The 116609-nt window shown below is 43.1% G+C and overlaps 5 protein-coding genes and 1 non-coding gene across 8 annotated transcripts; 4 read left to right on the top strand and 2 right to left on the bottom strand.

Annotated features, from left to right (window-relative positions):
* Nucleotides 1-4047: 4047 nt before the first annotated feature.
* On the bottom strand, nt 4048-59800 carry LOC139652528 (nuclear factor 1 B-type-like; the record flags this gene model as incomplete). Its single annotated transcript, XM_071529631.1, has 10 exons — nt 59500-59800; nt 54256-54787; nt 18231-18287; nt 16286-16354; nt 12710-12830; nt 11785-11906; nt 7928-8059; nt 7581-7765; nt 4695-4833; nt 4048-4130 (listed from the first exon to the last, which is right to left on the bottom strand). Coding segments are annotated over exons 1-10 (1458 nt in total), but the record flags the coding sequence as incomplete, so codon positions are not given.
* An 11318-nt stretch (nt 59801-71118) lies between these two features.
* zdhhc21 (zinc finger DHHC-type palmitoyltransferase 21) lies at nt 71119-79040 on the bottom strand. 2 transcript variants are annotated; one of them, XM_071529632.1, is made up of 8 exons: nt 78983-79040; nt 78058-78216; nt 77596-77694; nt 77035-77146; nt 75682-75820; nt 75108-75224; nt 74185-74228; nt 71119-74073 (listed from the first exon to the last, which is right to left on the bottom strand). In XM_071529632.1, exons 2-8 carry the CDS (start codon nt 78209-78211, stop codon nt 73941-73943), a joined length of 798 nt encoding a protein of 265 aa, XP_071385733.1. In that variant the 5' UTR covers nt 78212-78216; nt 78983-79040; the 3' UTR covers nt 71119-73940. The 2 variants fall into 2 exon arrangements, with proteins under 2 accessions (XP_071385733.1, XP_071385734.1); XM_071529633.1 differs by lacking the exon at nt 78983-79040 and having other exon boundaries at nt 75108-75218; nt 78058-78091; nt 78179-78211.
* Nucleotides 79041-80161: 1121 nt separating this feature from the next.
* Nucleotides 80162-87341, top strand: plaa (phospholipase A2-activating protein). 2 transcript variants are annotated; one of them, XM_071529634.1, is made up of 14 exons: nt 80162-80392; nt 80871-81064; nt 81248-81348; nt 81750-81870; nt 82284-82451; nt 82946-83081; nt 83318-83487; nt 83699-83850; nt 83986-84205; nt 84846-84911; nt 85023-85094; nt 85406-85513; nt 86149-86319; nt 86634-87341. In XM_071529634.1, the coding sequence occupies exons 1-14, from the start codon at nt 80244-80246 to the stop codon at nt 87200-87202; spliced, it is 2397 nt and encodes a 798-aa protein (XP_071385735.1). In that variant the 5' UTR covers nt 80162-80243; the 3' UTR covers nt 87203-87341. The 2 variants fall into 2 exon arrangements, with proteins under 2 accessions (XP_071385735.1, XP_071385736.1); XM_071529635.1 differs by lacking the exon at nt 85023-85094.
* Nucleotides 87342-87964: 623 nt separating this feature from the next.
* On the top strand, nt 87965-96305 carry haus6 (HAUS augmin-like complex, subunit 6). Its single transcript, XM_071529637.1, has 16 exons — nt 87965-88404; nt 88778-88873; nt 88960-89038; nt 89786-89918; nt 90353-90497; nt 91861-91923; nt 92010-92067; nt 92353-92526; nt 92740-92936; nt 93389-93518; nt 93772-93874; nt 93973-94036; nt 94351-94513; nt 94670-94768; nt 94903-95038; nt 95378-96305. The coding sequence occupies exons 1-16, from the start codon at nt 88268-88270 to the stop codon at nt 96133-96135; spliced, it is 2535 nt and encodes an 844-aa protein (XP_071385738.1). The 5' UTR covers nt 87965-88267; the 3' UTR covers nt 96136-96305.
* Nucleotides 94138-94268, top strand: LOC139652533 (small Cajal body-specific RNA 8). The gene has a single exon (XR_011695748.1). It is a non-coding gene; the product is annotated as a small Cajal body-specific RNA 8 (non-coding RNA).
* A 13376-nt stretch (nt 96306-109681) lies between the features above and the next one.
* LOC139652527 (DENN domain-containing protein 4C-like) lies at nt 109682-112729 on the top strand. The gene is made up of 3 exons (XM_071529630.1): nt 109682-109737; nt 111603-111913; nt 112720-112729. Exons 2-3 carry the CDS (start codon nt 111615-111617, stop codon nt 112727-112729), a joined length of 309 nt encoding a protein of 102 aa, XP_071385731.1. The 5' UTR covers nt 109682-109737; nt 111603-111614.
* Nucleotides 112730-116609: the final 3880 nt, after the last annotated feature.

The following is a 116609-nucleotide window of genomic DNA, read 5'->3' on the forward strand; positions in this document are numbered from 1 at the left end:
CCAACCCTACATACAGATTACAAATTACTGCAACAAAAAGCCACACACAAACTGTGTCTCCTTTGCATGCATTATGCGAGCGCACGTGTCGGCAATCCAGCTGAGAGCTATCTCTGCCAATACCAACCTAACCTTGCCCTGTGGTCAACACATTCATTTAGTAATGCATCAGGATAAAACTGCACTGTTAGCACTCTGCGTGCAGTGGCAGACGTTTTGCAGAGGCTCTTAAGAGGGATTTAATCAGACAGACGCATACACTGAATATTCAAAGCCATTTACAGCGGTCAAGAAACATGTTCCTTTCCTATGAGCACCTGGATGAACACATCAGCAACCGGTGATGATTTCTTACTCACTCCATACTTAAATTCAATGATGGATTTTTGTTCAGTTCCTTGATTTTTTTCCAGGATAAATGTAAGGTTGTGGCAAGAAACAGTAGTAACAGAGTAAATCAGGAGTGGGGAGGCTTTAACTGGTGCCTAGAAAATGAGAGTTCATCTAAAAAGCTTTTCAATTCAACGGATAATATCCCTCCATTACATTACATGTTCAATACATTGGTTTTGGTTGGTAGCGGGTAAATAAATCGGAATGAACAATCTGAATAATATTGCACAGCAACACTCGAGCCTGATTACAAACAGCGTATCTTGTTCCAGCGTGTTGTTTTCTCTCTGTATTTATCTCAGGTTGGGAGACTCAAACCCCCATGCTGCTCCCGCGCTCTCCAGCATGCTCCTTTTGACAAAAGCTTGGAGGGAATGTGCCGGCTGGGCCAGACGCTCGGTGCCACCGCTCCTCGAGGGGCTCGCCATCTGTCCGCTGGCACCGGCAGATCAGAGTGGCGTGGGCAGAGGGAAGGGGGACGGAGCCGGGGAACGTTAGCAAACAGATGCGGGCAGATTGTGGATTAGGATCCTTCCTTAGATAATACCAAATGACATCTGATCACGGATCTTTCCCTGCGGAATGGTAGATGGTGGCATTCCCTCGAGGGGTTAACCAAGGCAAGAGATGAATGGAGGGTTTTCACACATTCGCTGCCTGAGAATCGCAGAGCAGGTGTGGGAGCGTGTGGTGTTGTTGTTTTTTTTTTTTTTTCATTTTCAAAGCCTACTTATGTGTCTGCGTGTGTGTGTGTGTGTGAATTTATGCAGGGAGTTCCAATTCAATGCCGCAGCATTTTAGAATAAGCAAATTTGACCATTGCTCAGAAAGGTATGTTGTTTATAGCCTTACTATCAGCTTACAAGATGGCTATAAAGTTACTTTGAAGTTATGAAATTAAGTAATTGTCAGTCAGTTTGAAATGACAAAGTAGTAGTTTGAACATTATTAATAAGGGCTCAGGAGATCAGGAGATCTATATGGTATATTATTAAGACAATGATTATTCCAAAAATGTAATTCCCTTTTGGCTATTCCCTCTGCTTACATTTCCCTTAATAAAAAAAATCAATTGTAGCTGTAACAACAGCAAAGAGAAGTAGCTGCAGTGCAAGGCAAGCCGCCTATCCATCATACAGACAGATAGACAAAGAACGGAGCACCTCTCGCCTGATGCATTCTGGGCCAGCCACAGTGCTGACCACGCTTGAAAAATGCGACACCTCGGCATCAATGAATCTCACACACTTCGTGTATGCGTGTGTGTGTGCGCCGTGCTTCCCCTCCTTGCCCAGCCTAGCAACAAAAATGTCCCGAGAACGAGTGGAAGTGTCAATAAGTCTCATGGATCCCACACAATAAACATCCCGTCGCCGGACGATGACAATGACAGAGTATTCAGTGACAGCGTTTAGTCCTGAGGGACTTGGCTCAGTGTCGGCCTGCTCCACAAGGCCACGTCCCCGGGCTTTAAATCATACCCAGAAAACAAAAACACTGTGACAAGTCAAAGCACGATGAAGAAATGTGAATACCGTATACTGATCCCTAAGCCAACAAGTCTATTTATTCACCCTTAATAATAACTTTTCAGAAAGGTGCCATTGTGCTTTTATTTCTTGCATTCTTCTGTCACATCTAAAGCCACTGTGCCTGGGATACGACTGCTCTCTCCAAATGGGATATCTAATCTAATGTGTCGGTTATAGTTAGGTTTAAATAATTTAGTTTTTTTCTTGTCAGTGCAACGGGATCACAAAGAGATGTTTTGTTGTAATGAAAAGTAACTACAGTTTCCACAAATAATTATCAAATTAAAAAATAATGTAAAAATTTGAAAATAAAATAATTTATATATTGCTTTGTAGAATAATTGAAATTATAGGGTGAAGACAATAATATATATATAAATATAAGAATAACTGTGCTTAACATTTGGCTGATTTGCACTTCAGAATCTGGAACAAAAAGGCCTTATAGCCTCTCGGGGCAAGGCTTTGGACAAAATTCAGCGAGTCATGCAATTCCGCTCAGATCGCTGCCGTCTTGTGTAGTCACTTTGTGCTCCACTGACAGAAGTAGCAGGGCTACTAGAAAATGTGGAAGACAAACTGCGCGACATCGGCCAAGTGAATCCTCCTCCTTCTCCCTCTCCTCCCAAGTGGAATAAAAGCATCCCACCGCTGCTGACAAACTCCACATTTTTTGCCTACCCCACCTTTAGCCAAACTGGAAAGAGAGAGAGATAGAGAGAGCGCGAGAGAAGGAGAGAGCGAGAGGGGCGAGGCAACAGAGGCCGGCTTTGTCATTTTTACTCGACATAAAAAAAAAGGAGGAAAAAAAAAAAGCGAGCTGAGGAGAAACCCAGCGATCATTATGTAGCCGCGTGCAGATGCATTCAATTAGTTGTGGTTGGAAAAGCCTTGGCCTCAGACCAGCACTTTCAATAAGAAGGGGTGGGGGAGAGCACCCTTTCCCATCCGACACCACCGCAACACTCCTAACCTCACAGACACACACACTCACACACACACACACGCACGCACACAGACGTACACGGGGTCACCACATCTGTCCTGGGATCACTGCTGGGACAACCGCGTGACGCCAACACTAAACATTCGGCTTATGTACTGTAAATGAGGGAGTGTACTGACGGTATGTTGTGTGTGTGTGTGTGTGAGAGAGAGAGAGAGAGAGTGTGTGTGTTGGCCTCCCAAAGTAATGTCTGCAGGAAATAGAGTTGAGCACATTACACTCTCAAAGACACCCACATGACCCATCCATCTTCTATGCAGTGGCCACGCAATGACAGTAAATTTCCTAACACCTTCTTTTCTCTCTTTAAATTGACCTGAGCAACTGGATGCCATTTTGTTACTGAATACTGTGGGATTAAAATGACTGAAAATGATTTCTTGAATTATTTATCAACATAACAAATTCAAGATAAAATGTAGTAGGCATGCAAAAAATATAAATGGAGTTTTGTTGGATGATACGATATTCACCATTTTTGACAACTACTTTTAGCAGTGATTGCTGACATAAAGGTAAAACTATGACACTTCCTTACAAAATAACATTATAGAGAATATATTTTTGAAGCACTGAGCTATGAACATTTTTGGGATATAAAATTGATAAACTCTACTCTCAAATTCAGCTTGCTACACATTGAAGATAGTACATTAGTATATAGTAAATATATATTTGTATATTTGATATCTTTGTATCAAATGTAGCTCTGACCCACGGTCTTTGAGAATACTGTCATGGCTTCTCTCTCCCTCTCTCTCCTTTCTGTTGTTAGAGCTGAATCAGAAATGCCAATAACTCTGAGACCTAAGACTAAGACTGCAGTATAAGAAGCTCAGTGCAGCATGTTAGAATTGCAAACAAATGCAAAGAGATTCGCTAAATTTTTATGCAAACAGTGACAGGGAATCCTATGATTTATTTCAAGAGTCACTGCTAGAAGTGCTCTGATCTGGGAAGACAGTTTAATGCTTCCTATGAACCAGACTCCAAATATAGAGTGCTTTTGCAGAAGGTAGGATTTGTCAAGGATGTCACATTTTATGTACAAGGAAGGGACAGAGGATAAAGGAGAAGAGGAGCAGGTAAGATGAGTGTTGGAGGGGGAGATCTCACCTGTTGCTGGTGGAGGAAGGCGGGATCTCTAGGGCTCAGGCCCACAAAACGATTAGCCGTCGGGGTGCCAGGGGCTGAGTAGCCTGGATAACACACCGCAACACAAACATAAATACATGTTTACATTACATTTAACTGACACTATTATCCAGAGCAACTTACAGTGAGTGCAATAGTGGAATAAGTTTAAAGTCCGCCATCATCAACAATACAAGCAACCAACACAAACATTACACGTGGGGTCCCGCAGGGTTCAATTTTGGGCCCCATCTTATTCTCCATTTACATGCTTCCACTTGGCCATATTATCTGCAAGCCTGCCATAAATTTTCACTGTTATTATTTCACTGTTGATTTAATGTTTTTTTATCCTTTGTAAAGCACTTTGTAACTGTGTTTTTAAAAGTGCTATATCAATAAAGATTTTTATCATTATTAGAAAGGTCAGGGCCTTACAATATTCTTAAGTACTGGGTAGACACGTATACACACTAAGGCTGATGCACCTAGAAACACATAAAGCAAACTGTGTGTCTCTAGCAGCCATTGTTGTACAAATGTGGAACTGCAGGGTGCTTTGGCAGGTGATGAGTGCTGGGTGGTAGGTGGTGAGTGCTGGGTGCTGAGTGGTAGGTACTGGGACTCACCTTCTGTGGAGGTGGTGATGGGCTTGGTGTCGGGCATAGAGAGTGAGACGGGCCGCACAGCACCGTGGTGCGGGGAGGGTGCCAGGACTGGGGTGAAGTGGCCCGGGACCTTTCCTACCACCTGACCACTGCTGTTGGGCTGGAGGTGGGGCACAGACATCCATTCAACATAGTCAGCACAAATACTTCACTCAAAGAATAATTTCTGGTGTCCAGAGTTAGGGCATGTTCACACACACGTTTGGAGCAGTTTATTTGACCTCTGGAGTGTTTACTCTTTTAGTTCAGTTTGTTTGGCCACCCTCAAATACAGTTGGCACCAAATAACCACACCTAGACACCTGAAAAGTCTTGGTCCTCTTCCAGATGAACTGTGGTGCGGTTTGTTAGGAATTAGAACATAATCTGAACCAACTACAGGAAATGACCTCAAAACGTGCAGTTTTATGGTTATAAAGAGACGGATGTTGACATCTGATAGCCAGCAGTCTGATACTCATGCTTGGAAAGCTTAGCATAACTAAATGAACCAAGGGCAAAACACAGTCTGGGCTCATGCTCATATTCAGCTATTTCTCATATGTTTTCAACTGGTGTGAACACCAGAAAATTTAAAATCATGGCAACAGTAAATTACGACAAAGACCACAGACAAGTCCAGGGGAGTGGAATCCGAATTGTTTTGATTCTCCCTGCTGCCAGAACCTCTAACCTCATGGGATGACACGTGACTTGTGAGTTCATGTGACTTTTGTTTACAAGCCCTGGTTGGCTTGTAATTGGACAGTGTGAACCTAAACAAACCAAATACAAAAATGCAACAAAGTACACTTTTCCACTATGGCCGGACCAAAGAAAATGAACTCTAGGTGTGATCGCACCCTCAGCACTTAAGTTCCCCGTCTCTGGAACCTTGTTTGCCCCCGCAGACCTACAATCAACTCCTTTCAGAGCTGTGGCTCCTCTATTCTGTTTCTTTCTCTAAAATAAAGAATAAAACTACCAAAGGTGACTGGCCTACCCACTCTCCCCTCCAAAAAAAAAAGGCATTTCTTATACTTAATGTTCTGCCTGAATAAAAGATTTTAGTAAAATCAGTCATTGTATGGTCACAGTTATTACTAAAACTACGGGGGGTCCGAGCAACAATAGATTCTCAGTCACTGACGATGGATTTCCTACATGATTTTAAACAATGATTTTAATGGTGCTCATAAATGGAATTTAGGAGGAGCGAGGCGTGAAAGAGAGAGCTGTGGAGTGACCTCTTACAATGGTGTGAATGTGCGTGTCAGAAGAGAGAGGGAGCGAGTATAGAGAGCGAGGGAGAGAGAGTATATATAGAGAGAGAAATAAAGGAAAGCTAGTGGGAGCTACTCTTTCAGACGGCTGGAGACTGTCTGGGGCGTTCATTTCAGGGCCGCCCTAAGTTCAAAACTCAAACAGGCCTTTATGGAAAAGAATTGTGTCCACAGGGTTCCCTCCGATGTGAATAGAATGTTTAATTAGAGTGTAATATAATCTGCGTTAAAGCAAGCATAAAAACATTCTGGCGCTCGTCCATGGGATTATAAGCGCTGTGTTATTTGCCGAGCCCCCCCCCCCCCATCCCCACCCCACCCGCCCGACTGGCCTTCTAGCGCTCTCTCTTCCCTCCCAAACCCCAGCTCAGCTCACCCCCCCACCCCCTTTCTCCGGCACCCCAGCAGAGGGCCAGTTAATTCTGCACAAGAGCTGGGCCCCGGCAACGGCAAATATTTACAACCTTTATCATTCCCTGCGGTTTTTCTCTAGAGTAACAGTCTCCCCCCCCCACCTCCTCCCCCTGTTCTGGAGATGGAGCCGTCTATGAGGCCTTTGTTTACAGTGAGAACAGCGGGGATATAAAACTCACATAAATATCACACAGCTCTCTCATCTCATAGAGACGCCTGCTCTCTCTCTCTCTCTGTTTCTCTCTCTCCTAGTCACACTCACACACAGGCCGCAGTGTGTACCCCGAATGTATAAAAGTCCTACGCTATTTGATTTACTGTAACTTCTTGATAACATACTATTGTACGTTACGTGAGACTGTAATTGCAATAGTTCAGTTGACTTTTTTTATTGAGTTGCTGAGTTATTTTTTTTTAGCACGGCTATAAATTTGAGGCTGGGGGATGTACCATAACTTTTGGCATGACCACTATTTCAAACATATAAAATATTTGCCTCTTTGTCGCAGGAAGTGGTTCTCCAAGTGGAGCCGGGGGACCCCCGGGGGTCCTTGGGGGTCCCCGGCAAAATGAGGAGTAGTTTAATTTCACAATAATTTATTTCACTAAAAATTAGTGAATGTATGTAGGATGATTATTTCAATCATCACCACTATTATCTCCCCACATACAGTGTACGCAGTTATACAATTCGACACTAAATCAACAACAAATATCCCACATGAGGACAAAATCTTATCAAATGGGGTCCTGCTTAATATGTGTCTATCTAGGGATTTGTGACATGAAAACATCTGATAATTTCTGGTCTAGGGAATATCATGGGGAAAATATCCCTTATATTAATGAATATACTATTGAAAAAAGCACACATAATATCCTTCTAAGCCTCCATACATAAAGATAGTAATATATGAAAGACTATATTCTCCCCCCCTGCGTTTCTCTACTCACAAGTGCACCCATGAGACAGCAATGAAATAAATAAAAATGAGTGCCTAATGGTTTATCTTATCTCTATCTCTTGAGGTCAGACGGGAGTAGAGGCGAACAAGAAAACAAAGAACTACTTAAGCACATGAAAGTTTTGGCGAACGGGCCTCTAATCTGCGGCGCACTGCCCCGGCTGATTGGTCAAATATTGATTTCCTCGATCCGCCGAACTACTGACCTGGCTGCTCTGCGGGCTGGACGGGTCGTATGACGGCACGTAGCTCTTGAGGGGATCAGCAGGGTTGAGGTGGGGCGGGTAGCGGATGGTGGTGTGCGAGAAGTAGGGTGACGGGGCCGGGGGCAAGATGGCCGAGGCTGAGAACTGCAGGGGCGAGTGGGGAGGTGGGCTCCTCGTCGATATAACTGCAAGAAAATGGAGAAGAGTCCAGAGAGAGATATGGGTCTATTGTGTGTGAGAGAAAGACAAGATAAAATGATCATTGATCCCCCCCTGAGGTTTAACTGGGTATTAAAATAGATTCTCAACTGTGTTTACGAAGAAAATGACCTGGACCAGTAACTCACCACTGTGTCCTACACCTGTTAGGCCTGGGTGGTGGTGCTGGGGGAAAGTGCTGAGTCGTGGTGAGGAGTCTTGTGGGGAGGTGGGGCTGAACAGCGGCTTCTCCGGCTTCTTCATGGTGGGAGATGACATGTCTGCTGGAGGCACACACACACACACACACGCACACACACATATACACGCACACACAGTCAGAAAGTTCATCAGTCTCTTGTTGAGTATTCAACCCTCTAAAAACAAATTACTGCTGAAATTACCCAGTTTAATTCGTATGGGTTTGGTATTATCAGGGGAACTCATCACAATACAGTAGATAGTTTGCACTGGAAATTTGACTTTATAAATTACAGACATGGCCGATTTGCATGGGATTAAATCACTGACGATCTCCGCACTCATTACAAATCACTGGACATTAGTTCTGTGCAAAAAGGGCTTCTGGCACATTTGAGCAGACAGTTAAATCCACTGAATTGATGCACATTTGTAAAGCAGCCTGTCTCTCAAATAGGAGTTTCAAAATGTCACGTAATGTTAAATCAAATATTACTGTGTAAAATCTGCCTTACAAAGTTTCTGACAAGCTATTTCCCAATGGATAATTCTTTAAGGCTCAGTACGAGACATGAAATTTGCTTACAAAATTTGTTTAGTTCTGTAAACTAAAGTATGTGCAGAAACTCTTACAAGTTGCTTATTACTGTTGCTCTAGACTTTGTGAGCAATGTTCAACTGTCACAGCTGTGTGGTTTTCAATTTTCCATGGTAAGACACAGTGTCTGAAGAGAACGTGATAACAAATAGATGCGAGAGGCAATGGTCCGTGTCTAGTGGCGGTTCTTCTATGAACATTCATCAAGTACTTTTGCGGCCTGTCACAGAGTCTTTATGTGTATAACTTTCAAATCATCCATCTCTTTCCCCAAAATTAGGTATACACGCCGTGTTGCTCGGGCATTTCCATATCATTAGCTGCCCTTCTCTTTTCCCACAATAGGGAAGGATCCACCTGAGTGGCGGGAAAAATGACTCATCTCCAGAGAAGAGGGGGACAAAGGCAACTGGAATCCGGGGGATTTCCCACTCTGAGATTGCAAGAGGATGCAGGCTTAAGCGCTTACATTTTTTTTGTCAGAGGAAGAAATACCTCTGAGGAGAATGATATCACTGCATCGTTAAAGAGTTATTATATATCAAAAATAGTGGAGGCGTTCAGCTTTGACTCTCTTTTGCTTTTTTAATAGAATTGACTGGACTGCCCCAGGAAATGACACTTAAAGATTGACAGAAATAAAAAAAAAATCATAGTATTGTTAAAAAAGTCCAAATTGTCAAATTATCAGTTAGTTTGCCAATACATCAGATTTGTTATTATTGGCAAGATAAAACAAGTAAATCTCTTGATATGCATTTCAGTGCCTCATATCTTCCTTATTAAATGGGTATATATGTGTGTGTGTGTAGGCAAAAAATTGTGTTAACTGTGTGCTACATACAAGTCCATCATATATGGAAAAAAAAACAGTTCATAAAGTGTACAGTACGTTCCCAGGGCAAAATACAAGACTGAAACGATTCCTTCCACTACATGGTGAGGTTTTGTCGAACGACAACCATGTGCAAGAAATGACCGCTTGGCACTTGGGCGGCCTCATATGGGTTTAATATCACCCCACTTCTCTTTTATTCTCTCCTAACAGAATAATGGCTCTCTTTGGAGAGTTTCCTACCCACTGCTTTCCCTTTCTCCTCACCCGGAGTGTCTTAGTACAGCAATACTCCCAGGCCTTGTGCACAGGGACAGTGTGGTGGTTGGGGGCCCCCTGCCTCTGAAATCATCATGTACCCGCATTGGCCTGGGGTTGAATCCCACCAGCGCTCTCTCAGCCTTCCTACTATTACAATACAGCAAAAATACTGAGCGGAGAGGACTGCTTACGCTCAGAAAAGACACCAGGAGAGGCACAAGAGTTCACACAAAAGCTAAAACCATAGTAGGGCTTGTTGAGGAAAGGAGGAACATTTTTATCTCTGATCATTTTGTGTGTTATAGTCAGACAAAACGCTTCAAGCCGCCTCTGCTGGTTAAATCCAGGGGCTTGGAGGAGTGGGTGTGCGGGCGGCAGAGTGTGGAAAGAAGTCAGCAGAGAGGGAGAATGATCCGGAAACACGGGACAGCGAGGCTTTAATTAAAAGGGCGACGGGCTCTGCTCTGCACCAGGAGACAAGGTAATGAGACATGCAAGCTGTCCCGTGAGGATCTCTCTTTCTCTCGCACTTACAGACAGACACACACGCACGCAAACGCACACACACACTTTCCCGTCTCTCTCGCTGTCAGTGGCAGGGTTTTTACGGGGCGCGAGGCTGGCCCGCCAACCGGGCCGGCCACCTGTTGAGGCCAACAGCTCCAGCAAGACCTGCGGCACTCATCTAAGTCAAGTTCAAACAGAAGCCGTTACACCTGCCCTCGCTGCTACTGACACGCCTACACACACACACACACACACACACACAAGCACGCAACAGAACACGCTTGTTTCTTTCAGACACACACATTTCTTATTCAAACACACACATCTCTACCTCTCACCCTTCATATTCAAATACGCCTTTGTATGAGCTTATACGTTATTTTATAATTACCGTCTATCCAGTTTCTGTGCTAAAAAGCTGATGCGTGAGCAGGATGTGGTGGCAAACGATCAAAAAATAAAAGCGTTACTGATGGAGAGATTCTCTGAAGTTCAGGCAAGATATATAGCCTGATATCCTGATATGAGATAATGTGACACGACTGCCCTGCAGGTCTGACCCCCCCGCTTCATAGAAATTTAAAAACAAGAATTTACTATACCAACAGCTCATGAGGGCTTGTGGCTGTATGTAAAGGAGATTCGTGCCAAAATGAGATATCCATCATTTGAAAACCTCAAACGTACACTTGCAAAATGACTTAAGGTATGGAATATAATTAAAGTTATCACCTATGTTAAAACCAAATATTTAACTTTCAGGAACCACAGCATTTGTACTTTTGATATTTCAGCTTGAACAGTTTGTTCTCAAAGTGCATACATGGCATTTGGGAATCTAATTCTTCATTTGCGTAGGGAACAGGTGTGAGGCAATACAGATTTTCATTCAGACAGTAGTTTGAATGGGTTTAAAATATTTATATGACTGGGGATGCCGAGGGCCATCTATGTCATGGTATGTATTTAAAGAGGGTTGACTGAGTTCATGTTCAGAGAACACATGACGAGAAACCAGATGCAGTTTGAGTTCATCTGCAATGCAGCGGGTGGTGGCAGACAGAAGCAGTTTATTACAGAGCAGAGAGTTCAGGAGCGTTCCACTGCCGTTAAAACAATGCTAGGTGTTCATTTTGAACGGGGCAATTCACATCCGGTGAAACTCTTGTGCATAACAAAAATGTGTGGCTACGATCCTTCAGGCTGCTATTTGGAGTGTGAGCACCCTTGGTCGTAATAGGTACTTGTGAATTCCCACACACAAGCACACACACACACACACACACATTAAATTCGAGCCCATAGGCTATAGAGGCAGGATTGTGACAGAAAGGTCACCAGTTTAAACCTCTAAACCAAAATTCAAGGCTTTAAATGAGCAACGCTCTACTATCCCTCACTAAATCCTGTTAAAATGCCCTTAAAGCAGTTGAGCTGCACAGTAGCCAACAGCAGAAGACTGTGGTTATACTGTACTGGTCTGTTCCCAGCTGTGAATGTTTGTGTAACTGTATGGATATGAAGCAGGGCGTTGGTGAGGAAGATCATCAGCAAACCTTCCTTGGGTAAATAAAGGCGGTAAAACAAACAAAAGAAAAAATCACCTCCGTCTCTGTCGTGCCAGTTTGCACGACTGCTGGCTGGTGAGCTGGGTGAGGAGTAGAAGTCGGGTCCAGTGGGGCTGGTCTCCATGTTCTCCTCCATGTTGACGGTCTTGGGCCTTTTGCTGTGGAGAAGGAGAAGTTTATCATCACAATTTTTAACATCATTAAGATTTTTAAGTCTTTAAGTTTAAGTTTTTGCGCTAGTTTAGGTTTTAGTTTTAGTTTAGTTTTATGTACATTATTTTGCATCTAATAAACTATCTAGTAAAGGCAAAAATGGCAAAAAAAATAATTGTTCAAAATTAAAAATCTGAACAGTGGCTGGCAATAGCTAATCAGAGTGAAAGAAAAAAAAAAATACTGGAATATGGAGTTAGTCGTTCCACCTCCATGTTTCTTTTGGTTGTGTGTTATAGTAGTGTGAGAGCTTGTGTTTTCATGACATTGGCAGGTTGCTTGACATCATTGTCAAGTGTGTGCACCTCTTTGATGGTAAGATGAAAAGAAATTTGTCGTTAAATGTGATATAAAATATTTTCAAAGTTAAGTTAAATATGGTGGTGTGTCCCCAGTATTACACCGGAAAAGGCAGCATCATATAGACGAGTTAACAATAAAGTATCCACAGTGTAATATCTGTGTTTGATGCTATATGTTCTATCTATTAAAAGTAAGAAGCATGAAATTTAAGGTAAAATCCCATCCAGTCTTGTATTTAAACTACTGTACAATATTAAAAAGATACTAAACATCACTCTATGTTAATCATGTCAGAAAAAGAAAAGAATATGGACACACGATGCTATAATGTTAGAATAGAAGACTTTGACCAAAAGCCTGTTCTGCAGTATGTTTTCACTTTGACGTCAGAAAGAGTCAGAAAGTCTGATCCTGGTTCTAATACAGAGATGTAGCTTCCACTGACCTGCCGGGAGGAGAGGAGAGGGAGCGATGCAGCCCCACGCTGGAGTTCAGGTCGTGATAGTAAGGTTGGCTGGGCATGTCGGCCATGGAGAAGTTTACCCCGGCGCCCTGGGTGATGGGCACTGTGGAGGAGAGACAGGAGAGGGGAACAAACACAGACAGTTACTGGATGTTGTCACCACAGAAAGTGTTATCAGTTTGGATACTGTATCTTAAGTCACAATGAAATGAAGAATCACTTTTTCCTCTTAATTCTCCATATTGTAACGTACATCTACTTAACAAAAAATGCCGAAAAAATTACAAATGTTTTATTTTGTCGTATTTTTTGGATCAAAATTATTTATTTGTTTTGAAATGGCATATTTTTTGTTGTTTACCTCATGGTGTACATAAAAACATAAACAATTATACCATCACATTTTTGAACAATCCTCACCTGTAATTTATTAATTGTGAAGAATGCAAATTTTGTGACAGCTCAAAATTATGTGCACAGCATTTTTGAACTTTTGAACACTTTTGTGTGCATATTTACACAACTGTAAATACGCTGAATTACAGAATCAAGACACCACTGAAGCAGCTTCCTTTTGACTTTATATAAATCTACACTATACTCTGAAAAGAAAAACAATTGTTTTATGCAGCACCAAAAGAAGGCCTTTGGCTGTAATTACAGGGGAGTATTACTTGTCTCTTTTAATGGTTTTAATTTGGTGCCTTTTGGTGTGAGATGGAATATTTTTTATGCATCAAAATATGTACCAAAAAGATTCTATGCAGGAGAAATAGGAGATGGGAGAAATAGAAGTACAAATAATTTGTTCTGCCTTTTTCACTTTAGGTTTGTGCGGATTAAGAATCACACTCCACTTTATGCCCTCTGCCATGGAAAAATATCCACTTGGCAACATTTTACGCATGATCTCTGCACCTTGAGTAAATCTCAGTGAACATTATACTGAATCCACAACATTTTCTTGGCTGCTCCTCGGTTCTATAAAGCACTGCGCCGTTTCCCTACATAGTGATTTACGGTGGAAAAGGTGTTCTTTTTCTCACTGCGGTCAAGGTGAGGGATATTGTTTCAAGGGAGGATGGGCCAATGTTTACAGAACAAAAGCAATCCACCACCCATCTTCCTCCCTCTCACTCTCTCCCCTTTGTCTCTCTCTCTCTCTTGCTGTCTCTCTCTCTCTCCAATGTGTGGCCTGTGAAGACAGCCTGCAGCCTGGGCGGTTGGTTGGTTTGGAGTCGATGAGAGGCTGGAGTGTGTGGCGCCGTCTGTTGTGGTCTGAGGTTCACCACTGGCACGATCCCTCCGCCAGCCTCCGCCCTGGCAGCCCACTGCAGCGCTGGCAAGGCCCCTACCCATACCACGCCGTCTGTGGAGGAATGCATCCGGCCCGCGGACGCTCAATACGCCACCATTGTTGTTGGTTTTTTTCATTCATGGCCGAGGATACCCCCAACCATCTCTCTCTGTTGGTTTCTCTCTTTCTGTTTCTCTCTCTCTCTCGCTCTCTCTCTTGTTGGCAAGGCACGTTATTTCTGATGCCACTTGGTTGCCCTGCCAATCATCTCATTTAATAGTCTGGGCTTTGACTTCTAAGCTGAAAAAAAAAAAAACAATGAGGGGAAACAATGATGCTGCAAAAAATACAGTCGTTTGCCTCGCAGTGCTTTTCCCAGCAGTTTGTGCTATTCGCTGTGCAATTCACAACGGAGCAACTATTATCTTATCTTATGAGGGGATTACAAAGTATGTACTGTATCTTCACAAATTTAGCTCAACGGTTTAATTTGCCTCGGCATACTAAAAAAATATTTTTACAAGTCCAGTCTAGACTCCTGTGTTCCATTAATGAGTGTCCTCGTCGACAGGCTGGATCGCAAGTCAGCCTTGAACTCCGGAGCTCCCTTTGATGGACTTCAAAGAATGTCTCAACAGCCCGGAGAGCAGAGAGAGAAATGCGTTGACGGACAAGCGGCTGCTCAGAAATCTACCCGGGGAGTGACCGGCTGAGTGAGTGACAATTCCTGTGCGTCCGTCGACCTTTTTAAAATTCCAATTTGACTTCAGTCGGCCTTGCTGAAACCGGGCTCGGCCGCATGAGAGCAAGCACGCCGTCGCGGCGACCATCTGGTCAGGGGGCAAATTAAAAACGAAACAAAAACAAAATCTTTCAAAGGATATTTAACAGGAGTCTCGGAGCAAGGCGCTGAATGGGTTCTACCTTTCAGAGCATGATGTATGAGACGGTCAAGGCAACCTGGTCCATCGTCCTACATCAGAATCCCTTTGAAACAGGTCAGGTCAGCATTCAATACCAGCTGTAGCTACATTCAGGTCTTACAGCTGTGTATTAGGATTCATGTACGACTAATGCCAAATGAATTCTAGTGTTTGACAATCTGATGAGTTTTTTTTTTTTACTTTTTTAACTTATACTTCTTTGATGTCTTAGACTTGTACTGGTCTTGCCCATTACTGGATGCTGACTTGATTTTTGTTCTGAGTATATCTAAAAATAATAAAAATAGGTAATTTTATCGATGTTTGGTATATTTTCTCCCCAGTAATACAAACAATTTAAGGGATTTCACCCGTAGAAACCTGTGTGCATGACGGGCCTCCAACTTCTATGCATTGATTAGTTAGAAGTTGAAGTGCCGGACAGAGTGAAATCTACATCTCTGTTAAATCTTAAGAAACTCCTTAATCATTACTACATTTTGGAGAGACAAGCACACTGTTTATTGCCTGTTGGTGGAGTGTTTTTGCCTATTTCTTGGACTTGAATTAGACTTAATCTGCTCTGGTCTCGGACGACTGGATCTGGACTTGGGATTAACTTGGACTCGACTAAGGTGGTCTTCACCACAGCTGAGGTCAACACTGGATAGGAATTACAGACCACCCAGTCTTACCATAGGACCAGGACTGACTGGTCGACAACAGACTGAAAATACATGTTGAATTCTAAAGGAAGGGCAGGTATGAGTGTTTTGCATTAGAAAGAGTGCTGGTATTTTTCCTGAGAAGCAGAGGTGTAGGTGACTGGTTTCTTTGTCCCAGGCTATAGCAGAGGCTCAGAGGCAGTACAGGTAAGTAACGCCTCGGGGCGTCGCTGTCCTCAGCTAGCAGAGACCAGTTTCCTGAAAAAAACGGCTTTGCAGAGGGCATGCATGTCTATACAAACACACACGCTCATACACACCGGTGTACAGTCAAGTGTTCTGTTCTTGCAAAGCAGACTGGCCAAACAGGATTTACCACACTGCAACTATACAGAGGATTTGAGTGAATCTACCAAGGCTGGGATTCAGTAGAAGCTGCAATAATTGTTTTTTTTTTTTAGTGCAGGCATTGTTTTTGTGATAGTTGTGTAAATGCACACACAAACACAATGCACACTTACAAGTTGCTGTTTGCAGAATTAGATGTTTCTGTGTACATGTCCATGGATATGAACAAACCTGCTGTGTGACACCTAAATGCATTCGCCTGCCTTTGAACAAATATGAGGCCCGGTAAGTGCAAAACGTAAGAAGACATCAATGATGTACTCACTTCTGGACACTCGCACCAGCTCTGCAACACTGAAGACTCCTGATTTGATGAAGCTGTCTTCCAAGTAACCTGCAGACACATGGACAATCATGAGAAGAAATTATGCAATCATATTTTGAGCTATTTTGGATGAACACTGAAAGAATTACAGCCCTGTTTTCCTCCTATTACCAGTTACCACAAGTATGTGTAAGATTGTATTCAGTAAAGTACTCATTTTTGGTTTGTAGTGAAACATTGAAATGGACAATAACTATGTCTTCAACCTATAGCCAGAATCCTGAAATCTTGTTTTTAACTTTTTTACGAGCACCTGAATTCATGTGTGGCCTAGAATTCATGTGTGGCCTAGACTTGACTCTAAATGAACTTGAATCACAATGAAAGGAGGGGACGATGTATAAAAAAGGCCGCATTTATTATAGTGTTCATCTGATGGGGCTGAAAATACCCTCAAATTTGCACTTAAAGCTCGGAGCATAGGACCATTCTGTACAGTACGACAGGTGGATGACAAGGAGGGAATGACATGCAGCAAAGACTGTAAGCCTCAAACTCCCAATGTTGAGTACAAGGAATGAGCCTTAGCTTGCTAAGCCACAGGCACTGGCTATTTGATCAAATACATAAGTAAAACATAATTACTGCCAATATTGACATTGTTCTGCTGTGCTTAGCCTTCACTGCAAGAAATATCCATCTCAGTCGTTTAGTCTAGTATTGAGTCTTAAAATCTTATTCTTCTGAAACTGATGAAACTGCATTGTCAACTGCTGAGATTTTCTCACCCTATCGCCATATTTCTTTCACTAGTTTTCAGAAAAATAAAATTTTAAAACTCAACACCAGACTAAATAACCTGTTAAGATGGATATTTTTTGCAGTGCTGAAGCCTTCGGAGCATACTGTATACATTACAAAATGACCAGCCCAGGATTCAACAACCCTAATCAGAGGCCGTCAGTCAAGTAAAACAGCCAGACAAGTTATTGACACCCAAGTGACTCTGGCTCGGCTTTGATGCCATGCCAAGGGCACTCGGGCTGTGCCAGAAAGATAGGCGGGCGGAGGGAGGCTCGATTGGCACCTACAAAGCGTAATGCCTCCAGTGAGCCAACGGCTTTCACGGGGAACTGTGCCACTGCTGAGGGCCTCCCAGGCCTGAGTCATTGGCTCACTAGCATGTTTTCCTTGGCACCCATATCAGCAGAACCTGCTCTTGAGGTAGAAAACTAATTATGCTTCTCAACTATTTTAATTCCTGGATCGTGACGACACAGCGCAGGTCAGTCCAGGGGAACAACGGGCCTGTCAAAGGATATTCTCAGACAGCCGCTTTGCTGGCTCGCCTAGACAAACTGAGTACATCAGCCAACGGTGCAATCTGCTGTAAAAAATCTGCTTCTTTCACTCCAGATCTTCAATGTCTTTGCAAATCAGGCAGTTTTTTATTCACAACAAAATGTCTTTGATGTTGCCGCTGGGATAATGACAATGCAACTTTTATCATCTGATAAAATTTTATTCCTCTACAGGCCTATGCAAAACTAAAGTACTACGGCCTCAGCCAGTGGATGTCATACAGAAGAGTGCAGCTCATCCAATAATGAGACCTGGTCTTTATTATCTTTTACAGCAAGTGTCTCAATTTGGTTTAACTACAATGTTTATTGAACCCCCATTCCTTTTTTTGAACGATATAGTTATTGGGATTCTTGACTTAAAATATCAACTGCAGCTGGACGCCTTATGATTTTAATTTGACCAAATGTTTTTTTTTTCAGCGAAGGCATTGCCCCATCGCTCGCAAGTCACAGAGTTCATGGCAGATCAACACTATCTGGAGTAGGGAGGATATGGTGTACATAGGCCGCTGTACCGTGGGGAGTTGTAGAGGAACAATAGGGCGATGACAGGAGGGGAGGATGACTGGTACTGTACATACCTGGAGGAGGGTTCTTGCCTGGCTCATTGTTACTGGGACTTCCTGACTGCTGCGAGTCTGAAAACACAGAAACACAGAGAGAGGGCGGGGGGGTTAGAGAGAAACAAGCAGGGTAAGGATAGCATGAAGACTTTGACAGACATAACATCTTACTGAAACACTGTATTCTTGTCAACATCGATTATTTTCAGCAAGCATGTCGTCATGGTCGGGTATAAACCTTAAAAAACTCCAATTGTGGTGATTTTCATGTTTTTACTTAAATTGAAATTACATGTTCCTCTACGGGATGAGAATGTTCTACAATCCTTGGGCTTATGAAAACATTTCAAAGACCATTTGATATGAACAAAGCTGTTTTCTTGGTTCCTGACAAGTTGACATTTTGGAGATATGAGTGTTTTACCCAACAACAGCAATATGTTATTTTCAGCAGTTTATTTCAGTAAATCAGATATTAAAGTGTGTGTACTGAATGACAACTGTGTGATGTTCATAGTTTACTTTATTTACAAGCATTTATTTGCTATCTGTGCAGCAGTTTCTACTATTAACCAACCTAGTCAGTGTTAAAGTTGAAGTCAGGTTGTGATGCCTGGGGCCATACGGTGTTTGTCTCACGCCTTTGGCATAATGCAAATTCCTTTAAGTCACTGCTGACTTCAAATAAAGTAATAACTTCTGGCTAGCCTCTTATCCCCAGGAACACACGAAGAAAATCCATTCCAGGACCCACAAATTTCATTCTTGAGTGCCAAATGTTTTTCCTCATCTAGCAGCAAAGGAGAGCATACCTACATTAACCAAGACAGATCTGTGTTTGAACTGCATTATCCTTAATGGGAGGGCTAACCTAAGAAAAAGCTCTGTGTCGGACACAAGATAGCCTAAAAGTTTTTACCGATGGACCTCTGGGTAATTTTTCAAAGGGGCTGGGGGAGTCGGTGGTGGTGGGGGGGGGGGGGGTTACAGAATGTGTTCGGTCCTGCTGTGCAAGGTACGAGCATGTAACAAAACGTGGAGGGAGGACAGGAGGGGTGGGGAACTGCGAGGAAACACGAGTGGAATTCTTTCCACCGGCTACGGTGCGCAGGCTTTGGTATGAGTCGGCCCGGATTGACGTCTTTTACCTCAGAGCCTGTCTGGGAGGGGAATCTGTCATTCCTCAGCAGTTCCTGCCCTGCTTGATCACTGACAGACACAGGAGCCTTTCTCCCTTAACATCATCCAACACCAAAAGTTGTGAATAGTCCACATTAAAGGTATAAATCATTCTCTGATTTCAATCCGTGCACACACACGCTCCTCGAAGTCTAGCAACGGCCCCCCTATGAGTGAGTTTTTGTGTGCGAGTGTGTGAGAGAGAACAAGAGAGGAAAACCGAGCGTATGTGCGTGTACACACAAGCGAGTGACTCAACTCGACCCGCAACCATACATGGAGCAGACGAGGGGAGCGGCGCTGCACTGGCGTATCACCTAACAGTGAACGGCTGTGTTTGAGCGGACCCCCGTAATGATTTACGCTGGCCCGAGCCCCCACGTGCCCCGAGAGAGCCCGACGAGGAACACCAGGGAGATATCATCTACGCCTTTAACGCGGAGAGCCGAGACGAGGAGCGAGAGACAGTGAACTCAGATACCCTCGCCTTGCAACAACACCCCTTTTCCTGCCGCAGCTCTCATGAGCTGTGTTTCAGAGGCACCGGAGAGAGAGAGAGCGAGAGAGAGAGAGAGAGAGAGGGAAAGAGGGGGTGGGGGAAGAGAAAAGAAGAAAAAAGTTGAAAGATTTATCCTCTCTCGTTCTCTCTCTCTGTCTCTCTCCCTCGCTTTCTCTCTCTCTCTCTTGCTCCCCCTCTCCTAAATTTGACTATTAAACAGCACTGCAAAAACGGAATGTTCTTGGCCGAAGCTCAACAATGACAAAGTAGGGAGGGAACAACACCATACGTTAAGCAGAAAAAAATCCCCTTTTTCAGTATGCTTAGCCCTGAAAACTCAAAACTTGTGGTCTCTCACAATGTAGGTCTACCTTCTGCTTTCTAAAAACATCGTCTTGACTTGTGCTTTCTCACAATATAGGCCTACAGCTTTCGGGGGGATCTCCGCTATTACGTCTCAAAATAATCTTTCAACTCTTATATTTCCTCATATACTTGTATACTGTTTCTAAAAAGGTCTACCTTCATGGGCAAGCTTGTCTAGCACGTGCATATAGAGCTGTTTGAAGTTATTAATATTTAAATCAGTATTACATTGCAAGTTGTACACTCTCTTGAACAACACACGTACGTCATTGTCTGGCCTCAGCAAAACAGAACCGTTCCCATTGCCTTCCGCCAATGAGGAGTGAGTCCCTTTAACTGCCCTGCACACACACACACACACACACACATACACACATACGCGCACTCTGTTAAGCAGCTTTTGTGGGTGAACGGAGGTTTGTGTGGATCTGGCACAGCACATGTCCATAAAGTGATTGCGGGGAGCTCAGCGGCCTTGCCTCTCTGTCTTCTCCCACCCCCATGCCACTTTCAGAGTCATCCATCAGTCTAGTTACAACTGCCAACTCTATGCTCTCTCCCCGGAGAACTGCTGAGAGAGAGAATGGGCGAGGGGTGGGGTGGGGCGGGGTTTGTGGGGGGGGCAGAGAAAGGGAGAGGCATGGAGCGAGAGAAAGAGAGAGGGGGGGGGGGGCACAGAGAAAGGTGGCGAAGGGAGAAAAGAAGGAAGCTTCGGCTTGGAGACGGAGCAAGGAGGTGGAGGTGGGAGAGGTGCGCCGATACGTTTAGATCAGATCAGATCAGATCAGGGAGGGTTTTTTTTTTTTTTTTGTTTCTTTTTTTGGGGGGGGAGATCTGAACAGGCAACCGTGACAAAAGAGCAGATGGTCGCGGCAATTAGAGATCCCAGGCAGCATCTTCCAGCACGAGGCCCCGCCGTAGCACCAGGAGCGACCACCTGGATGAGTCGAGGTGGGATGCAGGCATATGGCGCATCTGCCGAGCCCTTCTCCTCAGCCGAGAGCGAGCGAGCGAGCGAGTCGGGCTCTGGAGCTGGCGAACACCTTGCCTCTTGCACTACATTCGACCTTTGACCCTGGAATAGGAGCCTCTCGCTTCTTCCTCTTCCAGGGTGATTATTTTTGTTTCGAATGGTGCTTTGGAAGTTTGTCAAGTCGTGAGTGTAGTGATTATTCAACGTATCGTGTTTGTCGCACAACCGGTGTCTAAATAAACCCTCGATTTTAATTTCTGGACTGGTCAAAGGAGATTATTGTGGATTAAAACAGGTTGGGCACGACTGCAGATAAATACACAGTGAATTCAATAAAAAAAAGTCAAAAGGCAGTTCGGAAAATAGTTGAGAAAACTAAAGAAGCGGGGTATTAAGAGCATGGTGCTCCATATCTGTATCCAAGAGGTGTCCCGTGCAGAAGCCTGGCCAATCCGATAGTCTTCAAATAAACAGCAGTGTAACCTGTAAATAAACAGTTGCGGTTGAGGAGGCTGGGCTCTGCCCTGGGAGCTTGGCAGGGCTCGATCACAGGGCCAGACACCACACACACACCCCCACACACACACACACATAAACACACACGGACACACACACGGCCCTTTTCCAAAAACAACATTTCTTGGCACCCTCCGTCCCTGCCACTTGTTTAAACAAACAAACTGGTCTATGAAGGAAGTGAAAAAAAGTACCACGTATGAATCAGATTATCTGCTGTTACTCAGCAAAGAAAGCAGGGAAAAAAGGGGGATTGTGGGTATTTTGGATGTGTCCTCCAGTTCCTACACCTTCTCGTCCGGTGGGATACTTATCATACCATTCTAACGATTAGGGCAATTAGGTGTAATGGCAACAGAAATCTGGCTCGGCAAGGAACTTTCTCAGCGCTATTGTGAGGTTTCTCCACGCCCTGGTGTGTTACTCGCCTGGATTTTATAATCGCTAAAACACTCACACACACTCTCTCCGTCTAACCCACCCTCTCATTTTTTGGCATGATACCCCTTCCATTCCCACTAAATTGCCGAACACACATGCACAGACACACACACACACACAAACACACGGTGTGGATTAAATTAGCCACATAGTTTGGGGAAACTTTCTTTTTTACAGTGGCGGCGCACGGCCCCAGCCCGCAAACACTCGCAGACACGTACAGATATCCTCCACAAAAAACACGCTGCGCACGCGCAACACGCGCACTCTGCAGATGCATACCGCTGTCGACATTTCAGGAGGAGAAGCCTGTCTGGCAGCCATTTTATGCCGAGCGGGGTTCTGTGCACATGTATAGCACTCTGGCTGCCAGAGGCATGGGTCCCGAGCCAAGACGCATTTCAGCAGCCCGGGGAGGCGAGGAGGGGAAGGGAGGGGAGCGGAGGGGAGGGGAGGGGAGGGTGGAGGAGAGGTGCAGAGGGGTGGACTCCCAGAGAAGTAGGGAAAGAGAGAGTGAGAGAGAGAGAGAGAGAGAGAGAGAGAGGGGGAGCAGAAAATATCGACCTAATTACGGAGCAGCTCTGATGCGTAATGTTTCGACAATACAGCTGCTCCTGAGTAAATATTTGATGTGGCCGAGCACACTTTCAGTTCGGTGTCCTCCTCCTTTTCTTTCCCGCTGCGCTGTTTGGCTGTGGTGCTGGAAAGACTCGAGTTTGCCCTTCCTTGGAAATGCAGAGCCGGCGTGCGTCTCTGTGTGTGTGTGTGTGTGTGTGTGTGTGTGTTTTGTGTGCGTAGTACTGGGTCATGCAAGTCTTCACAGTATGCATAAGTGACTGTATGTGTGCCGGCATGTAATGTGTGTGTGTGTATGTGTGTGTGTGTGTGTCCCGTGTCCTCCTCTGCTCCTGGTTTCTATCATTCACGGCTTCGGCGATGACCTCACACTACATGGGCTGGCTTCCAGCAAGCCGGCAGAACCTGCTCTCTTCTCCTCCAAATCTCTCTCTTTCTTCTCCTCGCTATCTGTCTATCGCTGTCTCTGTGTCTGCAACAGTATCCGTCCTCTATTGTATCTTTTCATACCCGCCTATGTGCATTATCTACTACTCACTGTATCCGTGACAATATCATCTTATCTGGTGAAAAGTGCATGCTACATCTTTTCGAACTTACTGAACCTTTTTTTTTAATCCCCTTTCTTGCGCTGTTCTCTCGCTTTTCTTTTTTCTTAATGTTTCCATCTGTGTTAGCGCTCCCCCCTTCGCCTTTTTACTGCCCCGTCTCTCTCTCCCTCACTCTCTCTCTTCTCTCACTCTTTTTCTCTCCCTCTCGCTTTGTTGTCTAAACAAAGTGGCCTTTATCAGGATGAGCCGCAACCCAAACAAGCTAAACAAAAGATATGGGCGAGGAAATCTGCCCGGAGAAGAGGGAGGATCTTATCGTGCCAGCCATTGTGTGCCAGCCTGCCAACTGGCAATGCCACCCCCCCCTTCCCCCAAATCCTGGCATCTCAGCCCCCTGGACTCGTGCATGGCATTCTGCGAAGGGCTGGCACCTGACCTGGCCGAAAGGAGAGCGATATCGACGCCGAGGGTGAGAGAAAGACAAACGCTGTATGCAAACGGGACGCCATCTTAGGGTGTCGTTGTTTTGCAGGGGAGATGAGTTGTGACAGAGCAGCGCAGCAAAGATCGATATGCAAAAAAAACCTTCCTGGTCTACCTCTTCTCCAGAATTTGGTTACGCTCTAACCCGACCATAACTGTGACCCAACTGTCACAGTCGATATTTCAACCACGGCCTCTCCACCGGGGCTAGAAAGCAAATTCCTCTCATCCAGGTTTTATTTTGCCTACTGTAACCAACCTATTAAACAAAACATTAAACATACTTAAAAAAACATTACAGCTTCTTTTGGTTGATTGTTGGATTTATTATCAGTAATAACCCTGCACAGACAGGTATAGTATAGTATTCCCTTTGACAAATGCTATTGCTATGTTCCTTCAACGGTCCCTATACACTGTGTGACACTGTAATGATTATCTCATAATTGGAACAAGGCAAGTATTTCTTATTGGCTTAAAGGAGCTCCTGGTAATCCGGATAGTTACCCTATCAAATGTCTGCCTCTGACTGGGAATGCAGGTACAGTAAGATGAGTTACTGCGACACACACACACACACACACACACACACACACACACATACACGCACACAGACGAAAGAGAGAAAGGCAGAGAGAGAAAGTGAGAGGGGCAAAGTTGAAACGTCTGCGAGAACAATGACATTTTGCCTTCTTTTCTCCAAGACAGACACCACAGACTTGTTCAATAGAGCGGGAGGGGAGAGAACACACACACACACACACACAGTAGGACTGTCAGGGTTTTGAGACTTATGGAATCAAGTGGGATCGCAGCCCAGACAAGAACAATGAGAAGCCACACACTGTGTGTGTATCTGTATTTTGTGTGTGTACATGGTACGTGTGTGTGAATGTGTGTGCGTGGGTTTGAGCGTGCGCGACCCAGCTCACTTGTATCTCTCTGTACGTGTGTGCATCTCCGTACGTGAGCATGCATACGACTGTTGCCATTTCGGTGTGTATGTGCGCGCGTGCACGTATCAGTGTGTGTTTGTCTCTAAGTGGTGCATACTAATGCCGGTGAAGAGCGGGCCCTCTTTCTCTCTGCCGAGTCTCTGTGCCTTCTCCTCCGTAAACTCTCACGGCGGTGAAAAGAGGAGAGCTTTTTAGCGCAGCCGAGAGGACAACGGGCTCCTCATTGAGGTCACCAAACAGTGTGGACGGGGAGGGAGCGCATTCAGTGGCGAGTGGGCCTTGAACAAGGGACTGAATGGCCTGACGGATCATTAGCCACACCGGCCCGGGAGAGGAGAAGGAAGAACCTGGCAAGCACAAAGGGACGCATAGCCACACAACCAGGGATGTGGAGGAGGGTTAACCCACCTAAACTCAGTTTACCCACCTTTTTATTTGCAGAATAAAGTTTACCCAGCTTTTAAACCTGACATAAATCTTTGAGGTAAATTCAGAGTATACATCTGTGTGCGTATTATCAAACGGATGTAAGTTATATGAGCATTGGGCATCTTTTAAGGTAAAAAAAGACCAAGATTAATGCTGAAAATATAATTGGGTTTGTGTTTATATTTGTGGTTGTTTGCCTTATGGTGATGGTTAGGGTTTTCCCATCTTTTTAATTTACCTCTATATCACTGTCCACGACACACACACACACACACCTGGGCATGCGCACAAGCTCACACACAGCCTTCACACATGCACATAAACACGTTGTATGCACATGTACACACATAAGCACGTACACACAAAAGCACTTAACCCCAAACGCTTGCATGCAAATACACGCTGGCCCGATCTCGACTTTGACAAAATGTATACATGTAGTCGTACTTCACGTTCACACACACACACGCATTTAATCCACACACAATGACATGCGTGCACGCACATACAGGGGCACACACACACCCAGCGTCCTGCGGAGAGCTGATCTGTGCTGTACATGTGCTGTGCGGTCAGCGGCTGGGCTGCAGACAACAACACAACACAACGCGACACAGTGGCTCATCTGTCCCATGAAAAATGAGCAGGCTGGCCTCCAGTCGGCACACTGCGCCCCACTTAATGTTTCCACCTCCTCCCTCTCTCTCTCTCTCTCTGTTTGTCCTTTTCTCACAATGTAGCCTTTCCTCTCCTTTTTTTTTCTTCTTTTTCCCTTTTTTTCTCCTCTCTATACCTCTTTCTTTTTCTCTCTATTCCTGTCTCTCCTCTCTTAATAGCTTTACTATGCCAAACTCCTCATCTCTTACATGACATCGGGCGATGTCCATTGCCTCTAATGTTGTACCGAGATCTATCCATGTATGATCATCTTTATTATTTACACTTGCAACAAAAAAAAAAAGTTTAACTGGCTTTCTGAAAGTGCGCTCTCATCATTCACATGCGTAAACAGCGTCAGGTCTGGCCTGTGAGAAAAAAGAACTTGGCATCTGCGTTGAAACAATGGGCCCATCAACGGCGAGCCGCGGTATCTTTTTGGTATGCACCAAACAAACAATTAGCTTTGTTGCGGCGTAATTGACTGGCAGGACCGGGTGGCATTTACATTCGCCCGCTGTTGCCACCCTGCCATTCGGCGGGCCGAGGTAAAAAAGAATAGGTCCCTGCGTGGGTGGAAGGTTGGCCACATCTCTCCGGTTCGAAGACACCGCTTTTTTTTTTCCACGGTGGCAAACTTCCAAGCGGGGACGTTTTTTTTTTTTTTTTTAAATGCATGGCCATGGAGGAAGGAGGGAAGGGAGGGTGGGGAGAGGACGAGACTATAGATTTAATTATGCATGCGTGTTTTCTCATTCATTGTAGTGGTGGGAAGGGGAGAGGGAGGGGGGGGTAGGGGGTGGAGTGGAGTGGGGGGGGCGGACAGACCAATGACATTCCGTCGTTGTAGTCCTCCTCCTACACACACACACACACACACACACACACACACACACACACACACACACACACACACAAGGAGCAGTCTGGGAGCTAGCCGCTATAGGCTAATGAGGTGACACTCACCGTCTGGAGACTAGCCAAAACAGTCCATTAACTCCTAGCCAGTAGTTAAGAGGAGAAGAAGGAGAAAGGTGGGGGGCGGGGGGGAGGAGGAGGAGAGGAGAAAAGAGGGGAGGAGGGGGGGGCAAGGAGGTGAGGTGGGCGGCCAGCCGATGGGTTGGTGGGCGGAGCATGAGAGGGGATGAAAAAAAAAAAAGGGAGAAAGTCTGAAGTCTTTCAGGATGTGAGGGTGGGGGGTATTTTTGCAGTTTTGTAGTTGTGAATGAATCAGCGGGGTGGCTGGTCGGGGGGGGGGGGAGGGGGGGCTGTGCACGAGCGTTCACTGTCGGCGATTATGCTCTGTGGAGGCGGCAGCTCTTGAGGAAAACTAAGTCTGTGTGTGTGTGTGTGTGTGTTGGGGTAGTGGTGGAGGGGGGTGTGGATGCAGTGAGAGGGAGCGAGAGAGCGGGCGAGGGAGATAGATCCAAACCCCCCCAGTCAGGCAGACAGACCTTTGACAGAGGAGCTCTGTGATTCGCCTCTTTCATCTTCAGAACCCCCCCATCCAGTCGGATAATTATGAGACAAATGCACCGGACCCCTGCTGCTTGAGTGGCAATGGGCATGGGAGGCCAGAAACACAGAGAGAGAGGGTTCAAACCTGCACGTCTCGACTGGTCCAGAGGGAGGGGGGACAGAGGGGATGAGGGATAGGGGGTGGGGGGCTGGTGGGGTGGGGGTCTGGGAAATTCCCCGCTCTCCCAGGAGAGGCAAGTTGGCCCACAGATCATAGTTTAAGGGACAGCCTGGTTGTGATACCACCGAGGCTAACTGATTTTAGTTGCCCAAATGTTACACAGCCAACCTCCTTTCAACTTTCACACGCACACCCCGTTATGAAAGTCCGTATTGTTCGGTTTTCAAATGTACCTTTCCGAAAAGCCGTCTGAAGTGCGCTCCTTGAATTCTGAATCACAGCTGGTGGACTTTGCGTCTGAGCGAGTTCACAGCTTTTTTTGTTCCATTAATGTACTTGACGGTGCTCTGGTTTGCCCTGATAAGCAAGCCCAGTTAGGACTTGCAATGGTACCTACATCTTTATCTCATACCAACCACGCTTACACCCTGATAGCGTTACCCAAAAGCAAACATTCAAATAAAGCACCGTCATTTGCATGCAAATTCCAGACGTATTAGAAAATTACAACTTCCAATGAAAATCAATTTGAAAATATGTAAAACTTACTTTGAAATTAAAAGTCATTTATGTGAAAATAATTGCAAACTCCTGCGGAAATATGAAAATAAGAACAAAGAACGAGCAGAAAAACAAGCTCTTGTTTTATGATGTAGGAGTATTGATGGTTTCCAGTTTTGATATTTACATGGAAAACAAATGAAAGCAACTGTTTGATCCCTTTGGTCCTTTGCACTAATACAGTGTACAATTTCAGTAGCAGAGACACAAAATTTTGACTCCAGCCTGTGTTATGCTGTGTGTCTGTGAAGCCCGTGCCAGTGATGTGTCAGTGATTGTCAGTGCTTACGACGGCGTCAGGGTTCAACTTGGATGCAGGCTCAGCCAAGAGGAGTTCCCACTGGCGAGAGCAGCAGGCCGCGCCAGGGCAACTGGGTGCTCCCTCGCAGGGCAAAATGGCTCACCTCCAGCTGGGCGAGAGGCCACCGAGGATCCCTGCCACCCATTGCCACTGTTTGCACTCCCTGGGCCGTGCCAAGCGAGTAGCGGTAAATGCACACAAACACACACACACACACACACACACCTTAATTGGGACGTGGAAGGAATTATCCGATCATAGAATGCCACCACATCTAAGACCAGATCTTGGCCCAAAACAGACAAAGAAAACAAAGCGCGCACTCATTCAAACGATTTTGCTGGCACTGCTCCCTTGGAACGGGACATAGGGTGGAGAAGGAGGGGAATCAACCACAGAGTTTAATGTGTCATTACAAGCATAAAAACAGACTACTGACATTGCCAACAGATGTCGAGCCAGTTTATTTCTGCCATTACAACTCCAGTAGGGAATGGAGCGGCAGGTGCAAAAGAACACAGTCCTATAGCTTTCTTCCTCACTATCCAGGCCACCGTGCTGCTGCATCATCATTTCTCCTGATCAGTTAATCCGACATCAAGTGGACTACATATTACGTGTATAACACAAGTGCAAGGACAGTATCTTTTTAGCAAGGTGTAGCCCAAGGTTTACCTTGAAAAGCTTGACAGCACAATGCAGCTCTGAGTCAGGACAATTTCCAGGCCGTGGGTTTCAATTCAGAGAGAGTACATCATAAATACCAACCTGTCTAGTGCCATCAATCTCTGGAAGCCAAAACAGTCTGATAATACCCACACCTTTCTACACTCCCAGCTCCCAACCCAAGGTGTCCTCAGGTAAGACATTTAAACTCTTTAAGGTGGTGGCTTGTTCAGCAGCAGTAGGCCAATGGAGCGGCATGTTGGCGGTTTAAAAGCCGGCTGCCTGCCGCATGGCCAGTAAAACCCCTCCTTTCCTGTTAATGAGCCTGGAGACGGGGCTTTTGGAGGCCCCCAGTCAGAGCCGGCCTGAATCAAAGCAGCCGTGGGGATAGAGGCTGGGGGCAAGGGGGTGTGTTGGGGGAGTGGGGTTTGGGTGTCTCCACTGGCACAAGACCAGGGAGCGAAGCTTCAGCTTTTAGGGCAACAAGGGAAATTATGAAAAAAAAAAAAAAAATTAATCTGAGGTGTTGCCAAATCGTGAGTTCTTTCTTTGTTACTACAGCATGCGGCTGTAGTAACAAATACAGGCTGACGCATGGTTGGACATGAAAAAATCTTGTTCGATTTAGGAGCAATTTCACAAAGCCTAGCTAGTCTACTAGTGTGGGTGCGAGCGATGCTTCTTACAGATGCACTGCGTCAGGTAAGAGCTCATTTGGTGACCTGTAGTCAGATGCAGAGCAATGGTAAAAAAAACAGCATCATAAAACAGGTTCTCACATAACTCAAGGGGGAGTGACAGCAGCTTTGCCCGCCACAAGGTCAGAGTGTTGGCAGTCATCCAGAGACAGTGGAGCTCCTCCACTCCTCATGGACCCACCAACTGTCTGGAGATATCTAGCTAGCAGCAGTAAACCGCAGTAGAGGTGCAAAGCATATTTGCTCTTTGTGGTTGTGGGTCCCAGATGCACAATTCAAACACACACGTACACAGACACAAAATTCCATTTAAGTCAATGGCCTGTCACTTAACACAACAAATCGCCATATAATCATGCCAAATCAAAACATCTTGGCTTTAGTAAAGATCAAAACGCAAATATAATCTCTCACGTTTGACAAAGTATTCCCTTTCCCATACCACAAGCATACGATGGATAAATCATATTTAAATGCATAGTAAGCGAGATATTTGGAGCGAGAGAGAGAGAGAGAGAGAGAGAGAGAGAGAGAGTGAGAGAGAGAGAGAGAGAGAGAGAGAGAGAGAGAGAGCTGTGTTCCACATTCCTGGCAAAAAACAGAGAGCAAATCCGCCCTGTGCTCCTAAGGCCTGCTGGGGCAGCCCCCTCTGCCACTGCAGCAATAACAACATGTGGTTTGGCTGCACAGCGCCAGTTTACAGTGGGGAGAGAGGAGCCGCTAAATTAATTTCAGATTCTGTTGTTTGAAAGTCATAAACAATGTTACACAAAGCCTGGCATTCAGAGTCGAGGCCACGCTGTGCTGTCACATGGACAGAACTACAACACATTACATCAACAGATTCTCACGTTTTGGAGATATATCGGTATGCAGTAGATACTGGAATTTAGATTCTGATATGTTAGCTCTCAAATGCCCTGTGTTGAATGCTGTGATATTACAGATCATATCTACATCGAAAACTGTAGTCACATTGTATGCGCTGAGTAAAACAAAGGTGTACAGCAGGCATGCAAGCAGGCAGTATCCTCAGGCATGGCAAGCCTGGTCCTCCCTCGCTATTTAGGACGAGAATGTGAAGGGCCTTTGTTTGTAGATGATTTCTGGGTTGTTGCCAAAATGCTAGGATGATATGAAAGAACAAAGGCATCTGTCATCAGGTCTAACCCGGCAGCTTTTTGTTTGTTTGCAGGTACCTTGAATATTGTGGTTTTATGATCACATTCTTTCTCTGATACAGTTAAGAAAGTAAGGCTTTCTGTTAAAGCGAGTTTAAGTCATGCTGTCCTCACAACGCCGCTTCAGCCTTTCCCACGCAGCTCCCCAATGATAATCTCTTGAAATATTCGCATGGATGACGGCAGCGTTTGGCTGTTTTGACATGGAACGGCATGAGCGGGATCTTGCAGTCACTTTTTCCATCACTTTCCCGTTCAGGAACAGGAATTCCCCTTTTGCCGCTATTCCATGTGCCCGCCCGCCCACCCGCCCCCCAGCAACTCATCTACCCCTCCCAGCACTCTTTCCTCCACTTCCTCAACTCGCTAGGATTTGTCCACTCGGGTCCACACCACAGGGGCCTTTACACCCGCCTCACAGCCAGCTCCCAGAGCCTTGCTTTCCACTCATCCAAGCATGTCGTTTTCACTTTATCTGGGATGCCAAAAGTTCACTCACTGACTGAGATCGGGGGTGTGTGTGTGTGTGTGTGGGTGTGTGTGTGGGGGGGGGGGGGTGGACAGGGTTGGGGTAAATGCTGGAATGGGCGAATGGGCGGAGGGGGAAGAGGAGGAGGAGAGAGGTAGTTGGTTGGGGGCACGCCAGAGACAGTTCTCCCCCGGGTTCGGCTCAGGAAGGTAAACACTGCAGGGCAAGCGGGGCCGTTCTGTTTATGTTTCATGGGGGCATGTTTCTGGCAGGGTCGGGCGCTGAGAGCGGAGCAGCGAACTAGCGCCGCTTAGAAAAAGTGGCCCCTGTTTGCATTCTGAGCTTTGAGTGTGACTTGATTCCCTCGTTCATCACAACTGCCCCCCCGCACACTGATATTAGGACAAGCTGCACGCAGCACAAAAATACACTGTACACGTGCGCTCACTCACACACTCACAGACACACACAGATTTTCCATTTTATCTCTCTTATGCTCTTAGGTAGAGCGCACCATGCCTCCCAGGCAATCAAATGTTAAAAGTCATATTATGCTGCCATCAAATGCATTGATTATTTCTGCCTCCAGGGTTTTTCCATCGTCTGGGGACCTCCAAACTCCCCAACTCCCCTGCCCTAAAAAATTATATTTGACACTGTTCTCTCACCCTCACAGCCCTCCCTAAGCGTTTCATGTTGGTGACATTTTTTAAAAACCAACCAACATAAAAATAGAATATTGGAATTGTTACAAAGATTTTCTATCATCAGGTTATCCATCAAAGTAAGCACATTTATTTGGTCTGTATTAGTTTCTGCAAAAGTAAGAACCAAGAAAAACACAAATATGCCTATCAAAATAATACATTTGCCCAATCATACACTGTTAAACCTGAAAACGTTTAAGGATCTTGGTCATAGTATATTATACTTGCCTTGCGTTTTGTGTGGCTTCTTTCCAGAAGCCATAAAAACGTAATCTAGACTGGAACTAGCCACAGTGTTGCATCATGGGAACTGGGAGGAATATCAAAGGGCCACCACTGGAGCAGACACTATAATCCCCCTCCTGGCAAGCATCCACATATACATCTCCTTGCCCCAACCCTCAGCCTAACTTTTTTTTTCCTGAGGGCCTGCTTGAATCTGCGCAGAAAAAACACTATCTCTTTGCTGACACTGATGGCAGGCTTGTTGCAGTCACAACCCTTGCTGGTTGGCAGCCCTGCAGAAACACTTCCCATTTGCGGTGCGGGGTTTGGTCCAAGCCACTTGAACTTGGCAGGGTTTACCTGGAACAGCCTACCCGTAGGACTGCCACGCAGCCAAGGCAGGAGGCCTCACTGTAAGCTACAGTAGCTGATGTCAGCCACAGCTCCGCATAACTAAACATCTACAACTGTCTTCCAGATATCTATCAGGAAAGAAGAAAGTAATGAGTATTATCAACTTAAAAGGTCTATCCTGTTGGGCTGAATCTATTTCTTATTCTCAGTCATTTTTTGAATTAATAAAAGCATTAACATCAAGTGTAAGATCAGTTGTGCCATTAGGAGAAACCCAAAATCATTTACAGAATGATTCATCATATCTGTAACAAACATCTGGAAAAAACTGTTTGTAACTGGTTGGAAAAAAACAATAGCCTACAATGTTACAGGGAAACACTTACAAGAAAGGAGTACCTTTCACAAAGAACAGAACTGTGCATGGAAGGTGACTTTTTTTTTTATCAATTGAGAGAGAATTACACAGATCGTATGACACCATATGGAATTCTTTTTACACATAATGTATTTCCTTTGCAGGCGCTGTGAAAGGCAAGGCCTACAGGGAGTCCTCTTTAGGAGGAGGGAAAAAAAGCTGTATGTATGGTGTGGAGGGGAGGGGAGGGGGGGTGAGGGGGGGTCGGGGGGTTTAGTGGGGCGGTCCAAGCACGCTCAGCGAAAATATGCCTCATGCACTCGTTGAACTTGGGGCCTGCGCGGGCTTCTCTCAAGGTTACAGGAGAGGCCTGTGCAGAGAGGAGTAGGAGAAAGAAACCATGCAGCACCAATCCACACGCAACACGGTTTCCACTGGACGCCATTTTTCACTGCTTCCACTTTGGGAAACGCTGTAGTTTCAGTTTTGTGTAAATGCTTATGCATAAAACCAACTGAAATAATTACAAAAAATAATTGTGATAACATTTTAAACTGTTATTCTTGTCGTCAACCACACACGTAGTATGGAAAATCTGTGAGTGTCACTGAGTCTTACTGTGAGTGTCTCTTGCTCAGATAACAGGAGCAGCAAGCGATCGCCTTTGACACCAGGTTTCCTTCCCTCCTTGGAGCCCGCCGGGACCCGGGCCATGTATCCGCTGCCGCACCCCTGAGCCCTCGAGCACACAAAGGTAGGAAGCGGCCGCCAGAGCCGGGCGCATTGTGACGAGGCCACTAAATCACCTCTCGTTTTATCCGCCGCTATTTACGCACGTTTTGCCAGAGGAAACCATAAAGACAACAGGGTCTAGTAAATACATCTGCAGGGGCTTGCTGGAAACAAGGGTGGACAGGCTATTAGCTAATTGAATGATATGGTTAGTTGGGACACACAAGCTTTTGTTGTGATACATCAACACAGAACTGTTAGTGTCATGACAAAGCTTAAGAAAATCATGTGAACCAATCTGGACAGATAAGATGTTAAAGATAAGAGTTTTACCAACATAAATCACTACAATGCACAATAACTGTATATGTGACAGTATATGGTATTCGAGATTGTAAAAGCAACAAAAAAGTGCAGTAATGTAAACAAAGTGCTCATGCTGGAATAACCACTTGCATGTGAGTTCACCCTGACAGACAGGGGTCAAAGGGCAATAGGTAGTAAACACTCAGCTGAATGAATTGGTCACTCTGCCTTTCCCCAAGAATTAGCAGTCCATTAGCACCTCGTAAAAGGACCACTTCTCTGCTTTACAACAGATTAGGCCTGCTTTCTTAAAAACAGCCAAGCAAAGTAATCCAATGCCATCACATACTGTATGGAAAATAGGGTTCTGCAGTATGTAACAAAAAAAAGCCACAGTGGAATTATGTCTACATACTTCAATGCACATATATTACTTTGATATAAGCTTATTAAAAGGGACCAAAAACATTTCTTCACAGTCAATCCCAGCTAAATTTCCAAAAACAAATTAGCATAAGATGAAGTGGGTCATTCTAATGTCTTGATTAAAGTAGGCCTCAGCTTTGCCCAAGTGGCCAAGCACCAGACTGCAAGTTCAGCTCGCTCGCTGAAGGCCTTATCGGGCCTCTTTGGTAAACAAGATGAGGAAAAAAAAATAGCCCATCAAACATAATAAAGGGAGCATCAAAGGAGCTATAGAAGAGAATCAGTCGGAGTATTAGAAGCCACTTGGGGTTGTCAACGTGATGGCTTAGATGTCACTGGAGAACATCTTCATGGACGTAAAGCGCGCAAACAAATTAAGAGGGATGAGCTCGCACTTGGTGGATTAGTTTTAGATTTATTGGGCCAACTTGAATCCTATACAGCATAGAGAGAAAACAAGTTTCTTCTGTCTGGCTCTCTCTGCTCTATGAGCAAGGTGAAACGTCCATACACTTACTGTGGCTAATGCACACCCACCCATGTATTGTTACATTAACGAAGTTAAGGCATGTGACGCTATGTCAGACTGATTGTAGAGTACGCACAGTATGGAGCTGTTCCAGCAAAGGGGATCTGAGGTACATTACAAACCGGCTTGACTTGACGGAACACTTTTAGCTAATGAAGATTACAACCTCATTTCCCTTAGTTAACCTTGGCAGCTGCAGTACAGTCTGTCCTGCAAGCTTAACTGTATAGAGCATTGGATGTCTGTGTGTGTGTGTGTGTGTGTCCTGATAGCAGGTTATGTTCACTGAACAGTAGCCCTGTGGCGAGCATTCATTCTCATCAGCACTTCATAAAACTTGGGTGTGGTGCAGGTGCTACGCGACTGGAGGAGCCTATGGAACATAAGTCTCCAGAGTGCTTGAATGTTAGTGGAATACGTTAAACTCAATGAGGAACTATTTACAAATGTTTAAACTGAATGACAGAAGGTGCAGGTTCTCGAATTCATCTTCTCATCGAGAGGAACGGGACGCAGTGGTGCTGCTGGGGAACATTCCTCAAAACAGTTCAGTGCCTTGATGATTTCAGCAGTTGAATTTCATTCCCAGCTGCGGGGGCTGCGTCGCGGAGTCTCGAACGACCCGAGACACTCAGCGATCCAAATGTAAGGCGATGGGAAATACACATGCAAGGGTATTTTTAGGCCAGTGCTATTTCCCCATGACACATTTACTGCGAAGGACCTCAAGAGTGACAACATGCACAAACCACAGTGTGCTGAGGAGAGTGACAGCATGCACGGAGCCACAGGAGAGACAGGCCAATTAATGCCAAGAAGCCCTCCGAGTGCAGCCCTCTGTATAATCCCACAACCTACTTTATGGGGAACACTCCCCTCATTCGCTGATGTGTGTGGATCATTAATCACATTTCATATCAAATGCCTATCCCTTGCTGCAAATGTTCATTCCCAAAACTCCAAGCTATGTATGTCAAGCACTCTTCTTCAGCAAAGCAAACTACTCAAAGTTTCCACAATCAATTAAAATTGTCAAGAGAGAGGAGCTGGGATGTGCAGACTAGCTGGTTGAAAGATATAAAATGCACACTGCAATGTTTTCTTTCAGCAAACATCCAAATCCAGAGTGTACTTTTGAACTGATGCTCCCTCCACATTAGTATTTCTACATAATGAAAATACACTTCTGAAAGGAACTTCACAAATGTCATTAAAAGAAGAAAAAGTATGACAGTTTAAACTTCAATTTAAATTTAACCGATGCCACCTAAAGCCAAGCTCTCAAAATTCTAGCTGAGCGCACAGAACTGGCACTTGAGACATGAAAGGGCAGCTGCGACGTTTGGTTTACATTATATCTTAGTGGTTTCCACATTGTGGCCAGAGGATAAGCATCAGGAGAGGTTTATCTCTGTCATAGTGCTCTATGGAATATGTAAACACTATGTGTAATCAGTGCTGCAGTGAAATGGAGTGCAGGGGGGGCGGGGGTGTGGGAAAGTGAAGTGCTTTAGGGATAAGCCGCCATCTTACCCCTTTAGCTCAAGGAAAGATAAGACACTGGAGGCAAAGCTGCAGAACCTCTAAGCCTATATGCTGTGTTTTTCCAGTATACGGTGTGTTTTTTCAGCCAGGGGAAGAAAAAAAAACACTTGACTGTTTGAATGATGTATGGATCCCATTGAGGCAGTTTTTATTAAAAATAAACAAAATCATCAAGTCCCATGCAAGTAGTACTCTTTGAAACTTGTGTAAGCTACCACTCTGCTGTGGACCCTAATCTTTCCCTACATAAAACATAAAACATTTAAATATTTTCAGTTGGAATAAGTTTGTCAGTGTGTCTTTTCCCTCCACATCATCCACCCAGTGAGGCAACACCGCCCCTTCTTGTGGGGGACGGTACTCCTTTCAGTCGCAGAGCCTCTCTCCCGTCCAGAGCCCAAGTTTTAATATGGTGCCCAATCAAAAGTGATTAAGCATCGCAGAGCACAAACAATGCTGGCCCTTAAATCTCTGTGAACCCTCTTTCAGGGGAGCGAATGAAAGAGCACTCTGTCTGCAGCAGCAGATGACAGACGCGCGCTTGGAGATAAGTCTGCGCCATGCCCCCTTATCCTATGAACACCCGCCCTCCAACATAAGTAAGTAAATATATAAATAAATAGATTACAAAAGACCAAATGCTACAGAATGGGATCCCATGCTTTTTGGGGTTATGATTTAAAAAGGTGTCAACGAGGAAGTGAAGGGAATATGTTGCCAATAAATGTTCCCTTTTACAGGAAAGTGCCTTGAGATGATACCTAAAACCAGCAGCACCAGATAGACCTAGTTGAGTAAGAAAGCCACAACTCAACTGAAAGGAATCAAGTAGAGAATAGAAAAAAAAACCACATACTCATAGATACATGCAGATTCACACAGCACAGACAAACACACATAACAAAAACCTGTTTGCGTTCAAGCATGCACACACACACACCCTGTAACTATGATGTTTCAAACCGTCCTTTTGTGCAATACAATAACAACGGTAAAATCAAGTTGCCTAGAGTAACTCCCGTTTACCTGTAAACAATTAACATGATAAAAAAGTTGTTCCACAAAAACAAAACTTGGAGAAATTTTCTTTTGTTGGACAAAATCAAATCATGGTAGACTCTCACAAAAATGGGCAACAATCACAATGCATGAAGTATGCCGTATGTAACACAATACCCTGAACTAATGCATTAGATGCATGCGGTTCCTGCAAGACATACTGCAGTAGGAAGATTTGAGGAAAGCTGAATTCTGGGGCAGTTAACTAACGCTAAAAGGATACTGTTTGTATTGTGCCTTTTCAAACGCCAAGAGCAAGAGTACCACTGCAGCTTACGATGACATGGTGGTTGACCGAATGCTTCATCGTGAATATAATATGAACATGAGAAATGTATCAACAGTGTTGCCTAAATGCATGTTTTCAGCACATGAAATGCAATCTCACATGTGGTAAGCCTCCATTTGTAGTTGGATTTACTGGGAAGAAATACACTCATACGGGCTTGGTACAGTTCAGGCTTCAGCGCAGTACTAGTACACAAAATTATCCAATCCTAAGAATCCTAAGAAAATACTTTGAATGACATGTGCATTCTTCATAAAAGAAGATATAAATAAATTACTTTTGCTCCCCAATTGAAATCAATACCACATCCAAAAAGACAGTATTGGTGGGGATCTGTAGTCTGAGGCATTCAATAATTACACTTTAGGAACACGCACACAAACGCACACACTCGCACACACACGCTCCCAAACTCAAAACAAAGAGCGAGAGACAAGTGTCACCACCAAGAGGTCGTGAGGGGGAGGAGCTGGCCCTATGACAACAAGACATCACCCGTCTGCTGCTTGCTGCCGTCAACAAGTCAGCTTGAGCACTACCATCTGACTGGGCTTTCCTAACACTGCCCCCAAACTCAGCCAAAACTAGCTATTGCTGCTGCTGCTGCTGCTGCTGCTGTTGGCTCCTGCTTTCAATTTCAGTAGAGTGGGCCAAGTAATGGCTTCAGCATTTTGTGGTCTGCCGACACATATGGTCCGTGTAGTCATCTCGTCCTGTCCCCGCATCGAGCGTTTAGGGAGGTGCAGGGAGACGTGGGCCGGGGGAGACAGACACACAGCCCCTGGGCCGGCCACAGTTATGAGGGGGGGCGGGGGGGGGGTGTATGGTTCTTGTTATGACTGCCATGAGAATTGGGCTCCTTTGGGCCACCGCTGCAATCAGTGCCTGGCCGCAGAGCGTGGAATCAACTAAGCGGCGCTCGTTCATTCGTGTCAGGAAGGGCCAGGCCTTCGACAGATAAATTGTGGAGTAGGTGTTATATTTTGTTCCTAAAAAGACCCTCAGTTACAGAAGCACTTCATTTGAATTCGAACTTCAGCAGGTATAACCCAGACCCCCCCAAAAATAATGCTGGAAGTAAAAACAAAAGATGGCTTTTTTGCTATGGCTAATCATTGATACATTGAGAGTGACCACATTAACCTTCTCTTTATCTCTGTCACTCACGTCACTAACAGTGCCATTACTGGTAGTTAGGCTACTGCCGCTGCCCCTATCTGGCTTCGTGACCTAGATTAAAGGTTATTTGCTCAAGTCGCAGAGGCAGTTCCTTCGGCTCGCCCTTGTTGGGTTTCCTTATCTGGGTTTGTCTGGACAAATCTCGGACACAAAGCGCCCATTTTGTGCTCCTCTCTGGAGATCCTGTTACAGTGTTCCAGACACGACGCGGTCCGCCAGCGGTGCCTCTGGGAGCATGGCGTTTGGCGGGGCAGCGCGATTAGCTGCTTCCTCAACTTCAAGCATATGATACATGTGCGCTCCTCTTACTTCTCTGAGCACGCTTTTGTGCCGCGATGGGGTAAAACGATCGGCAAGGGGGTCAGATGATGTCATGCTGGGAGAATTCAGATATACCCACCCTCCCACCACCAACCAAAGACAATATAAAAGGGGACACACACACACACACACACACACGCACACACACACACTGAGACTGTACATGGAGCACCTGATCCAACAGTGCTTCAGGATTCCCCATTCTCCATGTTTTGATTGCCTCAGTAATTGCATTATTGCTCAGCGACCTTTGCCTGTTACTACAAATGAGATATACCTAATAATTTTCACGTCAATTTCCTGAGCAGTTCAGGATGGAATTCAAAACCGTGGATGTTTAAGAAAAGTACATTATAATGGGCCAAAACTAAAAAAAAAGTTGTACTGTATAGTACAACACTTTTCAATACTGTGAAAAGTATTTCACGCATTCTTGTCTGTGAGAGGCACTGAAGGAAATAACGGAATAACGCACACACTGATAAGAGTGTGGATACAGGGGCCTTTAGGTTCATATAGTGGCCTTATTGCTCTAGTGCTGTGGAAGGAGAGAGAGAGAGAGAGAGAGAGAGAGAGAGAGAGCAGTGTTCGCTGACCTCATTCCGACAACAAGCCCGGGAAGAGCCTTTCCCTGGAACCGTTTCGCAATACCACCGCTGTTTATACAGGTGGTGGGTGAGTCGAGCAAGATATGTAGAGAGAGCCCGCATTTTGCAACACCTCATTATGAATACTAAACACATGCAGCATGTCAAATCACAAAATCACACAGACACACACAAGCACTTTATCCCTGGTCCAAAGTGTGGCTTAAGTTTCATTTTAGTTGTGACATTTTCAGGGAATGCGTCATTTTGTAAGCTGCAGCCAACTCATCCCTCTCTGTTTGAATTTCAAACTCAAGTTCCTTTACACGATCCAAGAGCTGTCAAACGCTACTATCATCGGGTATTGTCCAATGAGTGCTCGCCTCCTGGAACGGAGGCCTCTGGTTGGCTCGTGTGTTTGGCTGCGGGGCCGTCTCCAGCAACAACATCAACTTGGCCAGAGTTCAGCCCCGTGGAAGGCTACAATAGCCCAAAGGTGGCTGCCCAGACCATTGTTTATGCAATAGCACACCAGTGCCAGGTGAAAGGGGAAAGAGCAAGACATGGTGGAGAAATATGGTAGACTACTGCTTGCAATAGAGTGGCGCTTTATGCTAATCTTCCCTGTAAGTACAGCTTAGTAAGGGATTTTATCATTGTGCTGTAGATTTTTTTTTTTTTTGACGTTTGCGTAACAGCAACAACACTAACTAGGAATTGTTGACTAAGAAGGGCAAAGTGCAACAAGTGATTGTTTTTACAGTCACCAACTAAAAAAAAACAAAAAAAAAAACAGGGGATTAGGCTCATAACACGTTCAGAGTATTGTCATTTGTTAATCTAATGCTGTTGAGTTCAGTTTAATTTAACATGTTACTAAACGACAACAATGCAATTACTACAGTCCAAAATATTTTACCAACAGGTAATCGACTAGAATTGCTGATTTATTATGTACTTGTTTTATAGAAAAGAAGTGGCACAATGTTGCAATGATACAAAGTGGAAATCTGGCACATTAACCCAAGCCATGTAACAACCTTACCCAAAATAAATAGATTTTACACTGTCATTTCTTCAACAGTTGAAGCCTGAATACAAACCCATGCATAAGTTAATGTAGCGCCTAGCTTATTTCCCCCACTAACCAACGAGGTGAACCAAATCCATTACATTTCGGAGAGTTGTGAAAAAAGCATCCACAAAACAGCTGTTTGGTAAACATACCAAAGTAATTGTTCCAAATGCCTTATTTTAACACAGATTAAATGCAATTAGAGGCTGTTTATCTAACCACAGCAAGTCTCTCTGCCAAAAGAAAAACCTCTGTCATTGTTTCGAGCAGCTCTGCTCAGAGGGAATACAGCCGGGGGGTAGGATGACTTTTTTTTATAAACATGGCTTCCTTATGTACAGGAAGGGACTTTCATACACAAACAAACCATATGTTCATTTCTAGCCGGGCCTTGCATAGGAAGAGTACAAGGGGTGGAAAAACGGTTGGTTGGCTAAGGCAAGGGTCTTCTGAGGTGAATATGAGGAATTTAGGTCAGTGCAGCCGAGACGTTTAACCAGCTCAAGCCGCTGCAGCCTGGGTGGAAATAGCATGGGAGGCCAGGGAGAGGGAAACCAGTGCGTCACGGCTCCCGGCCCGAGTCCAGGCCCCCCCGACGCAAACAAGAGCCATAACTTCCCTAATGATCCCAGATCATGTACGCCTCACACACGTTCCACCAATAGGGAGTGCCTCCTCTTTACCTCTGACCTCCAAGTGGGTGTGTCCACCTTTCACTGTGCATTAAGTTCATAACACGAAAGTTAAGGCCCAGTGGTGGTGCGGTGGGATGAATAGTTGACAAAAATTTAAATCTATGGGGTTGAATGCCCCGTGTTGAAAAAATGTCTTAAATCCACTTATGTACAAATAGTAAATCTTATTGCAACACTTCTACAATCTGCAGAAATTTTCAATCTAAGACCTAACAAATCTTTTAATATCTTTAATATCTGCCAAATCCTGATACTCAGACACTCTCCTGCTTTCCGTTTTCAGTCTCCCTGTCACACACACTTGCTCCCTGATTCAGACGGCCACGCACACACACACACACACACACACACACACACATTGTAAACAGTCTTTATTGAGACGTGAGTGCTTGTATAAACATAGACAAGCCCTATTGAGGGTCCGGGGCCGGGTTGAACAATAAGAGGGGGAAAGTTGCTGGACGTTCCTCACAGACGGTGTGTACAAAATCCAATTATCAGAGCCATGGCATTAACATTCCAGCAGTCTGGCAGGTGACGGCTCCGTCTTTTCAGCCCCCCCGCGCCGCCAGCATGGGACAGAGTCGCCCGGCAGCACCTCGACAATACGCACACACACAGCCCTCTCCGGCTCCCCCTTCTAAGATCCCCCAAGTATAGAGACATATAGAGGGAAGAAGGGCAAAGGGTGGGGAGGCAGGATGAGGAGAGGGGGGGGGGTTCGGTCTACCAGCGACACTAGTCTTTTCTTCAGGAGATCAGCGCGACCGGCCTAGCAGGCAGTATCAGTCAATGGGGCATTCTTCTCCTCTCTGTCTCGGGGTGAGAATATGTTGATCGCTGATAACGTTGCTTTGATTGCCATAATAGGGAAACCACTTTTTGTTTTGAGCATTTGCCTCCAAACAGTGGGCGCTTTGTCAGTCCTGGGTGACGTTCGTGGCATACAAGATGTTGATTAAAAAAAGGTTGTAACGGTAAAACAAAAACAATGTTGTCATTCTTGGCTACAGGGTGAGTTCTATAGATAAGGGATTTAAATAAAGTCTGTGCCCACGGGTCCCTCAATGACAAAAAGCAATGCAAGTCTGGCACAGACATCAGTACATTGTGTATATCTACAAATAGTTCAACCAAGCATCTAAAAAAAAAGTAAAAACCATATTAGGAAATTTTACTAATTTTATGTAATGTCAACTTATCTCCTTTAACTGTGCTCTAACTTCTGGAACTAACCTTTTTTTTTTATTTCTTATACTGATGGTTGTTCTTTTCTTTGCTTTAGATACACATAGTCCTTCTCACTATGGGATGTGGTGTACGTGATAGGGTGCATGTGATACGCAGTGCCTCTGCCTGGTGTCCTGCCCTGAACCCTTGTCAGGTCCTATATATAAACGTACATCTGGCCTCCATTCTGCTCTTTCCATCATGTCACCCTGCCTACATAGGAGAAGGCCGTATGTGATACATACAGTTCAGTACAGTACAGTACATGATCCCCACAGATTTATGACGCCCCATCACCAAGCACCCCGAGCCAGGCTAACTTTAAGAGGTGAAAGTGTGTTGCTTGTGTGTGTATGTGCAATCTGAGTGTGTGTGTGTGATCTGTAATCTATGAATATGAGGTACCTTGGAGTATTTTTGTGTGGTTTGTGTTACCTTCCTAGAGGCACCTTTTTCAAAAAACATTCGTTCTTAAACACAATGAACATGTTTAACAGACACTTCTGTGAGCTCTTGACATTGTTTTCCGTTTCCATTCCGCTTTTGGTTTCAACTGGCCTCTTTCATAGCTAGCTGTAACTCAGAACTGTACCCCCCCCCCCCACCTCTCTCCCTCTCTGTCTTTCACTATCCGTCTCTACAGTGGGATGTTACTGCAGTGTCTTGTGGCTTTCTCCACGGGCTACACACTGACCAGAAGGCCTGCGTGCAGTTAATTATTCTTGGATGGCGGATGAAAAAGTGAGTTCATTTTTTTTATGTGCTCAGCAGCGGTTTCCCATTCATAATAGTTGGCACTGGCCTTGCACCGCCTGCCAGACATCACACCCCAACCATTTTCATTTTCCTTCATCCATTTGTTTCATTCATGTCATAGATTTGGCAGAGGCCCGCATCGTTTTCCTGATGGTCGTCCACCCTTCAACACCCTCCTTTGAGTCTCAAACTCCCGTTTGTGGCCTTGTTTTGCGTCAGAGGAGAAAAAGTGGAAACAAACAAGCATACCGGTTTGTATCCAAGTGAAGCTGTCCTGTATATTATTACATTATTTTTTAGGAATGTTGTTTGTAATTTAAAACTGAACCAAAGATGCTTCAGCAAGGCCGTGTAAAACACTGCTGACATGCTCTTGGATAGAAAGAAGGACTTCACACATTGAAATTGTATTCTTGGGAAAGCGGATTGATATTGTTTGTGTGTGTGTGTGTGTGTGTGTGTGCATGGGTTTGCATGTGTGGTGGTGGTGCTGTGTGAAAATAATGTCTACCTCCACAGAACAGTGTCTAGGGACGGGGCAAAGAGTGAGATGGTGTAATATTGTACTTACAGTGGGGAGGGGGAGTGTTTTACACAAAGCATTCAGCTGTCTGAGGCCCCGAGATACAGCAGTTTATCATCATACAACTACTGGAAATATGCCCGCTGACAGGAAACCTATATCACACAGACACACACACACACACACACACACACACAAGCACACACACTGCTCCCACCCATCCCACCCACCCCGTCAACAACCACTTTGCTAAATCTATCAACTGCAGCTGTGTGCATGCGTTTTTTATGCATGCACACGGACAGAATACACGTGAGTCTATGTGTGCATGTCTGTAGGTTATATGTACACCGCAGATGCACTGCGTTCTCCTGGGGCTGAAACCCAATCCTGGAGAACTCAAAAACGACAACAAAACCCAGAGCTCTCGGGAACCGGGATTCCCAACGTGGAAACAAACAAGATGGCTACCGTGTCTCCAAACCCCAGCAGACGTTGCTGTGTTCACCAGCTCCCACCAGACTGCAGTTACAGGCCGGCTAGCAAGAGCAAGAGGAGGAGAGGAGGCTCCCGGGGCGGTTGGCTCGGCAAGCGGGACCAGAGGATGGCTGCGCCGTGGATTAGGGCCCCACAGTGGTCCATTGTTAATTGGGCGCCATGTGTGAAAGCTACAGAGAGATTAGTTTGTACAGCTGCTGCCATTTGTCATAACTGCCCTTAACAAGACACACATGGCAACCCAAGTTACAGCCAGAGGTTTTACAGAAAAAGGGGAGAAAAAAAATGTCTGGTGGGAGAATGTCTAATAGTTTGAGAAACAGACCTGGTCATAAGCAGATGAAGATGTTCCTGGGAAACAACAAGCAGACTCTGCCGAGATCCCACAACAGATCATGAGTGTGTGGGTATTAGCAGTTTCGCCATCTGTAGGTCAACTAGGGTGATTATCATAACTAATCAGAACAGCTATTTTAAACCAGTATAAATAAAGGGCTATAGGTTGCAAACACTTTTGTCAAAGCCATGAGGCAAGATCAGATATTATATCATGGCTCTGTTGGCCAAAACCCCAAATTAAACAGGGTCTGCATTTTATTGGAAAGGCTAGAGTAGACGAGAATAGAGATAACAAGTAAGCTGGTGACTGCTACGGCCTGATGACCAGTCGTTACCCAAATTGACTTGGTAATGTAGGCTACATCATGAGAGGTTCAAGAGAGGGGTGGTGAAGTGGAGTTATTTTTTGGTAAGGATCCGCAGCGTAATTGCGGGTTGTAGGCCTGTGCACATGTTGCAGGCCTAATTACAATCTTGACTTGGTAAATCCGGAACAGGCTTTTAAAGCGGTCTGACTTTCAATTTTTGCCCGACAGACGCTGCAGCACTGTGTTTATTGAGGAGGTGCGGTTGATTGAATCTAAATGCAGGCTTTTGGGCTGGAGTGCAGGTGAGCAATAATCTGATGTGTGTGTGCAGTAAGTGGTTTCATGGCTTTCTGTGCGTATGTGTGTGTGTGTGTGTATCTGTACGTGTGCATCTTTGTGTGTGTTTGTGTATACACGGTTGGTGGAAGGGTTTTCTCAAAGTCTGCACAGCCCAAATACCAGCTGGAGTCTTATGCCAGTGGAGAAAGCGGGCCAATTTGAGAAGAATTCAAGTTATCTGGAGCCAGATCATATAGGCTTTCAGAAGGCACCATGGTAACAAGCTCCATTCCTTCCCAGTAAAAATAACGGGCTTCATTAACTGTCCTGTTAGTGCTGCGGCGGGCTTTAATCACGGGGTCCAGACCGCATTGGACCTGCTTATTCCTGACACAAGTAGTCGCACAGTGGTGAAACCATTTCATCATCACTAATCCCATGGGCACAGCTATTCCAACTGGCTGTCTTTGTTAAGACATTATTTAAATATCTACCACAGAAATTCATATCACGTCAAAATTTTGCAGAGGTTAAAGCAAGAGGGTATGCTCATATTTAACTGATGAAAGTGATGAAGGAAGGTCGTGATAGTTTTGAGATGTCCATTGTTTAGCAATGTCTCTACTGTAGACAATCTGTGTCTGAAATTGAGTTTACATTTCCCTTTCCAGAAGTTAGCAACAACTGGGTTTTGTTTTGGTGTTTCTGATTTGTTTAGTTACTGGTTAAGCTTTCTGTCTATGTATCTTTGTCCGTGCCAATTCAAGCATGCTGTTTTTATGCCCATGTCTGAGTTTCCTCCTCACCCATTTATGTGGATATCTCGACTGAAAAGTAGAGGGAAATGTCCATTTTGCCTATTTTTCTCTCTTTTTCACTATCCGTCTTTTTAATGCCTCTACACAAAGAGGCAGTGTGAAAACATGATATATTTATCACAAGGGAGAAAGCAGCTCTCTAGAAACTCTTTGACATCTGTTGTTTTGGTGATTTGGGGATTGGAGATTTTCATGATGTTCCAACCAGTGAGATGTCCATATTTCCTCTCCTCTTTTCACCCTCACTTCTCACTTTCATTACATACAGCTTCAATGCTTATCATCATCAGTTTCAGATGAGACACCATGTTTATGTAGGTGCCAAAAATGTAAATTACTTATTTTCCATTTCTGCTGCTCTATAAACTTTCTTAAAGGATAGCTCAATAAATAACACACAACAGTATTAGGGGAGCAGTATTGTTTGTTATATGGAATATAAGACATTTTCTGCTCATTTTGAGTTGGACCCTAAATTTGGGAGCTTTTTGAGTGGCTAACCTGACATATGTGAGGGAGGAGTGGAAGCTCTTTGACTAGCTTTGACAACTCAATGGGGCGCTGTTGAATCCGTCCCAAGCAGGCCATTCCCAAGCCCCAGACACCATATCCCCTCTTTGACCCGCTGCACTAACATTAGAAAGAAATCCTCTGGGGATTCTCCCCCACCCCAAACAACAGCATGCCCACCCAAAAGTACATTTTGCACAGAGTTGCGATGGCGGGCCTTTCTTTTGCCGTCCCACTCAGGTCCTGTCGAGCCGTCACAGTGACGGGCCGTACTGTACTGCCAGACAAAAGAAGAGACAACCATCACTCTGGGCCACTGATCGGCCCTGTCTGGACTGAAAAGACTTTGATGGGGCAAAGCAGGGTGGGGGTGCTGCACGGAGAAGTTAGCGTCTCCTGGGCAACCACTCTGATTGTCTGTCCCTGCCCAAAGTTCCCCATCACACCCCACCTTCTACCCCTTCCCATTTTTTTTCTTCCCTTCGTTGGTTGTTCACAAGGCTCCTTCCTGGGTGAAGGGGACTGGCTTTTGCATGCCTCAGATGTGAAAGTCTCAGCCTGGCTTTTGAGCGGTGCTTTTTTTTTCCTGGCTGACTATTTGGTGGTCTACTTATCTGCAAGAAATACAAGGTCAAAAAAACATCTTCACCCTTCTGTCGTTCTTAATCTAACAATTCTGTTTCTCTCTCTAGCCCCTTCTTACCCCTGTTTCCATTACAGACCCAGCTGTCTGAGAAGACCAGTCTAGCTGGCAGACGGGCAGACAGTGAGATAGACTGCCTGGTCGGCAGTTAGGCTGGTAGGACGGCAGAGAAGAGAGGGCAGCCATTGGATGGAGAAGCTCAGGCAGCAGGGAGGGCCTTTGTAAGGCAGGACAGTGAGGTACAGTGTAGCGCCTGGGATAGGGGGTGAATGTACCCATTTGTCTTCATTTGGGAGGGTTGGCGGACAGGGTGGGGGTGGGGAATCTAGCTGGGAGGAGTGGGAGGTGCCGGTCCTCCAGTCAAGTGGCCTCGGGGGGATTTGAAATGCATTCGGGGTCCTCCCCAAAAGCCTGGGAAAGTGTGGTGAAGCTGAGATCTTAACCATGGACTAATGACACAAACTGCAGTCCTTAACCAAGTGTAGCCACAAACGCCAACCTAAAACTCCAACTGAAATAGAAAAGAAAAGCCTTTTCAGCACAATTCCTGTCCCTTAGAATACCCCTGAAAGGCCTCGTCTCATTTTTGATGGATGCAACTGCACAAACTGTGACACAAGAAAATTAAACACACCGTCGCAGAGCAAAACAGGAGTTGTAAATTTTGGTGAGAAAGAAGGCATCCACATTTCTCTGTGGCCTCTGCTCCGAGTTGCCTTGTTTCCATGGAGATTTATGTACACATGGCACACAAAAGAGGGCTAAGGAGGTAACACGGTCTGTTTAAGCCTTGAGGTATTTGCTCGAGCAAAACCCCGCTGCTAATAACACAAGCTTCATACTGAGCCAGGCAACCTGGCTGCACTGCACCCAGGTTAGCGTTTGAGAAAGAGCAGGAGGGGAAAGCAGGAGTGAAAGAAAACAAGAGAAAAGTCAGACGGGGAGATCACAAACAAGAGGGGATCTAGGAGAGAGAGAAAGAAAGAAAGAAAGAAAGAAAGAAAGAAAGAAAGAAAAGAAAGAAAGAAAGAAAGAAAGAAAGAAAGAAAAAGAAAGAGAGAAACACTGCAAAATGTATATAGCTCCCGGGTTAAGAGAAGAAGGATCGGGAAGACATTTAGTGGGAAGCGGAAATCAATAAGCCAAGCGGTGGAGCTGGGAGGGAGTTCTAAGTGGATTAGATTGAGAGAATGTGTTCGATAGGTTATGGCTCTGAGAGAGAGGTAGCCAGACACCGCAGGCTCTATTGCATACTAATAAGGTAGCCAGAATGAGAGCCAAGCGCAGGGTTGTGCGGTTCACTCTGAAGATTTTCACAGAAGAGTTTTTCTATATGGCTCCGGAGTCATCGGTTACGGTTTTTCCCATGTTTGGTATTTTACAGTTTTGCTGTTTTTGTTCTGAACGTTCACAATCCAACTTCCCAGAATACATTTTATGCACAACCTAAAACTGAGAGTTAGTGCTATTTCCAGTATCATCTCGCAGTACAAATGCAAGAAAACACAAAGCAGTTGAATAACTTGTCTTCACAAAAAAAAAAAAAAAGAAGGCAAACAGTGGTGTCCTTAACGCTGTCTGCTTACAACAAGTTTTGTTTCACACTGCTGGCATTAACCCAGCCACCCTTTCTCTGGCCAAGCGCCTGGGCCTGGGACAGCTGTCATGGTAGGAGTCTAGGGCTTGAGGGAGAGCCAGAGAGAGAGAAAGAGAAAGAGAGAGAGAGAGAGAGAGAGAGAAAGAGAAAGAGAGAGAGAGAGAGAGAGAGAGAGAAAGAAGGAGCGAGAGTCACTTGGCTGGGCAGTGTGCCGCAGGGGTGATTCCTGATGGCAGAGGCGGATAGGGGGACGGAGGGAGGGAGGGATAGATGTTGTGCTTAGTCACAGACCTCCACTGTGACCCAGAAGGTCAGGCCTCTGCACTGGCCGCCTGACCAAAGCCTCCGAGGCAGCCGGGCGGAAAACAAGATGCAAACGGCTGCCCCACGCAGCGTGGTGAGCAGGCAGTGGCCGGCGTTTTGGAGCTAGAGACCAGCCAGACTACCCAGCCTGGGGAATTGGAGAGGGGGTGGTGGTGGGGTGAGGGGGGTGTCAGTGGTGCCTACTCCCCCTCACTTAGGCCACTGAACCAAGGGACCACCAGCCAGACCAGAAGGAGTGGCGGGGGAGTGGAGACAAACAGTTGCCAAGAGACCACCGGTGATCCTGCGACCGCGGCGGTTTGACCCCGATTGAGGAGGTCAACGAGGGGGGCTTACAAGCAGCTCCCCCCCGCCTCCACCCCTGACCGCCACCCCCAGGCAAAAAGTCTTCCTCTTCCACGTGCCTTGGGCCTGCGACGGCGTGTTTTCACTGATCTGTTTTGCTCAATTAAACTTCAGAGGACACCCTGCCACATCTCTCCGCAAAGGTCACGACCCCGGGACAAGAGGCTAAGTCTTAGCTCTCGTAAAAAACGAGGTCTCTGTTAACATGGCAGCACGCATTCGGAGGTAATCCATCCGGATCCACAAACTATCAGGGTGGTGTGAAAAAAAAATGCTACGTTAGAGCGGGGAAAAAAAGAGGAAGGTAATGATGTTTTATGGCTGTGTTAACTTTCAGCACCAGAGTAATGGGAAAGCTACTTGACCTCGACCTCTTCAGTCTCCCACTGGACTACCTCCGCAATCCTTTTCTGTCATTGGTCATGAGCCAATCTATTGACACCGAACTTACAAAATTCTCATTTGTACAGAAATCAGTTTTGTAGGTATTCCCAATTCAAATTACCATTCCAGATTTACTGCACTTAAGGTTTTTCTTGGCAGGTTCATTCAGAACGGTGGTAGCTTAGGCAAGAGTAGGGCACATAATCTCCAAAAGCTCCAAATTCCTCAACATCCTTAAATAGGATTATTTCTACATCTTCCATACATATCTTTATTAATTATTTATGTGTAGTTATTTTATTAATGGATACCTTTGCAGTGAGTACATCTAAATATGTAGAGCTAAGCCCTTACAACGTGTAAAGCTTAAACATACAATGAATACTTTCCTACATCCGTTGAGGAAACATCACAAAACCAAATGAGAGCAAGGCCTACCCTAACGTGTCGAAACACGAAGATCATCTACATGCCTTGTTACATTTAAAACTATTCCCTCAAGCTGTCAAACTGGATATGCAAAATATGAATCCAGGTGGGGAGAGGCGAGGATTTAAAAAAAAAAAAAAAAAAAAAAAAGGAATTACAATGTTTGTTTGATCCGATAAAGATAAGACAGTGTTTCTCGGAGTGCAACGACAGCGTGGCTGTGAGAAGCCGGGGCCCTCTATTGAACAGGGCCTGCCAGTTGGCACAATGGATGCCACAACCCCCACTCCCTGCCCCCAGCCTACTTCCCAGCGGGCATTCATCTGGGCATGCACATGGGTGCTGCGGCTCTGCCTGGCTAAACGCGTCTGTGCCCCAGAACAAGGGGGCTGAGTGCCCTCTCTAAATTCACCCAGCGCAGTCGCTGCCAACCCGCCGACCTTTCTCAGGCAACAACCCACGAGAATCGAAAACAAATACGTTTTTAACTCCTGATTTTTGACACAAAATAAGAAAAAAAATTCTGCCGACTAAATTATGGCAGCAATATATTTTAGGTTATCCAATTTCACTATGCAGCACAAGTAAGCCATTGCCAAATAGCAGGACAGAGTACAATGTTCTAAGCAGAGTTTGGACCCATTTTTTCTAGCAGTTCGCACAAACACCAGATTCCGTTTCAGAGAGAGCCGTTTGGTAGTTTCTTTGTGTTTGATTGTATGTTTGTTTGTTTCGTGCAGTTGCAGCAGAACAAAGGCAGCGGCTTCCATTCTGCCACTGTCAAAAAACTTTCCAACGTGCCCACTGCATTGCAGATGCCAACCAACGAATCAAAGGCACGCTGCAAGCAGACAAAGAGGGTTTGATGCCAACCTCCGAACCTCTAACAACCATTACTGGTGATTTCCCTGCCTCCCTGGCACAGTGCAAAACAAAATGGCGCCGCGCCGCACGCTAGCACAATATGGCTGCATTGTCTGGAGATGGGCACTGCTTGGTAACTTGAAGAGAAGGAAAAGACGCTTTTACTCACAAAAACGAAAAAAAACGTGTCCGTCTCTGCGATCCCGGTAAAAGAATGCCATTTTGCATTTGCCAAAGTTTCAACCGAAAGAAATTTAGACGACAACTGTAAATGAACGCTTGATACGCAACGCGATGTCTGATGAGAGAATAAAATTATACACAGGCAAAAGAGAACACATTATTCTCACCATTTTGGAAACCAATCAATACATATTTCAAACACTAAAATTAATCTGCTTGCCACTAACGTGCATTTCTTCCACAGTGGACATGTATTTCTAAAATATTAGGTGGTGAAATGCCAACCAGAATTCACAGTACAAGCACTACTTTATCATGTGCGTGTCGTACATTATGAAAAAGCACCACTAAAGAGGCATTCTAAGGTTGATACTGAACAGTTAAAAACGCAGCAGATGCAAACTAGAGAAGCAGCGGCATCCTACAAAAGACACAAAAGAGGGTCTGATGCCAACCCCGGTGCCAATGGCAACCATTATTGTCTCTCTGCTGTGCCTTCTGCTTTCCCTGGCACTTATCAAACACAAAATGGCGCTCAGGGTTTGATGATAATGAGCTAGCTATACTGGCATTTCTTCCTCAGCAGCAAAAGTATTGGTGGTAACTACTACATTTCGTGTCGTTGCACCAGAATTAATGAAGGGGAATTTCGACCGGGAATAGTAGAGGGGATTCCAGTGTTTTAGTCGACACAAAAGAGAAGAAAGTGCAAAATTGGGAGAGAAGTAAATGGCAGTGAATTAAAATGATATGCCTGTTTTGCAGGAGACACAGGATTTAGGTTTGTTTGAGAGAGCTGTTACCGGTACGGGCCTATTCTGAAAAAAATCATTGGCTCTGCTGTCCAAATGGCTCTACTATCCAGAAACATTACTGATTAGAAAATTCACAACATCTATCTAAATAACATTGTCTGCCGAACTTGAATTATATCCAACTTTCCCCTCTCTTTAAACTTAATGTGGAATTTCACAACTGACAGTGATGTTTCTATCCACAAATACTGGGTAAAAATTCAACCTGACAATTTGGAGCAATGCACAGCAATGCTGCATTTTCAAATGAGAATTTCCAGTGAGAAATTTTGGCTTAAATTACCAATGTTGCAGATTATCTCAAATTGTAGGTATAGAATACAATTCTTTTATAGTTTAGGCCATTCTTTTAGTCAGATATCAAATAGAACTAATAAATCATATTAATTCAATTATGACAAAATTGGTTTTAACATATCATTCAAAAATGAACATGTTGAAACCAACTGCAATAAATGGCAAAAAAATCTCTTCAACCTTTGATTCTACCTCATATTCAAAAACGCATGATTCAGTCTTCACATCGAGCAGACCGCTGTGTCCTCAAAAGCCTTTCAGCTGAAAACAATCAGCTTTTCAGGAATAAAGAGAAATGGTTTTCATTCCACAACACATATACACATATATTACACACACACACGATATATCAATATCAGACACATATATGTATTATGTAGCCTATATAGAAAAAATGTCCTAACTGAAATTTATTGGTGAATATTAAAAAAAAAAAACTATGTTAAGGCCTCAGGATGTCTCATATCTTCAATACTAATCCATACTGTGTTTAACTTTTATAGCAGCAATATTTTTTTATAAGGTTTAAGGTTTATAAGGTTTCAGTTTCTCAAATGGTAGAAATCTCATTTTAGGACACAACTTTTCAAATATTATTTTCCAATAAAAAACAGTGTTTTATGAATGGGGATTGTGGGGCCAAAGGCCATTGAAATTTTTAAAACGCATTGAGGTCCATCTGAATTTTTTTTTAAATTGGACTTTTGAAAAATCACCAAAACTGAAATAACAAGGTTTTCACACAAAAGCAGTGATATGTAGACTTGGTATTATTAAAATGTGCCACTGATGGGTTCACTTTAATCTTATCATTCTTCACTGCAACTTTCCACAACTGTCATGGTCAATATCCAAACAAATAGAATAGGTCTACTGTGTGCGGGTAGGTGTGCAGGTATGTGTATATGTGTGTGTGTGGCTGTGTGTGAGATAATAACTAATCTGTCATAATCATAACCATAATATAATAATAATGTAATTATCATTGCACATTAGCAGGAGCTACTGCTAATGTACAACAATGCAAATACACATTCAATACATGTTTTACATGTTTACAAGATCAAAGTAAAGGACAGTTTATTTAAGGAATACTTTTGATGTAGCAAACATATCGGCCCAACCTGAAACATGTAAAACACGGACCCATATATTGATTTTATTATATTTCATGTATTTACTTATCTAGCCAATGTAATGTTGATCTCAGCCAGTCTCAACAAGACTGCCAAAAAGTTAACACATGTGACCCTTGACCTTGCCAACCCGTCATCCACACATGCATGCTGGCTCACACACACACACACACACACACACACACACACACACACACGCGCACGCACGCACACATACATGTACAAGTGTGAACCTACCTTGGTCCTGGACATAGTATGCTAGAAACAAGTCCAGCTCCTTGACCGATACTGTTATGTGGTGTGGCTGGACACAAAGTGCTGGGTTGGTGCAATGCGGAGACTTGACGAGGCGCTCGCCGTCTGTACTTTCCAGAGGGATGCCTTTGAAGAGGATGACCATCACCAGGTCCAGGCGCCAAACTTTGTCGGCCTGCCGCAAACAGTCGATCCGGCGGATCTTGCCCTTCTGGTCCGGGTTGGATAGCACGCAGCACGGGTGCTTCTTGCCCGTCACGCTGAGGACAAAGTCCTCCCGGTACTCCTGGCGAATGTCCTTACGGAGCTTGGCCAGCAGCCTGGACGCCCATTTCTGCTTAACCTCGGGCTTCTCGCTCAGCAGCTCGTCCTTCACCGCGCGCTCCTCGTCCTTGGACATCCGCTTCTCGTGCTTCTTGAAGTACTTGCGTTTTCGGGCCTGGAGGTTGAACCATGTGTAGGCGATGGCACGGACGTGGGGGAGAAGTGCCTCGATGAAGGGATGAAATTCATCCTGGAGCATCCGAGGGGCGCGGCGAAGAGGGGAAAGAGAAAAAGAGAGAAAGTTAGTCACAAACTCGTGCACATAAATCTGAATTTTGTCAACTAGTAATCTGGGCAGGAAGAAAAGTTAGACAACCAAAAAAGTAAATAGTTCCTAATAACGGACCACATGGCCACACCGTATGACAATATCGCACTGGCAGCCTCAATAGCTTTAAGTCTAAAAATGACTCTTCACATAGCAACAGTGGTTTTACCATCCTAGATGTAGCTGGATGTGCTGCGGATATGACAAGGAAATTCCACTGTTTATATCAACTGCCAGCACTACAATAGCACCAACCACGGTGACTGAATGCACTGGTGTCTCCGCTCCCATTTCCCGAGCATGCTCTGAGCGGGACTCCTGTCCTGCTGCTACAGAGAGCATGCGCCCCTCACACTTGCATTTCTCTTATCAAACTATCCACATTCCAGTGTGAACTTATCCCGTGTTCACGAAGGATGGGGGGATAAGCTGGAAGGGCAACCGGACTGCAGTCGAAAAGAATACAGCCACGGGAAGTCAAGGAGATTCCCATTCTCCTGGCGCACGCAAACGGCCTTGTATACAAGCTCTATGTTCATAAACGCATTCAATATACGGACGGAGAGCAGAAAAAACAAAACATACAGTTAAGTACTATTTGCAAAGGTTGAGTCGGGACTTGGTTAGCAGTCGTGCCAAATCATTTCATGTGTTGACGGTAATGCATGGCATGACACTTGCCCAACCTCATTCCAAAACCTGAGGTTAGACAATGAAAATGAAATCTTGGCCTCCTTTTTTTAAATTCTCTGTCTCCTTAACTCCATAAAAATTGTGATGTTGAAAACTATTTTCTAAGAAATTATCTGAAATGTTTAATATTGGTAGAAATATTTTCAGCACTAATTGCACTTTTCCATATAGGTTAAGTTGTTTGTATTGGGCATCATGACGTGATACACTTTACACCGCAGCTCACATATTACTTATCTTTGAGCCTAAACTGAAAGATATTGAAATTATGAGCCATAAATGGAAAATTTGTTGTACATTTGTTTTGCAATCCACATCTGAGGGAATTTCTGTTAGAATATCACCTTACAAGGTAAAAGGACAAATTCAGAAAAAATCTAAAGCAAGCCAATAGTTTGACCTATAGGCTCTTACAGCAATAATACTTGAATAATTCTAAAAAGATATAACCTCTTAATGTTTATTCTCTGTAAGTTTTGAAATGTACAATAAGGGAGCAGATGATTTAGGAATCCTCAGAAATTATAGCAGCTTTGAGTGAGAAGTGGAAACATGAACTTATCTTTGTTTTAGGTCATTAAAATGTCAAAATGAATAACCATAAGCCGTCTCTTTTGAACGGGCCTTTGAAGAGTTAAACCACATATTGTTCTTTGTGTAGGCAGGCAGGCAGGCTATGGGAAACCACAGAAATCCACTCCCTATCTGTGCTCGCCGCTGGTACTCCTCCGAGAAGCCACATTTCTGCTCCACACTTTCATGCCAATAAAACTTAAAGCTCTGCACCGGCATACTAATGTCAAATTATAACCGTAAATAACAAAGTGTAAATAAAAGTTTCAATACAATTTAATTCTCTATAGATACTTATTTTGAACTGTATGATACTTCAAATACTTTTACAATACTGACCCACAGTAAGTCATGTAGAGAGGTAAAAAAAAATAACTCACAACTAATTTTATTGCCATCTCTTCACTATAATGTTGCCAGGTAACCTGACAAAAGTAAACAGAATTTTGCTTGTAAATGTGCTCAGTAGCTACTGTCCCCTGAATATTTTACACTTGTGGCTTCCTGTACAAAAACACCCCAAATATTCATTTAATTTTTGCAACCAGGCTAAAGCCAAACGCTGTAAAGATAAACGACTTGGCGAGGGCCTATGCAGTGCACTTCAGTTGAGGCCATAAAAGCACAATCCTCTTAAGTACAAACTAAACCACATCTCAGTCAATCACTTACTTATGCCAAGTAAAATATAAACAGTAAAACTGAGTCAGCCAAAACAGTCAGCTACTCTGTCCAACCGCTGAATCAACCTTATCATGCGTTTGATCTTCCTACAGTGAAAGTGGCTTTATCTTCTTCCAACTTCACTTCCCCAAAGTACAGCTTTTTTTAATCTAAATAAAAAACATACACGTGAAAAAAATAAAAATAAACACAGGTTAGGCAAGGTTGGGTAGTGCGCGTGGGGTTATTAAAGGGCGCAAACAACCTAATTAAACCTGGGAGAAATCGCGCATACCTATACCGACTACACAGGATTATCAAGGTGACAGTCTTGGTCTCCTATCTGAGAAAACTATCTTTAGGCACAACTTTACGCACACAAAGAGCGCTGCACGGTTAGTACTTTAGCCACTCTATAGGTCCCTATAGGACTGTTATAGTGATTTTTCGTTAGGGGGCTTTCATTGGATTCTCAGATCTTGTGTGTAAAAACCATGCCTGTTCCTAACCATGCGCTTTGGATCAATAACCTACATTTGGTTTGTTTGAGCGCCACATTATCCACTCCCAAAGCATTGCTACACATTATTCGGCATGAAATAATGAAGATATTTGCACTCAGAGATGGAAAGGAATAATCCTGACGCGTAGGATCCATGCATAACACTTGGTTATATTCCCTGTTCAGTACGCGTTACAGGACTGTTTCAAACGAGCAAAGCACAGTTGAGCAATTTGATATAAAAAGACACAAATACCTGAGTAAGACAAATCGGAGAATACATGACGAGCCAGTAACACAGAGAATAAATGTACTCGGACTGATTCCTCTGGTCACTTTATCGCGCCATTCCTGGACCGATGTGCACCATGCAAGATTGTGGAGCAGTTATCCGCGTTTGAAAAAAAAAAAAAAAAAAAGAAGAAGAAAGATTATCCAACAACATCCATGAATTTTTGCGTTCCAAAGATTGTCGTCTCCGCGTAGAAATAGACACTATGCAGGAGATTTATAAAAAAAAAAAAAAAAAAAAAAAGTTCACATGCACAGTCAGGCACTTTGCAAAAATGCCTCTGTGTTTCTACTCGTAAAGCCGGTGCAAGCGGGGCTGCGACTCCTCTGCTACATGGGATCTGTGCGCTTCTCGGTGTCGTGATATCTCGTTCATAAAAGCATTATGGAAAGCGTTTGAGGGCGCGGAGTGTGTGATCTTCACCCCGCGCTTTAACAAACTTGATATGAAATCGACCGGTGCACCTTCGGTCCTGCGCGATTCCAGCAAATCAGACCCAACTTTTTTCTTTTTTTTTTTTTCACCCACGTAATTACACAGTCACACTCCTCCTCCTCCAAACACACACATCCCCTATCCACCATCCAGCACCTTCTCCTCGACTATCTGAAAACACAGCATACAATTTATTTACCCTTCACTCGACCAGAATTATTTTATGAGCTTCAGGGACTTTGGACCAGAGCCTCAGTCAAATAGAAACGGAATGGAAATTTTCCCTTCACAACTCTCGCACCCTTTACCCGACCTTCACGTCTCAACAACAAGCATCAACTTTTTCCCAATTAATTCAACTTCAACATTTGCAGGCCACTGACAGTATCGTTAACAGAAACAGCAAACTTTCTGCAGTTTGTAGCCACGTAGACAGGGATACAGTGGAGGGTAAACCCACCTAAACCCAGTTTATCCACCTTTATATTTGCAGAACAGAGTCCACCACCTTTTTAGGCTAACATAAATCCTCATGAGACAAATTCATAGTATACATCATATAGCAAGCAGCGCCAAACTGATGCAAGTTACACGAGAAGAGGGTCTTTTAAAGGAAGATAAGGACAAATTAGTCTGAAAAAAACAACACTTTTCTGAAAATATAATTGATTTTCTTTATATATTGGTGTGTGTTTTTCTCATGATGATCACCAACTGGAAGTCATAGTTTACCCAGCTTTTTATTTCCTACTACATCACAACGTGTAGGCTACTGCTGGGCCTCTAATAATTCACAAACTAGGTTATCTTTGTAAATAAGATAGTGGGTTTGCAAGACGATTACGCATGCCAATGCAGCCTGTGGAGCCGTATGGAGAAATGCAATGGCCTCTGAACCTTTGACACATCTTAGATGGAGAAAGGATTTTTTTTTGTGAATGCCACATCATATCATAGGGCCAAATAACTTACTCTACCTGAATGACTTTTTTGTGTAGGTTGGTGTGGAAGACCTGGGTGGGTGAAAAATGAAATCACTAACTCTGCTGTATACACATCTTTAGGCTGTAGGCCTAGTGCGAGAAAGAGACTCAAGTTAAACAGTTTGTTGCAGTGTGTGTGTGTGTGTGTGTGTGTGTGTGTGTGTGTGTGTGTGTGTGTGTGTGTGTGTCTGTGCGCGCGCGCGCGCGAGTGTGCGTGCGTGTCCTATGGAATTGTCAACACTCCAAATCAAAGTTCATTTGCCAATTAAGGGGAGCGGGAGGTTAACATAGGCTACTGGAGAATGTGTGCCAAGTTTAGTAGTGTTTTGGCCCTACAGTGTCAGTGTTGTGATCCATGTAACCCACTTATTCACATTTCTCTTGGCACGCGCTATTAGCCTACCAAAGCGCGAGGACAGTATTACTAAAACGTTATTACAAAAAAGAAGGTTATCACAACATGTCAAAGCAATAATAATCCATGTTCACGTACCATTGCACTGTACTGCATGGATTAATAGGGAATCCTGGAGCCTGGTTGAAACACACAAGCCGGTAGCTTCACATTTCTCACGTTCAACTTTGTGCTTTGGAGGCTTTTCTCTTGCAGTGCTCGCAAAAAAAAGTCAACACCGGAAGACAATTCTTGGCAGAAGGCGGTGAAATCAAGTTAGGAGCACCTCGTTTTTTTTCTCTTTTTTTCTTATCTTCCTTCCTCTTCAAGTCTTACTTTTTGGATCGTTTTTTGGGGTTGTTCAGTTAAGTTGAACGTGATCCAGAAGAGGCTGAGTTTTCGGGACTGGGCTGGTCTCCGCCTTCACTTTCACTGTCTGACTGACTGCCGCCCTCCGTCGGGCTCTCAGCAGTCTGCGTCAAGCTGGATACAATAAAAACGACAACTTCCGCTAACATTTTTCAAAATAAAACACTTAAAAAATATTTTCTCAATTAATATTATTAGTAATTATTAATAAAAGGTACCAGTGTGAAAATTATGATTGATCTATAGTAGATTGAAATCCATTTTTTTGCTAAATGTTTTTTTCCACAGCAGAATATAACGATTTTTGTTGTTCTTTACACAGTGATGTAGTGGAGAATAAAAAGGTGGGTAAACTATGACCTCCATCATGAGACAAACAACTATCAATATAAACAAAAAAAATAGATTTTCAGAAAAGTATTAGTTTACTCCTTGAAATACCCTATCCATTAGTTTGATACTACTTAGTATGATGTGTAGGCTATTACGAATTTATGTCATAAAGATTCATGCCCACCTGAAAGGTATATTAACACTATTCTGTAAATAAAAGGAAGGTAAACAGTGTTAATTTGTGTTCTTCGCTGTCTGTACACCCCAATACATAGCCTACTTACTTAATTCTAAAATGTGAGAATTTTTACGTTTTTATTTTGAAGGCAAAACCTCTCGACTTCCGGTTATACCCTAGCCTTTTCCGTTTAGCTTGACGCAGCTAAGTTTTGTAATAGAGCTTGCATTCTTGCCTCTCATTGGTCAGAATCGCTGGCCCCGGGACTCTGCACCCTGGGCCCCTCACTTCCGCTCGCCTGACGTACTGGTCGGGTTTGTACCGAACGATCCCGCCTGGCAGAGCCGCTGCTGGACGGTCAAGACGAACAGCGAGGCTCAGCCTCAGATACAGCCTGCAGTCACTGAATAATCACTAAACTCAACTAAGATTAGTGGGCTAGCCGGCTAGATAGACGTAATAACATGCAGTAATAATGGCAGTAATTGAATGAAAATGGATGATGATGACGACTATTATTCTTATCATCTTTATCATCATCATCATCATTATTTTATTATTATTAGTAGTCGTAGTAGTATTACTGGATAGTAGTTAGCTATAGTAGTAGCAGCAATACAGTAGCAATACTGGTAGTAGTAGGCTATAATATTAGTAGTAGTAGTAATAATCATAATATAGTAATAGTAGCAGCAGCAGTAGTAGTACTTGTACTAGTTGTAGTAGCATTAGTAGTGTGGTATAGTAGTAATACAGTAGTAATAGCAGCAGTAGAAGTTGTAGGTGTAGTAGTAGCAGTAGTGCTAGTACTAGTGGTAGTAGTGGTAGTACAGCAGTAGTAATACAGTAGTAGTAGTAATAGTAGCAGCAGTAGTGGTATTTGTAACAGTAATAGCAGCAGTAGTAGTACTGTGGCAGTAGTCCCACGTAGGAGGGGACGTTCTGGGGACCTTGCGTAACGTTCCCTAAAAGTTCTACATTAGACTAGCAGCAGTAGTAGTACTGTGTAGTACTGTGGCAGTAGTGACAGTGATAGCAGCAGTGTTTGTATAATTTTATGTGGACCCCAGGAAGATTGGCAACCGCTGTAGTGGAAGCTAATGGGGATCTGAATAAAGAATAAAGTAGTAGTAATGCTGGTGGTGCAGCTGACTATTTAATGTCTGTAACCTCGTACTGGAAACCCATTCACAGGCCTTCAGTGGATTCCCAGCAAAAGAGTCAGCGCACTAATCTTATAAGAGGAGAATGGTATTCTGCTAATAGATTTCACGACTCTATTCAGTTATAACCTCACTACAGCAACACACCAGCCTGTGTTCAGCCTTCATCTAATGTCAGTGTTTTAGCTGAGAGTCCAGTATGTGGACCACACTCAGCCAGTCATCATTTAGGATTCATTCTTCAAATAACAACTAAACAATACACAAACAGCCTAAACAGACGTGCCTTGATGATCAATAAATGCTACTATCAAGGATAACTTCACTCTAATACTGCAAGAGTGTCAGATTACATTAAAGCAGCCTTGAAACACACAAAGAGTTTTGTCCGTGTGACATGATGTTGTGCTAACATTAGATAAAGTGACAGGCCTGAATCGCTGTCATTGTCACTGACATTGGCATGTTGGCCACACACACACACACACACACACACACACACACACACGTACAGTCTGTGAGGCTGAATAGATACTGTCCTCCTGACTATTAGGTCTTTAAAAACACTCCTCTACAAACCCCCCCCCCTCCCCCCTTTACTCTCTCACTTAATCACTTAAAAATTGAGAACAGTGACACTTCAAGGTTATACAGTAATATTAATTAGGATATGGGTCATTTTACACCATGGTGGCTTGGGACTCTGTCAGCATATTTAATGATAATAGCAAATATATTAAATAAATTTATGAGAATAATTACTCTGGACTGCAATTGCTTCACATTCAGGACTATGGATAAGATAAGATACAATGAAATGAAATGCAATAAAATAAAACCCTAAATTGTATTTTATTCCTGGATTTTTCAGAGGTTTTATTTTCACATTTTCTTGATTTTCTGAAACTCATTTTTCTCTGTTGCTGCTAATGGATGGGGTTTTTTATCAAAGGCTAAATCACACACTTACACTGCATTCATATTTTTCTGCATCCATTTATGCAACATTATATGATATCAGTCGGCTGGTTGGAGCACATGCCATGAGCCTTCATAGCTATAGTCATCACTCTGCTTTGTACCTACCGCCCCCATGTGGCCACAAACAGAACTGCTAGTTGCTTGTAATGGGCTTAGGTCTAATAAGAGAAGGGATGCAGTAGGGACGTTTTTCAAGCAACTTATAGCATAAATTATTACACTAAATTTCGGCTTGCCAGCTCCTAATGGCAAGTCAGTTTCTCTTGTTATTTAGACATAAACATTGGCAGTGGCTGGCAGGCTATCACTGCTTCTTAAAAGCACTTATAAAGCAGCTAAATGAAATTATTGCATGTGTTTCAATGGTAGGAATTGGCATATTGGCCTTCTATAGTCTAACTATAGTATTCCTATACTATGTTGTAGAAGGATACGATACAAATATTCCAGCAACACCTGAAAATATCAAACAATCGTGGGTAGCCTAAAACAAAAGTCTATCCTATAGCAATACTATTAAGTGACTATAAACAGATGAGGTGACTGAACTCATTAAGTACCACAGACACACTTTTAGTCTATAGAAATATATTTTGTTCGGGGAAGTGATTCATATTCACAAATTTTCATATTCACTGTAAAAGGCTTACAGGTGAAGGCCAATGAATCTTACAATCTTATAATATTTTTTGCAAGTGCAGAGTAGGTGGAAGAAGGATTTTAAACACTCAGGTTGTAAACGACAACTATCTTAAAGGTGAAATATTAGTTCTAGTTTTTGTTCAATGTCATGTCTGGTGTCAGTAAAGCAGAGGTGGTTTGCCTGTATCTCCTTCACTATTCCGACAGAGGGCGACATGCCAGCGCTGTTAATGTGGCGAACACTGGAGGACCCGGCAAGAAAAGGTCCTGTGTCGTCTGGGTTTCAACTTCTGATGACATTTAATATTTTTTCCAGCAAAATGAATATTTAACTTAATGAACAAAGGCATGGATTGTTTAGAAAATGCGAAACACTGTGTCTGATTCATCAGAGGCATTATCATTCAAGGCAAACAAGCTGCAGTGTACAAAATAAGACGAGTTTGGAGTAAATCGTTTTAATATGATCATTATCATTATTATTATTATTATTTTCACCACCTGGGAGTACCAGTGGGCCTATAGGTCCTTTTCACGTCGCCATGGTAACAGCTTCCACATTAAGAAACCACATCTTGCTGTGGCAACTTTATCTTTGCGAAGAGGAAACCTGAGGTGAAGAACTTGCAGCCTTTCTCTAGTCCATCTAGACGATGTGAAAAGGGCCTGTTGTGTCGGATATTGGTGCATTTTTTTTTTTGGTTCAGCTAGGTTCTGTGTGTCAGAAACATTGTAGGAATCCGCTTCCTAGTTTTCCAAGTTCTACCGTTTTTTATTTATTGATTTAAAAAAAAAAATCTTAATCACAACCCAGATTGCTGCTCACTCTTACTGCTTGAGGTTCACTATCACACACCATCACCATTAACCCATTTCTCTACACCTTGTACACCAACAACTGCAATATCCAATCCCCTGTCACCATGTACTTTAAATATGCAAATGATACAGCTATCTTTGGACTTCTCAATAACAACTCACTCCTGGCCGACCAACATTCCTTTCACAACTTCACGAGCCTACATGGTGCAACAATAACTTCCTCCAGCTCAGTGTTTCCAAAAGGTAGGGGCGGCACATCACTGGCATTCATAAGCACTGCCAACAAAGTACAACAACTACTCCTTGTCCTATACCGCAGGATCAGTGTACCTGTTTTATTATATGGATCCATCTGTTTCATCAGTATGCTTCATGTTACAAACCGGAACACATTTCTTAAAATCCCATATACAGCTGCTAAAATAATTGCTTTCTAATTCATGTTTGTTTTTCTGTGGTCTCTGCATGGAATGTTGTCTTAATAAACTACCTATCCTATGATTAGGGTCTTGTTTCTGTGGTTTTACTTTTGTGAGGGTTTTTTTTTGTGACAGTCAGGTATTGACTGACTGTCCTATGCCACAGGAACAGTTCATGTGAGTATATAAATGTAGAGTCTTCCCCTTAAAAGTGAGATTGTTAACTCAAGAGCAACTGATGCACCTCGTTACCTCAGTGGGTGTGATCAGGCTTTGCAGATAACATTTGCTGCTGTTGTACCATTTCCTATGGACATTTCCTATCTGCTGTAAGTAACTTCTCAAGACAAGACAGCAGGCCAGCTGTCATCTCAGGTAATCATTCAATACTGAAACTTTGAACAGCTTGTTGTGGATCATATTTTCTGATCAGTCAATGCATAATACCAAGAAGTACCTCACACCACCTTTTCCCCTCTCTTCTACTCACTCTAACGGCTCTAAAAATCACTTCTCATTACCTCTTATTCTATTTCTTTTCCAAGCACTTCACTCTTACATGATTGTTCTATAGACATATAGTAGAGGCACTAAGGCCTTGACCTTTGAACTGCTTACTGTTGGTTGCTTGTAATGTGATTGGTGATCTAGGAATTGAAGCTTATTCTACTGTTTCACTCATTCTAAGTCACTCTGGATAAGAGCATCGCCTAAATATACAATATATGGCAAAGGCTAAGGAGTAAGTGCCAAAAATGTGACTTATGATTATTCTGACAACAATTTCAAATATTCCAATTGCATTTATTACATATAAATACCACTAAAAATGCAATGCACACGATAATGTAATCAACATAATGTTGACATGTACACATTGCCATGGAAGACAAGTGAAAACTTGGACTGGGACTTTTTTTCCGTCAACTCCAACACAGTCATTTCACATTTTGTCCTGAGACAGACGAAACAAGTGAAACTTAAACACTGGGATGGAGCACAATAAAAGCTTGCCTGTGGTCAGACAAGTAAATAAATATTCAGAGAGAAATGTCAGCCTGCGTTGCCTCTTCAGCATGGGAAAGGCGCGGGCCGGACAAGGGCTCTTTGTCTGGCACTATCAAATTAACACTGCAGAGAGCACAGGGAGGTGCACTCGAGGAAAGCTCTCACACTGCAGGCAGGTTGAATACTTCCTTCACTTTTTCACCCAGACAAAAAAATAAGATCATTTTTTAAAGCATAGTTCACTCTCTCCTCGCATTGTTTATTCAGTTGCCTTCGAAATCCTTTGTGCTTTGCTTTCAACATGAAGTGAGGCTGGCTTCAGAACGGAACAATGCGGGAAGAAGTCGAGTCTTTACAAGTCACAAGTGCAGCAGCTCCTAAAAGACGGGGATTATGCCTGAGAGAATAAGAAAAAAAAAAACACGCCGGCCTTGAAGAAGAAATTAATTCAGAAAGTACATTTTCGTGCCGAGGATGCTCTTAAGAATCTCGCTTAAATGAAAAACTGGGAAAAATAAATCTTTGTGGAAGGCACTTAACATATGACATCTTAAGCTCGTCAGCGGCTGCTTGACTTATTCACCTAAACAATGGCAGCATTTAAACAAGTGCGACAAGCGCACGCTGATTACAAAGTGCTGCAGTCAAAACCTCTCACATCACACAGCCTTATCCACCACATCCCGCACTTCTGCAAATGTGACCAGACTTGACCTGGGCACAGACAGAGACAGACACACAACAAAGTCCCAAAGGCAGTTTTAAATGGCATTACACAAGGTAAATTCAATTTTGAGAGGGAAGTTAGCAGACTGTGATATATGGGTGAGTCAGACAGGGTTGCCAGTTTAGGATTCTACAGACACAGACGCCCAAACAATGTTAACTGTCTCATCAACAAACTTTTATATGCAAAAGAATACATTTTAAGTCTGATTTTGCTTGATGGTGTCACTGAAAACATGCATAAGAAAGGAGAGAGTGTCAAGAAATAAGAGAGAAAAGCGCTCCACTTACCATCCACCAAGTCCTGGCTGTCATGTCATAACAAAGCTGCCATTTAATGGATCTGTCTGTCAGTTTTCCGGCCATCCCTCTGCTCCCGGCTCTCACCGGACGCGGCTCGATGTAAGATAAGACACCTAATCAAGAGGACATCAGTGGAGACATGCTGTGCCACATGTAGGCCAATCCGTGGCACGCTGCATGATGGGAAAAAAAAATAAGCAACAACTTGACCGGTGACTTGAACCTGACTGTGGTAATTACAAGAGCCATGACCTGCAACCCTCACCATCCCCCTCCTACAGGAGCCCCCCCCTCCCCTCTCTCTCCCTCTCTTACACGTGCACAAATACACACTGCTGGGAGTTACACACACATGGAACTGGATGACAGCAGCCTGCTGATTCATTTGGCACTGGGATTGAAAAATACAGTCATTACTGACACCAAAATAGGTGATCAGTCGTTGGATTACTCAGAAACTAGTCTTAATCTTCAGATCATAGACATAAGCACTGAGTAGCATAATGATAATGCAGTTTGAATTACATTGTCTTAATTAGAATGATTTGTCCATTTATTATGTTTGTTAGATTATGGAGGAAAAGTAATCAAAAAGTAACTGAAAGTAATTTGATATATCTGTGTGGAAAAAATAACAGTCCCAACCCTGAAGACAAACACACACACAGACGCTGACACACACACACACACACACACACACACACACACACCAGTCTCGTTAATTTTGAAGTAGCTGAGAACAGGAGCATCATTCTTTTGTAAAGCCTGCAAATTGCTTGGTGGGAGTCAGAAGCAAGCTGCTTTGTGAGTCACTGCTGACATTCGGCCTATAGTCTTGTCTCTGTTTCAACCTCATCAACCCCTTATTTGTCCCGGGAAAAGCTGCCAGTGTTGGGACTTATCCATTAAAGGGCTGAGGAGGCTTGATATCACCCGGTGATATTGAGCTAAAGGTCATTCAAAATATTGAGATGTCTCCGAATGCTCTTCAAGTCAAAAACTCACACAAACCCACTTGGTGCAAGTGTTTTCCTGCATGACATTTCCAGTGCCGTTAGATAAAATGCAAAAGGCTTATCTAATGTTTCTTCTTATTCAAAGATGGCCCAATCTGTCCCCGATAAAGCAGTGGTGGAGATAAAGCAGCGGTGAAGAGGCTTGTTACTATAAATGTCCCCCTTTCTGACAAGGCTTTGTAGCGCGTGCTTTGTAACCGGCTGTATTTTGATACGTGTATTAAGACGTTCGGCGTGTCCATGTAAATGTTATCTGAATGCCAGCTGAAAAGACCTTTTCTCCCCTGCCACATTCCAAACCTCCTCATTGAGGCCACTCAATGGCAGCTGGATTTCCCCACATGGATAGTGGGTGGACTTAGCAACTAGTTACAAGAAATAAATGAAGTGCAAAAAAACAACAGTGCTAGGAAATAAGACAAGGATTTCACTTTGTTGTAGCATTTGTAGTTTTTTGGCACACACATATTCCTGTGTGGATTTACAAACAGCCTGACACCAAATACTGGCTGTCTCAGTTTCAGTAGCAATGGCATTCACATACTTTTATTTCCCCTATGCTAGTCTGAAAATCATGCTTGTGGGTTAACCAAGAATTGTTTTTTGTGTGTATTCTGTGTTATCATGTCAGTAAGTTGTGTTTGTTTGCACTTTGCCATACAGAAATGTGGGGAAAAAATGCAGTGTTGAATATAGTGTTGAACTGAGGCACATTGAGGCAACTGAGCAGGAATAAACATTGTTAAAATAGTTAAATGTTGCTTTGATGAACAAATATCAATACAGAAAATCAATGAGGTACTAATGATTTACACCAGGAGCCCAGATGTAAAAGAAATTAGAACCAAGTCTGTATAGAAAGACACTATTCATACATATGTTTGAATATTAAGCATCTTGTGAGGCTTTTAGAATGGTTTATGAATGTTATAATGATGATTTTGTGTTATAATTGAGTACTTTAATTATCACATTAATCAGGATTTTTAAATAATTTGATTGAATTGCACAACTGGCTAATTTATGCAGGCAACTTGAACAACTTGAAAGAAATTTGATGACTTATTTAAAAAACAACCTTGAAAACAGGTTATAACAGTGTATTTGAGGCACATTCTACGCTCCACTGATATAAAATGTGTGGCTCATGCTTCTGGAGAAAGGAAAATGTTGAGGGCCGAGCTCACACACACAGGAGGGCCGCGTGCATCTTATTGATTTTGAGGGTAAAATCGATACATTTCATCGTCTTGATTGGATTAACTGTTTCAAGTTCAACTTTTAATTGGATTTCTACTTTCTACAGTGAGAGCTTATATGAAAATCAATAGGCCAATCAATACTTCCATGTTCCGAAAGTTCAGCTGTTGAAAATGGAGGAACATAGCGGACACCTGCCACTGGCAACACACACACACACACATCATTCACTGACTTCTACCAGATTTAATTATGTCTCTACATACTTGAAAAATCAAACTACAGAAATTGATGATTTTTTCCTTGTTACTGAGAAAGCGTGAGTCAAAGTGGAATCAGGGAGTCAATCAAAACCTTTACAGCAACCAACACACAAGGCTGTTTTACACTTTTAGTAAGGATTGGCTTATTTGATCTGTCTTTCTTTGTGAATGCACAAAATGTAAGAAATCACAAATGATGGTCCTCTATAACACTCCATTGCAACATCCATGAATGTGATTGTAAATTGTACTTTTTACATGCATTTCAGAGGTAATACATAGCTAATAGAGTATGTGGCATCTTAACTGAATTAGCAGCCCCCTCCCCTAAAAAAAATGTCTGATGTACAGTATGTATGACTAGGTACAATCACACAATATGGTGAACACACACCATATTCCTGATAGTTCAGAGGAGATATGGTCCATATGGAAACACATGTAAAAATGATCAGACTGCCTGTAATCAGCGAACAGTTAATAAACTGTAAGTTCCATTGCCTAGACTTAATCTGTGTCTAGGCTTGGCAAAAAGGCTGCAGAACACGCCAAGCCACTGACTCCAATCCTACTGCTAATAAAAAGGTAGACAGGGCTTGTATCTTAGAGATAACTGGTCCAAGCATACTTTATGTTTATCAAGCATGTTGGCTAATTATTTCTTTTGTTCAGCCAGATGTCAAGGACTGTAAAATAGCAGGTGGCCACTTATTTAATTAGTCCAGTTGACCAACCACAACTAGAGATTAGGAGCACATTTAACTCAGGCTGCTTGTAGACTACTATTATCTAGACCAGGATCTTAAACTTTTTCATCCCGAAGCGCACAATGACAAATTAAATTTCACCCTAAGGCTCATTAAAATATACTAGTGTTTTTGTCCTGAAACACGGATCTAGATATCAGATCTATTACATATTGGATGCAACATTTGCTATTTTTCAGGGGAATGCGGCTAGATGTAGAGTCAGCATAGGGACTGATATTTAGTAGGTTAATTTAAAGAGCCACTGAGGGACTCATTTGTAAGCAGACAGGTGGCCACTTCTCAAACAGGACAACAGCATTCTGTCTTCGATCCATCTCTAACCAGGAACATATTGCGCAACATGTGTCTAATTTGTCCGCGCTCATTTACATTTACTATGTACAGAGCTGCAGCACCATGCATCAGGATCAAGCATATCACCAAGACAGTGTAAAACTGGATGGAGACAGGTTTTCACCCTGATCTCCTAAATTAGAGTGGGATGGCCTAAAGAGCTGATCCAGCCTAAGAGTTGGGGATGCAGAGGGTAATACAGTGTGTGTTGTGTATGTGTGTGTGTGTGTGTGCAGAGTATGTACAAAACATGTAACCATTATAGACAATATACAGTAGCTTATGTTCACGGATCATGCACACGTTACACACGCCTCACTGAGACTTCAGAACTTTTTAGGACAATGAACATTTGGTATGAGACAACTGACAGACTAGAGACTCTTTTTTTTCATTTGTTTACAGGAAAGAATAATCTTTTTCCTTTGTGGTATCATTATATGTGTTTACAGCCTCTTCAAACATTATCACATTATAAGACAATTTTTCCTGTGGATGAGAAATTAAAACATTGGAGATTTTGATCAGGTCACAAGACTCTATCTATCTATCTATCTATGTGTCCTTAATGTGGGTCTAATGTGGACCAACTGTATTAATCTTAATAAGGTTATTACATTACCTTTGACACCATAAATCCCAGTTACCTTATTTAGTAATAATAATAAGTCAGCAGTCTTTGCCCATGTGCCATATCTACCTCTATGTGGACATTGCTCTCTCTACGTACAGTATCCATACACACACACACACACACACACACACAAACACACACACACCCAAATCCCTTTAAAAGAAATGTCCTTTACACCGGGAATGGGCATATCTTCCTTCCAGGACTACAGGAAATGCATAAGAGGCTCTTTGTTAGGTCGGACAGGTGATAGGTACAGTGACTGAGCAACATGAAAGGTCTGCTTCTCCTCCCCAGTTAGGTTCATACTTAAGGTCTCACTTTAAATAGCAAAATATTCCATTTACAAAATAACCTTTTAAAAAAAAATGAAAATCTAAATGTTGTCTTATACTGAAATTAGGTAGCCTACTACATTGGGGAAGAGGTGGGAAATAACAACCATTTAACTTCTACTTGTAGAAGTTAAATGGTTGAAAACGAAGATGAAGGAAACAAAGTTGAAGGAAACACCTCAAATTCATTCAGAATCTTATTTATTAGAATATGAAGACCTATATGATAACCTCTATCTTCACAATTAATACAATTTTCCTATGTGATTAATAGGCAATTTATCCAATGTACCCTGGAGATAAAGAAATGGATAACATTTATTCGTTTGTCACTGTATATTAACTTCCATTAAATCAAATTCCCCAAAACTTTGACGCTTCAAGTTTTAGCGCTTTCCTAAATCATCCATGCTGATCATGAATTAGAACTAAATAAAGCTGGACAACGCAGCCCAGAATATACCATGTCTTAAGTGACATGGTAGATCGAGAAAACAGTACAGATCCAAACAGAAACAGAAATAGAAATAGACAATGTCTCTCTCTCTCTCTGATTCTACCATTCAGCCTCCAGTCTGCTGCAGCTCTTCATTCAAATCCAGATGAACTCAACCCTCTTATTCTGAACCTGAAGTGTTGAGTCTGACAAATTCCAGATATGCTGTAAAACTGAAAAACACAACAGCAGCAGTGTTGAACTTGGCTGAGGTTACTGAAGTATTGACAAACAGAACTGAAACAATGTTCAAGTCCAAAGACCAGTGTAAGTAATGAATGAGTAATGAATAAAACCCAGCCACCCATAGTTCAGATTTCACAACACATATCAGATTTTCACTGTTATTGTTCCAGTAAGAATGACTGTCATAATACATAATGCTTATTGCTTTAAAAAATGACAATAAGTAAAAGAAACTGTGATTTATCAATATCCTCCTTCCTTTTTATGCCAATCACACACAATCCATCCCACAAATCAAAAAAGGTAGAAAAAAATATTACAAAGTAATAGCAGCTGTTACAAGAATTCACATACATATCAACGAAACATCAACGGATCTGATTCTGATTTCTAAAAAAAAAGCAGACCAAAGTTAGCAAAATACATATACAATTTGATCGATAAACAATATGATTAAAACAAAGAGCACACACCCACTATAAGAACATAAAATAAGCTTCAAGTGAAGAGTCTTTCAGAAGGACCAGTGATGAAAGAGTCATTAAAAGAGACAGTGTGCTAATGTGTGAATCAGTGCATATATTGAACTGCTACCTCCAGAGTTTTGGTATAACCTGTATTGTTTAGGTAGGAAGGCGAAACATGCATTTACTGAACGCTTACTAACTCCGCTGCAACATTAGACCCGGGTCTTTGGCTTGTATGAAGACCGAAGTGCAGATGGTGTATCGGGAAAGTGAGAAATATCTCAAAAAGAACGTCTTGACAGGCACTTAAAACTACTTGGATACTGTAATATTTTCACCAAACGGCAAGCATCGTTCACCTACAGGTTCAGCTAACAGATTGCCAAGTAACAGAGAAAATGGCGGCTGCACTATGCTAGTATTATGCACAAAATCACCCTGTCCATTTATAAAATCCCCTTGCAGTATCATAGAATTACAATGAAACCATTATAACCGTCTGTCCAGTGTAGCCAACTGTATGTTACCAAAAGTAGAATAATTTGGTACTTTCTTGTATGAGCCATAAAGTTCTGCATCATCTAAGACCTTACCATTTAAGACAACCAAAGGTCTGAAATCATGTTGCTTAGGGTAAAATAAATCACAATCCATATTTGAAAGGCAACGGAACAAAAGTAATTTGTTGATAGAGTAGACTTAAGCTTAACAGAACATTTAAGTTAACCTGGAGGACAATATGTGACACCTGAGCCCCTTCAGTATGGAGTTCAAAACACCTCAGAACAGACATATAGGAGACGCATCAGGTTATGATACTAATTGGCTGTGGCATGTTTTTAGTACTCAGGGCAACAGCTGTTACTCTATTATACATGAGAACTTACTCCTATAGATATATAGCCTAAGGTAGATTGTGTATGCTTATGTCTAAATTCTGATTTCAGTGTTACTTTAAATTCTCAGCATGCCATAACACATCTTCATAACCTGGCTAGTCTGTTTTTTTGTCTTTATAAAGGTATCACATATCAGTATTCAAGCTAACAACTCAAATTCTGTTCTTAGCTCATGCTTCATAAAACATCCCTTCATAGAATAAATATGCTTTCATAAAGTAACACAACAAAACATTATTAAAACGTACATGAAACATCAAATGATTATCGATTTATGGGATGCAGTCGATGCCCAATCCCTTCGCTATCCACAAGAAATTTAACAGATCGGTCTTCCTCTTTAGGAAGTATTCTCACTTTCTCTTCTTAAGAGAGCTCACAGTCAAGAGCATTATTGAATCTATGTCACTGAGAGAGTAACATAAAACAAAAAAACTGCTCATGCATGACAGATAAAAGGACATAAATAATTAAAAGAACCAAGGCACAAACCATTGAAAAAAGAAACAGCCTTTCTTATGGACACTGGAGTTACCGTAGTTGTGTCTGTTGTGTTGATTAAAGGTCAGTAGTAAAGGCTCTTTATTAAAGTAACCTGAGAGGGGTCCCTTTCGCCAGTGGCTTTCAGGTGAAGATTTTCCATCCTTCTGAAGCAATTACCCATTAAAAAGTGGTTCCCAAATGCTAAGAGTAGCAGTCACAGTGAGTAATATGCGTTATAGACGTCGCCAAAAGCAACATTCCCCCCCGTCTCTCCCGGAGGGGTTTCTTGACCCTGTTTACAGCCGGTCCGGGCGCTACAGAGAAAGGCAAAAAAAAAAAAAAAAGCTTTGTGTATCCACTGGCAAACCAAGCCTGCTGCCCAGCTCCCACGGCACAAAATAGGACGGTGAAGGCGAGCAGATGGATGCTTTAAGTGTGTGTACAGTGTTTCTTCGGGTTGGACCTGGCAGCCCCTGCCATCTGTACAGGTAGGTTAGGAGGTAGAGCTGCTCGTCTACACGTGGGAGCGGAAGTGGTGGCCGGCCAGGAGCGGCTGCCTGCTTCGTAGAGGGATGAACCACAGGACTTTCCAGTGAGTGCCAAACACTTCAGCCAGCGCCCACTTCCAGGATCTCTTTGAACCATACCTGGGAGGAAAAAAAATTGGCAATTTTCATGTATGGTTGCTTAAAGGGCACCTTAACTAAACTGCAAATAATTTTAGACACTGTAGGATACGTGAAGTTAAGAAGACTCACACTTCACTTGAGAACTGAGCCATTTTCTCAATGGTGGTAGTGTCCTGTCAGGAGAAAACAAGAAAAAGGGATAATGTAGAGTGAGATGGAAACTAGGACCGTTTACATGTTTACATGAGTAACCCAGCTATTGGCCATACTCAGGTTAAGGTCTTATTCGGGTTAAGCTGTTTACATGCACCTTTGATACCCTGCGAATGAGTCTCCCTGTTGCCATGAATAAACCAATAAACAGAATATACCTGTCTACCTATGGCGTCCCACCCACAGATTAAACAGCCCTATCCTCTTTGGCTGAGCAGGAGGATACTTCTAATACGGAGGAAATGAGTACTGCTCACACCATGTTTTTGTTGACATGAAAATATACCCATAATGCCGTGCGAGTCTGACTGAATGAATTAGTGAATGAAAATTAACCCGTTTAATATTGGAGGCATCTTCACTGGGTTTTGCATAATCAGGAATGATGTTTGCATGTGTCAGACCAAAATCAGGTTACTTGAGTAACCGGGTTAAGAACAGAATTCTTCATGCATGTTAACAGTCACTGCCTGAGTGTATAAACAAATACACATGCATGCAAACTCACACAGACATATTCTGACCCTAGACTTTCTCTCTCCTCTCGATTAACCATTGCATTATGGGTATTGACTGCTTTATTTTGACGCACTATGCTATGCTGTACTGTCTGCAGCTTAATGTTCTGCTGCCTTCTTTTGCTAAATCTTCCTTGAAAAGAAAACTTCTGATTTCAGCAGGACCAACAAGGTATAACATAAATAAATAGCCTCATGCTTATTGTATAGATCCTATTAAAAGATGCTAAACAGTGACATGATGAGACTGGAAAATCACTATCACTGTAGCAAGGACATTTCAATTGAAACAAAATAATAAGTCTGTTAGTCGGTACTCACAGAGAGGATGCCAGCCACCTGAGTGTAAAACAAGCTGCTCATGCCACCAAACATGACCAAACCCATGAGCGCTGAGACTCGCAGCAGAGCCAGTTCGTGGCGTGTTGTAAACTTCTCCTAGAAGAGGCAAACAGAGGCTAAATGGCAACAAACCCCATCACCCATCTTACATCTTTTATTTAGAAGGGTCTTACCATAGATCCCTGAAAAACTCTTCACTAGGTAACTAACTCTGAGAGAAGAGTTACATTCCAAAATGCTATATGCATTTTGGAAAACAATATCTGTTTATCACACATTCTCCCTGAAATGCAGAGGATGGTGTCTGTAAATTGTAAAAGCATTATTTTGTCAGCTGAGGTTATAATGTACCTGTTATCCTTTAAATAGTACAATAATTCATTCTAATTTTTGTGATCAATCATTTTGTAAGAGTAGGTGCCATGTTTTTCAAATGGTAGCTATATTATTTTGGGACAAAATGTTTTAACTACAACTCATGGCAGTCAGGTTTTATTTTTTATAATGCTGTGTTGTGGTTCATGTTATCGAGATTCTACTTCAGTGTCTTTACCTGGTCTAGTCCTGTCAATGGCTGGAAGTAATAGTACTGGCAGAAGTCCAGTGCCAGGGTGAACAAACTGAGGACCTGAGTGTAGAAACAGAGCTGCAGGAAGAGCCAGTGGTTGTCTTCTCCCACACAGTTATTGATCCTGAAACCGAATAAACAGGATTTAGGATATCAGCATTAAACCAATATGTTTTTTTAAAGGCTGATACTGACACCCGTAATTTTGCACTGAAGTCAATAGCTTTCAATTTGACAAATTTCATGCAACAACATTACAAGTATTTAATGCTTCCTCCACGATTTTATTCTCGGCAGGGTGCAAAGGCTTGTGAAACAGCATTCAGACCACAAACCGCGCATCCAGTTCAAAGAGAAAACCTTTCCACAAACATCAACTCGAGCAGTTCGTTCTTCACTCCTCTAAGTTGTGAAAAAGATCTCTCACCCTTACAGTTAGTAACAGGCAGGGTTAAGAAAAGCCTGACTGCAGCGAACACACTTGGGAAAGTAGTTTTCAGCCTACCTTTTCTTAGCAGCTCCTCCGTGAACGGGTTTTCTCTTACCGCACAAAATGCTTCAACTGCATAAATTCAAATGTGATGGGGAGGTGGGGGGGGCACCTACACACCAATCACGATTCTTTGTCTTTATGCATATTCTTTTTTTAGTATCAAAGGTTAAATTTGGCCGCGTATGCATTCCCCCCAAAGAGTAGTCCTAATATATAAAGAAAATATGACAAAGCTTATAAAGGTATAATTGTGGTTTGAATGTGTGGTGCCCCCCCAACAAGGCACTTGCCCTATGCGATATATGGATAATCAGGCCCAGACTACAACCCAGACTAATGACACTCTTTTAGGTGGGTTAGCAGGCAGCTCCTTAACACTCATCACATCTATTCAGTGTCAGGGGAAACTCTGGGCAACATTACTGGATTTAAATGAAGAATTAAGTTGCAAAAAGCATAACTGAGCAATTAAATGAATGAATAAGATGTGCAAGGAAAATAACATTTCTTTGCAGGTTTTACTGTTTTTATGCAGCTGTCGTCAGAGAGGAACCTCCATCACATCGGCAGTGAACTGACACTGGCTGATATTTCACATTTCATAAAAGGCCAATATCGATCTAACTCTATAGGGGATGTATACAGAAATTCATATTAATATGATATCAAAATTAAATGATAAGCTATTAATAACATTGCCATTAAATACAGGCATCACACCTGCTGTGTAACCTCAGAGGTTTGGTTAACTGCATAATTTTGATATCTGAAGTTTGGGATTCTTCTGTATATTTTTGTTTTGTTTGATATACATATAAGGAATTTCATAGTGTGTGTATCCTTACCAAGGACAGTGGTGGTCCATTCTGCGTACACAATGGCCACAACGACTGCAATGGTGGGACCTTTTAGGTCTCATTAAGTTGCACTTGCTGCACAACTCCCAATGCTCTCGCTCTGTGAAATGAAGAGGACAACCAGCAGGTCATTTAGTTACAGCTGACACAGTGAATTACACAGTAATAACAAATTCAAATGTATCTACTTAGGTCTAATGACAGACTGTCATTCAGACTTGCAGTAGTTTTCCTTGCCATCAGTTTCACATCACTGCACTGATATTTCACAGTGCAATAAGATTACTCCTCAGGATCTGATAGTTTTGTTTGGCACTCGATCAGCAAATGTCAAGTGAGGAATCAAACACTGCAAACACATTAGCTTCAAAACAATGGGAAACTATTTCTGACCAAGTTCATTTACTGATGCAGATTTAGGGATAAACAAACAAACATGCACACTGAAATAGGGGATGATATAGTAGACTCTCATTCCTATGATTTTAGCTTTAAAGGGAGTGCTGTGAAGATCTCAGAATAGTGAGGAGGGCTTTTCTGTTTCCATACCGGAGTGAGGTATGTGGGGGTCCGCAGGAAGACGTCCGGGGTCTGCTGTGGAAGCTCTGAACAGGGCCGCTATGCAGAGCGCTGATGCTATGTAATAACCTGAAGAAAGACACAAATGACAAGATGTCTGTGATCCTCGACTGAGCCAGGTCAGTCTATCCAATCATTTCAGAGGCATACAGAGATGTGAGCCCTCTGACAGCAGTTTCAGCCAATCCAAAAGAATTATGTTGCATCTTTTAAACCAGTGGTTCTCAATCAGTTTTACAGGGAGACAAATTTTCCCTCTGCTAAGAAGTTGAGACCTACTATGTAAGATTACACAATATTTCCAGATCTTAAAAAAACGTTATTACTTGTCCGACACCCTGTCAGAAATTATCACCACTTACTTTTGGGGTCCATTTTAAATCTCTCAAATCTCAACCAAGGCCATGAAATAGTGGAAACAATGGTACTCACAAACAACTATGGCCCAGGGGATGTGTCCTTCACTGTAGTGGGGGAGCAGCACTAGCTTGGGAACGAAGAAGGTGTTGTACAGCCAGATCCCAAACACCATGCTGATGCACAGCCAGCCCATGGGGTCCACCACAAAGTGCAGTCGCAGCTTCATGGCTCCTGTGACACATATTGACACACATGGAACACTTTCATACACATCTCCATCTAATGTTTTTTTTGTAAAATACAAATCCAGACCACAGACAGGTACTGCAGAGTAAAATGAGTGTTTGGTCAATGCCCACCTGGCTCACAATCTGAACAAACTTTCCATAAATGTTCAAACTGTGACATTTTCACATAAAGAGTGCTACATGAAAGTAAAACGTATCATGGGTCAATGTCACTAATTTAAATAGTCATCTTCAGTTTGATTACAAAATAAAATTAGGCCTACTGAAGATGCAATTATCTATATTTTGGAAACATTGAATAATGGATAACAAAATGGATTTCTCAAAATGGATATATCGCATGAGATGAATCCTCATGCTATTCCTAGCTCTTACAGGCCTACTGTACTGGTATAGCAGGTGTCTGTGTGCATACTTAGCCAAACCCAGCGTTACTTGCCACCACCCTGCCCAACCAGCTCAACTGACTTAACATTAGCATTCTCTGCTAAGCTAACACAGTCAAGACAGCATGGACTACCCCCCTAACCTTGCTAGCTTCGTACACCTACTGTAAAAAGTAGACCGCTCCATCAATTATACTACACATAGCCGTGATGGGCTTGGCTCTAGCCTGTCTGTGGGTTAGCTAACTGCCGTTAACGTCAGCAAGCTAACGTAACTTAGTTCACTCGTGACCAGATACGACGTAATTCCGTGTGTTTAGCAGGATTTCATGATTTCCTAACCCAAAATTAAAATATACATACTTGTTGTTGCTGTCTTATTCAAATACAACACCGGTGTGACAGTAACTTCCTCATCCGAGCCTCTGTGGGCTGGACAGGACCAGCGTCAAGCTCGCTGTCGTTAACAATAAAAAACATGTTATCTATCCGGTGGATTTTTCCCCCCAAAATAAAACCCTAATCGACGAAAATATGTCAAGGTTTTTTATTTTATTTTAGTAATACCAAGTACCAAAGTGAAAATACATAATATATTTAAGCATCAATAGTAAAGGAACATTTTTTTTTTTAACCAAAATGTCATTTTCACAACATAGGCCTACCGATCTTTGTCGTTCTTTTTCACTGGTGTCCAAGCGACTGTAAAGAGTAAACATAATTTTCTGTTTGTAGTTTGTTGTCTGTACACTGGCGTCAGTTGGGTATGGCAAGTTATTGCTATACCCGTTGCTATACCAGGTACCAGTATAGGTGAGCGCAGCCGTCCAAATCTTTTTGATTATTATTGGGGCGAAAATAACATACACTCCAAGGTAAAATCGCGAGAAATGTATTAAAAAGTCATATCTAAAAAATCAGCACATGATAGTTTGGTGTGACTGCCTGTGACAGTTTGGTGACCCACTGTCTAATAATCTGTCATACAGTAACCCTCCCTATTATTTTATATATCATTAGTAATTGCTCCAGATGTCCCCAAAATGTGTCGATAGAAAAGGGCTTCTACTTTTTTTTTTTTTGACAAATTATACTAAATTCTGCGACTTTGCCCATGTGATGTATAATGACTTGACACGCCACATTTTTTTCAAATGTGACAAAGATTTACGCTTTTATTTTGACGGTAAAATCGCTTAGCTTCTCGTCTTATTCTGGTGTTTCTGGTTGGCTTGACTCGGCTTTGGACAGGTGGGCGGAGGACTGGCTGCTGCAGCGCAGTGCACCAGAGGAAACCGTCTTCACCTGCTCAGTCCTGCCTCCTACTGGTCAAACCTGGTTAACACATGCGAAGGTGCTTGTCAATGTCAGTCGCTAACAACTCTGTATTTTTTTTTTACAGATTTATGAAAACAGTTTCTATGATATTTAATTACACGTTAACGCCATTAACAGTGAATTTTAATGGAAAGCAAATGATGGTCGGTGCAGGAGAACGCCCTCAACGTCAAATGACGTCGTTCAACTTCCGCTAACATTAGCAACCGGTTTTATTTTGTTGACAGCAACGCGGACTTAACAGAACACCGCTATAGTTAGTTTCATTGTGTTGTTGAGGCGCAAAATGGCATCATCTAGCTCGTATAAACTCAGGTGCTCTATTCCAGGTCACGAAATGGACGTTAGAGGGCTTGCAGCTGCTGTTTTTCCAGATGGAGCTTTTGTGTCTGTATCCAGAGACCGAACCGGAAGGGTCTGGGTACCCAACTCAAGGTAGCTAACATTAGCTACTTGGCTACAAGCGTTAGCTAAGCTAAGTGATGTGATGGCTAACGTTAGCCGTGACAGTTTCGTGACATTTTATATGTAGTTGTGTGGTCAAGAGAAGTAGCAAGCCAACTAAGCATCTACACCAAAGTCACTAATTGCCCAACGCCAATTAATGTTAGCTTTCGTAGCTTGTGAGCGAGTTGGCTATGTTGTTACTCAAATTAGCTTTGTCATTCATTCAACGGCAACTCCGGACGTAGACGTAGCTGTAGCTAATGTTACTTGTCAAAGTCCACCAGATTTATAGCGATCGATAAATATGTCTTGTGGCGGGCACACTTTGTTTTCCGGCATCTAACTAATTGGCTACGTTAAGCTATCTTAGAATTATTAGCCACAAAGCTGTCAACAACTTGCTGCTAGACACTTAACTTTAGCTGACTTAAGATGTCTGTCCCTCTCATTCCTCTCTTCCATACAGCCCAGACAAAGGTTTCACAGAGATGCACTGTATGTCTGGCCATTCAAATTTTGTATCCTGTGTATGCATCATTGCACCTACTGAAACATATCCTCGAGGACTTGTTGCCACAGGTGGAAATGATCACAATATTTGTGTTTTCACACTGGACCAACCACAGCCCCTATTCACTCTCCAGGGTCACAAAAACACAGGTAAGATGTGCTCTACAGCACACGCATTAAGAATATACCTTTCTCAGAATCCTATTCACACAGTACAATAATAATGCATCTCATCTGTACTGCTGCCAGTTTCTGTTAATGACAAGCATCTCAACAACATCTCTACGGTGTATGTGGTGTCAACCCTCTAACCAACTGCTATCATATCCCCAGTTTGCACTCTGTCCTCTGGGAAGTTTGGGACACTGTTGAGTGGCTCTTGGGACACCACAGCCAAAGTCTGGCTGAATGAGAAGTGCATGATGACTTTGCAGGTATGCTGAAGCTTGTGTGACAGGACATCTTGCTCTGATCTTCTCCTTAGCAAGTGACCATAGCAGGTTTTTCATAAAGAGGCAAATCCAGGTCAATCAGTCAGTCACACTGACTGATCAGTCAGTCACACTTCACTCCTCTATATCTGTGTGCTGTCAAACTTTGTCTTTGGCTCTTGAGAATATCATGTTCTACAAATCAGGTCTGTTGTTTATTATGTACTTACTAAAAGAAAGAAAAATTTGTGTGAAAATTTGTCCTGTCTGACATGGACTGTGGTGTATTATTTGCACCTTTATAACATGTTTTGGGATTGTTTTTAGCTAGCTAGCTGTAGCTTGTAAAACCATGAGTGTGCTGTGGGATTGGGCTGAATCTGTACTTGTTAACTTCACTACAGGGCCACTCTGCAGCAGTGTGGGCAGTGGTCATCCTACCTGAACAAGGCCTTATGCTGTCTGGATCAGCAGATAAGACCATAAAGCTTTGGAAAGCTGGCCGCTGTGAGAGGACGTTTACAGGTGAGCAAATCAGGAACTCCTCCAGTGCTTGGCATGCATGAATATACCACATTGTGTTGGGTTTTAGATTAGAGTTGTGTTTATACAAAAATGTGACTGACTGTTGATGAATTGTTTTGAGCTTTTCAGTTGAAGTTTTCACATTAGTGCTACAGCTCAACTGCATCAAATGCATCTGTTTTTTCATATCTATATACTGTATCTATTCATTGTAGGTGGTCCACCCTCAAAAATTTGTACTGGTTTTAGCTGATAAACCATAGAGAGGATGACAGGAAACAACAGCTATGATTGTACAAACATTTCAAATAGTAAACTATTAGCTGTGGCAGTGGGATTGCTATTTTAGTTGGAAGTACTTAAGTTTTAAAACCATGACCATAACTCCATCTTTTTTGTTCCTTCCTTTCTAGGTCACGAGGACTGTGTAAGGGGGCTAGCGGTGATCAGCGATATTGAGTTTTTCTCTTGCAGCAACGATGCCAGTATCAGAAGGTGGATGGTGTCGGGCGAATGTGTACAGATCTATTACAGCCACACCAACTACATCTACAGCCTAGCTGTCTTCCCCAATAGCCAAGGTGTGTTCATGAAAAGCCAGCGACAGAAAATCTGTTGCATGGGGCGCCCTGGTGGCTCACCGAGTAGGGCGCGTACCATTTGGCTCAGGCCTTCCCGTAGCGACCCGGGTTCGAATCCGACTCGTGGTCCTTTGCTGCATGTCCTCCCCTCGCTCTTTCTCCCATACCTTCCTGTCTCTCTCTCACTATATCTCTCAAATAAAGCATAAAATGCCAAAAATAAAATCTTAAAAAAAAAGAAAATCTATTGCACTTTGTCAGATCCACAACTTTCAATTAAATTGTCCGAAAAACAAATGTGGATGCTTCAACAACTATCTCTGAGGAAATGACATTTACAGTATATTGAGGTTCAGGAGCCTTTGAAGATTTCACAGGGAGACATTAATTCATGTGAATGCATGCATAATCATTGGTCCTTGGTTGTCTGTTTTCCTGCTCTGAGATGCTAGCTGGCTGACTCTGACCACAGGCTGCTGCTTTTCCCATCACAGATTTTGTAAGCACTGGAGAGGACAGGACTTTGAGGATATGGAGGAAGGGAGAATGCTCTCAGACCATCCGCCTGCCTGCCCAGTCCGTGTGGTGCTGTTGCCTCCTGCCCAACGGTGATATAGCCGTCGGAGCCAGGTAACAGAACTGCATTTGGCATAGTAATTTTTGGTCAGCCCATAATCATTTGCCTGATCATGGGCATTGATGATCAAATCTTCATTTGTCACTCTCAGAATATTCAAAAATGCTCCACCTGTTTCTGACACCTCTCTACTTTTTTTGATATTCACACAAAATGATAGAAAGCGACAGATGAACAAACAATATTATGTAGCTTCGTTCCTAAACTGATGCTGCCCCTCGGCCCACAGCGATGGTATTATTCGTGTGTTTACGGAGGCTGAGGACCGCATGGCCAGTCCAGAGGACCTCCAGGCCTTTGAGGATGAGCTCTCCAAAGCCACCATCGACCCCAAGACGGGCGACCTTGGAGACATCAAAATGGAGGACCTTCCTGGAAGGGAACACCTTGATGAGCCTGGTAATGAATAGATTCACTGGTGTTTTATTTATATGATCTGGTATTTCTCATTATATTTGATACAAAATCACTGCATCTGGTGTTAATGGTTCCCTCCTCATACATACAAGATGCTACAGTGCAGTCTGATAAGGAAAAAAAGGCATCTGCGGAACACCATGCTCTTTCTACATCAAGGTGGTTTATGCAAGGTGCTTATCCATTTCTCCAGGGAATCGCGACGGACAGACACGGCTGATTAAAGATGGACAGAAGGTGGAGGCGTACCAGTGGAGCGTCAGCGATGACCGCTGGATGAAAATCGGAGATGTGGTCGGAGGCTCCAACCAGCAGACATCCAAGACGGTGATGTACGAGGGAAAGGTAAGGCCAACAGTAGGGTTGTTATAAGCTCATTGCCGAGGTAAACAATGGTGCATGCACAATGAGAGCAGTCGTAAACATCTGTGTGAATGTTAAAACGAGCTTCCACGTAAATGACTCCCGATCTCCCCTCAGGAGTACGACTATGTGTTCACCATTGACGTGAATGAGGGCGGCCCGTCCATGAAGCTGCCTTACAACGTGTCAGAGGACCCCTGGCTGACGGCGCACAACTTTTTGCAGAAGAATGACCTCAGCCCCATGTTCCTCGACCAGGTTGCCAATTTTATCATAGAGAACACCAAAGGACATGTGGTGGGCCCGGCTCAGCCCAGTGGTGGTGACCCGTTCACTGGTAAGGCCAAATGACCCGACAGCAGCTGCTCCGCACCAGAAAGAAATACTTTGATTGATCCCCATTTGGGTAATCGGGTCACTGCAGCAGCAGAGAATAGGAAATGTATAAGAATAGAGCAAATGCATTATAACATAATATACTGTTGAAGTACAGTATTAGTACAAATAATTACAACAAAAGAACATATTGGATATTACAACAAACTAGAAGGGCACTCAGAGAGCGCAGACCTCCGCCAAGGTTCGTGCTATTATTGCTTGTTCGTGAGTCAGATCCGGATCCGCTCCAAAATTTAATGGCTTCTTCCTTGGCCCATGCTACACCCTTCCATGAAGTTTCCTGAAAATCGGGCCAGTAGTTTTTCCGTAATCCTGCTAACAGACAAACTGACAAACAAACAAACGGCACCGAAAACATAACCTCCTTGGCGGAGGTAATCAATAAAAATACACAATCTTTGTGGCTACTTTTACAGGTTAGCAAATGTTTACAGATTTACAATTTACAGCATATACACAGGGTGTACAATATGTGCATTGTTTGCTCTTTACATTATCAGACTCCATTGTGTGCTCCAATGTATTTTTGCCTAAGAGTGTTCTCATACTCACCCCAGTTTCGTCCTGTTCTTTGACAGGATCAGGTCGGTATATCCCCGGAGCATCTGATGGTAGGACGGGCTTTGGAGCTGATCCCTTCACAGGTGTGTTTGCTGGAAGATTTCAGTGAGATTTCAGAGTTTTCGGCTTTATAATTTCCATGTGTAAGGACAGCATATACTGACATCGTATTTTGACGGCTTTTTTTCCCCCAGGCTCTGGCCGCTACATCCCAGGGTCAGATGCGACTACAGGCGCTCCAGGAGGTGTGGCAGATCCCTTCACAGGTGAGCCACAGTTGCTCAAAGAACAATGGAAACTCTGTCTAAACCAAAGTCAAACTAAAACCAACACACTTGAACAGCTGGGATGTAATGAGGCCATTAGACTCCCTTGCAAATATAAACAGTGGAAATTTGTAGCATATGACACATTTTGACATGGCTAGACTATTGACCCTTTAACATTGAGTGTTGCGTTCCTTGGATTATTACACCCCCCCCCCACCCCCCACCCCCACCCCCACCCCCACACACACACACACACACACACACACACACACACACACACACACACACACACACACACACACACACAGGTGGAGGAGCCTACACTTCAGCAGCCACCAGGCAGACCGCAACCAACATCTACTTCCCTAAGACGGATGGTGTGACCTTTGAGCAAGCCAATGCCACGCAGATCATTGGTGAGCATTTCTTGTCACATATGACTACAAGATCTAACTGATAACCAATTTATTAATAGTTATTATTTATCTTAAAATTTAAGACAATTGGTCAAATGATGGCTTATCCAAGAGGCATATCTAAGAATAAGCCACTAAGAAGAGCCTTGTAACAACTGATAATGTAATAACTGCCAGATAATATAATAACTTGTCAAAATGTAAAAAAGAAATGTCCCTCTAAATATAATAAACCTGTTAATGTAATAAATTGCCAGTAAATGTAATAATGTGATATTACACTTACTATCAATTTATAACAATAACAGGTTTTATTACATTTCCAACCCTTACAGTTCTATTATTATTCTATTATTTTGACACATTATCTGATATTTATTACATTATCAGTTACTACAAGCCTGATTATTGTAGACTCAACTCTAATAATGACAATGCAATTTTAATAAAGGGGTTTGAGAGTCTCAAGACTTAAACCGAAGTCACAATTGTTTCTATTATATATTTTAAATATATTTTAAGAAAACAAGTTATAGATTTACCTCTTGTAAAGAGAAAATTATGCCATACTACTTGTCATCTTGTTCAATGAGTTTTCCTTGCTGAGTATTTCCATGATTTGATTTCGTCACCAGCCAAGCTGAAGGAGCTGAACGATGGAGCCCCTCAGAAGCACAAGCTATCTGAGGAGGTTCTGGAGAGCCTGGACAGGCTGCTGGTGAGTGTCTGTGGGCCCAGCTCCTCCGAGCAGCCCCCGAACCTCCAGCAGATCAACCTGCTCTGGAAGGCCTCTCACTGGCCGGAAGGTACGGAAACAGCACTCAGCTCGTAGTGAATGAGACTCCAACCAACCACAATTTCCGACATTTTTTAAATTAATTTTATTTTCATTCAATTTCATTTTTAATTTTAAGTAATAGCCAAAAAACAAAAACAAAAAACCCAGGTTGCACACAGAATAGTGAGACTGTCCTACAACCAGGCAAAAAGTGAATTTCTCCTTCAGAGATCAGAATAGTAGCATAAGAAAAGCTTCACACTTTGGTATTGGAATTCAGAGGTTCTCCAGTACATAACCGTACACTTATCAAGCTCCTTTTTTCTTCCCCCCGGACTCTAGACATCGTGTTCCCTGTCCTGGACATCATGAGGCTGGCAGTGCGCCACCCGCAGGTTAATGAGAGCCTGTGTGGAGAGGAGGAGGGAGTCCAGCTGTGCAACCACCTGCTGAGCCTGATGAGGCCCGAGGGGCGTCCGGCCAACCAGATGCTGGCGTTGCGGACTCTGTGTAACTGCTTCAGCGGGCGTCACGGGCGAGCCCTCCTCCTGGCCCAGCGCGAGACGGTGCTGTCGCGTGCCGCCGACCTGGCCGCCGTCTGCAACAAGAACATCCACATCGCCTTGGCCACTCTGATCCTCAACTACGCCGGCTGCCTGCACGGCCAGTCCGACCTCGAGGCCAAGGCCCAGTGCCTGTCTGTGGCCAGCACTGCCCTGGAGTCGGTGCAGGACAAGGAGGCTGTGTTCAGGCTACTGGTGGCCCTGGGCACCACTCTGGCCTCAGACCACACAGCCCAGGACCTGGCCCGCTCCCTGGGGGTCAACTCCCAGATTTCCAAGTACTCCTCAGTGTCAGACCCAGCCAAGGTGGGCGAGTGTTGCCAGCTGGTTTTAAAAGAACTACAATGATGTGAATGATTAGAAACACCAACACTTCTTTCTTCCTATTATTATTATTATTACTACTCTGTTCTGCTCAATCATTTGTGGTGGAGACTTCACTGATTGCATGTGCTGCAATAAAAGGATGTACAAATTAAATCTTTGAATAAGCATAGCCTGTGTTTTTATTTATGCTCCTCTAAATCAACCACTCCTCTCATATACATAGGCCCCTGGATAATTTGTATGTGAAATGTAGCATGAATATAGGTAATGAAAATGTCTTACTAATAGGAAAGATGAATGATATACTGTATGAAGCTACTTCTGATCTGATCTGTGTCTAGCCCTGGAAATATGAAGTGATTTCCTTTTGTTATACTTAAAATCAAGGAACAAGACTTAAATACAGTAATTTACTACAGGGGTAGCTAAATGCAAATTATAACTAAAGAAGAAAATCAACTCACCAGTGAGAAACTTATGTTGTATCTGTGTGGTTTCAGTGTGTTTGGAAAAAAAAAATCAAACAGAAAATGCTTGCTTGTATGCTGGACCTTGTTCTGACAATTCAGCAGTCCTGTTCAGGTCATGCTTATTTACAATATTGGAATTAGCTGATATGAGAAAATATCAAAACCAGGAAGTCAGCTTAGTCCGGAACTATCATGTAAGGAAAGATGTGTTAGGGACTTACCCGGGGATGTGCGTCCTCACACAGGAAGTAGTTGTAAACAACATCCGGGTCAGTCTATTGAAAAAAAATTGGCGGTTTGGGAAGTAGACGTGGGGAGTTTTCTCTTTGACTGTAAACTATGTAATGTTAACTTTAACTGATTTGTTGCTAGTAACATGTTCTCAGTCATCTGCTGTCTTGAAACAGCCCGTCAAATGCATGCTGACAAACTCAAAACAAGTTCGAAAGCTAAGTTGGCTAACACTGACCTAACTGCCGTTACTAGCTAGCCGGGCGTTTAATATTAGCCAGGCTGGCTCTGATTCGTCAGCTAGCGAGTTAATTATTGTGCCTTTGATTAGGCATTATTGAACACAAGTTGTTTCTGCTAAAAAACAAAAAACAGGTCTTAAACAATGGCGAATCCAGCATCGTTACAGAAGAGGAACGGTAAATATCTGTGGTTTGCTCTTCTGGGTCTTGGATTTCAACCAGATACTGCAGCATCACTTTGGACCGGCAAAACCAGCGTTAAACACATGAATCTTGGAATGTGAGTATATTTTATGATATGAATAATAACGTTACACTATTAACGTAACCTAGCCGGGTTTGCTTGATATTTAACGTTAGTTTAAGCTTTTTCCTTGAGTCGTAGCTAACGTTACATAACAGTTTTCTTTCTTAAAAAGTTTTTCACTCGTCATTTTTAGTCCGACAAATATCAGAAAAAGGACTTCTTAAAGTTAAGTTAACGTCATAAATCGCAAACTAATTTGTAGATAATTTCCTGTTCAACCCTACAGTCTATGGTTCAACCGTTAAGTAGTGATAACCTAGTTATGGATACAACTTTTTTTATTGAAGCGATCATAGACAATTCCCATAAGCCTGCTTCAGAATAAATGTTCTTTTCTGGCCAACAGGAATATGTTTGACAAACCAAACAAGGATGCATTCTACATAGTCACCCATTTCTTGTTGGAGAAACTCAACCCCACACGCTTTCATGAGGCATACAGGTAAATGCCGACCTGCTCAGCTTGAATTCCAATTTAAAATTTTGTTTTGGATTCCTTGTCTTAATGAAATGTCTGTGTTTGGTTAGGCATTGCTGGCCTGTTTTGAACCACAAAGCAGATGCTGAGTTCAGGAAAGTCACCTGTGCTTGGCTGCGGGACATAATGGTAAGAATCAGCATCATGGGAGGTTTTGAGTGTTATGATATGATATGAATATGTCCAGACATTTGGCTACCATATCTGCCCCCCTATACTCTATGATCCTTTCACTTTGTTTAGAAGGTTGGCAGGATCCTGCACTGTTTTTTGTAATGGGCATAGTGGGGAATGACTTTGATGTCTTGTAAAAGTAATATCTGTTTGGTACTATAGCCTAACAAAACTTCAGATACCATGCATTAAAATATTGCTTTATCCTCTGCTTGTGTAATCTGGTTGTTAAGATAGAAGGACTATAAATTTATGACCCAAGTTATGTTCCCACCCATTGTGAATTGCTTCCTTTCTTCATTCCTTCCTCTTTTCCTTTGATTCTTTTTTCTCCTCCCCTTTCTTCATTCCATGCATACAAAAAGTGTTTCAGATAAAACAAAGATTTTCTTTGTGCAAAAAGAAACCCACAATGCATGAGCTGAGGTGCTTGTGAATCACATTCCTGTACAAACATGCAAGGGACAAAAATCCACATATACAGGGTGACACAAATATAATTTAACTCACCAATTCAGATTTAACAGTTTACTATGCTACATCCTTTTCTGAACGTATATATATATATATATATTTATACTTGTAAATTTGGAGATATGTAGAACCATATCCATTCATTTTTGAAGACAATTTATCAGGCCAATCTGTTCTTTCATGTTAATGTCAGTCATCTTATTGTTTATTTTCACTGTGTGTCCTCAGGATGAAAATGGCAGTGCAGGATCCAAAGTGGTAGCATCATTGTTCCTCTCACCCGGAGGCCCCAAGTTCATCAACTTGATGCTTCATCTGGCCAACCATGTCATGCTGCAGGAACTGAAGACATTCACCACTGGTAGGACTTGAAGAAGATCATCATACACACACACACATACATTTTGGTGTTCCTGCCAATAGCCTGCAGTTTGCCTTATCAATTCCCTGTATTGTTTTTTGTTTTGGTTTCTTTCCCCTGCTCTTGTTTTTTGAATGGAGCAAGATGCACAATTTTTTTGTTCACTAAGTAATCATCTCATTCTTAATTATTCCCTCTTCTTCTGTGTGTGAGTGACTGTGAGGCACCATGATCTTGAGGGAAGGAGAGTTTGTTCAGTTCCCCGTGACACAGCAGTTTCCTTGTAGCTGAAAGCACAAACCAGCATAACAAGAAAGAGGACAAACTAGATTCTGTCAAAGTGTAGCCACACTTTTTAATCTTCTAACATTTGTCATGCTATGGACTCAACATATACAAGACTAATAAATAATGTTGAATATTGTCATTGTTAGATGACAGTTGGGTTCCTGAGGCTGCAGCGACACCTGCCTCCTCCCTGGACATGGCAGCGAAGAGACTCAAACTGATCAAGGCCAGGTTCCTGAAGTCTGCTGTGGAGCAGGACAACCTCCTCCAGGAGTACCAGAAACGAGCCCAGTAAGTCCCTCTTGGCAGGTGGAGAGAGTTTGGTGTTATTCTGCATTCACATCACAAGAGGAAGGCCATAGCTATAAGCTTTCTACTTGAAAATACAGTTCACATCAGCTTTCAGGTCATAAATATTATTTGGGTTTGGCGATGAGCCCCAATTTCTCAGACTTAATGAATTCTGACATCACCAACAAGGAAATATCTGCAGTAAAGTGTAGGAAATAATATGTTATTTTCAAATAAAATGAACAAAGTGAATGATTATCAGTCACTTTGTGATCATGTGAACTGCCGTGGCAGGATACAGCTTTGTATAACTACCTGCTGGGTATTTTGTTTGTCGATGACATAAGTTGAAATAAGTTTGAACATGTGAACACTTCAAAGTTGTTGCTTTAAGCTGTCATATCATTCCCACATGATTCCAATATAGCATGAATGCAGCATCAATACAATTTAATTCAAGATAATTTATTTTTGTATGTTTTGTTTCACCCCCACCAACCTGGCTTTAATCAGTAGGATAGAAAAGACCTGAATTGGCTTTTTACCTATCTGAACAGAATCTCAAGTTGTCACATGCTGCTTTATTGAGATGAACATCTTACATTTGATTTATGTCATGTGCCGACTCCTGATTGTCCAACCAATGAGTAATGAGTAACATTCAGTTAATCACTGGAAACCTGTAGCGGCTGGCACAGCTGCCAGAGGTGTCAATCAATGCAATTAAAACCATGTGCGCAAGCAGCCACATTGTGCAAGTAACTCATTGGGTCTCATGCAGGAAGCGATATACGAACAAATTTTCTCTTATTTTTGTTCGTATCCACAATTTGTTCTTATTTTGTTAGTACCCATTGATTTATGGGATTCACCAATGTTTTCTTATTTTTGCTCTTCTCTTAGGTAAGAGAAAATTTTACGAGTGGTTGAGAGCACTCTTACCAAGATAAGAAAAAAACATCTCGTTTTCACTTTCCACAAATTGTTTGTCCAACGCAAGGAAACATAAGTTTTAAATTTGAGGAACATAAAAAAACGCATGAATCAAGTGGGATTCATCATTCAGCACACCTGGGTAAGAGCAGATTTGGATGGTTAAGAACGTTTGGTGCATCTGGAGTTGACTTCTCTTATTTTTTGTCTTAACAGAAAATTAAGAGAAAATATAAGATACATTTAAGAGAATGTTGCTGCATGAGGCCCATTGTGTTCTCAGAGGTTTGTGTTCCTGAACATCAACTTAACTTGCTGTGAAAGAGTTTGTTTAATGGTTTGCTTGCTTTACATCTGTTAGTCAGTTTGTGCTTCTTTGTTGGTCAACCATTTTCTAAGCCAAGTCTTCCTGTGCTTTCCTCTTGTGAAGGTCCCTGGTGAAGTCTATGAGAGATATCAGGGCCGAGGGCGCCAAGTATGACGATCTACTCAAGTACGTATGACATATTTAATTTTCTCTGTATTTCCGAGAAATGTTCTTAGTACACCTAGGTCAATCTATCTTGTTTACCTTCTCAGACATCACAATGGTGATGCTGCACAGGAGGGAGCTTCTCCAGCTGAGAAGACCCAAAAGGTATGTTATTTGTATTTCTAAACGCCGATTTACTGCAAAATGAGGGGGGAAAACATGTTCTGTACATCTCATGGTTCAGAAATATTAGAATTGATTATAGCAAGCTGAATAGCTTTCTGAATCAAATTATCTTGTCAGAGCTATGAGAGTTTTCACCTTACATGCACACAATTAGATTTGGGTGGGGGTTTTTACCACAAATGGTAAGTTTGTTGCAGGCTTGTTTTGTAATGTTATCTTTTTCCATCAGAAGCTGACATTTGGTTGGTATTTGGTTGTTTTTAGGTGCGGTCCCTGTGGTCGGCCATCGATGGGATGTTGTCAACCATCAAAGAGGAGCAGCGGGTCATGGACTGTGTTATGAAGGGCGACGTAGACCAATACACCTTGGACGGGACGGACGTGGTCCTCAAAGTTCCTCGGACTCTGCTGGAGCGAATCGAGCAGCTCCCACAGCATGTAAGAGAAGGGGGAGGGGTGGGGTGATTCGTTCTGCATTCTGGTTCTGTCAATAATGTTGGACAGCACTCTGGAAAAGTAATGCAGACACATTTAAATAAAGTATAGACCTACAGTGATGTGGAAATTTAGATCATTGGAATCATATCTCACATTTTACTTCACTTTGACATGTCTAACCATAGCCTCTGTTTATGTGTGCATGTTTTCCAGTTGAGTGCAGGGAACATGTATGAGGCAGGCCAGCTAAACCTCCTGTGTGTGATGGAGCTGATGAACCACGCTCTGCAGCTCCTAAAGGAGGAGCGGTCTCGGGTTTCCCATGCCCCCGCACCCCAGCTCCACCCCCAGCACCTGCAGGAGAAACGTCTGCAGGTGGCCCGTGTGCTGGAGAGCCTCCAACTCGTCAGGTACACATTGCCACGCTGTCACTTTTCTTTCACCTTTGTATTTGCCTGTTGACTTTCTTGAAAAATATTTTAACAATATCTATAGTCAATTCTGCAATTACTGTGATCTATTCTGGATATTCCGGATACTTCGTTTTCCTAATGCTGCCTGGATTTTCTCAAATGCACAGCTTGATTTTTAGGTTGGAGTCTTCACTATTACTAGATATGTTGTTCAGGAGTCTATTTGGAACTACCTCTATTTCTAAAACTGCAGCCTTTTGCAAACTTTCCAGATCGCCATATTGACCACTGCAATTTCCAAACCACGAAAATTGCAGTGGTCAATACTGCGATTTGGAAAGTTTTTATTCAGGGAGGAGGTTTACCTCAACAGTTTTTGCTGGCTAATTTTGAAATTTAAATGGATATTTTGCGTAACACTGCACTGACCTGCCATGCTCTTTTTACAGAGAGAGGATTTCCAAGGAAGAAATCCCTGAGGTCAGGAGCGCCATTAGAAAGCTGGAGGCGGAGTGGGACAGGAAGTGGATGGATACTCTGAAAGACACGCCCCTGGTCTCTTTTCTGAATGAGGATCCTGTGAGTGGAACTCAGAATTTATGAGCAGTCAGACGTAGTGTTGCTTTAGTTTCACTATAGTGAACGATGAGCTAGTTTTTTTTATCAATTCATTTAAAAATATTGGATAGGTTTGTCACATTACTGTGTCTTTGTCCTTGACTCAGTTTCAGGTAATAAGCCTAACCGCATTTCCATAATGTATTGCAACTTGAATCTTATTTTACATAGCTACATAATCTGATGGCTGCAGCATTGTTCCCATCTCTTTCAGGCTCTTGGTTTCCTCTCACCAATGGCTCCACTGTCTTTTGAACCGGCAGCTGAAGCCATTTACAGAAGCAGTGTCTTCTCCCAGTATCCTGCTAAGCTTCTTGGTGAGCAGAATTGGATTACATACGGTACAATCCATTTATTAAGTTGAATGTGTCAAATAACTTATCGATTACACTCCTCTACATTTTTCATTTTTCAGAGGAGAAGCCTGCAGAGATTAAATCACAGGAAGGACTCGCCACTAGTTGTTCTGACCTCAAAAGGTAATGGAAATTTTGTTTTGGTTAACAACCATGAAGCGACCTGTGTGCTAGGGACGACATTTCTTGTTTGAAGTGTGCTGTATTTGTTTATGAGGTTGTGATGGGAGGTAGATACCTGGGCAGTCCTGAGCAGTGCTCTGTCCGTCACTAGTCCTCCCTACAGCATCCCTGCTCTCTGATGACCGTGGCGAATTGAGAGAAATCGCCACGGACAGATACGGGGCAGACACTCCCTGTCCACACATACGTTTGATCTGAAGTCACACTAGTGCAGTTTTTGAATAACCAATGATGCTTCCTCTCTTTTGAAACAGCTTTTGCCTTCCAACACTTGAGAGTGCTGAAACTCCTGTCGCCACCACTGAAGTGTCGTCACGAGCGAATACCTCGCTCCATGGGCTTTTTGACACGCCACCATCCCCACCTGTCAGGTCTCCGTCACCACCACCACCTCACCAGACTAGTATTATGTACCAGGTAACCTTCACAATAATGACCTGCAGTTTGTGTGTTAAAGGCACATCTGTTTTTTTGTTTGTTTTTTTTTACTCCACACACAGTACGTTGTTTTCTCCCCAGTAATTTGCTTCTTCAGATAAACCATATGTAACACAAATCTCTGCTTGTTTTTAGGCCAGTGTGAGGAAAACGACTCATGCTCCTCCAAAGGCAGCTGCCATGAGGAATAAGGCTCAGATACTGAACTGGGAATGTGATAACTTAGCCGATCAGGTATGGTGACGACTCTCTCTGACCTCAGTGAATTGAGGGAAATCGCCACAGTCACCCTTGATCCCCACATGAGTTTGATTTGAAGTCAAAGGGATATATATCTTTTTGAATCCTTACTGAAGTGTGTCTGTTAGTTTGCAGATGCTGTGACCACAACCACTCCCATGGATGGCAGGATCACAGGTTTGGACCTGGAAGACCTTCTCACCACTCTGGGTGGAGATCCTTTCTCTACCAGGAAGCAGTTGCCACGAACCCCTGAGAGCCTGAGTGAGTCATGAGCACTGATGGTCTGCACCTGCATTTGGCTCTAGACTCGATGTATATGAAATGTAAATTTTACCTGGACACATCAAGGTAAAAGCATAAAGGCCGGGTTGTATTTGGAGTGGCATGATACTCTGATTGGGACGGTTTAATGAATGCAGCATAAGGACAAAGGGTGTGCTACTCTTTTCATTTAGTTTGTTTTTCAGTGACTTTCACAAGGTTCATAAGTAATTTGGGAAAACAGACAATAAGACCTTTTTAGAATATACATTTTCCCCCTTTTCCTTTTGGCTTGTAAAAGTAACTGCATATTTTTCCCCTCCCTGTTTTCTCCGTCAGTTATGGATGTGAAGAGCTCCTGGCGAAAGGCAATCGAGGAAGACAAAACACAGAAAACCCGTCAGTCAGCAAAGTTCGACGGCGACAGCATCATAGGGCACCTCACCCCCCTCGGTGAGCCACAGGACGCCTCGCTGAGCCCCGACGCTCCCTCCCAGAGCCTCTCCTGCGATCCCGCTGCCACGTGCCCCAGCAGCCCCTCCGTCCGCCAGCAGGGCGTCTCCCTCATGTCCACTCTGTCCTGGGACTCCCCCAACACAGAGGCCCTTCACAGCCTGAGCGGCAGCAGCGCCGTCCACTTCAGCCTCGACCACGAGACTCTTCCCCAAATGCCGGGAAGCGACAGCCTGCTGAGCCTCAGTGACGAAGCCATGGACATCAACGCCTCGGACGAAGAAGAAGAGGAGGATGAGGATGATGAGCTTCTCCTCCCCCACATCCCCTCCCTGAAGACTGAGGCCAAGCGCACGCCGCTCGCCGCACGGCAGCGCGTGGGCCAGATCCAGGAGGCGTGTGGCGGCACCTCCTTCATGGACAACAGGAAGAGGACACCGGAGTGCCTCTTGTCTCGTCACGAGGTCACCGGTTTGGACAGGGACTGGCTGATGGCAGCCACACTGGAGACTGCAGCGTCGGTGGCAGCCAACGACAAGGTCTTCTCGCTGGATCTGGATACGCTAGAGAGCCCCTCGCCCCCAAACAAGCAGGAGTACAGCCTCCCCAAACTGGTCACATTCTCCCCCATAGATGATGTGTAGTGTTTGCTAATTCAACAGAGACCACTTTTGAGCCGTCTTTCCATAATTGTGCCTCCCAGTTTTTTAATACACATGTTGCAAATGTTTGTACATAGCTGTAAAACTAACATGTATTTCTACAGTAAATTAGTTTTCTGTACTTATATTTGTTTAATTTAAAATGAATAGTAGACATGAACTGCTTTAATAAAATTGTAAATTTAAGTGTTTTTTTGTTTTTTTTGTGCATTCTTGATTGGGATTGCTAACATTAAACTGACATGCTTAGTAGGATAGAGCTTGCTTTAGAATACCTGACAGCAAAAAAAAAAGTACAGCTTCTTCTTGGCAACGATCCCCTTTATTTTGGCTAGTGACAGCTATGAGAATGTACAACTTGATTTTAAATTTAACATGTTTAGAGTACTATAATTATGACCCTTCTACTAAATCATGTTTATAGCTAACAAGATGTACAAAAGTCATGGAAATGTTCCATCAAGCCATGGAATAGTCGAGGAGTGGAATAATGGAAAGTATCATGAAAAAAACGGCCATATTTTCAGGCAATCTTCAACTTTTTTTGTCACATCTGACCCACGTTTAATATTACATTATACCTCTATTTGAAGGGATGGTTCTGTGCATCCTTCTATTGGTCTGTAAGATTCTTTACATCCTGCATGAAATGGAAAAAAATAATCTCGACATTAAGAAAACTTGAACGCACGGCATGCATTTCTAGCAATCTTGATTTGACAGAAATCCACGGTATGCAATCCAGCTAACTTCTCAGACTCAAAACTGAAGCTACATGTTGTAGGGTGCCAGATGATCGGTCACAGACTGAAGAGGGTAACTCTTAGCCATAGCTGTGTTTCTCCGAGATGGCAGCAAAAACAAAAACACACATACGAATGTTTACTCGTGCACCTGTTGCTTTTTGTGTCGGCGTAACACGTTGTAATGTTAGGATGTTAAGATAGGGGGCGTTAGAGACCGAATATAAATGAGGCGTAAACCCATCTGCGTCAAGCAAGCGATAAATAGCCAGAGTAAGGCCGGAAGTTAGGTGATGTTGCCTTCACAATAAAAATGTAAAAAGTGTCCCGTTTAAAATGAGCAGTACTGGGGTGTACAACAAAACATCCTTATTTTATGCTGGGAAAGGGACATTTAGGAAAAGTCCCACCTCAAGTATACATTCTTTATATTGGCCGTCAATTGGGCATGGCAAGGTCATACCTTAGCCTAAAAGTGAGTCTAAATTTGATCTTGGAGTTTTTAATGATGAGCAAAGCTAAAGCAAAAATAGCCAGAAATTTATTTAGAATTTATATCTTTAAAAAAATCATCTCAGGGAGCATGTTCCCTCTAAAGGCTGCTTCTGTCTGTGCAAAACACTTTGGGTGACCTACGTCCATCACATTGATCAAATAATAATCTTAGTCATCAGCCATAGCTCCATTTGTCCCTAGAAATGTAGTCAATAAGCGGGTTTGGACGTTTTGGTGGCATATGAAATTAAGAGCAGGGATTTTAACATAGTTAATGTTAGTGAACCATACAATGTAAACTGACGTCGCTGTTTTACTTTGTATTAGCCTACTCCAAAAACGTTGCCGCATACCGTTCATTTGTCAATTAGGGTTTTTATTTTGAAAAGACACGACGGAAGTTGCAGTGTTTACTCCGGCTGGCTTGACACTGGTCTTGAGGTCAGGCTCTGTCGTTTGCAGCGGAGAGCCTCTTCTCTGGGCGGTTCCATTCTGCCTCAAACTGCCGAGTCTGAAAAACCCCAAGGAAGAAAGCTCACCAAAACTATCAGCCCAAACACAAACATGGCGTCTGCCTCCTCCACCGACAACTTCAGATGAAAGTGTCGCGGAAAAGTGGCTAACAAAGTTTCCGAGGACTATCTACGTGCCTTCTATGCCTGCGGTTTTGGTTTAGCATATTTCGTTTGCAGAAGTAGAACAACGGAATATATCGAGCGGGTAAAAGCAGCAAGTTGCCTACATGTCAACATTGTCCCTTGCCGCGGTGTAAACAGCTGGTAAGTGCTAATATTTTTGGATATATACAATAGGTTCAAGTTGAGTTTGTCGTGGAAATTAGAAATGTTGGTGTAACTACTACTTTTACAATGTTTGTGTTGGATGTTGGTGTTAACGTCACCAACGGAAAATACGTTTTCACGATGTTGCGCTGCAGTTGGCTCCTGCGACCTTCTTTCGCCGTTTATCGGCGTTACCCAACTACGGGGACTGGAAGAGCCATATAACGCTACACGGGTTGATTAAAGGACACATTTCTTTTGTAACATTTCTTCCGCAATTACATATCTTCCGTACACGAAAGTTGACCTAGTTATAGGTTGGATGCAACAGTTGGGAATATAACACCTCCCGGCCCCTCCTAGGTTCTAGATAATGAGGCTCGGCTCTCCTGGAGGCTATCTAACCTTGCAGGTGTCCGCTCTCAGGCACACTTGTCCCTGAAAAATGAGTTACCTGCTTGCAAAGTTGGCCTTCGCTGAGTGACGGGGCTATTTAACATGTTACTTAGAAGAAACGGACATTTGCATGGGGATTTGCAGCCCATGAGGACAAGACTATAACTTGCATGGAGAAATGTAGATACACTTCTTTGTTATAAACCTGTTGTATAAAGGCCTAACTATTAACTGCTGCCATGCCATTTGAGGTCAGGCTAGTGGGAAGCTGACTTCCCCTCTGTGAACCACTAAGATTGTGGCTTTCATTCAGTGACTGTGTTTCTAAATATGCCCTGTCTGCATTTGTGTGACCCTTACTCTGTGCTTGGGGCATGGGGTTGTGTAAGATGCCTCTGTTGGTTTGTGGCTGCAAGGGATGAGCTGAGCACAAATGCCTTTGAATCCAACGCCAAGGTGCTCACATATCTTCGCCTCAGCACTTGACTATCTGCCAGCCACCAGCAGTCTAAACCCTCGGGGCAGCACAATACTCACTACTCCAGCTTCCCATCAGTTTGGTGATTCATGGCATGTGATGTTCCTGTTATGCCATTTATGGCACAAGTCCCAGCAGAGCAAAGGATGGCACATTGTCACTGATGCATCAATGGCCTTCATCTTCATTCAGGGATTACAACACTTGAGGTGACATTGAGAACGCAAGACTTCAAAAGAGTGATCAAGGCTTGTAGAGGGAGAAAACCTTGGAAATTGCTCTTGCAGAGTTGCAGCAGCAGCAGCCCAATGGTTTTCTTTGATAAGAAGATAAGATAAGAAAAACTTTATTGTCCATTAAATTGACATAAAATGGAAATTTGTCTTCAGCAATCTGGCAACACAATAAAAACAGACAATGCACAGTATAAAACAGACAGTACACAGTATAAAACAGACAAAGCCGTTGGAAAACCGTTGACACATGGAAACACTGTAGAAAAATGTCTTGACCTTGACTTGGTCAGATGGCTTGTTGGAAAAAGGGAGTGGAGTGAATGTTGCCTCCTACTAACTGTTACAGCAGGATTAAAGTGGGTCACGGCTGCACTGTGCCTTTGTGTACATTGGACTTGCACTTTGTCTCCACCACTGGTCGTCCAGAGGCACTTGTCAGGTGACCGAGGAAATAAGGAAGTAGAATGGCCAAGGGAGCAGCAACAGGCAGTTGGAAGGACTTAGCGGTTGCCTCGGCAAAAGTCAAATAGCATTTTGACTCCTGTGAGAAAAGCCAGTAATTCATACTGTGGGACAGTATAACAGCGTTTCCAACGAGTGAGAAATGTGACTGTTTCTCTGAAATCTACCCAATACTTGAATGTTAGATTAATTCAGCAGCAGGCCTGTCTTTTTTTTGTCAAATCAGCTCTGAAAGAAAATGCAGTTTGTGGTTTGAAGTTGATTGAGCAATGAGACCAGTTTACGTGTATCTGCTCCAGTTGAGTTCATGTTGAGGTGGTTCACATAAAAATATCTCAAGAAGACATGAAAACGTGTCAAGAAGCGAAGACTGAAATTTATGACGTGTGTCTTCTGTGTGTGTAGTTATATTTCATTAATTATGTGATACTTTATTGAACCTCGGAGGGAAATTATTATTGCTTACCTCCCTGTGCAGGGAGGTCAGAGGCCAGGTCTCTGGAGCTGATAAGGGTTCAGCGTCTTGCTCAAGGACACTTCAGCAGGATGCAGGCTTGCCCAGACATGGATTTAAACCCGAATCCTAACTTCTCACCATTATTTTTGATGATATTTCTGCTTCATTAGACAGTACACAGTGGGGAGTGACAGCAAATAGGATGCCGAGATAGGAGGGTGACATGCAGCAATGTGGAGCTGGATTCAGACCAGTGACATTGCAAGTGCATTCGCTCACTGAGCAAATACGTTCCTGAAACAGTTCAGTGCTTTTTGTTAAGCCCATCAAAGGTAAACTCCGTCTGTTTGCAAGTCTTAGAGATTTTCAGACATATCAACACTACACAGTCATTTCCAGCCAAAGATACACATTAAGCGTGTAATCCATCTGAAAACCCTCTCAGGTAACCTATTTCCTCCCTCTGACCCTTGTACTCATGTGACGTGCCGGTAGTCTTTTTGTCCTAGTCTCTCAGTAGGGCCAGATCAGGAATCCTTGCCTGCTCTGAGCTGGTACAGGCTCAGCTAGTTAGCAGGGGCAATGAGTTTGCCCTCTCTCCCCTTGCTTCAGAGTGGAAAGAATGCTCTCTGTCTGCCGGGCCGTCACGCTCGAGGAGGGAGGCAGTCTTGTGACGTTTCTGTTGAGCCTAGCCTCACCGCTTCTCTGCTACCTCTCATCTTCTGAGCCGCTGAAGTTGTTTTTTTTAATCATAAAGAGTCATATTTTGAAGCAGACTTCAAATGCTTTGACTCGACTTTAATTCGTCTCTGTCGCTTTCTTTCTCTCGCTGTCTTGACATCACAGTTGTCTATCAGACCTAATGGAAAACATGTCTGCTGCTACTGCTGGCCATGCAGGCAACAGTTGGTTTTGACACCCAGCACAGCACAGCGCACCACAAGACTCTCTCAAAGTGTGTCCCTTTCCCTTGTAAACACACCTGCCTCTTTAATCTCAAACTCATGGCATTAGAGAGACACTCTAGTGTAACTGAAGACTGAAAGGAGCCAGGAAGACGAGGGAGGAATTTTTCCCTTCAGTGATCTGGTTTTATTTGACAGCATCTTTCTCCAGAATGTTTCTGGCCACGTTAGGGTTTTCTTAATCAGTCGCTTTGATGTTATGTTGACAAGACTAGCACCTGATGGTATTGCTTGACAAAAGCTTTTCTGAGGTGGAATACAAAGAGGAGTAGACATTTGGGAGGAGGGGAAGAGGGGTTAGCTTTTGTGTTTTTATGTTCAATGAGCAACATATGTTGTTCAAGGAGGTGATTCTCCTTTTGGGCATCAGGGCCACCCAAAACCTATTCATCATGGTAATGTTTATTAGAGTGATACTATTTAAGAAATGACAGATGTTGAGGATAGTCTATGCCTGATTCATGTTCTTGTTGACTTTGCCTTGGTGCAAATTAAGAGACAGTTGTTGCTTCTCTGTTTATGTCACACCTCTGAAAAATTAAAATTGACTGTGATCTTTGTCAGCTAACACACAAAGGTGTCAGAGCATTGGCATTTGAGCTCTAAAATTCAACCAAAACAGCCTATGCCCAATGGAACAACGTTGCTTGAGGGAAAAATGAAAATAACTGAATAAAATAAATGAAAACCAGACCTGCATTATCAGTGCTGTCTGTTATCAGTGCGATTTGACAGTCAGATTCCTACTATTAGAGTGTCACCCAACAGAATTGACTCTTCTTGATGGCGATTGACAGTTCATAAATGAAAATGCATTTTACTTATTGCCCCTGTATAATTGAGCAGCTGCCAGGGTTAAATAAGCATATCAGAGAAACCGAGTTCACTGTTGGCCTGTTGCTTTGTTCAGGCCTTGCAGAGTGAGGGAGATGTTGTTAGCATATTGATATGATAATGCCAGGATATCAGGCAGGCTTATCTTGAGCCAAAAAGCAGATAAGCTAGACCTCGAACACCACACCTCTCTGAACAGCAAATATTGAACAGTGGGTTTTTGAACAGTAAAATATCTCTCCTGCCCCCTTCGAGTGCATTTTGTATATGTTTTTGTTAGCATTAACACCAAAGATTGAAGGGAAAATGTTGTACTTATGATCTGTGTGTGTGTCTGGAGAAGAGACAGACACTTCTTTTCTTATTTTTTTGTATCTTAAAGTAAAAGCTGGTGTGGCTCACTAGTTTATTCCTCTGCTCTTGCCAAGTAGGGCAGTTTGAGTCTCTTCACAACACATTACGATTAATTAGCAGGGTGAGGTTATTACAGACTGCAGTTTCAGACCCAGCTATGCACACACATGGCTTGCACCATATGAATCCAATCAGACAGCGTCAGCTGGCTTCAACCTCATTTCACCCCCGTTCAAACCCATATTCCACCTCAGAAGAAGCATACTTGGTTTTTCTGTGGTCGTCTCCTTATAAAATGGAGGTTTCATCACCTCATTGGCACCTTGTATTCAGTCTGGCCTACACCACCAGCAGCATGCTGTGATGACAGGTGGCAGGGAGGGCCACTTTGCCTCTCCAGATCCTCAAAGGCCAGGGCCATTGAGTGGCACTTGAGCCGGACACTGGTCCTGCAGAAGCTGTCACACCATGGCTCAAGGGCTGCCACTGCAGCTGAAAGGGTAACATATCGCAGGCCATGGCAGCTTAAAATGACATGTATCGCCTTCAGTGGAATCAGCTTTTCCTTTAGTGATTTTTGCCTCACTTGTCTTTCATGACAGTTGGTATAGCTAATTTTTAATGGATTTTTTAGTTTCTTCAGTAGCCATATTGCACACAGCGGAATAAGTAGCAATTTGTTTCTTCACATATTGACGCATACAAGCATTTACATGTTTCACCAGAGAGATTGGACTGTCCTGCTGTCTTTAACCACAAGGCCACCTATTCCTGCTAGGCAAACACTAGCCTTGTTAAAGTCTGTCTATTATGAGGTAGGCCTGCTCCCTATTAGCATAGTCACTGGACATGTCCACAATTAGGGCTAGAACATCGCTTTTCTTTCTCGTCTGTAATGTGTAATGTACATGACGAAAGTGTGTGTGTGTGTGTGTGTCATCCTCAGCTGCTGCCTCAGGGAAGCTGTGAGTAGATCTGCATGGCAGGACCTCTGCTGAAATAACTGAGACAGACACAGCACTGTCTGTTGTCCAGCATTACACACACACACAAGCACACACGCACACATGGGCCCTATCACCCCTGGGGACCCAGCATCCAGGCTCTTTTGTGTGAAAGGGATGAGATCACTGTGGGGTAGACCATGGAGGATGGAGTAAGGGGGTTCCACTCTGTATACTTAAATAGAGAAATCTCTCTGTTTCTATCTCTGTCTCTTTTTTTCTCTTTGTTTCTCTGTCTCTCTCAGCTTTGTCTGAATTGAATTTGGGATCTTGGTGACTAAAAAGCTAGCCAGGTGAATGTTTTTAACATCAGACAAGTGAACAAACATCAACTTTGGCACACAAGCCTGTGAGTAGGACCTCCCCAGTTTTATTTACGGCAGCTAGAGAGTTTTCCCTCTGCCCCAAGGGGTCGTTGAGCTGGCGTAGCCAACTTTTGGCCCATTTGCAAGTCGAGACCAGCACCATAGCCAAGAAACAAGACCTTGCAGTGCTCAGGAAAATCAAAGGCCTGGCCTCTTTTCGTGGTTATGAGACCAAATGATTCGAGAGAAATCATGTAGGAATGAAAAAGTGAGGAGTGGTCTTGCCCACCCAATTAAATGGCTAAGTTCTGTTCTCCATTGTGAGTGGAGTTAAATTTAATTGCATAAAGACCAAGGTTAGGTGATTGTAGAAATAAAGTGTGTATAGTGTTTTGAAAATGGAATGGAGCCTCAGGCAATGCGTCGTTGAGTAAAGGCCTAATCCTTACAAATTCATACAAGGAGGCCAAAGACCAGTTTAAAAATATCCATGTAGAATATGCAGACACGCAAGTTTCGTAGTATTTTCTCTCATGATCCGTAACATAGTGACCGTACTCCCTGAGTGCAGTCCAAACAAAGAGCGTGACACCCGATCATCGGGGCTCAAGAGTAACAGAGGAACAGGTTTTCAGATGGGAAGGGAGGGGCAGTGCACAACCTTTAGAGGCAGGGGCTCAAGTTACAACACAGGACTTAATACAATGGAAATTTAATGGACCAGTTTGTTCACCAGTTTGACTGTGAAAGCTCTGTAATTCTGCCATTTTTGACCAAAGACACCTCACTAATTTTGCCTTGAGATTCACAAGTTTTCCTGAATGTTTTTTTCCCCCTGCATGCTGTTACAAGTCGAGCATAAGGAGGCCAGAAAATCCCTCATGTCATGTTCACTTCTATTTACAATAGCTTGAAGGCTTTTAGTCTAATCCCCTATCCAGCACAATCATGATTTATGGCTGCCATCATGTTTTATTTGCCTGCCAGACAGTAAAATGGACTTTAAAACGACCCTTCCCTGCCTTTTATTTACTGTATGTCTATATAAATGGAGACAGTGGGCTTTATCTGCGAGGTCCAGTGAGTTGGATATTGCACTACAGAGCGCATGTGTGTTATAGTGCATGTACCTTTTAAAGACCTGGAGATCAATTTCCTCAGCTAGCGTAACACTACTCGCAGCTCAGGGGCGCAGCCTGGCATTGTTGGGGCTCGGTTGCCATGGCAGCGTCAATGTTTGTCTATCATGTGCTGCTCACAAAGAGATGTTTGTATGGTACTGGGGTGTGTGTGTGTGTGTGTGTGTGTGTGTGTGTGTGTGTGTGTGTGTGTGGGGGAGCTGTCACAAATGGTTCCAACCGTGAGTGTGTGCCCACCATGCACACGTACACACACACACACACACACACACACACATCTTCACCTTTGCCAGTCAGTGATGATGAAGTGTGAGGAGTTTATGTATGAAACTCTGATAATACTCCAGAAAATGGGTGATATTCTACATCAGTTATAATATATTAATCAAACGGATAGGACTATTTTTATTAGTTTTGAGTGTATCATATTGTTAGTTTTAGTAGCTGCCTTCCATGCAGTTCCCTCCCCTCTCTAATAATCATCACAGATATTCTGGGAATGTAAATTGTACAGTGGCAATATAGCATGACGAATTACAAGCTAATCTAAACTTCTGATGGTGAGCCATCCATGACATGGGATATGATACATAGCAGCACGCATGCTGTGCAATCCATAGGCTGAGGCTAACTTGGATGTGTTGCACCACTACTCTCCTCCCTGCTGTTGAGAACAGGAAACAATATGACAACATTAAATTTCTATGTGGTTTTCATGGAAAGCCCCCGCAGGCTGCAATATGAATACATCTTATTCATAGGTCACTGAAAATTCCCTGCTTGGTGCGATAGGAGTAGTAGGCCTAGTATTATTATGATAGTGATCTCACGCTAGGAAATTCACCAAAACACTACATGTGATACAGAGGCACAATCAGGACACTACTCACACAGACAGATCTGAACTGTGTAAAATGCATTATTATTTTGCTCTCTTGTGTGGAAAAATAGGTTGTTGATTTTGTCCTCTGTGTGAGTTTGTGTGTTTTTACATGTGGGCCGGTGTCTGTGGGTGTGTGTGTGTGGCAGGGAATAACAGTGGCAACTTTGAGATTTGTTGTGACCTTAAGTGTTGAGCAGGTAGCCTAGTTTCTTGTCCAGTGCAGAATTTCAAGTAGTTGAACCGGTTGTCACGGTAACTGAATGATTTAGTCTCAGGAGGCGTCAAGCTACCATCAAAACAAGTGTAACCTTAATTAACACAAGGGAACAGGTAAACTAAACTCCTCAAATTTGCAGAGGTTGGTTTGTTTATTCTCTGAAATACATGCAGATTTATTGTCATGAATGAACATTAACGGGGCAGGATTCATAGCACAATCGTGACCTTGCAGATTTGCCGGTTGGCCGGGTTAACAATTGTTTTTCATTTTTCTGTTAACATTGGTTTGTGTTTCCTACCGTGACAGTTGGCAATTCTGTGACAATTTGTGCCCATGCTGTCGGGAAGCTGTATGACTCACAGCCTTGGCTTCACATCTTCATACCAACATCACCACTGTTTGAGAAGATTAAATAGAGGCTAAAGTTTGTGACAAAAGTGAAATGTGCCTGTTTCACATCTGACCAAACTTGCATGACAACAGCAGAGCTTTCTTGTACAGTCAACTTAAATTCAATTAAGAGAATACCAATGAATTGATCTTGTTTCTTTATTCTGAGTGAGAGCGTGGGGCTCTGGGCCAACAAACAATCCCTTGCTGCCGACCTGTGACCTGCCATATCCAGTTCTTCTGTGAGGAAAGAAGGAAGGTGCTAGGAGTAGTGGTGGAATGCCAGTTTAAAGAGGAATGCCAGTGAAGGCCAACAGTCTGCAGTAGGGAAAGCTCACAACTGGCTCTTACAGCTAGAAGGAAGAGACAAGAGTTGAGCCCCTTTCCAAACTGGTGATGTCATACTAATGCACAGATTAGTGTTGACCAGCTCACCAGCTACTACCTTTTCAAGGGACCAGGCATGCAGAGGGCAGCCATCTGGTTTGAGCTCATAACATACTCAAGTGTACTGTATGGATAGAAAGTTGACAGTGGAACCATAGGGCATGCATCTGAACAAAGCCTTGCACTGCAGAAACCAGCCAAATATCACAATTCGCTCTTACCAGGTTAGAGGTAGATGCATAGCAAATTCTGGGTGCCTGTTGCCCTGTGGAATAGGCCGGGATGACTGAATTAGGTATATCCCTAGAAAATGTGTTTCTCACCAAATGTGTCACCCTGATGAAGACATTATGTTGAAACATTGGTCCGTCTAAATAAATATACGTTTCTGCATTGTGGCTATGAGTGTGCAGCTACTTTATTTTTATTTGTATGACTAGCGACGACTAGCTGTGGTCAGCATCTCTAACACTGGTTGTGCGTCCTTTCCTCTTTTGAGTTTGAGCAATACAGGAGGCCGCCATCTTTATGCATGTTGACCATCAAGTGTTTTTTATGGCAGAGCTTGTGGTCTTGTCTGTGGCCTTCCCAGTATTCATGATAACAGTAGCAAGCATCACTGCACAGACTTCGGCACTTAACAACCAGCATTTAAATCCCACAAATACATTCATGCTAGAGCTGCAACGATTAATCGATTAATCGATTAGTTGTCAACTAATCAATTAATCGGCAACTATTTTGATAATCGATTAATCGGTTTGAGTAATTTTTTAAGAAAAATAAGTCAAAATTCTCTGATTCCAGCTTCTTAAATGTGAATATTTTCTGGTTTCTTTCCTCCTCTATGACAGTAAACTGAATATCTTTGGGTTGTGGACAAAACAAGACATTTGAGGACGTCATCTTGGGCTTTGGGAAACACTGATCCACATTTTTCACCATTTTCTGACATTTTATAGACAAACAACTAATCGATTAATCGAGAAAATAATCGACAGATTAATCGACAATGAAAATAATCGTTAGTTGCAGCCTTAATTCATGCCATGAATAGTTTAGTGGTTTCACTAAAGCTGTAGCACCTTCATATTCTGGTGAAATAGGCCTAAATATACCCACCAAGTGTGTGACTTTTGTATTATGTGGAGTGTCTGATTTTTGTTTTAGCTATATCCAGACAATGCACCCACACACATACATCAAAACTATCCAGTCACTGGTAAAACCACCAGAGTACATTTGCCAGGCAGCTTTTGGTGAGAACATATTTAACAGTGTGGTTTGTTATAAAGCAAATAAAGTCTAAAAACAGCACTTTGCTCTTGAATGGGGTTTTGACCAGTGAGATGTAACCATGGATACAGTGCCGTTAATCTCTTCAGAGCAATAAGTCAGGCACAGTTATGTCTGTGTACATTTCCATTGAGCATCATCATAAAGTAAGAGCTGGGCCCAGTCAAAACTAGCATGGGTGTTGAAGGAGTAGGACAAACAACATTCTTCATTGTGTTGCGAAAATGCACATCTGGAATCATTTAGGCTTGTAAGAATTTTGTTTACAGTAAGAAAGAAAAACTTATGTTTCAGCAATATTGGCCAAAATGGGTAAATATCCAAGTTTTTGAGTAAAATACCAAAATCAAGCAAATTTATAAGGGCTGGGATCGTTTAAGAATTGTGTCTGAGTACTCACTTTACCCAGTGACCTGGCCAAAACCCAGACAGATCCCGTCAGAAGAGCCATGGGGAAGAGGGCATATTTTTTCATGTGTCTTTCCCCTGCCTTACCAGTGGGATCCAGCGTGTCCCCAGCTGAGTTTTTCCATCCTGCTCTACTGCAGCAGCTGAGCCTCTTCAAAGAAATGTGGAAGTGACCCGGTATACCACTCCGTCCTCATTGTTCCATACGTTTTTATTGCCGGCTTTGTTTGTGGAAACTTGCAGTCATTCAACCTCTGCTTGAATTTGGCATGAGGCTGTATTGTTTTTGCTCCTTGAGGCTTATGTACAACATAGAGGATGCAATTCATATTGTATACTAATTGAATGGAGTTGGGCTTTTTTCCCCCAGACAGTTTTAAAGAGTAACGAAAGAATAGGCCATATTCTAAGCAGACATCCAGCTTCAATTCCTAAAACTACCTGGATCATAGTGTAAGAGGGATTCTTGATTTGCTTTTTTCACCACTCTTGATAAGAAACTTGGTATTCTTCAATTTGAAACCGAATATTTTAACTAGCAAAATGAAAAACTATGATGCAATAGAACAAAGTGATTTTTTAAAAAAAGTGTATACCAACTCATGTGACATTTGCCTCCTTGAGCTAAGGGTTCATACCATGGTTAACAAAGTGTTTTTCACACATTTCAGCCTGGAAAAAAATATTTAGTGTTCCAGTGTTGTCCCCTCCGCAATAGAGCCAGACCATGCCATTGCTATCCCAAAAGGCAAATATTTATATATAAAGTCCACACTTTATAGTCAAGCAGACAATGGAAATAAAAAAACAGGCTCCAAGTCTAGAAGAGAGCAGATTTTTGTGGTGGAGACTGTGTAGAAAGTGTGCTGGCTATCCCAGCTGCTTGATGTCTCGGTGTAGCAGAATATTTTTGCTCCCCAGCAGGTCGGTCTGACTCCTCCCACACCTTCCACAACACAAGCCAACGGATGTCCTGCACTGTATTGCAGCCAGTGGACATTACCACGCACGCCTGCACACAGACGCACACACACATACACACACACACTGCTAGGAATTGTTGAACAACCTTATACACAGACTACATGTCATCTTTTTGATTTTCCCTCTTGCTTCAGAGCAACTCTGTTAAAAAAGAAAAACAAAAAAGAAAGTAGGACAGCCATGCGTTATTGCATGACAGAAGTCATCGGGGTGCATTTTGGGCATCTTTTATGACATTGTGAGCAGTCACTTTGCAGATTTTTCTGGATTGCCCCCAGTTCTGTTACCTTGGCGACTGCCCTGTTTTGAGATTCCAATCTGTCGTCTACGTGGCGAACTCCAGAGTGTGTTATGAACAGGAAGTAGGTCAGTCACCGTCTGATACAATACAATACAATGGCCCTGTGCTTCACTCGCTACGCTTTTTATTGCCGGGGTTTCTCATCTTTTTTTCCGTCCATGTTTCCACATCTTTTTCTTTTACCACTCTGGTAATCTTTCATTGGTGACATGGCTTCCATATCAGACTGTATCCTTCGTGAAGTGGTTTTCAACATGAAAGGCAGTCTGCATTCAAGCCCCGCATGTACCTTGGCTTCACAGTGATATGATATAAATATATACTGTGTGTTGTGTGCTGCTTAGCAGTTTAGAGTTTGTGCAAAATATTATTGTACTTATTGTCCAAAATCAAAAAGAACAGAAAAGAAATGATGGACACACACAATATTAATCTGTGTTATGAAGTCCGGGGCCGTCTCTGCTCACTGTGGCAGTTCAAAGAGGCGTCTCTTTTTTGCTCCTGCCACAGCTGACTCACCACTGGAAAAATGCAACTTCCTGTGTGGGTCCTTACAGCTCTTTGAAAGGGACGTGAATGTGTTTGCTTTTTAAGCCTCTCTTTCTTCTTTGGCTGCCATTTGCTCTGTGTCATTTTTGGCTGATCTTCCATAATTCAAGTGCTTTTCTTGGACAGTGAAACACGTTTTCTTTGCACCATAGTACACAGATGAACTGCAGTTGATGTCCCCACCTCCCCCATATTACATAGTAATGACGTCCTACTTTATTTTTTGAACTGGGTTGTTTCAGGCATGAAAAAGATGGATTAATTTTCATGTCCAAAAGGAGAAATCCACCCTCTCTTACAATAAATATATCATCAATTTGATGATACTCGGTGCATTCCAGGATTTATCTTGTGATGAAGAGTTGTAATCTACTTTCTTGGTGTATCCGCTTTCCCTCAACCTGCCTTATCTACTTCTACTTCAGTTAGTGATTTCCTACTAGCAGTATTGCAGTGAAAATAATCAATAATTACAACTTGCTCATTACCAGTTACAAGAGTCACTGACTGTCATTCTCCCCATCTTTGAGGTCACATCACGGTTCAAACATTCATTTGTCACAAATAGAAAAGGAAAGATGCATTTTGAAAGTTCCATCCATGAACTCGAGTGCATAGTCATTTTATATATTTTTGTTATTCAAATCAAAGTCAGTGGATGGAATTTCCAGTGTTTTTAAGACTTTGGTATCTTGATTTATGCTCACAGTGGCATTTCTGAACATTCCTCTGGGCTCGGCTGTTCTCCCTTGGCTCTCCTCAGCCACCAGAGCTTTAACTCTCTCAACATGTTTGGAACAGTGCGGTGATATACAATGACAAGAGTGTTTGTGAATGTGGACAAATCCAGTCCCTTCATTACCCCTAGTGTTTCCCCAGTTTGTTTGCTTCTTTATGGTGCAGCAGTCTTAAGGGATCCTCTTATTGCTTTGCGCATGCTATCATTAAGCATTCTGTGTACGCTTGTATGTGTAGTCCGTCCCAGTGTCCCGAGTGGGATGTAAGGGCCATCGCCATGGCTTCGCTTTCACTACCACAGCAATGTCCTCATTGGTGTGGCCTAAGCCCCACAGTGTGTGTTACCTATAACCGTAGGCTGGAAGCTCCACCAAGTGCCGTTGGAGGATTTGATAGAGAATTTCATAAGCTAACAAAACCAGAGTGCTGCAGAATACTGAAGGTAATACTTCACTAGCATTGACTCGGAAATTAATTTCTCCATTGGCTGTTGTTAAAATGTTCTGTGCAGGAAGTTTCAACCATTGTGCAAAAGGCTTTACTCTATTTTACTCTGAAATCTCCACAAAGTGCTGTTGGAGGGTTTGATGACAATTTACTCTTTTGGTTATTAATCTTACTTCTTTACTTTCTTATTCCCCAGGTACGTCCAGCCATGATCGAGGACAAGGGTCACCGTGTGACCGACTACTTTGTGGTGGCCGGGCTGACAGACAAGTCCACACCCTTGGAGCAGGACCTGTCGGAGACCAAGTCCAGCGGGCCCAAGGCGCCCATCACTGACTTAGCCGTCATCAACAAGTCGGCGGGCGAAGCAGTGCCTGAGGGCTTCACCTGTATCGACAGCACCTACAGCGGCCAGCAGGCGAACCTCAACCATGGCAGTCTCAAGAGCCCCGAGCTCTTCCTGTGCTATAAGAGGAGTCGCGGGAAGCCCCCGCTCATTGACATTGGGTGAGTTGTGATTATTTATCTCTGCGTGTTTTGCTTTGAGTTGTGCATGTGCTTGCAATGTTTACAACACATCAGCAAGGGATTCTTTGCAAGTGGCATCATTTATCTATGCCTATTTGATTGTTTAGCGCAATGATTTAATCAACATAAAACACAACTTGGAATTAGTTACATTACTACGGACATCTCAGAAGTTGAAATTTAACAGTGTTTTGTGCTGCTTTACATGCAACCTTAGTTAAGAACCAATCCATAGCTGTATTTCTCGAAGCTGTTTATCTCACATGTATCTGTGTATTTTATGCCAGCTTATTGCGTAACCAGGTGATATGTAATATGTAATACTGCCTGGACCCATGAATACCTGTGACAATGACAAGAGTTCAGTAGAGTTCAAAACTAGTCTACATCTCCTGCATTAGGTATCAGTGTTGCTTAAGTTAGGTCTGATTTGTTATATTAGACTTGACTGCAGTAGCATGAAATTTTTTTAAGGGGTAGAAGTGGTTGGGAATTTTATGGACGTAGGTTTATTCACGATATTCTTGATCCAAGGCCTAGGCTGCTGCTTACTGTGTAAATATTTGCAGACTTATTTGCTCATTGATGTGGAAGTTTCCCATTTGTGCAATGAAACACAAATTCCATTTATTGGCATTGTCCACTATTCTGCCATAGTCTTTAACTAGGCCAGTAATAGCACATCCGGTAATCTTTTAGTAAGAATAATGATGCAACTGCCTGAGGTCTTTAAGCTCTCTACACACCTTTGTCTTTGTCTAAAGCCTGTCTGTGTCTCCTGCTAGGCCCGTGTGATAGAATGTTGCAATACTTCCCACCATATCTCCTCCTCCTTTCAGTCACTAACAACAAACTGGAGTTTCCAGTTACATGAGTCTACACTCTGCTGGCTCTCTGAAAGGATTTCCCTTCCCTCTGCAAACTCAAATCTATGCGAAAAACATCATTGAAATGGGGTTTGCAATATGTAGATGGCAACATATTGGCCAATGTCCCACTTGTGTCCTACGATGAATTTGGTTTGATTGAGCACATTTTATGAATGTCATTAATGTGATTGCCTACTGCTGAATGTAGTTTTGCACTGTAGAACTATGGGGAACGCACATGAATTGCTGCAGCCCTCAGTGCATTGAGCGTAAACAGCAGATCGTATGTCAAGTCGTGTTTCCTCTAACAGATTACACAATCCAGCCATCTGACAGACATCTTGCTGTTGGAGAAAATAGACACAAACATACATTGAGGAATTCCCACTAGCTGTCAAGCTACTGTACAGATGTTTTTCAGTGGTGGATGGACCTATTTTGTCCATCAATCATGCTTTTTACGTTTACTGAGGTTGAATAACGGATTCCAAGGTACATATCACAAGCTCTTGTTTTCTGTTTCCACTACAAATGCACATATTATCAAGAGACTCCAAGTGTAAAATTCATGGGAATATCTAGTCCATCATTGAGAAGGGGTATAGCTTTGCCTAGATTGCAGATTGGGTCTGATAATGTGTTTTGATAGAAATTACATTAGTGGTTGCATTATGGGATTTGTGCATTGCCTGATGGCCCCGTTTTGGTTTAACTTCAGAGACATGTCGCAGGTGGGCAGAAGGTCAGTAAATATTTTTGGCCCTGCTGCAACACTGGTGTCTTCCTTTCCTATCAGCTGATGTCTTTTCCACCTGCCAGTCATCTCCCCCTGAAAGAATGAATGAAAAACTAGCAGTGTGTAAATCATTCATTCTTCCTTCTGCCACCTCTGCTGTCAGCAAAGCCAACATTCCTATCCCGGGCCTCAGGGCTTCACGACTGACTGTGCCCATTAGGACTTGTTTTTTTGTTTCTTAAATGAGAATTTGCTGGCAATTGTCCTCTTGGCCTCTTTAGGTTTGTCCTGCACTCTTTCAGAATGAATGGTGTGCCAGTTGCCAGAGAGTGCAAGGTTCCAGGACTGTAATATCTGCCTTCACAAGATTAATAAATGTGTTGGTCTTAGTTTAAAGAGGACACAAATCTAAGCTTTTGGCCCTGTGGTGTAGTCCAGATGGGAAGGGAGGCCATGGAGCTTGCTGCTATAGAAGCCCTGCAGTCATGCAAGACAAAATACAATACAGTGAGGCACTGATTGCTGACTGGTTGTAACACACAGCCAATTTTGACATAAATCATAATATTTAATGTAAATTGGATGGTTTGTACTAACATGGACAATGCCCATGAGAAAGGAAGAATCTCTTCCCTCTGCTGTCTGGGATTTTAGATGAGTCAGCTGGTAAATATGTCTGAATCACATCGCCCGTTGGAGATAGGCGTGTGTGTGTGTGTGTGTGTGTGTGTTTGTGTGTGTGTGTGTATGAGAAAACTCACAGAAGCCTCAAAGGGAAACCAGAGCTATGAAGAGAAAGGCAGTGCTGCTGACCACAGACTGACCCTCCCTGTAATACAGGAGAACCAGCTATGTTCCTCACCACAGACAGCCATGCTTAAGGCTCTTACTTATCATCTCCATATATGCGTCTCTCTTGGAGTGACTGGAATTGGATTGATTGGGTTGCTTTTAGAGGATTGAAGTGGAAAAAATCATGCTCTCACACACACCCTAGTCAAGATTGGTACACTAGTCTTGGAAAGCAACTTTGGTGCTATTAAGTCCTGTGTGAGCTGGACCTCTAACTGTCTAACATGTTAAGATCGGCCTCAAAGGCCATTTTAGGTCAGTACTTATGAGGTTGTGGTGGACACCTTCCTTACCCATGTGTGAAAGACACAGGCCCACCAATAGAAAACACCCACTCAGTGTTAGAAATTCCCAACTTACTCTGTTCCATAGGTATTTTTTCAAACTCATTAGGATTTAATATCTGTGTTGCAGCTTGAATCCGTAACCTTTTTGAAATTGTTACATCATTAGAATGTTATTTTTTTGTTTTTTGGCAACATAAGCTTGTCTCAGAAATCAGAGGCATGCCTGACAGCAAAACTGATTCCAGACCAGCACTCCCTGTGAGACACTTGATTAAGAGCCCAGTCTATGAGTGCTTTGTATGTGTGGGCATGAGTCATTCCCTTGCCAGCACTGTGCACTGCCCTGCTATCTGCCATCTCAATTTCCACACCATTTTGACACTCCTTCCCTCAGTTCAAAGGGTAGCTGCATGGGCAAAGAGAGTTCTCTCACTCTCTGTCTCAGTCGTTGTCTCTCTCCCCCTCCCCTCCTGTACATAATCTCATCTTCACTATTCTTGGAGGCTCATAATGTTATCATGTCTTGAGCTATTGCAGGTTGTGTGACCTGAACACACAGTGCAACAAATCTCCCTCAAGTCCTGTCCCTTCAAAACTAGGCCGTAATCAGTGTGGCTGTCCTTTTGTTAGTGTAGAGGCTTATGAAATCATTCTCAAGGTTGTCTCGACTAGCGCTTGCGCACTCTATTGTGATACAGTGTCAAAGAGGTTTTTATTGTCCATTGTTGCTCTCCCATACATCGTAAAGTATTTGCTGTCTGACGATGGAACAGAACGTCTTATCATGGGAAAGCAGCATTGATTCATTCTCTTAGCTTGTTATTAGGGCTGCACGATTCTGGTTAAAATGAGAATCTCGATTTTCTTGCTTAGAATTGAGATCACGATTCTGTCTCACGATTCTTAAGCAAAACATTTTTTTATATAGCATTAAGTATAGCCTTAGTTACACAAGTCTTTGGAAAATTACCTGCCTTCCTGAATCTTTTTTTTGGGTTGCGGATCCGTTTCAGGTCGTTGTTTTATGTGTATGAAAATGGGTCGGGTGGGTTCGGATGTGTCGGAACGGGCAGGCGCGGGTTGAAAAACCTGACCCGCGCATCACTAATGTAAACAGTAACCTGATAACTCGTAATCTGCTGACCTACAAACGTTAACGTAAGTAGCATCATTACCTTGTGGTATTTAAGTAACTTAAGTGGAGTTAGGTAGTTTAATTGATAACCGTGTGGCAATGCATTGAATTGAATTGAGCTCAACACGAGCGCTGTCGGCCTGTCAAAGATATAGCCTAATTCAAATGCTTGATGAATCCAACACTTAAAAACTCATAAAAACAATCAACTTACATCTCTCTTTTTCCCTTATTTAGAACACAACCTTTGAACAAGTGTTTTCCCATGTGTGTCGACTGTTCTCCGTCATGTCTCTCTCTGGAGTTGTTTTCCTTTCTGCCGGTTTCTGCCCGCTCTGCATGTGCGCATTTCGTCACGTGGTAGAACTCAGTGTTGTCACTTGTTAGGACTGCTTGGTTTGATGCAACGGATGTCCATAATGAACATGCGGCAGAATCGTTGTCATTAAGGAATGAGATCGCATAGAGGTATGAAACGAGATCGCGATTTTAATACGATTAATCGTGCAGCCCTACTTGTTATACAGTCATTTCAGGTCAAACCTTATTTTGCTGTTCTGTAATTACTTTGTGGGTCGTTCCACAGTTGTGTCACTTTCAATTTTAGTTTTACAACTGTAATTTAGGTAAGCATGAATAGCACTGATGTTCATGTGTGGATATTAATGAACTGGTGTGCTGATTCTAGATGTATGCCACTGATTAGAACCATCAAGCATCGCAGTGGGATTGTGTGTGCTCCTATAAGAGATATAATGTGCTGTCTAACACGTTTGCTTGTTTGTGTGTTTATCAG

Source organism: Centroberyx affinis, unplaced genomic scaffold (genome assembly GCF_046629955.1).
Source record: "Centroberyx affinis isolate AG114_WGS23_722 - 3 ecotype Tasmania unplaced genomic scaffold, CSIRO-AGI_Caff_v1 ptg001819l_1, whole genome shotgun sequence".
Lineage (NCBI taxonomy): Eukaryota > Metazoa > Chordata > Actinopteri > Beryciformes > Berycidae > Centroberyx > Centroberyx affinis.

Bases quoted from the DNA above. Each gene is read 5' to 3' on its own strand.
- zdhhc21 (XM_071529632.1), bottom strand. From the start codon at position 78,211: ATGAAGCTGCGACTGCACTTTGTGGTGGACCCCATGGGCTGGCTGTGC. The intron at 77,147-77,595 runs GTATGGAAACAG...TTCATTTCACAG, and splicing joins CCCCCACATACCTCACTCCG to AGCGAGAGCATTGGGAGTTG. The intron at 75,821-77,034 runs GTAAGGATACAC...ATTCGGTTTCAG, and splicing joins ATGGACCACCACTGTCCTTG to GATCAATAACTGTGTGGGAG.
- plaa (XM_071529634.1), top strand. From the start codon at position 80,244: ATGGCATCATCTAGCTCGTATAAACTCAGGTGCTCTATTCCAGGTCAC. The intron at 81,871-82,283 runs GTGAGCAAATCA...CTTCCTTTCTAG, and splicing joins CTGTGAGAGGACGTTTACAG to GTCACGAGGACTGTGTAAGG. The intron at 85,514-86,148 runs GTGAGCATTTCT...TTTCGTCACCAG, and splicing joins CAATGCCACGCAGATCATTG to CCAAGCTGAAGGAGCTGAAC.
- haus6 (XM_071529637.1), top strand. From the start codon at position 88,268: ATGGCGAATCCAGCATCGTTACAGAAGAGGAACGGTAAATATCTGTGG. The intron at 92,527-92,739 runs GTAAGAGAAGGG...CATGTTTTCCAG, and splicing joins TCGAGCAGCTCCCACAGCAT to TTGAGTGCAGGGAACATGTA. The intron at 92,937-93,388 runs GTACACATTGCC...CTCTTTTTACAG, and splicing joins GAGAGCCTCCAACTCGTCAG to AGAGAGGATTTCCAAGGAAG.
- LOC139652527 (XM_071529630.1), top strand. From the start codon at position 111,615: ATGATCGAGGACAAGGGTCACCGTGTGACCGACTACTTTGTGGTGGCC.